The 144,179-nt window shown below is 31.9% G+C and overlaps 2 protein-coding genes across 3 annotated transcripts; one reads left to right on the top strand and one right to left on the bottom strand.

The window, feature by feature from the left end:
• The first annotated feature begins 64,550 nt into the window (after positions 1–64,550).
• Positions 64,551–123,708, top strand: LOC101897532 (uncharacterized). Of its 2 annotated transcripts, none has more exons than XM_059118664.1 (9): positions 64,551–66,663; positions 103,294–103,484; positions 103,552–103,635; positions 107,647–107,757; positions 107,846–108,083; positions 110,249–110,442; positions 113,737–113,926; positions 114,000–114,200; positions 122,014–123,708. In XM_059118664.1, the coding sequence occupies exons 1-9, from the start codon at positions 64,950–64,952 to the stop codon at positions 122,286–122,288; spliced, it is 3,198 nt and encodes a 1,065-aa protein (XP_058974647.1). In that variant the 5' UTR covers positions 64,551–64,949; the 3' UTR covers positions 122,289–123,708. The 2 variants fall into 2 exon arrangements, with proteins under 2 accessions (XP_058974647.1, XP_058974648.1); XM_059118665.1 differs by lacking the exon at positions 122,014–123,708 and adding an exon at positions 116,410–116,722.
• Positions 123,709–139,134: 15,426 nt separating this feature from the next.
• Positions 139,135–142,535, bottom strand: LOC101897368 (protein panoramix). The gene is made up of 3 exons (XM_005189783.4): positions 141,196–142,535; positions 140,727–140,792; positions 139,135–140,666 (listed from the first exon to the last, which is right to left on the bottom strand). Exons 1-3 carry the CDS (start codon positions 142,361–142,363, stop codon positions 139,579–139,581), a joined length of 2,322 nt encoding a protein of 773 aa, XP_005189840.2. The 5' UTR covers positions 142,364–142,535; the 3' UTR covers positions 139,135–139,578.
• Positions 142,536–144,179: the final 1,644 nt, after the last annotated feature.

Here is a 144,179-nt window from a genome sequence, read left to right as displayed (position 1 = left end):
AAAAATATAAAATCGTTATCCACGTTATCCAGATAACGTTAATGCTTTATCCACGTTAATCAAATGACTTAAATCTTTTATCCGCATGTTGTACATGATTTATCCAGGTTATTCAAATGACAAATGCTTTATCTGCATTATCCGCATTACATTAATGATTTATCCGCGTTATCCAAATGATATAAAATCGTTATCCAGATGAAGTAAATGCTTTATCCGTGTTATCCGCATTACTTAAATGCTTTATCCACGTTACTCAGGTTCTTATCGGCGTTATCCAATTGACTTAAAATTATTATCCAAAATACTTAAATCTATCTTCACGTTATCCAAGGGTCGTAAATGCTTTATTCGCGTTATCCAAATGATATAAAATCGTTATCCAGATGAAGTAAATGCTTTGTCCACGTTATCCAAGTGTTGTAAATGCTTTATCCGTATTATCCGCATTACTTAAATGTTTCATCCACGTTACTCAGTTCCTAAAATTATTATCCATGTTATCCAAAATACTTATATCTATCTCCACGTTATCCAAGTGTCGCAAATGTTTTATCCGTATTATCCGCATTACTTAAATGTTTTATCCGCGTTATCCAATTGACTTAAAATCATTATCCATGTCATCCAAAAGACTTATATCTATCTCCACGTTATCGAAGGGTCGTAAATGCTTTATCCGCGTTATCCGCATTACTTAAATGTTTTATCCACGTTATTCTGGTGCATATCCGCGTTATCCAATTGACTTAAAATCATTATCCATGTTATCCAAATGACTTAAATCTATAGCCCATGTAAGAAAATTATCCGAAATGGTTTATCCACATTATGCAACGATCTAAAATGGGGTTTTCACTTTATCCATATAATTAATATTCATTATCCATTTGAAAAAAAATTGTTGTAAAAGTTTTCCGCGTTATCCACATGACTACAGTGCTTTATCTAGAGAATAAAATTAACAAAAATGGGTTATCCGTGTTATCCAAATGATGTATATTTATTATCCACGTAATGTTATTGTTATTCAAATGAAATAAATTTGTAATTCATATTATCCCAATGCCTCAAATTGTCAAAAAAAAATTGTTTATCCACGTTATCCAAATGCCTTAAATTGTTAAAAATTGTTTATCCGCGTTATCCAAATGCCTTATATTGTCAGAAATTTTTTATACTCGTTATCCAAATGCCTCAAATTGTTTATCCGCATTATCCAAATGCCTTAAAATTGCAAAAAATGTTTATCCTCGTTATCCAATTGCCTTAAATTGTCAGAAATTTTTTATCCACGTTATCCAAATGCCTTTAATTGTCGAAAATAGTTTATCCTCGTTATCCAAATGCCTTAAATTGTCAAAAATAGTTTATCCTCGTTATCCAAATGCCTTAAAGTTGCAAAAATTGTTTATCCATATTATCCAAATGCCTTAAATTGTCAAAAATTGTTTATCCATATTATCCAAATGCCTTAAATTGTCAGAAATTGTTTATCCACGTTATCCAAATGCCTTCAATATGCAGAAAACTTTTATCCTCGTTATCCAAATGCCTCAAATTGTCAAAAAATTGTTTATCCACGTTATCCAAATGCCTCAAATTGTCAAAAAATTGTTTATCCACGTTATCCAAATACCTTAAATTGTCAAAAATGTTTTAACCACATTATCCAAATGCCTTAAATTCACAAAAAATTGTTTATCCACGTTATCCAAAAGCCTGAAATTTGCAAAAAAAAATTATCCAAATTCCTTAAAATGTCAGAAAAAAAAGTTTTATCCACGTTATCCAAATGGCTTTAATTTATTATCCACATAATAAAATTGCTATAAATGGTTTATCCGGGTTATCAAAATGAATCGATTTTATTATCCTTGTCGTCCAAATGACGTATATCCATTATCTACATTATAAGATTGTCAAAAAAGGTTTATCCGCATTATTCAAATAATTTATCCCTCTTTACCCAAATGACTCCAAGTAACAAAATTTTCTAACTTTGGTCTTCTTCCTCCCTCCCATAAAGTTGCCTATAACCCACGCCTCTGTTTGAGCTTCATTTTTGGTCTCGTTTGCTTTTTTGCGATCACTTTTTTGTTGTTGTTCTTGTTAATGTTGTGTTTTTAAACGCTAACATATGTTGCTTTTGCCGCTCCGTAGTTGTGGTACTTGTGTACTTTACTCCACAGTACAAGGTGTTGTGTATATGTGAACTCAACTCACTCACTTAGAGTCTGTCTGTCCGTCTGACAGCTGGCAAGTCCGTCAAATAGTCGTTGTGTCTAGTGCGTTTATTTTTATATGCCGGTCTGACTAACCTGCATGACTGTGTTTTTGGTTGGCTTTTTAGCTTGGCTGACTTTGCTGACTCTCCCAGCCCGGTTGAGTATGCGACGGATTTAGTGTTGCTGTTGCTTCTTTTTCTGCTTCTGCTGCTGCTGTACATAGAGTAATGCATAAAACATTTTTGATGTTGTTGTTGTTTTTGTTTTTGTACTGCTTTGCTGCTGCTTCACTCCAAAAACGCCAGCTCCCCAAATGTGGAATTTTTTTTCGGTTTGTTGTTAGTTTACTTTTGAACGCTAACCTAAACGCACCTCGTACGAAAGCGGTAAAAATTGCGCGCGCTCTTACGTCGTCGTCGTCATCATCGTCAGTGATTAATGCAAAGCAAACAAACAACTACAACAACAACATCAGCGAATTTTTTAATTTTTTGTTTAAATGAGAAGAAGAAGAAAAAAGTTTATGCTCTTCTTTTAAATTTATTTTTCTAAAAATATTTTTGCATCGGTGTGTGTGTGTGTTTTGTTTGAATATCAAAAGCGAAAAAAATCGATACGAATTTTGAAAAAAGTGAATTTGGAATTTCATCACAAAGTTTGAAGTTTTTTATTTTTGTGAAAGAAGCGAAATATTGTGGGTATTTGAAATAAGTGAAATGCGAGTGGTTTCTGGAAAAAGAAAAAAGATTTGGAAAAGTGAAAATAATAAATTAAAAAAAATATATATTTTTTTTGTAAAATTATTTTGATTTGGAAATTAAAAAAAATAATATTAAAATTTTTTAAAAGGCAAAATTTCTCTCTCTTTTTGTTATATGTTTTGAAAATTTGTGAGAGAAATATTCCATTACTGCTTGAATTCCAGCAATTCAAAAGATATGGCAACATCATACCAGCTAGTTGAGCAAATTTTGTAACAAAACAAACAGCTGACTGGCCGGCTTGGTGACGAAGGACCAAATGTGTTTTATGCCAATTTTGAAACAGTAAGCCCACAACCCACATACAAAAATTTTATATTTGTTTTTGATTTGCTGGATTTCAATTTATTTAGTTTTTTTTATAAAAAAAAATAGGGAGGGTAATTTTGTTCCTCTTAGAAAGTCACTAACACTCTTTGGAGATAAATATTAATTTGCTCTCAGAGAAAGAAGAGTGCAAAATGTCTTCAAATTTAATGATTGGAGAGGCAATGAAGTTTATCTGCCGTACGCAGATGACGTAGATGCATTATCCGCGTTATCCAAATGACTTAAAACGATTATCCACGTTATCCTAATGACGTAAATTCTTTATCCACATTATCCAAATGACTCAAAAATATTATCCGCGTTATTCTAATGACGTTAACTCTTTATCCACGTTATCCTAATGTCGTAAACTCTTTATCCGCGTTATCCAAATGACTCAAATCGATTATCCACGTTACCCTATTGACGTAAACTCCTTATCTACGTTATCCAAATGCCTCAAAGCGATTATCCACGTTATCTAAATGACTCAAAACGATTATACACGTTATCCTAATGATGTAAACTCTTTATCCACTTTATTCTAATGACGTTAACTCTTTATCCACGTTATCCAAATGTCGTAAATGCTTTATCCACGTTATCCAAATGAGTCAAAACGATTATCCGCGTTATCCTAATCACGTAAACCCTTTATCCACGTTATCCAAATGACTCAAAACGATTATCCACGTTATCTTAATGACGTAAACTCTTTATCCACGATATTCAAATGAAGCCAATGCCTTATCCACGTTATCCTAATGATGTAAACACTTTATCCGCGTTATCCAAATGACTCAAAACGGTTATCCGCGTTATTCTAATGACGTAAACTCTTTATTCACGTTATCCTCATGACGTAAACTCTTTATCCACGTTATCCAAATGACTCAAAACGATTATCCACGTTATCCTAATGATTCAAAACGATTATCCGCGTTATCCTAATGACGTAAACTTTTTATCCCCGTTATCCAAATGACTCAAAATGATTATCCGCGATATCCTAATGGCGTAAACTCTTTATCCACGTTATCCAAATGTTCCCAAGCGATTATCCACGTTATCAAAATGACTCAAATTGATTATCCGCGTTATCCTAATGACGTAAACTCTTTATCCAGGTTATCCAAATGACTCAAAACGATTATCCACCATATCCTAATGACGTAAACTCTTTATCCACGTTATCCAAATGACTCAAAACGATTATCCGCGTTATCCTAATGACGTACAATCTTTATCCACGTTATCCAAATGACTCAAAACGATTATCCACGTTATCGTAATGACGTAAACTCATTATCCACGATGTTCAAATGACTGAAAACGATTATCCACGTTATCCTAATGACGTAAACTCTTTATCCACGTTATCCAAATGACTCAAAACGATTATCCGCGTTATCCTAATGACGTAAAATCTTTATCCACGTTTTCCAAATGACTCAAAACGATTATCCGCGTTATCCTAATCACGTAAACCCTTTATCCACGTTATCCAAATGACTCAAAACGATTATCCACGTTATCCAAATGACGTAAACTTTTTATCCACGTTATCCAAATGACGTAAACTTTTATCCACGTTATCCAAATAACTGAAAACGATTATCCACATTATCCAAATGACTCAAAACGATTATCCACGTTATCCAAATGTCGTAAATGCTTTATCCACTGTTTTCAAATGACATTACTGCCTTTCCAGTTTATCCAAATAATGGAAATTTTTTATGCAAATGACGTTAATTGATTATCTTTGCTATCCACTTTATCCAAGCGACTAAATTCTTTATCCATGTTATCCAAATGATGTAAAATCATTACCCAGGTTCTCCTAATGGCATAAATGCCTTATCCAGGTTATCCGAATGACGTTAATACTTTATCCACATTATCCAAAAATTATCCAAACGACTAAATCCTTGATTGACACTCTTTAAATGGCATAAATGATTTATCCAAATAATGTTCACGTCTTATTCACGTTATGATGTAAAATGTAAAATGATGTAAAATCATTACCCAGGTTCTCCTAATGACATAAATGCCTTATCCAGGTTATTCGAATGACGTTAATGTTTGATCCACGTTATCCAAATGAGGTTAAGGCTTTTTCCACGTTATCCAAATAACGTTAGTGCCTTATACGCGTGATTCCAGTAATGTTAGCGCCTTATGCGCGCTATCCAAATAACATTGACGGCTTATCCGCGTTATCCAAAAAATGGTAATGCCTTATCCAGGTTATCCAAATGACGTGTGTGTTTATCCATGCTATCCAAATCGTGTTCATGTCTTATCCACGTTATCCAAGAGTCGTAAATGTTTTATCCAAATTATCCAAACGACTAAATGCTTTATCCATGTTATCCAAATGATGTCAAATCATTATCCGCGTTCTCCAAATGGCATAAATACCCTATTCGCGTTATCAGAAAGATGCTACATGTGTTATCCGATTTATTCAAATGGCGTAAATACTTTGTCCGAATTATCCAAGCGATCAAATGCTTTATCCAAATTGTCCAAATGATGTAAAATCATTATCCGCGTTCTCCAAATGCCGGGAATATCTTATCCGCGTTATCCAAATAATATTTTTGACTTATCCGATTTATCCGAATGACGGTAATGCTTTACCCACGTTATCCAAATAAAGTTAATAACTTATCCACGTTATCCAAATGACGGTAATATTTTATTCGAGTTGTCCAAACGATATTTTTGTCCTTTCCGATTTATACAAATGCCGTTAATTCTTTATCCACTTTATCCAAATAAAGTTAATAACTTATCCACGTTCTCCAAATGACAGTAATATCTTATCCACGCTATCCAAACGATATTTTTACCTTATCCGATTTATCCAGAATGACATAAATGCTTTATCCACGTTATCCAAATGAAGTTAATAACTTATCCACGTTATCCAAATGATGTAAAATCATTATCCACAGTCTCGAAATGATATATAATCATTATCCACGTTATCCATTTAACTTGAGTTCATTATCCATGTTATCCAATTGGCTTAAATTTACTATCCGCGTTATCCAAATTGCTTAAACTTATTTTCCACTATACGGAAATGACGAAAACTAATGTTCCATGTCATCCTATTGCAATAAATTAGTTATACCCGTTATCGGATTTGCTGAAAATCATTATCCACGTTATCCAAATAACGTAAAGTAATTATTCACCTTATCCACATAATTAATATTTTTATCCACACTCTCCAAATGCCGAAACGCTGTATCCGCGCTATAAAATTACCGAAAATAATCATTATCCACGTTATCCATTTAACTTAAGTTCATTATCCATGTTATCCAATTACCTTAAATGTATTATCCGCGTTATCCAAATTGCTTAAAATTATTTTTCACGTCACAAAAATAATGAAAACATTATTTTCCACGTCACAAAAATAATGAAAACTAATTTTCATGTCATCCGATTAGTCGGATTTGCTGATCGGATTTGCTGAAAATCATTATCCACCCTATCTAAATTACGTAAAGTAATTGTTTACCTTATCCACATAATTTATATTTGTTATCCACACTCTCCAAATGCCGAAAACACTTTATCCGCGCTATAAATTTACCGAAAATAATTTATCCATTTTATCCAAACGACTTGAATTCTTTTTATCCAGATTATAAAATTGCCGACAATTTTTTTATCCATATTATCGAAATGACTTCCATTCTTTATCCAAGTTATCCGAGCGACACAAAATCGTTATCCATTCAAGGAAAAAAAATAAAGACAAATATTTTATCCTTAATAAATATTTTATGAAAATTTATGAAAAAATAAATATTATCCAAATAATTAATATTTTATGAAAATATTTTTCAAATTTCAAAAATTTCTCTTTTTCTTCGACTTTCCATTTTTTCTCAGTGTATCTCTGGTATTTATAAATATTTTATCCAAATAATAAATATTTTATGAAAATTTATGAAAAAAAAAGATTAATATTTTATCCAAATAATAAATATTTTATGAAAATATTTTTCAAATTTCAAAATTTTCTCTTTTTTGTGGACTTTTCACTTTTTCTCAGTGTACCTCTGGTATTTATCAATGGAAAATTTTCTGACACATTGGCCAAAAAAAAAAAAAAACACAACAACCTCTCTGTCTTGTCAACCACCAACTCCAATGCTAATCCCAACGGAGAAGAAGAAGTAGCTTCTTTTACTGCCTGCTCTTTCCTCCTCCAGTCAGTCCACACATCCACAACAATTTCATCATTCCTGTATGAAATTTTAATGTTGGTGGCTTCTTAAAAGCCCCACTCAGAGACGCCAGAGTTTTTTTGCCATTGTATTGGTGACTACTTATCAATGGAAAATTTTCTGCAAAATTCTTCTTTGCCAGCAGAGCCCCCAAACCACCCCACCACTCGTCTTCGATAGCACGCTGTGGTCTTGCTTCGCTCGCTGATTGTTGGCTGGGTTACTTCTCAAAGTCAAAAAAAAAGTTAGGCAGAGTAGTAATCCAAAAGACCAGCCCACAAAGAAAAAATAAAAGCCTCTCACAGCCCTCTAACCTCGCATGGCTCTCTTTTACTCTCCGTTTTGGGCCGCTCTTTGCCGATGTTGCTGCCAAAACATTTTTTCTTGGCGTTTCAGCTTCTTCAACTCGAAGAAGCTTGAATTTTTTTGAAAAAAAAGTAGAAACCACAAACAAGACCAGACTTGCAAAAATGTGACTTATTCAATGTTTTGTTGGGATGTGATGTTGTTGTTGTTATTTTTTCATCATCATTATCGTCGTCTTCTCTTCTCAGGTTTCATCTTCTTTTTTTGGCTTTGCCTTGCCAAACCATCTAAAAATGTTAATTTATTGATGACGTTTCTTAAAAGGCGCGCGTGTTCCGTAGGAGGTTTTCAGTTATGGGTTAATGTTTTCTTGCGAGAATTTTTATTTTCCGTGGATGGATGATTTATCTGTATTTCCGGAGAAATGGGGAGTTTTTAATACCCTACACCACATAGTGTGGGTAGGGTATTATGTCTTTGCGCATTTGTTTGTAACATGGAGAAGGAAGCGAGATAGACCTATAGTTACTTTTGAGGATCTTCATAGAATCACTTTCCGAATCGATTTATGCATTCCGTCTGTCCATGTATTTTTGTGAACAAAATGCTGGTTGTCCGATATTTGTTTGGCCCAAGGAAAACCCTATTGAAATTGGTGAGAGTCGGTTAAAATTTAGATATATCTTCAACCGATTTCGAGTTAATTTTGCACCACATGGCCAATATTTGTCCAAATGACCCGAGTTTTGGCACATCCGACATAAATCAGTCTGGAAGCAATTACATCAAATTTGGTGAAAATCGGCTCAGATTTAGCTATAGCTCCCACATATACGTTTCACACGATTTGGGGTTCTAAGTTCCTCACATTCGCAATATGCACCCCCCAAGATTGATATTTGGTATCAGACATCAGATACAGCCCAAAAATACCTCTGTCAAATTTTATCAAGATCGGTTCAGATTTGGATATAGATCCCACATATATGTTCTACCGATTTCGTGTTAATTGTGCACCAAATGGCCAATATCAGTCCAAATAACCTGAATTTTGGCACATCCGAACGAATTCAGTCTAGAAGCAAGTACATCAAATTTGGTGAAAATCGGTTCAGATTTAGCTATAGCTCCCATATATATGTTTCATCCGATTTGGGGTTCTAAGTTCCTCATATTCGTAATATGCACCGCCACCAGAATGATATTTGGTACCAGATATCAGATACATCCCACAAATACCTCGGCCATATTTTATCGAGATCAGTTCAGATTTAGCTATAGTTTCCCCATATACAGGGTGAGATAAAAAACTGCAACAAAGTCAAATGCCATCATTTTTACATTTTTTTTTTTAATTTTTTTTGAATGAAAGCAAAAAAGGTCGGAAATAGCATCAAATCTTAGAATAAGTTTATATTTGTTCGAATTGGTCACCTTTGGCACGAATTATGACATTCAAGCAGTCAATGAAACCGTCACACGTTGCCCGAATGTTGCTCTGCGGTAGGTATTTTGGCCCATTCCCGGCGAAGCGCTTGCTTGAGGTGATCGACACTTTGGGCACTTTTTTAGTGCCAACCTTGCTTTCCAAAATACTCCAGACCAGACAATAGTCCAATGGATTGGTATCCGGAGATTTTGATGGCCATTTTGAGCTAAAAATGAAGCGAGGAACCTTAATTTTGTAACCAATCTTGGGTGGCGCATGCTGCTGAGTGCGATAGTGCCGAGTCCTGATGAAAGTCCAAGGTCTGCGGCCAAAATGTTTGCATGGATAAGGCATTAGATCTTATCAATCTTGAATCGGAGTAAAGTCATCTGATTCTTTTCCAATAAAAAAATCCAGATTCATTCAAAAATAACTGACCAGTTTCTTCGTATCTAGTAAATTTCCAAAACAACTGCTTTCTACCAGTTGTTTTTTTAAATTAGCTCTTAAAACCAAAAAAAAATGTTTTTTTTTTAAATTAAAACAAACCCACCCATTATTCCATTTAAATTTATTTTTAAGTCTCAGTTTCTTTAATTGTTCGAGTTCTTCATACCTTCACTCATAGATTATGAATTGATAATTTTTATTTCTCTTATTTAAATCAGGTTTAGAAACTCTAATTGCCACTAACTCTCTCTCTCTCTCTCTCTTTCCCACGGAAACACACCTCCTCTTACGGTAATATCTCATTTCAATTTTAAAGATGCTTTCAATTAAATGCCCTCTTCTTCTACTCTCATTGATTTGATCCCCATCAAAAAAAAAAGAGAGAGAGAGAGAGAGAGAGAGTGTGTGGGTATGTGTGGGGAATTTTAAATTTATGCTCTGTTATGTTGCCTCTATCTATTTTTTTTTGGTACTTCATTGGCCATTCTCTTCGCCGTCTTAAGATATTTTTAATTACAGCGCGTGGCAAGCCCCTTATGACGCCCGCCCTCCCTTTCATCATGCTAAATAGGTTTTGCGAATATTTGATCGTCTTGTGTTTTTTTTTTTTTTTTTTTTTTTTGCTTTTGGGGTTTAATGGATTGCTGGCTAAGGCGGCGAGCATTGCCTACTACTCAGCCGTCATGAGTAAGCATTTACGTTGGCGTCCTCGTCATCAATGATGAGTGTTGATGTGAAGAAGAGAGGTGGCGGAAGGAAGGAGTATTTAGTGTGCGTGTGTGTGTGCTCATGGGTGTTTCTGGCACAGTGATGATCAAAAGTTTGGGGTATTTTTATTTTTATTGTAGAAATTATTAAAAGATGATATATTTAAACATTAAAAAGTAATTTTTGAAGCCGAAAAAATTTTTGGATAAAAATTCAAAAAAAAAAAAAAAAATAAATAAATAAATAAAAGGTTTTTTGGATAAAAATTCAAACAAAATGGAACAAAAAAAAAATAAATAAATAAATAAAAATTTCTTCCTTAGGAAATTTTATTTTCAGTGGTAGTCTGTTTTTCTTATAAAATAAATAAATAAAAGGTTTTTTGGATAAAAATTCAAACAAAATGGAACAAAAAAAAAAAAATAAAATAAATAAATAAATAAATAAATAAAAAATTTTTCCTTAGGAAATTTTATTTTCAGTGGTAGTCTGTTTTTCTTATCGTTCTGTAACTAAATGTGAAAGAATTTCTTAATTTGTCCGAAAATTAAAATTTCCCTACGAGGATTTTTTTATTTCCAAGAACTTTGGCGCAAAATTAGAAATTTTTCGTTCTATGGAAAATACTATTAAAAATTGGGTTAAAAGCAAAAAAAAATTCCCATCCAAAATCAAAGAAAATAAATATATCTTTTTTTGGCAAATTTTAAAGGAAATTTTCCTTTTTAGAGATATTTTGTTTATGCCATTGACTAAATGCCAAAAAATATTTTTTTTGGACTTTTACATTTTTAGACCTGGGGGAGATTTTATTAGAAAATGATTTCCGATATTCCAAATACATTTTTGAAATAAAACAAAAAATAAAGTCATTTATTTACCCCAGAATAATCTCCCAGACACCTACTCCAAAGTTTAGAAAATGATTTCCGATATTCCAAATAACCCTTTCAAATTAAAAAAAAATTAAAGTTGTTATTAAACCACAGAATAATCTCCCAGAAACCCACTCCAAAGCTTCAAGAAATTTCCCAACTCCTCAAAAAAAACCCCAGCAATTTGCAAATTAATTTTAGCCCAAGAATCCGCAGCAATGAAAATGCATAAATGCGCTTGTCTTCAGCAAAGACAACAAAAAATCCAACTGGGCGACATACGACGACGCCAAGAAAACCAGAACATACATACCTACCTACCCACCTACCTACCTAGCTACCTAGCTAGCATAGATAACCAACCAAAAAGACGTTGGGAAATGGAATGGAAAATTCCATTAAAACGTCACCATCGCAAAATTCGCATTTTGTTTTAGCTCGTTATGTTTCGGGGCGATCGATGAGTATGCAGAGAAAACGAAAAGCAGAAAAAAAAACAAAATTAAAAAAAATACCAAAGTTAAAGGGTGACCCAGTAGAGAGTGAGAGAATTTTATTAAATTGAAGTTTGGGATGCCATGAGTGGTGGATAACTTATGTTACACTGGGCAAAAGCCAATGTGATAGTATTCGGTTTGTAGATCAAAATCCCAAAAGGATTTTGGCTTCCTAGGCCATAGGCTTCCTAGGTACACAAAGACCCTCAAATATATTGCTGTATTCTTTGCAAAATTTAAGATAGAGCTTTAAAATTTGATGCAGACCTTTGGTTAATTTATTTATTTAGAATTTTTTGCACAAAATATGTGTGTCGTCGGTCCACATATTGGTATGGGTCCCATATAAAGGTGTACCCGGAAAATACCAGATATTTTTAACATTTTGATCATTTTTTATATCCTCCACCATTCTATGGAGGATATATTAACTTTGTCATTCCGTTTGTAACTCCTCGAAATATTTATAATAGACCCTACAAAGTATATATTCTGGCTCAGCATAAAATTCCATGTCGATTTAGCGATGTCCGTCCGTCTGTGGAAATCACTCTAGCTTCCGAACGAAATGAAGTAGATTGATAAAATCTCACTCAAATGTATATTATGTCTGCCGGACTTTTGGTATTGAAAATGGGCCATGTAGGTCCACGTTTTGGTATGGTCCCAATATAACGGTACCTCCCGATATTCAATATTTTGATGATTTCAGCGACATTATTCATCGAAATTGTTTCAAATTTAGTATTTGAGATTCGAAATGGATATTACAACCTAAGACAGAAAATTGTCTGTGTAGGTCCACGTATTCGTATATCTTCCATATAACTTTACCTCCCGATACTCAGTATTTTCATGATTTTTGCGACATTATTTAACGAAATTATTTCAAATCTCGTATTTGAAGTTCGTAATGGGTACTACAACCTATGGCAAAAAATTTCGTATGCGGGCCCACTTCTTCGTATAGCCCCCATATAACGGTACCTCCTGATATTCGGTATTTTGATGATTTTAGCGAAAGTATTTACCGGAATTATTTCAGATTTCATATTTAAATTTCGTAATGGATAATACAGCCTGTGACAGAAAATTGTCCGTGCAGATCCACGTCGTCGTATAGCCCCCATATAAAGGTACCTCGATATTCGGTATTTTGATGATTTTAGCGACAGTATTTACCGGAATTATTTCAGATTTCATATTTAAGGTTCGTAATGGGTACTACAGCCTATGACAAAAAGGTTTGTATGCAGGTTTACGTTTTGGTATAGCCCCCATACAACTGTACCTCCCGATATTCTGTATTTTGATGATTTCAGCAAAGTTATTCCCCAGAATCGTTTCAAATTTGGTATTTGAGGTTCGTAATGGGTACTACAACCTATGGCAAAAAAATTTCGTATGCCATCATATAAAGGTACCTCCCGATATTCGGTATACTATAGCCTATGATAAACATTTTTGAATGCAGGTTTTCGTTTAGCCCCCATATAATGGTACCTTCCGATATTCGGTATTTTGATGCTTTCAGCACAATAACGTACCGGCATATTTTCAAATTTCGTACTGGAAGATACCAATAGGTAAAATTTTTGTATGCAGGTTCTGATCTTCGTATAGCCCCCATATAACGGTACCTCCTGATATTCGTTATTTTCATGATTTTGGCGACATTATTCACATGGTTTTCGGCATTTTTTGAAAATTTTCAATTTCCTTCGAAATGGTGGAGGATATTAAAAGTTCGGTCCAGCCGAACTTAGCTGCTTTTTTACTTGTTTATTTTTTTTATTTTTAAAAGTTTTGAATTATTTTGTTTTTTTTTTTTTCTTTTTATATATATATTTTTTTTGATTTTTAACTTTTTAATTTTATTATTTTTTACTTTTTAATTTTGTATTAATTTTCGGTTTGATAATTAAAATAATTTAATTTTAAAGGCATTTTTCTTTATTTAATTTTTTAATTTAACAAAAAGTACATTCCAAACGTGGTTACCCTTTACTTACGCATTTTTATTTAAATTTTGATTTGCAAACATGCCTTCGGCTGTCTGCTGTTGGTAAAACCATGAGCTCACACAGCCAACAACGAGTATTTTTTTCATACGAACGACAGACATCCTACTTAGGAGTGTAATGCAAAAGAGAGAAAAAAAAAAACAAAAAAAAAAACAACAACAATAACAAGCACAAAAATAAAATGTAAACATAAAATCTTATTTTTTTTTGCAAACCCCAACATGTATCCAATAAGACCAACAACATCTTTCTGACCATTATCATGAAGACGAGCAGGGAGAGAGGCACTGAGTGAATGCAAAAGAAACGAAACAAGCCATCTCAACAAGGGCGCTCTCACAAGAAGGGGATACCATTCATTCTCTCTCTCTCTTCCCTTACTCTTTCACTTGCAATCACTTTGTCCATTTGTTAACAAATCAAAGAAGCAACCATTTACTTGGTGGCACTTTAAACAAAATCATGCAAGAAATGCAAGACCATCAACAACACCAACAACAACAATAAGCCAAAGCAATAATCAATGAAATGACGAGAATTTTGAAGATCATTAAGAATATACCCGCAAAAAATCCATTTCCAATACTAAAATAATGAGTGAGAAGATAGATTTCTCGGTAGTAATTAGAGAGAGAGAGAGAGGAGGAGTGTGGAATAAGAATTTTTGTGATGATTTAAGGCTAAAATATTTTAACAATTTGCTAAACATAGGTACATATGTTAACGGAGAATTTTCGAGAAAAAGAGAGAGAGAGTGCATTTTATGTAAAATGAGTGCATTTATAGGGAGATGAGAAAAGAGCTTGAAGTAAATGTGTGTGGCAGGAGATCATTACAGCAGTGTATCATGTATTATTTCATAGAATTTTGATAATTTTTAATGGAAAAATAGCTTATAATTGGAAATAAATAAATTAAATTAAATATTTAAAAATAATGAGAAATATTTAAGTTACCCATCAAAATGTATGCTATTTTGTCAATAGGAAAAATGAAGCAACAGTGGTTAATAGCATACACCTAGCATCCGATTTAGATGAGTCGTATTGCTATTACATTGTGAAACAAAATCCATTATAGAATTATAGAACAAAACAAAATATAACAAAAAGTGTCCATTGCTCTTGCATCTGAATCGGATGTCGATGAATTTCGCTTACAATGTTGGTAGATTTCGGACCCATCCAACATTCGCTTACTTTGGCGGAAGATTTCGGACTCGTCTGACAGCCTAAGCCATCGCTATGTAAATGTACGTTGAAATTGTGTACAGGCTTTGGATGAGTCGCACCTACAATATCAGTGGTCTCAGTTGGAAGATGAAGGTGCAAAAAAATACGCTGTGTAAAACCTATTTTTCTGAAATATGAAATTAAATAAAAAAGCTAGAGAGGGCATATATCATTTGATACGGTCAAAACGTGCCTTATCGAAATAGCAGTTTTAGACCCTAGGTCTCTTTGGCCAAATCCGTTTAAGGACATTTGGAGTAGATCTAATGATGTCCGTCCATCTGTCTGACTGGTTCGGCCGATCACTATCGATGGAAGCATCCGATTTGGTTCAAACCTGGTACATCGTGATTTTATTACCAAACTTAGATCGAGTTCGGAGATGGGCGATATCAATCCACTCCTTGTGGTACCTTCCCCACAAAAGGTCGAAATTTAAAAAAAATATATTTTCTGCACAGAAAGGGAAGGGATGATCCGATTTTGCTCCAACTTTGCAAATACCAATATCTTTGCCAGTGCTATGTCAGGCGCGAAAATGTATAATATTGGTCCATTGCATCAAGTACTTCCCCCCCCCCCCCCCCCCCCAAAGTGTCAAAATTTTGAATAATTACAACTCTTACAAAATGTGATGTAAGATTGTTTTCAAATTTCACACATCACAATATTTTTATTAACCCTAGGTGTGGAGTGATGATGGGATATATCGGTCCATTCCTTCTGGTACCTCCCCCTTAAAGGGCAAAAATTTTGAATACTCTAAAACGCGAAATTAACATCCGATTCCATTATTTCTAGCAATACAAGATCTGTTATAAAGATAGTTGGGATTGGATCATTTCTTCTGGTATTTTCCCCCACAAAGGGTCATAGTTTCGAATAATCGAAACGATTATTAAATCCAAAATAAGTATCCGGCTCTCTTCATATTTCACACATCTCATTATTTCTTCACAACACAAGATCTGCTGTAAAAATGGGATTTATCGGTTCACTTCTTCTGGTACCACCCCCACAAAGGGTCAACATTTTTAATACCAATGAAGCTCACAAAACGCGAAATTAACATCCGATTCCATTCAAACTTGGTACATTTCAATATTTCCATCAACACAAGATCTATTATGAATATGATAAAGATCGTACTATTTTTTCTCCCCCACATAGGGTTCAAGATTTTTGAAAAAACAAAACGCTCAAAGATAGCGAAATTAGCCTCCAACTCTCTTCAAATTTCACACATCCAAACATTTTTGCTAACACAAGATCTGTTGTGGAGGTGATGTATATCTGCAAACCTCTTCTGGTACCTCAGCCACAAAGGGTAACAATTTTCAATACTTTTATCTGTTTATACCTGGCGAAAGAAGTCAGCGATTCTTTACAACTAAATATTTCTCTCAACCAGAAACCTGAGATAAATATGGAATTTATGATTTCGCATATACATAAATGGACATAAATGTTCGACTTTCTTGTAATTTTGCCCATACCAATATTTTTATCTGTATTAGATGAAATATGAATGATTTGAGTAATCGTAACAGAAGTCAAAATACTTTTAAATAATCGAACATTGGCTCAGGGTATACATATGTGGGCACAACCGGTTGATTCTTTTAAATTGTTTTTTTTTTTTATTTTCCAAAATTGGTTATATTTATTTTTTCATTTTTTGTTTTATTTTATTTTTTTAAAAAATTAAACAAAATGTTTCCTTTGCCTACAATTTGTTCTGTATTCCCTGTATTTTTTTTACTTCGGTGATAATTATGATGGTGATGATGTAAATAACGTGCACGTGAAATATTTATTAATTTGTTTATTATTTATTATTATTTTTTTCTTGATAATTATTCTGGTAAATATGAATCTCCGGACTTGCCTGGAGATGCGAAATAATTAATTGATTAAATAAAAAAAACACTTATATTGACTTCAGTGATGGTTGCTTACGTCGCAACTTTCGTCCTCACAACTGGAGGATAGGGCGGGGAGATGATGAAAGATTATGTTTACTCACGAAAAAAAAATCGATCCATCAATACTACAAGCCCTGACAGGAGAATATTCGAGCGATTATGCAAATATTCAATGTGACAGGCAACCCGTATATTTTTTTCAACACGTCTAGACAAAATTCTAAAATTCTAAATATAAATTGCTTTAAAAAATAAATAGATACAAAGGAGCCTAGAGCCTACATACTTTCTTATGAAGTTATTATATTTAAAAAAAAAATTAATTATTTACTTATTATATTTTAAAATCAAAATACAACAATTAAAAAAGCTGTAAGTTTGGCCGGGCCGAACTTTGAATACCCTCCACCAAATGAAGCAAATTTGACAATTTTCAAAAAAATAAAATTCATTTAACAATTCTGTTAAACTCTTAAGGCATTCGGTATGTAGCCGTTATATTAGGGTCTATACGGCGAGATGGACCTGCGTAGGCAACTGTTGTCATAAGCCAACAGAATATTCAAATGTGAAACTTTAAAAAAAATCGGTGAATAATGTCGTTAAAATCATTAAAAGTCCGAATATGGGGAGGTACCATTATATGGGGGCTATACGAAGGCGTGGACCTGCACAGATAATTTATTGTCTTAGGCTGAAGTATCCATTACGAACTTCAAATACCAAATTTGAAACAATTCCGGTCAGTAATTTCACTAGAATCACCAAAATACCAAATATCGGGAGGTACTATTATATAGGGGGGCTATACGAAGACGTAGACATGCACAGACAATTTTCTGTCATAGGCTGTAGTATCCATTACGAATCTCAAATACCAAATTTGAAACAATTCCGGTGAATAATGTCGCTAAAATCATCAAAATACCGAATATCGAGAGGTACCATTATATGGAGGCTATACGAAGACGTGGACCTGCACAGACAATTTTTAGTCTTAGGGTGTAGTATCCATCACGAATTTCAGACACTACATTTTAAATAATTCCGGTGAATAATGTCCCTTAAATCGCCAAAATGCCGAAAAAGACAGGTACCATTATATGGGGGCTATATGTGGACCTACAGGATCCATTTTCAATACCAAAAGTCCTGCAGACATAATACACATTTGAGTAAAATTTTATCAACCTACATCATTTCGTTCGGAAGCTAGAGTGATTTCCAGGCGGGCAAACGGACGGACATTGCTAAATCGACATAGAATTTTGTGCTGATCAAGAACATACAGGGTGAGTTAAAAAAACTGCAACAAAGTCAAACGCCATAATTTTGACATTTTTTTTTTTAATTTTATTGAATGAAAGCAAAAAAATATCGGAAACAGCATCAAATTTTCGAATAAGTTTAGATTTGTTCGAATTGGTCACCTTTGGCACGAATTATGGCCTTCAAACGGCCAATGAAACCGCGTCACAAGCTGCTCGAATGTTGCTCTGCGGTACCATTTCCCATTCCCGACAAGGCGCTTGCTTGAGGTGATCGACACTTTGGTATTTTTTAGTACCAACCTTGCTTCTCAAAATACTCCGGACACAATAGTCCAACGGATTGGTATCCGGAGATTTTGGTGGCCATTGTGCGTTGGAAATGAGGCAAGGAACCTCATTTTGTAACCATTCTTGGGTGACGTGTGCTGAGTGCGATGGTGATGTGCTGTTGGTATGTCCAATGTCTGCGGCCAAAATGTTTGCATGCCCAAGGCTTAAATATACCCTCCAGAATATTTTCGCGATAATGTTCAAAATCTATTCTGATGCCACGGTCGATTAATACGAGCGGAGAGAGCGACCATTGGCTGTTATGGCGGCCCACACCATCACCATGGCCGGCGCTTGAGATCTGGTGGCCAACCGAAGGTAACCATTTTCAGCTGATCTGACCTCTTTGGCAAGTAAACACGATCATTTTGTTTGTTTACACTGCTGGACAACTTATGTTTTCTCATCGGAGAACACCAAATTCGGCAGTTCACCACTTTCCCGGTCAAGCAAAGCAACACTTTAGCTCTTTTGAGTCTATTTTCTTTCTGTTGCGGTGTAAGTTCTGGCACTTTTTGGAATTTGAATTTCACCGGCTTTAGCCCGAGCTCATTTTTCAATATTTGCCGAATAGAATATTTGCGACATGTCCAGCTCACGAGCCATTTTTTGGACGCGGGTTTCGATCAAGTCGCTTCTTTACTTTTCGAAGCATTTCTGCTGATACAACAAATCGGATGAACAATATATATGGGAGCTATAGATATATCTGAACCGATCTTCACCAAATTTGGCATACTAGCATCTAGACTCAATTCGGTCGCATGTGCCAAATTCCATCCTATTTGGGCAAATATTAGAAGTTTGGCGCTCAATAAAAAGTAAATCGGACGAAGTTATATATGGGAGTTATATCCAAATCTGAACCGATCTCGATGAAATTTAGCAGAGGTATTTCTGAGCTGCATTTGATATATTTCCCCAAATATTGTTGTTACAGAGTGCATATTACGGCTGTGGAGGACAAAAAACAACAAATCGGATGAACAATATATATGGGAGCTATAGCTATATCTGAACCGATTTCGATCAAATTTGGCATACTGATTTTCAGGCCTAATTTGGCGGTATGTGCAAAATTTCATACTATTCGGGCTGATATTACACGTTTCTTGCACAATAATAGGCAAATCGGACGAAGTTGTATATGGGAGCTATATCTAAATTTTTACCGATTATCTCCAATTTCAATAGGGTTCGTCGTTGGGCCAAACAAATGATTTGTGCAAAATTTCATCTCAATCGGATAATAAATGCGACCTGCATTTTGTTCACAAGAATACATGGACAGCGGACGGACGGACGGACATTCATAAATCAACTCAGAAAGTGATTCTATGGAGATCCTCAAAAGTAACTATGGGTCTATCTCGCTTCCTTCTCCATGTTACAAACAAATGGACAAAGACATAATACCCTTACCACCCTGTGGTGTAGGGTATAATAAAATGGAAAAACCTTACTTTTATATTCTGCCATAATTAACCCGAAAATCCCCTATAATTCAATAATAAAAAAACCCTCAAAAGCCAAATCGAGTTTTTTAGGGAGGGGGAAAAATTAAGCCCACATAAAAAAAAAAACGAGCGGAATTTTTATGCAATTTTTTAACTTTATTTAAATCCGCCACATCATAAATATTATATTATGCAATTTTTTCTTTGACATGTTATTGTAAGTGTCATTCACACTCCTTTTTTCGTTGTTGTTGTTGTTGTTTGATTGATACCCAAGAAGAAAAAACAACACATGGAAAATGAAACAAAAGCAGAGCTGCAAAAATAATTGCAAAAAAAAAAAAAACTGTAAAAACCCTGCTCTAGAATGCCATAAAAAGCTTTTAATGATTATGCAATGACGTTATATGATAGCAACAACAAAAAAATAAAAACAACAACAATTATAATAATAATAATAATGTGTATGTGGAGTTTTGTTGTTATTGTCAAAATGGCCTGTCTATCTGTCAGACATTGGTGGTGGTTGCTGGAGGTAATGGTGATATGGATGGTGTAACCGATGATGGTGATGCGCACAGAGCACCACCACCACTACCACGCCCTCGAAATGACAATGGGTGGGGATGTTGGTGCACAATAATATTGTTGTGCTCCACAAAAAAATGTGGTGCTGTCGTACCTGCAACAACAGCCAAGCAAACCTGTTTTGGACTGGGTGACAATAAAATGTTGTGAACACTGTGCGACAAAATCGATTTTTTTCAATATTTAAGGGAAAATTCCAGCAGATTATGAAAGTAGAGCTAAAAAAGAGGACACGTGTATCGGCAAGTTTTGAAAGTTTTCATGGCAAAGTAACCTAAATGGAGAGGCCAAGTTCTTCTCTCTTCCACATTCTCTTCTCTTGGGGATTTTCGAAATAAGATTCCTCGGAATCTATAAATTTTAGGTATATAGGGTCTTTGGCAATAACCTAAATGGAGGGGCCAAGTTCTTCTCTCTTCCAATTTCTCTTCTCTTGGGAATTTTTGAAATAAGATTCCTCGGAATCCATGCATTTTAGGTATATAGTGTCTTTGGCAATTACCTAAATGGGGGGAGGGGGGTCGTGTCAAAGTTCTCCTCTCTTCCACATTTTTGGGAATTTTTGAAATAAGATTCCTAGGAATTCATGTATTTTTGGTATATAGTGTCTTTGGCAATAACCTAAATGGAGAGGCCAAGTTCTTCTCTTTTCCAACTTCTCTTCTCTTGGGAATTTTTGGAATAAGATTCCTCGGAATCCATGCATTTTAGGTATATGGTGTCTTTGGCAATATTGTAGATTTAAATATGAGGAATATTTTGGCGGAATATTTTAACCCTCAAGCGATTAAACAAAGGGGTCTTTTTGGTCCTTTTTGGAAAATAGGGGTCAAAACTCCCTTAAAACGGGGTTGTAGCAAGTCAAAATAATCTACAAAATTATTTGTCATTAAAGACATCAAAAGTCTAAATCCTACCTAAACACCAAGAATTCATAAACATTAAAAACACATTTTAGGGTTAAAATCGTACTTTCTGTGAATTTGTTATAAAATCTCCAAGAAAGCGTAATTTTAGGAAAATGACGTAAAAGACAGAAATGTTCTCCATCAAATTTCACTATAAGTAACCAAAGAAAAGAAATCTCGGTTTCCATTGAATATCCAAAAAATATTTGCATCAATGTTGTCAAAAAATCCGTCCGAAAATATTTCCCAAATATTTTTGATAATTTTTCCTTTTTTCCGAGTTGAGGCCTGAAAGTGGCATAAAATGTCATTTTAGGTGGAAAGTATGAAAGGAAGAAATATTCTATACAAAATTTCAGAACATATCTCAGAATAAACCATATATCTGGGTACAATAGTTTCTATGGAAATTGCATTCGAAATATATGAGCCAAAAGTGAAAATTATGTGCTTTAATGTTTTACCCTTATTTTAACGCCTACCCAATACGAGTCAAAATCTCCACTAATACTTCGTTTTTTGGGAAAGGTGTCAAAGTAAGAATTATTCTAAATCAAATTTCATTGTGAGTCTCCGAACAAAAGAAATTTGTACGCTTAATATGTACAATGGAAAAAATAGCATAAAATTCTGCTAATAAGAACATTGGAAAATATTACCAAAAATCTTGCAATAACTGAAATCATTAACAAATTGATAATATATTTTCATGGTACATCTTGAATATATAAATTTCTTTTGTTCAGAGACCCACAATGAAATTCGATCTAGAATAATTCTCTCTTTGACACCTCCCCCAAAATATGAAGTTTAAAGGGAGATTTTGTCTCGGCTTGGATACATGTGAAATTGAGAGTAGTGAAAGGCAAACACACGATATTAACTTTTTGTGCATAAATTTCGATTGTGATTTTCATAAAAACTATTGTACCTAGATACATGGTTTATTCTGAGACTTGTAGTGAAATCTTGTGTAGAATATTTCTTCTTTTGATGCAATTTGCCTAAAACAAAAACTTTTAGGCCTCAACTCGAAAATTGATGATTTTAGTGACATTATTAACCGGAATTGTTTCAAATTTGGTATTTGAAGTTCGTAATGAATACTACAGGCTAAGTCAAAAAATTTCAATTTTGGTATTTGAAGTTCGTAATGGATGCTACAGCCTATGACAGAAAATTGTATGTGCAGGTCTACGTCTTCCTATAGCCCCCATATAACGCTACCTCCCGATATTCGGTATTTTGAGGATTTTAACGACATTATTCACCGGAATTGTTTCAAATGTGGTATTTGAAGTTCTTAATGAATACTACAGCCTAACGCAAAAAATTGTCAGTGCAGGTTCACGTCTTCGTATAGCCCCCATATAATGGTACCTTCCGATATTCGGTATTTTGATGATTTTAGCGACATTATTCCCCAAAAATGTTTCAAATTTGGTATATGAAGTTCGTAATTGATACTACTGCCTATGACAGAAAATTGTCCGTGCAGGTCCACGTTTTGGTATAGCCCCCATATAACGATACCTCCCGATATTCGGTATTTTGATGATTTTAGCGACATTATTTATGGGAATTGTTTCAAATTTGGTATTTGAAGTTCGTAATGGGTACTACAGCCTATGACAAAAAATTGTCTGTGCAGGTCCACCTCTTCCTATAGCCCCCATATAACAGTACCTCCCTATTTTCGATATTTTGGTGATTTTAGCGTCATTATTCACCGGAATTGTTTCAAATTTGGCACTTACAGTTAGTAACGGATACTACAGCCTATGACAGAAAATTGTCCGTGCAGGTCCACGTCTTCGTATAGCCCCCATATAAAAGCACCTCCCTATATTCGGTATTTTGATGATTTTAGCGACATTATTCTCCGGAAATGTTTCAAATTTGGTATTTGAAGTTCGTAATGGATACTGCAGCCTCAGGCAGAAATTTGTGCAGGTCAACATTTTGATATAGCCCCCATATAATACTACCTCCCTATATTTAGCTACATTATTCACCGATTTTTTTCAAGTTTCTCATTTGAATATTGTAATGGCTTACGACAAACAATGCCTATGCAGGTCCACGTCGTCGTATAGACCCTAATATGACGGCTACATACATTTGGTATTTTTAAGATTTTAACAAAATTTTTAACGGATTTAATTTTTTGTTTGAAAATTATCAAATTCGCTACAAATGATGGAGGGAATTCAAATTTCGGTACGGCCGATCTTACAGCTTTTTTACTTATTTTGAAATATTTTTAACACTCCCGGCCCAGTCAGAAGCTATGCATTTACTTTACTTTCCACTACTTAATTAGCAGAACTCTTAATTATAAACTTAAATAAATGTTTACATATATTTATTTCGAAGGTACCCTCCAATAAACTTGAACTTGTTTGAAGTGTTAAATTGGAATGTCCAACACTCAACTATTATTTAATGAAAAAAAAAAAAAATAAATGTTAATTAAAACTTAAACAATTTATTGTGTGAATTTAAGTTATTTACTTTTGAAGGTTGTGTTTTGTAATTAAAACAAAAACAATAAATAAATATTTTTTTAAATTATTCTAAAAGTCATTACAAGCCACAAAAAGGCCAATTGCCTTTATCATTTCCGTTGGCTGTGTTCTAAAAAAAAAAAAAATCGAAATACTAAATATGTTTTAAAACCGCAAAAAAAAAAGATATTTTGCGTGTTGTAATTATGTGTTATTATTGAATGCATAAATAAGAGAGGATATGAAGAGAGCAGGGAGAGAGAGACGATAGAACACGCAATTTATATTTAATATAGATTTTTTATAATAAGTTTAATGGGAGTTATAAATACAGGGTGAGATAAAAAAGAAACTGCAATAAAGTCAAGCGCCATAATTTTTAATTTTTTTTTCAAATTTTATTGAATGAAAACAAAAAATATCGGAAATAGCATCAAATTTTAAAATAAGTTAAGATTTGTGCGAATTGGTAACCTTTGGCACGAATTATGGCCTTCAAACGGCCAATAAAACCGTCACAACCGTAGCTGTCCGAATGTGGCTCTGCGATATTTTGGCCCTGTCACTGGTATAATTTTAGCAGCTGTCGGACGAGAAATGACAACAGTCTAAAGTTGGTTGCAGTTTTTTTAGGTTTTAATTTAAAAAAAAATCTCCCAAATGAAAATTCTCTCTCGATTTTGTTATATCTCTCTTCTCTTGTGATTTACAAAATTTTGTAATCTTATTACAATTTTATTCATGATTTATTTTAAATTTGTTTATGGTATTTACAACCCGAACACACACACACTCACAGCCAACTTCTTGATATGGTATTCGAATTTTATTACCCAGCAGAAATGCACTGAATTTTAATTAAAAAAAAAATAAATAATTGAAATTAAATATTTTTGTGGGCCACCAATAGCCATTTATCAATGGTCAATTGCTGCAGCATGTCAACGACATTTAATTATTCGAAAAAAAATTCAACTTATAAATCACATATATATTTCATTGTTTTAATGTGATTTATATGTCAAGTAAAGGCAACCGGAAACAGATTCCGCATTGACTATATTTTTTTCAATAATCTATAAATGTTGAGAATTTCAAAAAATAATAATAAAAACAATAAAGGTTCAGTTCATAGGTTCGTTCAGTTGCCTCTGACTGAAGGGTGTTTTTGGAGATGCCAAGGGGGAATGACTTCGAAAAATGCTTCCTTATTTCGTTTTTGTTTTACATTTACCAAAAAAAGACAAATAAACCGAAATATATACCCTCATAAATATTGAAATAAAAGTAAAAGGCAATGACAACAGCAACAACAAGTCGTCTGGGTAATTTCCAAAAAAAATCCTTCAGCTGTTATATAAAGTGTTATAAATGGCTTAAAAAGCGCATATGCTGTTGCTTTTGTTGTTTTCAGGGCATTCCCAAAAAAAAAAAAAAATAAATAAATAAATAAATAAAATTAAAAAAACTTTAAAAACTCTTTGTTTCAATTACAGACTAAAGAAATATACAACGAAACATTAAATCGCCATCTCAATGAGATATACGTGATAAAATTTCCAGCGAAAACATAATGACCAATAATGAGATCAAAATAAAAAGAAACGGAAAATACTTACAAAAAAATTAAAGCCAAAAATAGCCACCTCAAACAAAGGCTATTTTTGGACACTTTAAAAGATATGATGAAATATTTGCCTTTGGCCACATCATTGAGTGTTAAATTCTTAAAACACGATAATTGGGGTTGTTTGCCGAAGGGAAATTCCTTGAGACGGCGACATACACGAGGAGGCGTAACTCTTTGAAGTGAGACATGAAAGACATATAATAAGATATCCATTAATAAATAGCGTCAAATACCACATTTTCGAAGCAAAAATGCAATGGATAATGAAATTTGCTTCAAAAAATACAATCGATGACAACATTTTCAAGAGAAAATTGCATCGCTAACAATATTTTCTTAAGAAATTGTCATCGATAACCGCATTTTCGAGAGAAAATTTCATCGATAACAAAAAATTCCAACAAAAATGTCATCGATAACAATATTCTCCACAAAGAATGCTATCGATAATAGAAGTTGCTGACTAAAACGTTTTCGATAACAATATTTTCTTGTGAAAATTCCACCGATAACAACAATTCCAATAGAAAATCATGTCAATAACAAGAATTTCTAAAGAAAATCTTGTCGATAACAAGAATTTCTATAGAAAATCTTGTCGATAACAAGAATTTCTATAGAAAATCTTGTCGATAACAAGAATTTCTATAGAAAATCTTGTCGATAACAAGAATTTCTATAGAAAATCTTGTCGATAACAAGAATTTCTATAGAAAATCTTGTCGATAACAACAATTTCTATAAAAAATGGTGTCAATAACAAGAATTTCTATGGAAATTGATGTCGATAACAGTAATGTATATGGAAATTGATGCCAATAACAACAATTTCTATAGAAACTATTGTCGATAACAACAATTTCTATGGAAAATGTTGACGATAACAACAATTTCTATGGAAAATGTTGTCGATAACAACAATTTTTATGGAAAATGCTGTCGATAACAACAATTTTTATGGAAAATGCTGTCGATAACAACAGTTTCTATAGAAATTGATGTCGATAACACTTTTGATAGATATTTATGTCGATAACAAGAATTTCTCTAGAATTTCATGTCGATAACGACAATTTCTCTAGAAATTGTTATCGATAACAAAATTTTCTATATAAAAGGTTGCCGATAACAATAATTTCTTTAGAAATTTATGTCGATAACAACCATTTCTATAAAAAATCAAGTCGATAACAACTATTTCTTTGGAAATTCATGTCGATAACAACACTTTCTATATAAATTGATGTCGATAACAGTAATTTATATGGAAATTGATGCCGATAACAACCGATAACAACCGATAACAACAATTTCTATAGAAACTATTGTCGATAACAACAATTTTTATAGAATATGTTGACGATAACAACAATTTCTATGGAAAATGTTGTCGATAACAACAATTTCTATGGAAATTGATGTCGATAACAGTAATGTACATGGAAATTGATGCCGATAACAACAATTTCTATAGAAACTATTGTCGATAACAACCATTTCTATAAAAAATCAAGTCGATAACAACTATTTCTTTGGAAATTCATGTCGATAACAACACTTTCTATATAAGTTGATGTCGATAACAAAAGTTTCTATAGAAATTGATGTCGATAACAACAATTTCTGTATAGAAAATGTCGATAACAACAATTTCTGTATAGAAAATCTCGATAACAACAATTTCCATATAGAAAATGTTGTCGATAACAACAATTTCTATATAGAAAATGTTGTCGATAACAACAATTTCTATATAGAAAATGTTGTCGATAACAACAATTTCTATATAGAAAATGTTGTCGATAACAACAATTTCTATATAGAAAATGTTGTCGATAACAACAATTTCTATATAGAAAATGTGGTCGATAACAACAATTTCTATATAGAAAATGTTGTCGATAACAACAATTTCCATATAGAAAATGTTGTCGATAACAACAATTTCTATATAGAAAATATAATCGATTACAATATTTTCTATAGAAACAACAATTTCTATAGAAATTGATGTCGATAACAACAATTTCTATATAGAAAATCTTGTCGATAACAACAATTTCTATAAAGAAAATGTTGTCGATAACAACAATTTCTATAGAAAATATAATCGATTACAATATTTTCTATAGGAAATATTGGCGATAGCAACAATTTCTATAGAAATTGATGTCGATAACAACAATTTGTATAGAAAATTTTGTCGATAACAAGAATTTCTATATAGAAAATGTTGTCGATAACAAGAATTTCTATATAGAAAATGTTGTCGATAATAAGAATTTCTATATAGAAAATGTTGCCTATGACAAGAATTTCTATATAGAAAATCTTGTCGATAACAACAATTTCTATGAAGAAAATGTTGTCGATAACAACAATTTCTATAGAAAATCAAGTCGATAACAACTATTTCTTTGGAAATTCATGTCGATAACAACACTTTCTATATAAGTTGATGTCGATAACAAAAGTTTCTATAGAAATTGATGTCGATAACAACAATTTCTGTATAGAAAATGTCGATAACAACAATTTCCATATAGAAAATGTTGTCGATAACAACAATTTCTATATAGAAAATGTTGTCGATAACAACAATTTCTATATAGAAAATGTTGTCGATAACAACAATTTCCATATAGAAAATGTTGTCGATAACAACAATTTCTATGTAGAAAATGTTGTCGAAATTCATGTCGATAACAAGAATTTCTATAGAAAATCTTATCGATAACAAGAATTTCTGTAGAAAATCTTGTCGATAACGAGAATTTCTATAGAAAATCTTGTCGACAACAACAATTTCTATAGAAAATGTTATCGATAACAAAATTTTTTATAGAAAATGTTGTCGATAACAAGAATTTCTATATAGAAAATGTTGTCGATAACAAGAATTTCTATATAGAAAATATTGTCGATAACAACAATTTATATAAAAAAAAATCTTGTCGATAACAAAAATTGCTATAAAGAAAATGTTGTCGATAACAACAATTTCTTTAGAAAATCTTGTCGATAACAACAATTTCTATAGAAAATATTATCGATAACAACAATTTCTATGGAAAATGTCATCGATAACAACAATTTTTTCTAGAAACAATGAACGAAAAAATCACTTATCAATTGGAAATGTCACCGATAACAACATTTTCTATAAAAAAAACCTCACAAGCGTCTTTTTTTATGAAAAACGTCATCGATAACATATCTTCTAAAATATTGCCTCCTTTTACGACCAAATATTCCATCCAACGAAGCTACTATTATTTTATGACATCATCGATTCGAGGGAGTCGGTTAACTAAGCAATTAATCAATCGATAGATCGATAAGATAACCTTAATTTGGACTAAAGCCCATTAATTGTTTTATCAATGAAACGTGATTTACCATTTAACAACAACAGCAACAACCACAAATCATATTAGCGATCATAAATAAAAATGAAACATAGAAGGTTACAATATTTAGAAGTGGTTAATGGCAAGAAACGATAAGTAAAAACTAGGAAAAGTGGGGTGAAAAACATCGGGTGAACGGCAAGGGAAAGTGAAGTACCAGATACCCCCTAAGGTAGGTTATTCTGTCAAAACTCTACTCCACAATTCTTATCGATTTTATTTGTAGAAATCCAAAATAGTTAATCATCGATTTTTTATCAACTCAAATCTCAATTGATTTCCAAACTAATTGATTTCCAAACAGTTGTTAACAAAAATGCCATAAAATTTGCGTTGACGCATTTTTGCAATAACAGCCATAACATTTCACTATTTGAGTGTCCGTCCATCGTCTGGGTTAGTCTGTCTGTGCGTTTCCTCAGATGTATGTCGTCGTGTCGGCGGCTGTTGTCTACGATTTCTATGAATCAAAATAAATTTGAAAGAAAAAAAAAATCCCAAAACAAAACACAACTAAACTTCATTAAATGTTTGTAAACAACTTTTGTGGTATTTACGCTTTAACATTAAAGCTAAGAAAACAGAAACTCAATTTGTTGAATGAACTGACAGAGAGACAGACAGACAATTCGTGGAAATACCAGAAGGTGGTTTTGCCAAATTTGGAGGAGGAGGAAAAGAAACAAAGAGTAAAAATAAACCACACGCAAACTTGTCAATAATTCCAATATTAATGAGTGAGGAGGGGAAATTAGGGGGAGACAGAGAGAGAGAGAGGAAAAACACAACATTACGTTTTGAAAGTCATGTCAGTGACCTCATTATCGGTGATATCGCACAAGAGATGAGGGGAGAGATGAGGAGATCGAACTCTTGATACATATGTCTGTCTGTCCATCTGTCCATTCAACAGTCCGCAAGTTTTTGCTTGCAGGGTCATTTAAAGGCAAATCATTACCCGTGCGCTACAACGCATACCGTTTTTTCCACTTCTTCTTCTTCTTCCTCCTCTTGACAAGTATTAATGGATACGAACTCCGTTCGCAATGCTAATCACGATGATGGCCGAAATAAATCATGAAATTACGCAGTAAATAAAAGAAATGAAATCAATGAAATCACTAGGAGAAAATTAAGGCGAATTAATAGAAATTCTTGTTATCGACAATATTTTTTGTATAGGAATTCTTATTATCGACAAGATTATATATAAAAATTCTTGTTATCGACATCAATTTCTATAAATATTGTTGTTATCGACATCAATTTCCATAGAAATTTTTGTCATCAACAACATTTTCCATAGAAATTCTTGTTATCGACAACGATTTCTATAGAAAACGTTTTATCGACAATATTTTTTATCGAAATTGTTGTTATCGACAACATTTTCTATATAGAAATTGTTGTTATCGACAACATTTTCTATATAGAAATTGTTGTTATCGGCAACATTTTCTATATAGAAATTATTGTTATCGACAAGACTTTTTATAGAAAATCTTATTATCGACAATCTTAAAAATCTTATTACCGCTGTCGATAACAACAATTTCTATAGAAATTGTTGTTGTCGACAGCTGTTTCTATAGAAATTGTTGTTATCGACAGCTGTTTCTATAGAAATTGTTGTTATCGACAGCTGTTTCTATAGAAATTGTTGTTATCGACAACTGTTTCTATAGAAATTGTTGTTATCGACAACTTTTTCTATAGAAATTGTTGTTATCGACAACTGTTTCTATAGAAATTGTTGTTATCGACAACTGTTTCTATAGAAATTGTTGTTATCGACAACTGTTTCTATAGAAATTGTTGTTATCGACAACTGTTTCTATAGAAATTGTTGTTATCGACAACTGTTTCTATAGAAATTGTTGTTATCGACAACTGTTTCTATAGAAATTGTTGTTATCGACAACTGTTTCTATAGAAATTGTTGTTATCGACAACTTTTTCTATAGAAATTGTTGTTATCGACAACTGTTTCTATAGAAATTGTTGTTATCGACAACTGTTTCTATAGAAATTGTTGTTATCGACAACTGTTTCTATAGAAATTGTTGTTATCGACAACTGTTTCTATAGAAATTGTTGTTATCGACAACTGTTTCTATAGAAATTGTTGTTATCGACAACTGTTTCTATAGAAATTGTTGTTATCGACCACGGTTTTCATAGAAATTGTTGTTATCGACAACATTTTCTATATAGAAATTGTTGTTATCGTCAACATTTTCTGTATAGGAATTGTTGTTATCGACAAAATTTCTGTATAGGAATTGTTGTTATCGACAACATTTTCTATATAGAAATTGTTGTTATCGACAAGATGTTCTATATAGAAACTATTGGTATCGATATCCATTTCTATAGAAATTGTTGTTATCGATAACAATTTTTATAGAAATTGTTGTTATCGACAAAATTTTCTGTAGAAATTGTTGTTATCGATAACAATGTCTATGGAAATTGTTGTTATCGACAACATTTTCTATCGAAAATATTGTTATCGAAGCCCTTTTCCATGAAAAATTTGGTTGTCGATTACATTTACTTTGTTATCGGTGATATTTAATAATGAAAATATCATTATCGATGGTATTTTCTTCTAAAAATGTTGTTATCGATTATGTTTTCATACAAAAACCTTGTTTTCGACCATATTTTTGTTTAGGAATTTTTATAATCGACGTATTATTTAAGTGCTGTGTCTATTTTAGTCCCACTTGATCATGTAATATTTGCAAATATACAATGTTTAATAATAGTTTGTGGAATGTAAATTTAATGACATATTGTTTTGTTTACCATTGGCATTATTGACAAACAAAACAACACCACCTGTTCAAATCAACGATAGCAGCATATCCATTACACATGATTCTTTCTTTCTTGCTTTGGGGACAACAAATTGTTATTTAATGTAAACTAATTAATTTAAATTTATGCCAAATCAACAAGCCTTAATTACGGGCGGAAACTAGTTTAATGGCGGCAATAGCAAAAAAAAAACAAATTATTTACACTCGATTGAGAAAATATTACAAACATCTGTGACGTCTGGTCGCCGGACTGGGCTGGGGTGGTGTTGTTGTCATGGAAGAAAAAACAATGCAAAAAATAAAAATAAATAAATGGACACAAGCCCCGCTTATAAACAATTATAAATTATGCCCTATTTTTGGCCTGATGTTTTTGTTGTGGAATCGGACGATGGCAACAGAAATCTAAATATTGACAAGAATTTGGTGTTTATTGAAAGTCTAGCTTTTTGATGGGTGAAAATTGAGTTTTATTTGATTTTTTGAGATCCATTTGTGATAAGAAATGTTTTCTGTTTTTTTCTCGTGATATTTAGAGCAATTTTTATGGTTGTTGTCATGCAGCAGTGTCCATATGTTGTGCGGCTATCTTTACGACAGTTGACGTAAAGCGAATGGGTCTTGAAGGGGAAACAACAAAGCAATTGGTGGGAAAATTCTATGGATTTATGCAATTCACTTAAGAATGCCCAGAGCCAAGCGTGTGTAGGTTGGGCCTGGGAAAATGAGGGGGTTTCAAGAAATCAGGTCAATAGAATAAACAATGAGGCTATGGTGGGGATTTTGTAAAACAAATATTTATCAAAGCGATAATTATGGTTATCGTTTCTACAGATATGAAATAAAATATCTAAAAAATCCATTTAAAACGGAAATAGTTTAGAGGGATTTTAAGAGATTAAGTTTCGATTTTTTATTATTATTTTTTTATTTTAAAAATAATTTACGTTTAATTTTTTTCGCCTGACAGATAATTAATTTGTTCCGTTCGCATTAAAAAATGCGCATTTCCCCAACGTGCTTTGTTTATTTTATTAAAAAAAAAAAGATTTAAACATGTTCCGAAACAACATGTTTTGAAAATCTCTGCGTCATTGAAAATCATATTATTTTTAAACGATGAAGAACGTAAATAAAATTTTCAACTGAAATGTTTTTTGTTTTATGTTAAGTAAAAAATAATGTAAACCATATGTGCCGCCCATTGTTTTAAACAATAGCCAGATTTGGCCCAACTTCACACATGCCAAGAATTGCACAGCTGGTGGAGCCACCACCACCCACAAATAAATAAAAAAACAATTCCAACAGATTTAACTGAAACAAAATTTGCAACATTTATTTAAACAATTTCTAAACCCCGGTGCATTTTTTTGCCAGGTAAATGTTTAATCAAGTGTTTTATCGTTCCAACCTTCAATACTTTGTCGAAAAATAAAAATTAAAATTCTCATCGTTATTGCCAGCGTTTTATGGATTTTTTAAATAACTGATATTTTGTTGGATTTGTGCATCATCAGATGATGCAAATCATTGTATAACAATTAATAATAAAATAAACAAAAAAACAACTCTTCTAAAAATGTCTATCATGTGCCTGTCTGACTGACTGACTGCCTGCCAGCGGGTACCTACCCATTAAAATCTAATTTTATGACACAAAAATGAAATGGGGATTATATGACAACAATGGTTATGGCGGTGGCGGATGACTAAGATCACAAACTTGCCATAAAAAATAGGATTTAACTAAATGTGCAATTTTTTGAATTTCTATAGAAAATGCGGCCTAAAATGTTGTCGATAGCAACAATTTCTATAGAAAACAATGTCCATAACAAGAATTTCTATAGAAAATGTTGTCGATAACAGCAATTTCTATAGAAAATGTTGTCGATAACAGCAATTTCTATAGAAAATGTTGTCGATAACAGCAATTTCTATAGAAAATGTTGGTGATAACAGCAATTTCTATAGAAAATGTTGTCGATAACAACAATTTCTATAGAAACTGTTGTCGATAACAACAATTTCTATAGAAACTGTAGTCGATAACAAAAATTTCTAAGGAAACTGTTGTCAATAACAACAATTTCTATAGAAACTGTTGTCGATAACAACAATTTCTATAGAAACTGTAGTCGATAACAACAATTTCTATAGAAAATGTCATCGATAACAACAATTTCTACAGAAAATGCTATCGATAACAACAATTTCTGTAGAAAATGTTGTCGATAACAACAATTTCTATAGAAAATGTTGTCGATAACAACAATTTCTATAGAAAATGTTGTCGATAACAACAATTTCTATAGAAAGTGTTGTCGATAAAAACAATTTCTATAGAAAGTGTTGTCGATAAAAACAATTTCTATAGAAAGTGTTGTCGATAACAATAATTTCTATAGAAAATGTTGTCGATAACACTAATATCTATAGAAAATGTTGTCAATAGCAACAATTTCTATAGAAAATGTTGTCGATAACAACGATTTCTATAGAAAATGTCATCGATAACAACGATTTCTATAGAAAATGTCATCGATAACAACAATTTCTATAGAAAATGTTGTCGATAACAACAATTTCTATAGAAAATGTAGCCGATAACAACAATTTCAATAGAAAATGTTGTCGATAACAACAATTTCTATTGAAAATGTTGTCGATAACAACAATTTCTCTATAGAAAATGATGTCGATAACAACAATTTCTATATAGAAAATGTTGTCGATAACAACAATTTCTATATAGAAAATTTCTATATAGAAAATGTTGTCGATAACAACAATTTCTCTATAGAAAATGTTGTCGATAACAACAATTTCTGCATAGAAAATGTTATCGAAAACAACAATTACTAAAGGAAATGTTGTCGATAACAACAATTTCTATAAAAATATTTGTCGATAACAACAATTTCTATAAAAATGTTTGTTGATAACAACAATTTCTATAGAAATTTATGTCAATAACAACAACTTCTACAGATATTGATGTCGATAACAACAATATTTGTCGATAGCAACAATTTCTATAGAAATTTATGTCGATAACAACAACTTCTACAGATAGTGATGTCGCGAACATGAATTTCTATTGAAAATCATGTCGATAACAACAATTTCTATATAAAATGTTAACGATAACAACAATTTCTATGGAAAATGTCATCGATAACAAAAATTTATATAGAAAATGTCATCGATAACAACATTTTCTATAGAAAATGTTGTCGATAACAACATTTTCTATAGAAAATGTTGTCGATAACAACAATTTCTATAGAAAATGTCGATAACAACAATTTCTATACAGAAAATGTTGTCGAATTTCTATATTGAAAATGTTGTCGATAACAACAATTTGATAGATAATACCGAGAAAAGCCATATATAAAAAAATCGATAAAAGTATTTTCTAAAGAAAATGTTTTCGATGTAAACAATTTTTATAGAAAAGTTATCCGACAACAACCTGTTCTGCAGATTAATTCTTTGAAACAACCTTTGCCATTGACAAATTATCCGATAACAACTTTTTCGAATTACCATGTGGATTTCCCATTAATCACCCCCAATGTTCTGCAACATTTTTTCGTGTGAAATATCCGCCCACCAAAAAATAATTCATTTATTGTTTTATCAACGATAAATGACTCTTCCCCTCCTCCCTCTTCCCCCTCCCCTTTCCGACCCTGCTTTGATAAACCGAAAATTAAATCAATATATGTTTAATGTCTCAATGTCAATTGTTTTTAAATACCAACCAACCATTCCAAACTCCAATGATAGATATCAAGCATTGAACGCATGGCCAGATTGCCAGAGAGACAGATGGAGGAACAGAAAGTCAATTCAAATAAATCAGCAAACAATCGAGTACGACAGCTACGACGACGACCTACCATCATCAGCAAAGTATGATGCAATTCCAAAGAGTTATTTCCACAGAATTTGTGGCAAAAAGTAAGTGAAGAATAAACGAGGTGATCAAAACAGAAAAAAAACGAAACGAAACCAGCTAAACGGACATGAAAAGGGTGAATGTTTGTTAATAGAGGGGAATCCATACAAGTGCAGACAGACAGAATACCCCATGGTGTGGTGGAGGGGGAGGGGGGCGAATGGTGGCCAATTATTCAACAAATCAAAGCATATTTTTTGTTTGCATTTTTTTGTTGTAAAAACCAGGGCGCCAATTAATTTGGGGGGCTTTTTACATATCTCGGGGTTTCTCACTCTCTCTCTCTCTTACGCTTTGGGTAGGTCATATATGTGTGTTCTCTGCAGAAATACCCAAAATTGTTGTTATTGTGTGTCAAATTGAAATATTTATTTCTTTTTGTTAATATTTTTTTTATGGTATTTGTTATTAGTCATGAGTTTTAAATTTTAATTTAGCCTGTGTATGCGATCTATTTTTTCAGTGAGCGAGAAAAAATGCCTAATTCTCCACACGCACACACGTATTATTGAATGGAGTTGGGTTTTTAAAATATTTAGAGAGAGACCCATGAGATTTTATGTACAATTTTGGCAGAGAGTAGCCAAGAGAGTGAGAGGAAGGAGAGAGAAGCCAAAAAATCTCAGACTCATGTAGATTTAATATACACTGATGTATTTGCTTGCCATTCAAATACGGTAAAAAGCAAAACCAAACAAAAAAAAAAAAAAAAGAAAAAAGAAGGCCAAGACACAGATATGACGTCTAGACCCAAGTAGTGTGTCGTCAGAAAAAAATATGTGAATTCTTCTTCATATGGCCCCCGTTATTTTTGTTGTTGCTGTTGCTGGTGGTGTTTTGGCGATGATTTTTCGGAATTACACCCACCTCTTTTCATACCAAAAATGACAAGTCAAGCCTAAAACTGAAAGTCAAATCATAGTTAGTCACTGAGTCTAGCAAATTTTTGATATTCTTTTCAAGCCTTTCAAATCTTTGGAAATTTAAAAAAAAAATATTTAAAATTTATGCAAATCTCAAATAAATTCGAGAGTTAAAAAGCCATTTAAAAGACTTATTTGCCACATTTTTTTATGGCTATTTTTTTTTTTCAAATCATGAAAGAAACCGCATGGAATTATTTCCAATGGATGACTCAGAATTCAAAAAGTCTGCTTGCAACCTTGGATGGCTAAAAATGAAATGGAGATAAATATGGAAAAAAACTGGGCTCAGTGAAGATGAGATTTTCATATCTTCCAGGGCTATCAGGTATATTTTCTTTAGGACATTGAAAATAATTCCATGCGACTTCTTTCATGATATGAAGGTAAAATGAAACTAATAACAATTTTGGGTGGTTTGTGATACATATTTTGGATCGGTTTATAATTTTTCTAGGAAGCCCCTGGCAAGAACAGAAATATGATACCCATCTTGCAGGAGTTAAAATATATATTTCTTTATTCTTAATAAATCGGACGAAATCTCAACTTTGTGATTTGTACAAAATAAAAGCGTTTTTGTATTTAGCAACGGACATTTGACAATTTGGCATCGTTTCATAAGATTTTATAAACATTTCCCTTTCCAAAATGGAGATAGAAAAAATTATTTATTTTTTTTTAATTTTTTAACAAAATTTCACAATTTTGAATTGACAGATGTAATATATTTTTGGGTTTATATTTTTCCTAGAATGTCCTCGATAAAACAAGAAAGATGATACCCATATTGCATGGGCTTAGGTATATATTTCTTCATTCTTAATAGATCGGACGAAATCTCAACTTTGTGATATGAACAAAATAAAAGCACGTTTGTGTTTGGAAACAGACATTTTTTAAGTTGGCATCGTTTCATAAGATTTCATAAACATTTCCCTTACCAAAATGAAGATAGAAAAAAATTATTACTTTTTTTGACAAAATTTTACAATTTTCAATTGGCAAATGTAATATATTTTTAGGTTTATATTTTTCCTAGAATGTCCTCGATAAAACAAAAAAGATGATACCCATATTGCATGGGTTTAGGTATATAATTCTTTATTCTTAATAAATCGGACGAAATCTCAACTTTGTGTTATGTAAAAAATAAAAGCATTTTTGTATTTAGAAACGGACATTTGACAATTTGGCATTATTTCATAAGATTTTATAAACATTTCCCTTTCCAAAATGAAGATAGAAAAAAATTATTATTAATTTTTTTTTAACAAAATTTCACAATTTTTAATTGACAAATGTAAAATATTTTTGGGTTTATATTTTTCCTGGAATGTCCTCGTGAAAACAAGAAAGATGATACCCACATTGCATGGGTATAGGTATATATTTCTTCATTCTTAATAAATCGGGCGAAATCTCAACTTTGTGATATGTACAAAATAAAAGCACTTTTGTGTTTAGAAACGTACATTTGACAATTTGGAATCGTTTCATAAGATTTTATAAACATTTCCCTTTTTAAAATGAAGATAGAAAAAAATAATTAATTATTTATTTTTTTTATTTTTTGACAAAATTTCACAATTTTGAATTGATAAATGTAATATATTTTTGGGTTTATATTTTTTCTAGAATGTACTCGATAAAACAAGAAAGATGATACCCATATTACATGGGTTTAGGTATATAATTCTTCATTCATAATAAATCGGGCGAAATCTCAACTTTGTGATATGTACAAAATAAAAGCACTTTTGTGTTTAGAAACGTACATTTGACAATTTGGAATCGTTTCATAAGATTTTATAAACATTTCCCTTTTTAAAATGAAGATAGAAAAAAATAATTAATTATTTATTTTTTTTATTTTTTGACAAAATTTCACAATTTTGAATTGATAAATGTAATATATTTTTGGGTTTATATTTTTCCTGGAATGTCCTCGTTAAAACAAGAAAGATGATACCCATATTGCATGGGCTTAGGTATATAATTCTTCATTCTTAATAAATCGGGCGAAATCTCAACTTTGTGATATGTACAAAATAAAAGCGCGTTTGTGTTTGGAAACAGACATTTTTCAATTTGGCATCGTTTTATAAGATTTTATAAACATTTTCCATTGCAAAATGAAAGAAAACGCATGGAATTATTTTCAATGGATGACTCAGAATTCAAAAAGTCTGCTTGCAACCTTGGATGGCTAAAAATGAAATGGAGATATATATGAAAAAAAAAAACTGGCTCAGTGAAGATAAGATTTTTATACCTTCCATTTTCTTTACGACAACTATTTGACACGAGTTTGGACGATTTTAAGAAAAAAAGTCTCAATGGCAAACCTGTCTTCATAAAATGAAAAAATTATTGATTAAAAATAAAAATTTAGTTGAATTAAAATTAAAAATGTTTAAAAATAAAATAACTCGTAAATTATGACACAAGTTTTTGCCATAAAATTGTTGACTGTAATAAAATTATTGTATTATTTTTGTACACACACACTCACTCACACACACTTCAAACTGCAATAACAATAATATGTTAATGATCGTAAACAATATTTAATATGCAAGAGAAAATAAATTGCATAACAAACTTTATTTGTAAACAATGCCATTAAATGCATTTGCATAGCAACTACCGGTCGTTAGCAATGGGGAATAATAAACAATTCCACAACTAGCATTAAAAAATAGCTGCATTGAAAAAACTCCTAGGTGGCAACTCTGTTTTTTTTCATCAATATAAAGGCTTAATTGATATTTTCTATATGCCAAATGAAGAGGTACCCAATTCCCAATACATTGGCGCCGTTATTTGCTTTATATTATAAACTTGAGATTTCAACCGATTTATTATGAATGAGGAAATATATAGTAAAACCTATGCAATATGGGTATCATAGTAAAGCATTTGTTGATGGCATTCTAGAAAAAATATAAACCTAATGGAATATTGGATCCGAATGACGAAAAAATATTATTTTCTAGTAAAATTGGTTCTGGACCAAAAAAAAAAAAAAAATAATAATAATAATAATAAATAAATAAATAAATACATAAATATATTTCATAAAACGCCACTATATAATAGATAAAGAACTTTTAAATGTATTCCCGCCATTTTTGGTTGATATTACAAAATTGAGACTTCAACCGATTTATTATGAATGAAGAAGTATATAGTAAAACCCCTACAATATGGGTATCATCTTTTTTGTTTTGTCGAGGACATTGTAGGAAAAATATAAACCCAAAATTATATTACATTTCTCAAGTCAAAATTATGAGATTTTTTTTTTTTAAATAGACGAATTACTTTTTTATTTCTTCATTTTGGAATTGAAATGTTTATAAATTGTTATTAAATGATGCCATATTGTAAAATATTAGTTTCGAAATACAAAATCGCCTTTATTTTGCGCATATCACAAAGTTGAGATTTCGCCCGATTTATTAAGAATGAAGAAATATATATTTAAACCCATGCAATATGGGTATCATATTTCTCGTCTTGCCAGAGGATTTCTAGAAACACTATAAACCTTTTGATATATGTATCCTGAAACCCTAAAATTGCTATAAGTTTTATTTTACCTTCATATTTTCCCTTCGACCTTAGCAAAAAAAAATTCAATTTCATGCAAAAATGATATGAATTTGCTTGAACTTTTCAGTTATTTCTAGGTCTAGGCCTTCGTTAACATAAACAGAAATTGTTTTCTAGTTCTCAATAGAAAATGAAATTTTCCTTAGAATTGACAATTGAAAAAATCATTAACCTTAGTGTTTTCGTTTCTTGTTTTGTTGTAACATTTCTCATGAAATGCAATTTGTTAATTTTCTTTCTTTCCCCTCTATAGCTCGTTAGAAAAGACTTTCGTTTTCCTTCAGCGTGGTTCTTTTTCATTATTTTTTCAAAACAAAATAGTTTGCATGTAATTGAAAATGTACGCATTATTTTGTTGCTATTGTTGTTTTTGTTCTTCTGCTTCTCTGTCGCCAGTGTCGTCTACATGCTGATGGCGCTTTAAGTCTGGCAAAATGCTAAAAATATCTTCGTCATTCGACATATAGCCTCATTTGCCAAAAAAAGAAAGAAAAAATAACGCACGCAAAAAAATTCAAATGTCTAGAAAAACATTTTAAAGAACAGAAAAATATTTGGCATTTGTACAACAACAATGTTTATAAATAATTTCATTTCAGAAATATCTAAAAGATGGGAACGACATAGTATATTTTTGAAATCGAAAGGAGAAGTGAATTTTGTGTGCTTTAATAGAAATGCGCCAAAAATACTTTTAAGAATTATTTATTAAAAGAAAAATAGAATTTCCTTTCAAGGAAACTTGGAAAACCTCCAATAAGTTAATTTGCTATATGGCAACACTGCCTTAACAATCGAAGCTGTGTTCAGTTAACATTTTATTAGCTGCTGTGAGTTAGTCTGTCACGCATCGCTACGTAACGTAATGAGCAGTGGTGCATTGTAACGTACGATTAATACAAATTTAGATTAGTCAAAACCTAAAGTCTTATGGAAGCTAGAAATTTATTAACCAAAAATGAAATTAAGAAAAAAATTGTTGTAAATTTGAGTCCTCAACTTTCTTTTTTTTATTGAGATCAGGTGATGATATATTGTTTCAATATTTCCCACAAAGCCTCGGCAGACCATAATAAAGTAATTTGTTAAAAAAAAAATTCCCCATATCTTAAATGTCATACGTTTTTATTAATTTACGATCAGCTTGATCTTGACAACAAAAAACCGAAATGAACTTTGACGAAATTCTTTTCACTATTTATAGAGTTTCTAACGAGACTTTTTGTTAATATCTGCCCCACAAAGCTAGGTTATCTTATCGTTGAAGAATTTACAACAATCTTATCGTACAAAGAAAATAAGATTATAAAATGAGTTGACAAAAATAAATAATGTTTATTAAAAAAACCATTTTTAAAATACATATGCATAAAATGCATGTACGGACAAGGTATTTCAATATAACTGATTGTCAGTGAGGGATTTAGATAAAGAAAAAAGAAAGCGAAAAAAGATTATTTTAACAACAAACAAAGAAATAATTCTGCTATATAAACAAATATTAAAAAAGTAATTAAATTGAATTCAGTCTCGTTGGAGTGCACTGACATAAAATTGATTTTGTAGGGTGATATAAGACAAATATCATTGGGTTTATATCAATTCCAGAATGCCATTAACAAAACCTTTAAAATGATACCCATATTGCCTGGGTTTTATTATATATCCTCTCATTCTTAATAGATCGGATGAAATCTCAACCTTAGAATATCGGCGAAAAAAGTCTCTTATTATACTGACAATGTGAAATTATGTCATATGCTATCTTTTTAGGGTATTTTACAAATATATTACTCCCAAAATAAGGGAAATAAATAGAACAGTTCAATGTATGGTGTTTTTAAAAAAAGTCCAATTATGTCTTGAAAGTGAAATATTCTAAGGGGTTTATATTTTTTCTGTAAACCTCAGACAGAAACATGAAAAATGAGACCCATATTGCATAGGTTACAATATATTTTCTTTCATTCTTAATAAATCGGTTGAAATCTCAAGTTTAGAATATGGTAAGAAAAATACTGTCAATGCGCTAATAAGTTCTAAATATGACATGTGGTAACATTTCACTATGTTTTATTAACTTTTACAAGCTAAAATAGACGAAATAGTTGTTTTTTAGTGGAGTAAATTATCGTTTTTTTTATTTTAATTTTAAATGCAATATTTTAAGAAGTTTATAGTGTTTCTGTATTACCGTGGCAGAAACATGAAAAATGAGACCCATATTGCATGGGTTACACTATATATACTTTCATTCCTAATAAATCGGTTGAAATCTCAAGTTTAGAATATGGTAGGAAAATGACTGGAAATACGCTAATAAGTGCTAAATATGCCATGTGGTAACATTTCACTATGTTTTATTAACTTTTACCAGCAAAAATAGACGAAATAATTCTTTTAAAGCCGAGTAAATTAAAAAAGGGATTTTTTAAAATTTTAAATGCAATACTCCATTTGGTTTATATTTTATTTAGAACGTGCTGGGCAAATCATGAACTTTGATACCCATATTGCATGGGTTTCTATATATATTCTCTCATTCCTAATAAATCGGTTGAAATCTCAAGTTTGCAATATGGTGAAAACACAACACGCATTGGGTTAAGGATTCATAGTTATGCCATATAATGACACTTTACGGAGTTTCATTGACTTGTGGCAACTAAGATAGAACAAATATTTTTTTTGCAGTGGTCCTAATTGAATAAAGGTTATATTACACTTTCAAGTGTAATATTCTATTGGGTTTATATCTTGTTTAAAATGTCCTGAGCAAATCATGAACTTTGATACCCATATTGCATGGGTTTCCATATATATTCCCTCATTCCTAATAAATCGGTCGAAATCTTAACTTTAGCATATGTATCGAAATAGACTTAAATTGGATTCTAGTACTATAATTATGCAATGTAATGGTATTTTACAGCATTTTGTAACTATTTCTAAGAGGAAATAAAGCAAAAAACGATTTCATTGTAAAAATGTTTATATCAGACCTAAGTGTGACCTGCTGATGCATTCTTTCGATAGGTTTATATTTTTTCTGAAATACCCTAAGCTGAACATGAAAAATGATACCCATATTGTGGGGTTTTATTTAATATAGCGTCATTCTTAATAAATCGGTCGAAATCTCAACTTTGAAATATGGGTAAATACGGACTCAAATTAGATTCTAGAATTATAATTAGGCCATTTTAAAACATTTTATGGTCATTATAGAGTAAAAAATAATGTCATTGTTATTTTTTTTTTTACCCCAGACCGTTTTTCAGGTCTTCCTCTGCATTATTCTGGTGGGTTTATATTTTTATTGAACTGTTCTTAGAAAACCCTGAAATATGATACCCATATTGTGGGGGTTAATTTGTATAATGCCTCATTCTTAATAAATCGGTCGAAATCTCAACTTTGAAATATGGGCAAATACAGACTCAAATTGGATTCTAGAGTTATAATTATGCAATAAAATACTATTTTACGGCATTTTATGGTCATTATAGAGTAAAAAATAATGTCATTGTTATTTTTTACGCCAGACCTATTTTGGGTCTTCTGATGCATTATTCTGCTGGGTTTATATTTTTATTGGACTGTTCTTAGAAAACCCTGAAATATGATACCCATATTGTGGGGGTTAATTTGTATAATGCCTCATTCTTAATAAATCGGTCGAAATCTCAACTTTGAAATATGGGCAAATACAGACTTAAATTGAAATCTAGAACTATATTTAAGCCATTTAAAAATATTTTCCGACATTTTTTAGTCATTATACAGTAAAAAATAATGTCATTGTTATTTTTTTTACACTAGACCTATTTTAGGTCTTCCTCTGCATTATTCTGCTGGGTTTATATTTTTATTGAACTGTACTTAGAAAACCCTGAAATATGGTACCCATATTGTGGGGGTTAATTTGTATAATGCCTCATTCTTAATAAATCGGTCGAAATCTCAACTTTAAGCTATTGACTCAAAATTGCTTTATTTTGTTTTATTACCTTTAAATGTGACATATTATGGAGATTAAGAGCAGAAATTGCTTTTAATTTGGATTTATTACAGCAATTTCTCATAAGTCCTGATTTGTGTCACCCACCCATGCTGTGAATAATTAATGAACTCAATATACTCATTTGACGTTTCCAAAAATAACTTGAATATATTTATATGGCCTCATTGTGGCAGTTGATTGAGTATACGTTGTAATGGAACTTTTTCTATATTTAGTTGTTAATTGTTAATTAAATATTCCAGTTTCTATTTAATTTGCCTCTCTTACATCGTTGCCGTTATAAATTTTTAATACGATGAAAATGTGAGAGCTTTCCTCGACCTCCATCTCCTCCTAATCTGACCTGGTTGTTCGTTGCCTTCTGTAAGGAGTGTTTTGCTATTTATACTATCCTTATGCTGGTTGGTATGATGGCGGCAGCTCCACCTCCATTTCAATTGACGTTTAATGTAATTATTTATAACAACATATCCTTATGACTTGGTCGGGTCGTTCGTTCGTTCATTTTTTTCATTTGCTTGGCTTCAATAAATCAATTAAAATGCTAGAGGTACTATTTTTTTTTTCATTTCATGAAACCGACAGGAATAATAAATTCACCTTGAAGTGGCGGAGAGGTTTTTTCCCCAGTAATATGAGAATGCTCATAAAATTAAATCGTAAATATTATTAACGGTTGGCGGTGTTTAATAAAAATTGACACATTTTTGTTTATGTTTGTGGATAAGTGTTGAAGTTTGTTTAATAAAAATAAAAAATAAATTAAGTGGATAAAGTTTATTTGATTGAATTTCCAATAAAAAAAAACTCAAATCAATGTTCAAATACTCATAAAATCGTATGTTTGAGGCTTCCAAAACACAATTTGCTTGATTTTTGCCAGTATTTAAAACTTGAGATTTTCGCCCGATCTATTAGGAATGAAGGAATATATAACAAAACCTATGCAATATGGGTATCATAGTTCATATTTTTCACGGGAGAAAACATAAAAAATATAAACCCGACAAAATATTGAATTTCGAATCTTAAAATATTTTGTACGAATCAGATGTAAAATATTTTCAATGTTCGAGCAGTAAAATTTGTACACAAAGTGGCTAAAATGCTTTCAAATATCACAATTTCGACTCCTAAGTGCAATGCGGTTATTTTTCTGTCAATATTATAAGGTTGAGATTTTCACCCGATTTATTAGGAATGAAGAAATATATAATTAAACCTATACAATATGGGTATCGTGGTTAATATTTTTCACCGGAGAAATCATAAAAAATATAAACCCAACAAAATATTGAATTTCGAATCCCAGAATATTTTGTACGAATCGGATGTAAAATATTTTCATTCTTCGAGCAGTAAAATTTTTACGCAAAGTGGCTAAAATGCTTTCAAATATCACAATTTCGATTCCAAAGCGCAATGCGGTTATTTTTCTGTCAATATTATAAGGTTGAGATTTTCACCCGATGCAGATTTTCAACCCATGCAATATGGGTATCCTGGTTCATATTTTTCCGAGGAGATTTCAATAAATATATAAACCCGACAAAATATTGAATTTCGAATCTTTAAATATTTTGTACGAATCGGATGTAAAATATTTTCAATGTTCGAGCAGTAAAATTTTTACGCAAAGCGGCTAAAATGCTTTCAAATATCAAAATTTCGACTCCTAAGCGCAATGCGGTTATTTTTCCATCAATATTATAAGGTTGAGATTTTCACCCGATTTATTAGGAATGAAGAACTATATAATTAAACCTATGCAATATGGGTATCCGGGTTCATATTTTTCCGAGGAGAAAACATATAAAATATAAACCCGACAAAATATTAAATTTCGAATCCTAGAATATTTTGTACGAATCGGACGTAAAATAATTTCACTCTTCGAGCAGTAAAATTTGTTCGCAAAATGGCTAAAATGCTTTCAAATATCACAAATTCGACTCCAAAGCGCAATGCGGTTATTTTTCTGTTAATATTATAAGGTTGAGATTTTCACCCGATTTATTAGGAATGAAGAAATATATAATTAAACCTATGCAATATGGGTATCCTGGTTCATATTTTTCCGAGGAGATTGCAGTAAAAATATAAACCCGGCAGAGGTTCGAATTTCCAACTCAAAAAACTTACTAAAAATTTTCGTACGATTTTATAAGAATCGATATAATATGGGATGGGGATGGGCATAATGGGATCCTTAAAAATTATAAAATAACCCAAAGTTCGCTTCTTGAGGTATTTCTTATGCTTTTGAGGCTATTCTGCAATTTTGGGATTTCACCCGATTTATTATGAATACGAAATTATATATCTAAACACATACAATATGGGTATCAGTTTTCATGTTTTGCTTGTGGTATCTTGAAAATAATATAAACCCAGAGAAATTTTCACAGAAAAGTTAGTTAAAAGGATTATTGGTATATATCGGCCAATAAGAGCTCTCTTACGATGCTTTAAAGCCATAATGGTGTCCTTCAAAATCGTAAATTAACCCAAATTTAGCTTCTTGAGGTATTTCTGACGTTTTTGAGGCAATTCTTCAATTTTGAGATTTCACCCGATTTATTATGAATACGAAATTATATATCTGAACACATACAATATGGGTATCAAATTTCATGTTTTACTTGTGACGTACTAAAAATAATATAAACCCCGAGAAATTTTCACAGAAAAAAATAGTTAAAAGGATTATCGGTATATATCGATCAATAAGAGCTCTCTCTCTCTCTCGATGATTTAAAGCCATAATGGGGTCCTTAAAAATCGTAAATTAACCCAAAGTTAGCTTCCTGAGGTATTTCTGACGTTTTTGAGGCAATTCTGCAATTTTGAGATTTCATCCGATTTTTCGTGAATACGAAATTATATATCTGAACCCATACAATATGGGTATCAAATTTCATGTTTTACTTGTGACATTCTGAAAATAATATAAACCAAGGGAAATATTTGCAAAAATACCTCAACAGAGTCCCAACTCCAATTTTAATGTAATCGATCCATAGACCCTTACTACACACCCTTAAAAGGGACATACATATTTAGAAAAAGTTTGAAAACAATTTAATAAATATTTTTAAAGTAATTTTTGCATTTTTTCGATTATTCTATAAAGTTGAGATTTCATCCGATTTATTATGAATGAGATAAAATATGTTTAAACCCATGCAATATGGGTATCAAATTTCTTGTAATGCTTATGGCATTCTGAAAATAATATAAACCTGGACATTTTTACCCAAAATTCTTACAATATGGTCCGAAATAGTTTTTCCAGAGATTGCTAAATGGATTACTTTCAAATCCTCTCACAAATACCTTCTAAATGCATTAAAAAGTTAAAACAAAGAACACAAGATGTCTTGACTTTACTCCAGATTGATTTACGCGATTTTTTCGGCCAAAATCTCAATTTGAGATTTCATCCGATTTATTATGAATACGAAAATATGTATGTAAACCTATGTAATATGGGTATCAAATTTCTTGTTATGCTTCTGACATTCCCAAAATAGTATAAACCTGGACAATTTTTACCAATATTGTTGCAATATATCCTGAAATGGATTTTTGAAAGTAATCCTTAATCAAAACCTTGTTTAATGCATTAAAAGGGTTTAAATAAAATACAGGAGAAGTCTTGAAATTATCCCCCATTAGATTGCGGCATTTTTGTGGCCAAACTCTGAAGTTGAGATTTCATCCGATTTATTATGAATAAGAGAATATAGGTTTAAATCCATGCAATATGGGTATCAAATTTCTTGTTGCGCTTGTTACATTCAAGAATCGCTATAAACCCAATGATATAACATTTAATAAAGCCAAAAAAAAAAATTAAATAATATATTCAATGAGTCCACCTTTTCCATGACCTTATGTCCTTGTTATTTATTTTCATGGTTCACTGCCAAAGTTCTTTAATTGTCCTTGTCTTTACCCTTTTCCACTCTTTCCTTAACCTCCCACCACCCCAAGTCCTTAGCCTTCCATTGGAAAATCTATTTACCTTTTGGAACGTTCGTGTTTGTTTTTGTCTTCAATTTAGTTATTCAAACACATATTTTTTGCCTCCAATTTAGTTAATAATTTCCTTTATTTTGTTTTGTGGACTATTATATTTATTTACACTTGGCTTGACTTACAAGAAAGAACAAAAAAAAAAAACGGATTGTTAGACGCCATTAGGGATGAAAAAAAAAAAAACGCCAACACAAAGAGGGGTTATCTCATTGTTCGGCTTCTAGGTTTTTTTGTCAAAAGACGACAAACGACTATGACACCAGTCTGTCATTTAAAGCTGTGCTATCTTTGTCATTCTTTATGACACTTTTGTGCATTTCGTCGTCATCGTCGTCGTTCTGGATATTCATGACTGTGGCGTTGGAGGTAAAACCAAAGGGTATGGGATTGTCTGCTTACTTCCAACTTAACTTCAAAGACCTGTGTATCCAGGTTTCTTTTTTTTCTGCCAGCTACTAGACCGTTCAATCCCTCCCCCCACCACTTTTGCTCCAAATCTCTTCTATTTCTATGAAAATTTGCTTTGTCAGCTAGCAAGTGTAGCGTTAGAAATTCATTGAATATTGGATGCGAAAGACATTTGGTCACCCCAACTGCCGCCCCACACCACAAAATACACCCCCCCTCCAATTTCAAAGCTCTGCATTATTATATTTAGCACTAGCTGCTGCCGCTGCTGCTGTTGACGATTGAAACCATTCATGTGTATATAACACCTCTTTTTTTCCGTTCGTTTCGATGTTATCCTTTGTTCAGCTATTCGTCAGTTGTGTACATACTGTGTGTGGTATTGTGTTTACAAATTGTCAAATATATGGCGCCACTTGTAAACTACATTTTCCGATACCCATTAGTAATCCGCTACCATTCGTTCATCCACCACTTATTGTCATTTTCTGTTGCTGTCGTTGTTGTTGTTATTTGTCATGGTAATGATGATTACATCTCTGGCCGGCAATCCTCTGAAATCTTCTACTGATAACTATCAATGGAAAATAACTGGCTTGAAAATGGAAATTCTAAACAATTGGACAATAATGATAAGAGAAAAGCAAATTCATTCAATATCCAAACAATACCAGAAAAAGATTTAAGATTCCAGCTAATACTGGAAAAATCTCATGACATTTATCTTTGTGTTATAGTTTAACAACTCATATATCTCACAGCAGTTGTTTGTTTGCCGAATCAACAAATTATTAAAACAATGTGTGTGAGGGTGCTAAAAGGTTGACATTATTTGAACAGTAAAAATCTTTAAACACCTCTACCAACTGGAAATTTTCCACCCATAACCTTCAAATTAGCATTTTTTAACATGTTTTTGATAGACAATTCAAAATTGTCTGGTTTTGAGTCTATAGTGTTAAGTTGAGATTTCACCCGATTTATTATGAATAAGGTATTATGCCATGAAACCCATGCAATATGGGTATTAAACATTTGCATTTGATCTCTGCAAAAATACAAAAATATAAACCGGGAGTAATAATTTATTATATGTCCTATGATGGGGGGATTTCGGGTCCAACCCACCCGAATTTACATTTAAAGTTCTTAAACAAATGTGAAAATTTTGGAAAATGTTGAATTATCTAATGATATTATACAGAAATATATTTCTACTAATTTTTCGACCAATAATACCAACTTGAGATTTCACCCGATTTATTATGAATAAGGTATTATACCATGAAACCCATGCAATATGGGTATCAAACATTTGGATTTGATCTCTGCAAAAATACAAAAATATAAACCGGAAGAAATAATTTATTATATGTCCTATGATGGGGGGATTTCGGGTCCAACCCACCCGAATTTACATTTAAAGTTCTTAAACAAATGTGAAAATTTTGGAAAATGTTGAATTATCTAATGATATTATACAGAAATATATTTCTACTAATTTTTCGACCAATAATACCAACTTGAGATTTCACCCGATTTATTATGAATAAGGTATTATACCATGAAACCCATACAATATGGGTATCCAACTCTTTGTTTTGCTCATGGTAATAATACAAAAATATAAACCAGAAGTAATAATTTATTATAAGGGCTATGGTGGGGGTTTTTGGGTCCAACTTACCCGAATTTACGTTTAAAATGCTTAAACAAATGTGAAAATTTATGAAAATGTTGAATTATCTAATGATATTATACAGAAATAAATTTCTACTAATTTTTAGACCAATAATGCCAACTTGAGATTTCACCCGATTTATTAAGAATGAGGTATTATGCCATGAAATCCATGCAATATGGGTATCAAACTCTTTGTTTTGCTCATGGCAATAATACAAAAATATAAGCCGGAAGAACTAATTTATTACAAAGGCCATGGTGAAGGTTTTTGGGTCCAATCCACCCGAATTTACGTTTAAAATGCTTAAACACATGTGAAAATTTTTGAAAAATTTGATTTATCTAATGACATTATACAGATATAAATTTCTACTAATTTTTCGACCAATAATGCCAACTTGAGATTTCACCCGATTTATTAAGAATGAGGTATTATGCCATGAAACCCATGCAATATGGGTATCAAACTTTGTGTTTTGGTCATGGTAATAATACAAAAATATAAACCCGAAAAAATATTAACCCATGCAGGTCAAATATCAGTTTATGAGCCTAGCCCAAAAGATTTGTTCCTATATCTTGACTTAAAACATGTACAACTGTTCGGAAATAACAAATTATATCCCAATATCACACAGTGATAATGATTCGGGCATTTTTAGACCTAAAATCCAAAGTTGAGATTTGCTCCGATTTATTAGGAATGAAGCTTTATACAATAAAACCCATGCAAAACGGGTATCAAACTCTTTGTTTTGCTCATGGTAATAATACAAAAATATAAACCGGGAGTAATAATTTATTATATGGCCTGTGGTGGAGGTTTTTGGGTCCAACCAACCCGAATATACGTTTAAAATGCTTAAACACATGTGAAAATGTTTGAAAATGTTGATTTATCTAATGATATTATACGGATATAAATTTCTACTAATTTTTCGACCAATAATGCCAACTTGAGATTTCACCCGATTTATTAAGAATGAGGTATTATGCCATGAAACCCATGTAATATGGGTATCATTGTTTAAGTTTTAATGAGAACATACTCCAAATAGTATAAACCTTTGGAAATAATCTATTTTTAAGGATCACAAATCAATAAACGATCCTAAAGGGACTCTCGGGGACTTGATGTTTCATTTTTTACTAATTTTTGTTTAAAAAAATAGTTGAATATTGTCTTATTTTACATGTATTAGGCAACTTTTGCGATTTCTGGTGTTTTTATCTCGAATTTTCGAAGTTGAGATTTCGACCGATTTATTATGAATGAAAGAATATATAGTTTAGACCATGCAATATGGGTATCATTGTTTAGGTTTTCATAAGTACATTCCATTTAAACTATAAACCTCGGTAAAAATTCTCCCCCCGTAAAGAATTTCCCTCATTTTATTTCTTGCAAATCCCCGTTTGCATATTAGATTTTTTTAATCTAAATTTAAATGGATATTGTCATAGTAAATTGTTATGTTAATGAGTTTTTCGTTGCTTACTAAACTACGGAATAACGTCATTTATGGGTTTTCCATAATAGATATGTGTGTATGTATGTCATTGTGCAAATTCCCTAGGCATGTATTATCCATCCTATGTACTTGTGTTGTGTATACTGCATACTTACATTCAGTTTGCATATGGCGTTGTTGACTAAGTATACAATTTAAATAAATTTATTTAGAGGGAGTTACCGTTTAACGCGTGTATGTGTTGTTGACAGTTGAGAAATGAAAGGATATTGCCTGGCAAAAAAAATATTCATTTGAAAATTGCCAGGAATGTGAAATGTCACTCAATCATGTTTTATGACTTCAGCTAGCAGTACAGGAGGATAGCTGCAAAACTACGTAAATGCTGTCATCCAGTATAATATAATTGATGTCAATTTACATACATATGTATTTGTTTGTGAGTGTATGCACATTTTGCCATATTATAATACTACGCAGAATTTGCGGAAGAAGGTATGGCCTTTAAATGTCCTTGAATGGAAATGTAAGTTCAGCAATTGGTGAAAAAATCAGAATTTATATCTTTAGAATACTTTAAATATCGATATATAGCAAACTTTTAGTTGCTTAACAATATTTACTGGTACTTTACCTGAAATTGTTAAGTTGAGATTTTCATCCGATTCATTAGGAATGAGGAAATATAGTCCAAAACCCATTCAATATGGGTATCATTGTTGAGGTTTTGACGAGTACATTCCCATAAAAATATAAACCGCAAGGAAAATTAAACCTAGTGGGATAAATCTACGAAAATAGACCTTAAGTTCGAAATTTATTATTTTCCTTGTTTCTGTAAGGATTTTGTAAAGACACGAAAGGTTGGCGCACATTCAAAATATATTTATTCATCATTTGTAGTCCATTCATCAAATTTTTAGAGTCATTATGACGATATTATGAAGTTGAGATTTTGCTCCGATTTATTCGGAATGAAGAAGTATATAGTTAATCCTAGTCAATATGGGTATCAATGTTTAGGTTTCACCTTAGGGATTCTTGAAAAAATATAAACCTTACGAAAATAGTAAACCTAAAGCAGAATATCATCTGAAATCACAGTGGGTCTTTTTTATTCATATATTATTGTAAAAAAATTTAAAAATTCTTGAAAAATAGGTATTTTGATCGTACTTTGTCTATTTTTTGAGATTTTGGTGTTATTATGTCGATATTGCGAATTTGAGATTTTCGTCCGATTTATTAGGAATGAAGAAATATATGGTTAAAATATGACAATATGGGTATCAGTCTTTAGGGATTAATGAGTACATTTCTTGATAATTATAAACCAAAGAGAAAAAGTAATCTAAAAGCAGAGAATAATCTGAAACCATCATGGAAACTTCCAAAATTTTAAATTATTTTTTTTATTAAAAATTTTAGTTATAATTTTTTGAAAAATATGTATCTTGATCATATATTATCCATTTATCAAATTTTTGGTATTATTTTTTCAATATAGTAAAGTTGAGATTTTCATCCGATTTATTAAGAATGAAAAAATATATGGTTAAAGTATGGTAATATGGGTATCAATGTTTAGGGTTTAATGAGAACATGACCAGAAAAATATAAACCGCAGTAAATAAGTAACTTAATTTTCAGAGAAACATCTGAAAACCTAATGGAGAATTCAATTTTTTATTCATATATTTTTGTTAAAAATTTAAAAAATTCTTGAAAATATGCATTTTGCCCGTACTTTGTCTATTTATTGAGATTTTGGTGTTTTTATGTCGATATTGTTAAGTTGAGACTTTCATCCGATTTATTAGGAATGAAGAAATATATAGTTAAACTATGACAATATGGGTATCAGTGTTTAGGGTTTAATGAGTATATTTCCAGAAAAATATAAACCACAGTGAAAAAGTAGCTTAATTTGAGGAGAATCATCTGAAACCCTAATGGGAAATTCAATATTTTTTTTACTCACATATTTTTGTTAACATTTTAAAAATGTTTGAAAAAGATGTTTTTTGGTCGTACTTTGTCTATTTTTTGAAATTTTGATGATATTTTGTCGATATTGTTAAGTTGAGATTTTCATCCGATTTATTAAGAATGAAGAAATATATGGTCGAACCATGGCAATATGGGTATCAATGTTTAGGGTTGAATGAGTACATTTCCAGAAAAATATAAACCTCACTAAAAAAGTAACCAAGTTGAAGAAAAATGTCTCAAGTCATAATTCGAACTTCAAGTTATTTATTTCCAGTTTTTATTAGAATTTGTCAAATTTCTTTTAAAATATATATTTTGCTTATATATTGTCAATTCATCACATTTTTCTGTAAATTTTGTTCAAATTGTGAAGTTGAGATTTTCGTCCGATTTATTAGGAATGAAGAAAGCTATTGTTTAAAAATGGCAATATGGGTATCAATATTTGGGGCTTGTTGCGGACATTCCAGAAAAAATATAAACCTCCGAGAAAAGTGTTATAAAGAACCACGGTAAAACATCTCCTGAAAGATGAATAAATGTTTAAAATATACCATAGGAATTTTTATCGAAAAATATCTTAAAAATATTTGAAAAATGTTTCGTTTGGTTGCTTTTTGTCCTTTTTTAATTATTTGGTGTTAATTTCGAAGTTGAGAATTTCGTCCGATTTATTAAGAATGAAGAAATATATAGTTCAAACCAGGCAATATGGGTATCAATAGTTGGGGCTTGTTGCGGACATTCCAGAAAAAATATAAATCTCACGAAATAGTGTCTTTATCACAAAAAACTCCTGAAAGATGAATAAATGTTTAAAACATACCATAGGAATTTTTGTCGAAAAATGTCTTAAAAATATTTCAAAAATATTTCATTTGGTTGTTTATTGTCCTTTTTTAATAATTTGGTGATAATTCCGTCGATATCTTGAAGTTGAGATTTTCGCCCGATTTATTAAGAATGAAGAAATATATAGTTTAGACCAGGCAATATGGGTATCAATGTTTAGGGTTTAGTGAGTACATTCCTAGAAAAATATAAACCAATGAAAAAAATAAATGAAGTGCGTTGAAACATATAAAAAACTTTTTTTTTGAATATTTACCCTTTTGGCGGAAAATTTTTCTTAAAAATCCTTTGATAATGTGTCATTTAATTGTTTTTTGTGCAATTATCAAATTTTGGTGCGAATTTCATCGATATCTTAAAGTTAAGATTTCTCTCCGATTTATTAAGAATCAGGAAATATATAGATTAAACCAAATAATATGTGTATCAAGGTTTAGGGTGTATTGAGTTCATTCCCAGAAAAATATAATCCTTAACAAAAATACATTTTTAAATAGAATTAAATAAATCGAAATCTTTTTACGCCTTAAAAATTCTGAATATCGTTCATATGTTTGTACTGCCCTTTATCTTTCAAAAAATATTGATTTTTATCATTCAAGTGTGTAAATTGCTTCTTGATCTCATCATCACTTGATGCTCTGTTTTCTTTAGAGAGGACTAATGTAAACACAGCTGCACGCCTCTTATCTCGCTTTCAGAGTTTTGTTTACCCAAGAATTGATAAAAATCCTCTTCTAACCTCTTTTACTGCAATCTACTATCACTTTTCTTTCAAACGACGAAAAAAAAATCGAAACTTATGCGTACTACAACAAAAAATCGAATATATAATATCGTATTTGTTGTTAGATAATCAATGCATGCATGTGTTGGACGTAAACACGACAGCGACGACGACGAAGACACGAGGTAAATTGTATCGACCCACGAAATAGTCTCGTAATATTTCGCGTCGTTATCTGCCCATTTTTTTGGTCGAGTGGAAAAACTTTCGCTTTTCTTTTTTGGCTAAATGTTGGTGGATGGTCGGTCGGTCGGTCATCATGATGTTGGTTGTGGGGTTTCGTTTTCATTCGTTTGATACGATTTTTCGTTTCATTGAAAAACTAATCTCATTCTCTCTCTCCCCAATGCTCAAATCAATTCTTGAGAGGGGTTGAAGAGCAGTGTCACACACACGAACAAACTCATGGTGAGAGTAAACACCACCACCCCATCGACTGATTAAATGTATTTGTTAAGTGGCTCCTAGTTTCCAAATTACAACAATACCAACAAAAACACAACACACTTGATGGATTTTGACGAATGGGCTAACGGACTTGTTGGAGGAGATAAGATGATGGACGGACAAACATTGTGTTTCCCTTTAAGAGTGTATGAGTGGTGGGTGGGTGTTTGTGTGCATGTGGCCCAATGTTTACTGTTCTGATTTCTTTCTCAGTATAGAGCACAGTAGGTGTACACATATTTGTAGAGCGCATCTGCTAGGTGGGCAACATGTGTGTACTCCGAAGGGCTGCAGAAATTCAGGGATGCCAGACTTGAAAATATATATTTTAAGTAAACAAAATCTGTAAAATTGAAAATTCTTTGTGAAAATAATTTTAAATATGTAAATATTTTATATCTGGGCATATTCTTGGAGATTTGCATGATTTCTGAGCGAAATAAGAGACTTGAGATTTGCTCCGATTTTTTTGGAATCAAAAATTATGGTAGGAAACCTAGGCAATATGGGTATCATAGAGAAGGGTTTAAAGAGAGCATTCTTAAGCGACTATAAACCCAATGAAATATGTCCTCTATATAATGGAAAAAAGCAAAAAATTCATAGAAATACCCGGAGAATAACAATAAATTTCCTTATAAATTATCAAGTAGAATTTAAAGAGAGCGTTCTTAAACGATTATAAACCCAACGAAATATGACCTCCATATTATGAAAATTTATAGAAATATCCGGAGAATTACTATAAATTCCCCTATAAATACTTAAAATAAAAATTTATTCTATATCAGACCAATATTTAAAAAATTGAAATAATATAAGTTAGATCATTAAATATGGGTGCCCAATGTTCCCATATTGTAAAACGTGCGTTGGAAAAAATAATTTGTTGATTTTTGATGCAATATTTTAAAGTTGAGACTTGAACCGATTTATTAAGAATGAAGTATTATGCATTTAAACCCATGCAAAATGGGTATTATTCTTTTCCTTTTGTTGAGTACATTTCCAAGAAAATATAAACCAATAGATATAATGAACCACGAAGGCAATATATAATTTTCGAATATATCCTCCACTCTCAGTTTTTTTTTTAAATGGCCCAATAAGCAAATTAATTCAACGTTACAATATAACTTCATCGAAGTAAAAATAGTAATTTCGACGATTTCACGCCAAAAGCAGTACGTTTCGATTTCAACCGATCGATTAAGAATGAAGTGCTATATAGTCAAACCCATGCAATATGGGTATCATTGATAAGGTTTCATCGTATACATTGTAGAATTAATATAAAGCCTTTGTAATACCCCCCACCAAATGACTTATATTCTTTCAAGTGACAGACGAAAATCTCTTTCATATGGAATTTAACTTTCAAAATTGTCAAATGTAATTAAAAAGCATGAAATATATGCCACTACGCTAAAATATCGCTAATTTTTTCAAATCAGTAATTTTTTCATTGATTTTCTCAAGTTGAGATTTCACCCGATTTATTAGGAATGAAGAACTATATGTTTAAGCCCATACAATATGGGTATCATTGTTTATGTTTTGATAAGTGCATTGTAGAAATAATATAAACCACAAGAATTATTCAAACTGCATGGTATTATATCATTAAAATATAATTCGAGGGCCTTGTAATTTTTAAAAAAGCGGATTTTATGGTGCCAACTTTTGGGAATTGCACAATAATACCTTTATTAGCCTTATTTATTGCCTTTTATTACGAATCCGTAATTTTTTCATCGATTTTCTTAAGTTGAGATTTCATCCGATTTATTAAGAATGAAGAACTATATAGTTAAACCCATACAATATGGGTATCAATTTTTGAGAAATAACGAAGACTTTATTAAAAAACTATAAACCTTAAGTTTTAAACCACTTGAATGATCTTCCTACTTTTAAATAATCCCAGAGTAACGTATTTATTAAGATTTATTTATTAAGATTTATTAAGAATGAAGAACTATATAGTTAAATCCATACAATATGGGTATCAATATTTGTTAAATAATGAGGGCATTATGAAAAAACTATAAACCTCTGGTTTTAAATAACTTGAATGCTCTTCTTCCTTTTAAATAATTCGAGAGCCATGTAATTTTCAGAAAGTGTCAATTTTAAGCATTGAACTATTAAAAATTTTGCAAAAAATACTTTTATTGACTTTATTTATTATCTTTTATTTGGAATCCATCATTTTTTCTTTGATTTTCGCAAGTTGAGATTTCATCCGATTTATTAAGAATGAAGAACTATATAGTTAAACCCATACAATATGGGTATTAATTTTTGAGAAATAATGAGGATATTATGAAAAAACTATAAACCTCAAGTTTTAAACCACTGAATGCTCTTCTCTCTTCTTTAAATAATTCGAGAGTAATGTAATTTTCAGAAATTGCCAATTTTAAGCATTGAACTATCAAAAATGGCGCCAAAAATACTTTTATTGGCTTTATTTATTGTTTTTTATTTCGAATCATTCATTTTTTCTTCGATTTTCTTAAGTAGAGATTCCATCCGATTTATTAAGAATGAAGAACTATATAGTTGAACCTATACAATATGGGTATCAATGTTTGAGAAATAATCAGGACATTGTGAAAAAACTATAAACCTCAAGTTTTAAATCACTTGAATGATCTTCTCTCTTCTTTAAATAATTCAATAGTAACGTAATTTTCAGAAAGTTCCAATTTTATGCATTAAACTATAAGAAATTGTGCCATAATATTTTTATTGGTTTAATTTATTGTCTTTTATTTCGAATCCGTCATTTTTTCTTCGGTTTTCTCAAGTTGAGATTTCATCCGATTTATTAGGAATGAAGAACTATATAGTTAAACCCATACAATATGGGTATCAATTGTTGAGAAATAATGAGGACATTATGAAAAAACTATAAACCTCAAGTTTTAAACAGCTTGAATGCTCTTCTTCCACTTAAATAAACCGAGAGTAATGTAATTTTCAGAAAGTGTCAATTTTAAGCATTGAACTATCAGAAATTGTGCCTGAAATACTTTATTGGCTTTATTTATTGCTTTTTATTATGAATCCGTCATTTTTTCATCGATTTCCTTAAGTTGAGATTTCATCCGATTTATTAGGAATAAAGAACTATATAGTTTAACCCATACAATATGGGTATCAATATTTGTGAAATAAAAAGGGCATTATGAAAAAAATATAAACCCCATGCTTTTTCTCCCACTTTTTTAATCAAAATTGCCGTATGAAGCTTTGATTTTTTTCCTTTAAAATTAAAGAACTTTGGGACACAATTTTAAGTTATATATTTATCTATGCCTTTCAATTAAAATTTATTTAGAGAAAATGATCTTTAACCCCTTGTCTGGCATCCCTGTTAATAACCCCTTGAAATTCCTAATGACATCAAAAGTGGTTATGTTTACATTTAAGTGAGTAGTGTTGGTTAGCAGCAGCACCGCAGTAAGTGATTGACAATATGATTGTTTGCATTTCCATGCGATTTTCTTTCCCTTCAGCGCTCTCTCGGTCACCCGCACTCTCATTCCTCCAACTCACGTATTCATGTGATTTTTTTTTATGGGTCTTTCTTTAATAATAATTTCTCACTGTTTGTTTGGTGGGAGAAGAAGATTTCTTGAGAGAGCATGGAAGAGAGAGAGACAGAGAATTCATTCACGTGTTTGTAATGCGATGTGTGTTTGCATTTGGGGGGCCTAGTTTGTTGTGGTCGAGGGGATACTCTTGGCTCCCACAATATAATGCTCCGTTATGTGTAGGAGCAAACGTAATGCTCTCTTTCTCAAATGCTACTCACACATTGAAATAAATGAAGACATTATTAGGGAACGACGACGACACTCATCGTTTGCTTGGTTCTCCCGATGTTTTCCGTTGATAAAGATTGAAATACAACGACACGAACAAAAAAAATTAAAACAAAAACAATTTCTACTTCTTCGTTTCACCCAACTGAGTTCAGTACATTTGTGCACTTATGAGAGTCAACATGTTGTTTTGAAATCCAACCAAGCAAAAATATCGTCTTAACTCAAACTACACTCCAGAGAAATTCTAAAAAAATAAAAATCACAAATTTTCAAAACACAAAAATAAAAACGAAAATAAAACAAAATATATTTTCAAAAAAATAATTTTTTAAAGGAATATTTTTTTTTTTATAAAAATTCCCAAAATACATTTCCAAACCAAAATAAAACCCAGTGCAATTTTTTGTTGCGAAAAACACAACACAAAAAAAATATTGAAAAAGTAATTGAAAAAAGTGCCTAAATGTTTTCAATGAATTTTCTTTTGTTTTTTTTGAAAATTCATTGTTAAAATTAAAAATATATCATCCAACTACCAGAGACCCAACAAAAATCGGGGTCAAAATCTAAAATATCATGTGGAGGAATGACAAAGTGTGCGCGTGTGTGTTTGTGTGGTGGTTTTCATAGATATATATATGTATAGATTTTTTTTTGAAGGTAATAAACGAAGAAAATATAGAAGAAGAACAACAACCAACAACAAGAATAATAAAAAAAACACAAAAAAATAGACCGCAAATTGCCGAAAAAAAATATTTGTAATAAATTTGTTTTGAAATACGAGAAAGAAGAAGAAGGCAAAAAAAAGAATGCAGCAATATTGAAAACAAAATTTTGGAATGCAAAAATAAGAACAAAAACAACAAAAAAAAATTATGAATTAGAGATCTGAAAAAAAATGAGCATCAAAAATAAATAAAATGTATTTAGTTAATTCAGGAGATTTTTTAATAAAAAAATAAAAAAAAATTCTGCCTATTAAAAATTTGAAATATTTAAAATCTGAAAAAATATAAGAAAAGTAAAAAAAAATTTCCAAAAAAAAAATTGAAATATTTAAAATTCGAAAAAAATGTGACAAAATAATAAAACGGAATAAAATATTTGAGTGATAAAAAATATTTTTTGGCAGATATTTTATAAATAAAAACAAAATTCAAAGGCCATAACATTTTATTTGAAATAAAACGCAAAGTAACCAAAATAGAGGGCGGGGGCAACTTCCCCCTTCTTCCACATATTTTAGAAATTTTCGAATTAAGATTCCTCGGAATCCATGCATTTTAGGTATATAGTGTCTTCGGCATTGTTGCAGATAAAAACACGAAGAATATTATTTTCGAACATTTTAACCCTCATGTGAGTCAAAAAGGGGGTCTTTTCGTTTCTTTGTTTAAAATGTGGTTAAAAACTCTCTTTAAACGGTATCATAGCAGGTCAAAATATTCTACAAAATTATCAGTTATTAAATTCTACTATAGGTACTAGAAGGTAGCAAATGTCTAAATCTTACCCGAACACGAGAAATTCATATATATGAAAAACTTATTTTAGGGCTAAAGCCATACTTTGTATGAGTTTTTGCAAAAATCTCCAATAAAGCATTATTTTAGAATGATGATGCCAAAGATAAAAATATTCCCCATCGAATTTTACTATAAGTCACCAAAGAAAAGAAATCTCTATTTCCATTGTATATTTAAAAAATATGGGCATACATTTTCCAAAAAAAAATCACGAAAATATTCCCTAATATTTTTAGATCAATTTTTTCCTTCGACTTTGTTTGAGCTGAGGCCTGAAAATAACATCAAACTTCATTTTAAGCTAAACTTGTCAAAAGAAGAAATATTCTACACCAAATTCTACTATAAATCTCAGAATATACTCTATATCTAGGTACAATAGATTTTATGAAAATTAAATTCGAATTTTTTACGAATAACTTTTTTTCTGGAAAATTCTCACCAAAATGTTTTGGTACGCTTCAACAGCTTTCGGACGAGTGGCTTAGAAATGACAGCAGTCTGAAGTTGGTTGCAGTTTTTTTTATCTCAGCCTGTATATATATGAATTTCTGACCTTTAGGTAAGATTTAGTCTTTTGATGTCTTCCTGGAACCGTAGTAGAATTTTATGACAAAAAAATGTTGAAAATATTTTGATTTGCTACGGTCCCGTTTAAAAGGAGATTTTAACCATTTTTAAAGAGGGGAGCAAAAAGACCCCTGTGTTGACTCGCTTGGGGGCAAAAATGTTTAACACAAAAATTCTGCGTATTTTTATCAGAATTATTGTCGAAGGCACCTAAAATGTGCGGATTCCAAGGAATTTTGAGCAAAAAATTTCAAAACAAAAAAAAAAAAATAAATAAAAAAATTATAATGAGGATGACGGGGAGATTTACCCCCTTCTTTTAGGTTACTTTGTGATGTAAAGTTGTCTTCTTTTTATACCCTCCACCATAGCATGGCGGATACATTAAGTTTGCCATTCCATTTGTAACACCTCGAAATATACGTTTTAGACCCCACAAAGTATATATATTCTTTATCATCATAAAATTCTATGTCGATTTAGCCGTCCCTCCGTCCGTCTATCCGTCTGTGGAAATCACTCTAGCTTCTGAACGAAATGAAGTAGATTGATAAAATTTTACTCAAATGTATATTATGTCTGCAGGACTTTTAGTATTGAAAATGGGTCATGTAGGTCCACGTCTTCGTATAGCCCCCAGTATAACGGTACCTCCCCATATTCGGTATTTTGATGATTTTAGCGACATTATTCACCGGAATTCTTTCAAATTTGGTATTTGAAGTTCGCAATGGATACTACAGCCTAAGACAGAAAATTGTCTGTGCAGGTCCACGTCTTCGTATAGCCCCCATATAACGGTACCTCCCGATATTCGGTATTTTGATGATTTTAGCGACATTATTCATCGGAATTGTTTCAAATTTGATATTTGAAGTTCGAAATGAATACTACAACCTAAGACAGAAAATTGTCTGTGCAGATCCACGTCTTCGTATAGCCCCCATATAGCGGTACCTCCCGATATTCGGTATTTTGATGATTTTAGCGTCATTATTCACCGGAATTCTCTCAAATTTGGTATTTGAAGTTCGTAATGGATGTTACAGCCTAAGACAGAAAATTGTTTGTGCAGCTCCACGTTTTTTATAGCCCCCATATAACGGTACCTCCCGTTATTCGGTATTTTGATGATTTTAGCTACACTATCTACCGAATTTCTTTCAAATTTGGTATTTGAAGTTTGAAATGGATACTACAACCTAAGACCAAAAAATGTCTGTGCAGGTCCACGTTTTCGTATAGCCGCTATAATGCGGTACCATCCGATATTCGGTATTTTTATGATTTTAGCGACATTATTCATCGGAATTGTTTCAAATTTGCTATTTGAAGTTCGTATGGGATACTACAACCTAAGACAAAAAATTGTCTCTGCAGGTCCACGTCTTCGTATAGCTCCCATATAACGGTAAATCCCTTTTTCGGTATTTTGATGATTTTAGAGAACATTATTCACCGGAATTTTTTCAAATTTGGTATTTGAAGTTCGCAATGGATACTACAGTCTAAGACAGAAAATTGTCTGTGCAGATCCACGTCTTCGTATAGCCCCCATAATGCGGTACCTCCCGATATTCGATATTTTGATGATTTTAGCTACATTATTCACCGGAATTGTTTCAAATTTGGTATTTGAAGTTCGTAATGGATACTACAGTCTATGACAGAAAATTGTCTGTGCAGGTCTACGTCTTCTTATAGCCCCCATATAACGCAACCTCCCGATATTCGGTATTTTGATGATTTTAGCTACATTATTCACCGATTTTTTTTATTCAAGTTTCGCATTTGAATATTGTAATGGTTTATGGCAAAGGTTACCTATGCAAGTCCATGTCGTCGTATAGACCCTAATATAACAGCTACATTCGGTATTTTTAGGATTTTAACAGAATTTTTAACGGATTTTATTGTTTTTGATAATTGCTAAATTAGGTGGAGGGTATTCAAAGTTTGGGCCGGCCGAACTTACAGCTTTTTTACTTGTTGAGCTCTATTTTCATAATCTCCCGAATTTTCCTCGTAATTAATTATTTTGTGTTGCACAATAAAATTAATTAATATTAAAATTAATAGGATAAATAATAAATTCAAAATAATAAATTCAAGCAGAAAATAATACACAAATATTCAAAATTATATTTAAAAAAAATTTGAAATAATTAAAAAAAAATAAGAATAAAAATATTTTTTTTGAAAAATATAAAAATTAAAAAATCTGTGAAATTATTATCCTCCTCTGAAAACCACCACTCATAAGCGTCGCACAAAAAATAGAATAATTGTTAAAACATAAAAAAAAATCTTAAAAAAATACAATTTTGTGTCCTCTCCAAATCTTTTTTTAACGAAACCACCACTTAAAACATTTTCAAAAAATAAAAAAAATTGAAATTTCTCCAAGTGTTTCAAAAGTGAATTCCAAAATTAAATCCAAAAATCCCAATTTTAATTTCTGTTTCCCAGAGTTTTGTGAATATTCACATCAAAATATTTTATTTTGCACAAAAAAGCGCTGTTTTGAAAATAGCCTTAAGCAATGTGACTTAATTGAAGAAAAATCGATACCAGTGTAAACAAAAAATAAAGATTACAAAAAATTGTGAAAGTCCAGTGAAATTCGGTTCTGCCACAAAGAACAAAAACAAACTAAAAGAGAACCTAAAAACAACTAACGTGGTTTAAGCCAATTACCAACGAAAGAAAAACTAACAAACTAAAGCAAATAAATAATTCACAAAAGAATTGGGTATTTTTAACTCAGAAAATAAAAAAACGGACAATACAACAAACTCTTCCCATAACCAAGAAGTAGAAGAAGAGAAACAAGGAAAAATTACGAAAAAAAGGAAAAAAGAACACCCGATGGCCACATTAGCAATAGAACAGAGTAACACCCACTTAACAGTAACGTCGACGTCGGCCAAAGGCAACGCTAACGGTAACGCTAACGCCAACGCCATTGCCATCGCTAAAACCAACGTCAACGCTCTGTCCAGTAGGCCCATTCAAATCCCCACGCTACAACAAAGTGAACGCTTTTCCAGCCAATTATCAACGGGTTCGGCCGACAGTGCCTGTGTTGTGGCAGCCAGTACCACCAGCACCGCCAGCAGCAGCAATGATGATGATGGTGGACACACCCCTTGCTCCTCCTTTGTTTCTCTAACAGGGGTGGCGCCCGATGTGCGTCGCAAAGACGATTTGGCCATTACGCAACACAGTGCCAGCCTAAGCTTACATGGCGCCGCTCATCCTAAATCCCAATTGCAGAAACTCAAACAGCCTGGCTACCGGCAATTGTTGTCCCAAGACAGTGGCATTGACAATGACCGCGACTCGGCCGTGGGATCCCAGCAACAGCTGAAATCGGCCCACTGTTCCTCGTCGAGCAATGAATCGATTGGGGCCGCCAACTCTTCGGGAGATCTATCCCATTCGAAATACTCAGAGGATGCCTTGGAATCGGAGTCCTCTAGCGGCTATTCGGGCAGTACCCATAGCTTTGGGGCCCTGAGTTCGGGCAATACTGCCACCCGCAGAATTAAATATAAATCCTGCAACAGTTCCACCACCTTGGGTTTGGGTGTTGAGGATCGCATCGATGAAGTTGAGGACCTGCATTTGGATGATGAAGAGGACGAGGAGGAAGATGTGGAGGATGACGAAGATGCCGTTGATGGTGAAAATCACCACAACGAGGCCGAGGATGATGATGATCCCGATGACAGTGGCCTGCAAATGTGTGTCAGTCCAAATCCCGAAAAGAAGCTACTCCCCGAAAACCAAACAGAATCCAAGGAAAAACAATTAACCGAAAAATCTCCCGAAAATTTGAAAACCCCAAAACTCAAGGGGCAAGTATTGGCCACAGATGGTAACTACTATTTCCCGCTGCTGAATATTTCCGATGATCCGGTGATCAATCCCAAGCTAATCAACAAAAAAGATGGCCTGCAGGATTGCATGTATTATTTGGATGAATTCGGCAGTCCAAAGTTGCGCGAAAAATATGCTCGAAAACAAAAACTCAAAGAACTAAAACAGCAACAGAAAGCCAAGAAAAAAGCTGCCAAGGAGGCAGCAGCCGCCAGCAGCAGTAGTTCCTCAAAGACATCCTCCTCGGACAACACAACCAAAAAACGCCACTGCACATTTACCACCCAGGAGTGTCAGGAGGCCAATGTGGTGGCGGCGGCGAAGGAGGAGCTACAGCCGCTGCAACCCAAAATAAACACAAATGAAACTCATCCCCCCGCCACCTGTAATAATAAATCCAAAAACACCTTAGAAACTCACTGTGATACTAAAGAGAAGAATAGTCATTTAAGTTATGCTAAGAAGTCCACAACTACTGATAGCTGTAAGAAGTCCCTGCTAAAAAATGAGGGTGGCGATGGCGGCGTTACCGTGGCCTCAGAGGCCAAGGCCGATGATGAGCACATTGAGGATGCTGAAAAATGTAATGATGAGAATGGTCCCTGCCCCGAAGATCCATGCAATTTGCGCAAGGCCTCAATGACAGCGTCCTGTGTGAGCTGGACCAAGGTTATGAAGAAATTCAAAAATATGCTGGGAGGTAAATATAAAAAAAATTACAAAAGGTTTATTTTAAAATTTCCAAAAAAATAGATGGCAAGGTTCCGCTTTTCCGTTTAAATCCCCCAGATATATGTTCCAATCCCTTTAAATGTCTCGAAAAACATCAAATTTGATCAACTTATCTATCAATTCCAAGTTACTCGAAGTTACGTCTTGTCTACGACAAATTTTACTGATACGCCATGTGTACCACCCAGTTGTGTTCAACCTTTTTTAATTCTTCTAAAAAAATTTGCAATTTTGTGGCAAAATTTGAATTAGGGGGAAGTGTTTCGAGTTGCTTTATCCGAAATTTACAGTTACGTTATGTATACCACACTGTTACGTTACACTATGAACCTTTTCCACATCTATATTTTCATATTTCGAAACTCCATCTTTTTTTAAGTTTCTTGTGGTTAGTTTTGATTTACATAACGGTTTTTTAATGTTACGTCAAGTCTACGTTACCGTTACGTTATTCTGTATCCCGTTGCCTGATCAAGATTTTTAACTTTTAAGGAAATTTATGAACTTTGAAAAGTATTTTCAATTTAAAAATCACAAAATTTAAAGTTACGTCAAGCTGACTTTCCAGTTACGTCGCAGTTACGTTACAACATTTTTCAATTTCAAAGCAATATTATACTCAAATTTCATCAGATTTGAAATTGCGTATTGTTAAACGGAAGAAAACAACAATTTTTCATTGTTCTTGTTGTTTTTAATTCAACCGAGAATAGATTTCGAAACATATTGTTAATTGTGAAACCTCACATTAGGGTGTGAAATATAACGCAGAACTTTGCGGCAGACTTCCCAAGACAATAGAATTTCTGTATCAGGTGAGCCAGGGTGTCAACTACCTTATAAGAGAACGATTCCGAATAGCTTAAAATTTGTAACTGATGACTCCGAATAGCATTTGGTGACTGTGAAATTCGTTCTGATGACTCCGAAAATCATTCTGATGACTCCGAAAGTCGTCCCTATGACTCCGAAAGTTGTGTTAGTAACTTCGAAGTCCTAGTACTACTCCAAAAGTAATCGAACTGACTCAGATAGTAATCCAGGTGTCTCCGAAAGTCGTTCTGATGGCTTCAAAAATCGTCCTAAAGGCTCGGAAAGTCATTCCGAAGACTTCCAAATTCATTCTGATGACTTCGAAATTCATTCTGATGACTCCGAAAATCATTCTGATTACTTCGAAAGTCGTTCCTTTGTCTCCGAAATTCGTCTCTATGACTCCGAAAGTGGTTTTAGTAACTTCGAAGTCATCTTGACAACTCCGAAAGCAATCGAAGTGACTGAGAGTCGTTCTAATTTCTCCGGAAGTCGTCCTGATAACCTCCAAAGTCGTCTTGAAGACTCCGAAAGTTATTCCGATGACTACGAAAATCATTCTGATTACTCCGAAAGTCGTTCCTATGACTCCGAAAGTCGTTTTGGTAACTTCGTAGTCTTCTTGAGAACTCCAAAAGTAATCGAAGTGACTCTGAAAGTCGTCCAGATGTCTCTGAAAGTCGTCTTGATGACTTCAAAAGTCGTTCTGAAGACTCCGAAAGTCATTCCGATGACTCCGAATGTTATTCCGATGACTCCGAAAATCATTCTGATTACTATGAAAGTTGTCCCTTTGACTCCGAGGATCGTTTTGGCAACTTCGAAGTCTTCTTGACAACTCCGAAAGTAATCGAATTTACTCTGAAAGTCGCTCAGATATCTCCAAAATTCGCCTGATGACTTCAAAAGTCATCCTGAAGTCATCCGAATTGTCGTTTTGGACACTTTAAAGTCATCTTGATAACTCCGAAAGTAATCGTAGTGACTTGACCAACTCCAAAAGCAATTTTGGCGAAAGTAATTTTGGCGATTTCGAAAATCAACTTAATGATTCCGAATGACTTCTAATGCCATCGAAAGAAATTTGATGACTCCGAAAACAAAACAAAAAATCTCTGAATGATTCCAAATTTTATGAGGATGAAATTCAAAGTCATTTCGATGACTCCGAGAGTAATTTCGATGGCTCCGAACGTTTTTTATGTCACTCCTAATGTTATCTTTACGACACTTTATGAATCCGAATATTATTTCATCCTTCCAAAGGTCTTCTCGACGATTTCAAACACCTCCTGTATGCTTTGTAGTTATTCCGAATATATATTATAGACTACTCCAAATACCATTAAGATTATTCCGAATGGCACTTAGTGGCTCCGAATAACATTCAGATGACAAATAATGCCATCCAGCTATCTCCGGATGTCATATGCTAATTCCGAACATGATCTGAATGACTCCGAATTTTGTTTCTATTGTTCCGAATGCTAACTAGGGACTCCGAATAACATCCAGGTGCCTTCGAGTGTCATCTAGATGGCTCCCAATGATATCTAGACGACTCCGAAGGTGAATTAAGCGACTCCGAATTTCATTTCAAGAATTTCGAATGTTATCAAGTTACTCCGAATAGCATCTATGCAACCACAAATACCATGTAGATGACTTCGGATGCCATATGGTGACTACGAATATGATTTTGATGACTCCGAAATTAATTTCAATTATTCCAAAAGTTACCTAGTTACTCCGAATAACATCCAGATACCTTCAAATGCAATTTTGACGGTTCCGAATGACATCTAGACGACTCCGAAAGTAATCTAAATGACTCCGAATACCACTGAGATTATTCCGAATGTCATCATCTAGTGACCCAAAAAACATGTAGACAACTAGGAATGTAATCTAGATGACTCTGAATGTTGTCTAGATTATTCCGAATGACGTTTCGATAATTCCGAATAACATTTCGATAATTCCGAATGTCACCTAGCGATCTGAGTAACACCATAATGACTAAAAATGTTATCTAGATGGCTTCGGATGTCACATAGTGACTAGGAATGTTATTCAGGTGACTCCGAATATTATTTTGTTACTCCGAATACCGAATATATATCACATAGTGACATGATTTAGATCACTCCGATTGTTATTTAGCTAACTCCAAATATTATCTTGTTCACTCCGAATATCGAATAGATGATTCCGAATGTCATTTTATTAATCCGAATACCATACAAATGAATACGAATCTCATTTAAATGATTCCATGTGCCATCTACTGGCTCCGAATTTCATTTTATGACTCCGAATGATGGCTGGTAACTCCGAAAATTTTCTAAATTGCTCCCAATGTCTATAGAATGACTCCGAATATCATATAAATGATCCGGAATGTGGTTTATATGACTCCTCAACACAGTTTTGTGACTCCGAAAAAAATTTTTATTTTTTTTTTTTGGAAAGGCTGGTAACTCTGAAAAAATTTTAAATTACTCCGAATTTTAATAGAGAGACCTCGAATATCATATAAATAATCCGGAAGGTGATTTATATGACTCCTAACATAGCCTTCTGACTCCGAAAAAAAATAAAATTACTCCGAAAATTATTTTTGTGTTTTTTTTTGAAACTTTTTTTGGAATGTCAATTATATGACGCCTAACATGGTTTTGTGACTCCGAAAAAAATTAACATTACTCCGAAAATTATTTTTGTCTTTTTTTTGAAAATTTGAAAACTTTTCAAAATTCTTTTTTATTCTCAGTCATTAACCTTGCCATATTTTATTGTCTTCTATCAAAACCTTGCCACATTTTTGTTTAGATTTGATTTTATTATTATCGATCTAGCCTTATCCTTGATCTTATTTACACGTTTATTGAATATTTTCAAAACAACAATTTGACTAACTTTTTTTCTTCTTCTTCTTTTCTTGTGTATTTTTAGGTAAGTGCCCCACAATCTTTGTTCGGAAAATTATCACATTGTTGTGATTAACAAAATATTTGCTTGCTACCTTGATAAAGAACTTATTGTGTGTTGTTGTTGTTCTTGTAAGGTAAGGTGTGAAATTGAAAACAAAATAATCGGGAACAAAATCTGCCGAGAATTTAATGCAAAACATATATATTTTTTTCTGTGGTGGCAATGAGAGTAAAATAATATATTTATTTGTAAATTTCGTTACCATGTCAGGGTGATTTTGGCGATCATAAACCAGACGACGACGACGATCATAAAGATAATTCAAATAGAAACCAAAAGTTGGGGTGTTATTTCTAAATTAATCTAATCAGAAATCTGCTTATCACATGTTTCTTTTTTCGGTATCATTGTTATTATTATTTTTTTATTTTATTCTTTTTTTTTATTTATTAGGGTAATTGAAATATATGGCCATTATTTTGTGATGTGTTTTTCTTCAGAGCTTATTTAATACAAGATATGAAAATTTCACTTTTTTTTTTTGTTTTGTAAAAAAAAATTAATAAATTCTGACGTCTTTCATCGTTTTTTTTTTTTTTTCAAAATTACTGTAAATGAATATTTATTTCAAAATTCGCCACCTGAAAAAAAGTATTAAAAAACAAGATTTTTCCTGCCTTTTGCATCGCATTCTGAACTTCTTTTCCTATATACACAAATATTGCGTGTATGTTTTGTATTTTCAAAATTACTGCAACTGAATATTAATTTCAGAATTCTCTTTAAAAATTCAAGATAAATTATTTCCTGTAATATTTTTTTTTTTTTTTTTTCAATTTCATTGTGAAATTTTATTTTATTTTTTTTTTTTTTCAAACAAAGTCACATTTATTATAACATTTAATTTGTAATTTCTATTATCACAATTTTACGGTCTAGAAGCCAGCCAGCCAACCAACCACCCACCTCCCGGCCGCCATTGTTTTCAATATTTCTTTGTTTCAATTGTGGCGGTCTGCCGCTGAACAAAGACTTGAATAAACTTTGAACTTTTTTTTATTTTTTTTTTTTCACAATGACAAAGGAATATTATAATAGAAATGGGACCAGACACACGCACATACATTTTCGTAGATGTAACTCAAATTATCTTTAAATATATTATTTGAAAATTACTACAAATATTAAGAAATTGTCCAGGGCATCAAGCCATAGATAATACAGTGCCTTTGAAAAAAGAGACATTGGATTCAGACTTTTATTATTTTTAACATAAAAATTTAAAATGTTATAAACACCCCAAAACAGCGTATTCGATACATAAAAAATATTGAATTTTTTGAAAAACCAAAAGTGGTAGGAAATTCTATACAAACAGAAAAAATTCCATAAAAAGAAGGGATTTTATTTTCTATCAAAATCTTCCTTAAACCATCATTTTAGAAATTTGCATCCAAAGGCAAAAATATTCGGCATCAAATTTCACTAGGAGTTTCAGAACAAAGGATATCTGTACCTATTATATATAGCATGAAAAAGTCGGTAGGGAATTTGACTATATGTATATATAAGGAATAATTTTTGCATTCTTTTTTAATATTAATTTTGAATATTTTCAAATTTTCCTCAATATCTGCCACAAAACTTTGTTTTAGAGGGTTGATATCAAAGGAGAAAACTTTCAACACAATATTTCACTATAGGTCTTCAACTAAAATAAATCTCTAAATGTAATATATATAAAGAAAATATCGGTTGAAACTTGACTATATAAAACAAAAATAAATCATTTTTGGATAATTTTCCTGCATTTTAAGTTTTTGCTAGAATTTCCCCAAAATCATCCTTTTTTGATTGTGATTCCAAAGGACGAAATAATCTCCATATAATTTTACTGTAGCTCTTCAAACACAAGAAATCTCTAGCTATAACATATATTAGAGAAATATAGGCTTTAAATTTCACTATTTAATAAAAAAATTAAATAATCATTGTTTTTTTTTTTTTTTTTTTGCTACCAATTTTTTGTATTTTTAAACGTTGCCAATATTTCCCACAAAACTTCATTTTAGACGAATAATGTCAATGAGTAAAATATTCCTTATAGAATTTCACTATAGGTCTCCATGCACCAGAAATCTTTATATATAACATAAAACATTAAAATATAGGTTTAAATTTGAGTTTACAAACCAATATTTCTTTAAATTTTTTGTATTTTTAAACTTTGCCAATATTTCCCACAAAATTTCATTTTAGCCTAATAATGTTAATGGGAGAAATATTCCTTACCAAATTTCACCATGGGTCTCCAAACACCAGAAATCTTTATATATAACATAAAACATTAAAATATAGGTTTAAATTTGAGTTTACAAACCAAAATTTCTAAGTTGAATTGTTGGTATTAACTTCCTGCGTTTTCAAAATGCACCGATATCTCCCCCAATATTTGTTTTTAGACAAGTGCTTCAAAAAGAAAAAAGATTCTTCATCAAATTCTACCATAAGTCACCGAACAAAGGAAATCTCTAGATATATTATATAACCCATAAAATCGATATCAAATTTGACTTGTAAAAAATAATTAAATTTATTGAAATTTTCGTAACCAATCTTTTGCCTTTCCAATTTTTGCCAATATCAACCACAAAACGTAAGTTTAGGTGAGTGGTGTCAATGGGAGAAAAGTTCGAAATCGAATTTCACCACAGATTTCGAGACAAAAGAAACGGGTAGAAATAATATATAACAGGAAAATATTAGCTTCAAATTGGATTATATAAATAAGCATATATTTTTTGGTTTTTTTTTGTGTTAACATTGCACATTTTCGATATGTGTCAATTTCTCCTCCAATTTGTGCTATTAGAGCTCAACTCCAAAGAATAAAATATTTTCCTTTAGTTTTCACTATGGGTCATCACGTACAAGAAATCTCTAGATACTATAGATCACACAAAAATGTCGGACCAAACTTCACTAAGCAATACGATTTTTTTTATCACATTTTAATTCAAATTATCACGAGTTAAATTCAAATGTTTTTAATTAATGCCGATATCTCCCACAAAACTTGCATCTAGGGCTTTGGTCATAAAGGAGAAAATATTCTCCATCAAATTTCACTGTAGGTCTCCAAACAAAAGAAATCTCTACACATAATATGTAACAAGTAAATATTTATTCAATATTTGGATATTAAAACACATAGTTTTGATGACATATTTGTGGTAAAAGTAAAATGCTTTCAATGTATGCCACTATCTCCCACAAAACTTGCCTGTAGGACTTTGGTCCTAAGGGAGAAAATTTTCTTTATCAAATTTCACTATAGGTCTCCAAAGATAAGAAATCTCTACACATAATATGTAACAAGTACATTTTTATTCAAACTTGGATATAAAAACACATAGTTTTAATGACGTATACGTGGTAAGAGTCACATGCTTTCAATGTATGCCACTATCTCCCACAAAACTTGCCTGTAGGACTTTGGTCCTAAGAGAGATAATACTCTCCATCAAATTTTACTATAGGTCTCCAAAGATAAGAAATCTCTACACATAATATGTAACAAGTAAATGTTTATTCAAACTTGGATATAAAAACACATAATTTTAATGACATAATCGTGCTAAAAGTCAAATGCTTTCAAATTATGCCACTATCTGCCACAAAACTTGCCTGTAGGATTTTGGTCCTAAGGGAGAAAATATTCTCCATCAAATTTCACTGTGGGTCTCCAAAGAAAATAAATGTCTACACAAAATATTGAAGGAGTAAATATCGGTTCAAACTTGGAGTATATTAATAGATTATATTAGTGGTATTTCTCGTTGATAAATTCATATGCTTTCACTTTTCCGAAATATCCCTTAGAAAAATTAATTATAGAGCTTTGATCACAAATAGAAAAATATTCTTCATCAAATTTCACTAGAGGTCTCCAAACAAAAGAAATCTGTAGTTGTAATATTTAACACGGAAATGTCGATGCAATTTTGAAATATTACATATTTTATTCCATAAAATTTCTGGTTAACAATTTTGTGAATTTCGGTAATAAGACCAAATCTCTCTTAAAACACGATTTGAGGTGGCTAAAGTCAAAGGAAGAAATGTTCTCCATAGAATTTCACTATGGGTCTCTAACCAAAAGAAATCTCTAAACCTAATATATCGCAAGAAAATATAGGCTTCAAATTAGGCCATTCCAATGAAAATCTATTTTTTAGTATTTTTTTTTAGCGGGAATTTCATTTTCTTTCAAAATCTATCCCAACACTTGATTTTAGAGCCATAGTAGTAGAAGGAAAAATATTCTCCATCAAATTTCATAATGGGCCTTCAAACAAAAGATTGTTCTAAGTATAATACGTAATCCGGAAATATCGACTTAAATCCAACTATATAAATACAAACTCTAAAGTTAGGTGTTATTTAAAGCGTTTTCATTTCAAGCTATTTTCGCCCACAAGGGTTCATTCTGGAGGTTTGGTCTTAATGGAAAAAATGTTCCTCATCGAATTTCACTAGAGGTCTCCAACAACAAAAAATCTGTAAATTTAATATATATTAAGAAAATATTTATTTGACTTGGAAAATATAAATAAAAATTTAAATTTTAGATATTTTTTCACAAAAAAATTGTGTATATTTATTTTAAGTGTTTTGATTTTAAGCGATTTCGCCCACAATGGTTCATTTTGGAGGTTTGGTCTTAATGGAAAAAATTTTCCTCATCGAATTTCACCTGAGGTTTCCAACAAGAAGAAATCTGTTAATTTAATATATATTAAGAAAATATTCATTAAAATTAGAAAATATAACTAAAAATTCTATATTTATTTTTTTTTTTCGCAAAAATTATGTATATTTATTTAAAGTGCTTTGATTTTAAGCGATTTTCGCCCACACGGGTTAATTTCGGAGGTTTGGTCTTAATGGGAAAAATGTTCCTCATCGAATTTCACTAGAGGTTTCCAACAACAAGAATTGTGTAAATTTAATATATATTAGGAAAATATTCATTTGACTTAGAAAATAGGAATAAAAATTGATGTTTTAGATTTTTTCGGAAAAAATATGTATATTTTCTATTTGAGCTAATTTCTTCCAGAAAACTTCATCTCAGGAAGTTGGAGTCAAAGGACGAAATAATCTTCAAAACATTTCACTAGGTGTCGCTGAGGAAAATAAGTGTCTAAATTTAATATACGTCATTGAAATTGCGGAATGAATTTGGTGATACAAATTCCTTACCATTCGTGTTGTGAGTTTATTAATGTTCAGGCAGTCCAGGCCAACGAAAGATCGCAATTTTTTCAATATTTCTTATGAGTTATCAAATTTTCTAATCCTAATTTTTTAATGACGTGTTTTCTATGAATTATATTTAAATTCTAATCACAACAACCAATAATGTCGAGTAGTCTGTGTTGTTATTATTTTTCAATTAAAACAAACAATGAACAAAGGATTATTTAATCAAGAAAAAACTATAACAATAACGACCTAATAACAATAACAACTGATAACAAATGTTGTTGCTAACAGAGTGGACAAGGCAAAAGCAAAAGAAAATTAAAAATTATTCTTCTTATATGGGATTTTCCTAACAAAGTTATTTTTTATAGCTTTTATACCCTCCACCATAGTATGGAGGGTATATTAGGTTTGTCATTCCGCTTGTAACACCTCGAAATATACATTTTAGACCCCACAAAGTAATACTTTTGGTATTGAAAATGAGTCTTATAGGTCCACGTTTTGGTATAGCCCCCATATAACGGTACCTCCCGATATTCGGTTTTTGGTTGATTTTAGCGACATTATTCACCGGAATTGTTTCAAATTTGGTATTTGAAGTTTGTAACAGATACTACAGCCTATGACAGAAAATTGTCTGTGCAGGTCCACGTCTTCGTATAGCCACCATATAACGGTACCTCCCGATATTCGGTATTTTGATGATTTTAGCGACATTATTCACCGGAATTGTTTCAAATTTGGTATTTGAAGTTCGTAATGGATACTGCAGCCTAAGGCAGAAAATTGTCTGTGCAGGTTCACGCCTTCGTATAGCCCCCATATAATGGTACCTTCCCATATTCGGTATTTTGATGATTTCAGCGACATTATTCACCGGAATTGTTTCAAATTTGGTGTTTGAAGTTCGTAATGGGTACTACAACCTACGACAGAAAATTGTCCGTGAAGGTCCACGTCTTCTTATAGCCCCCATATAACTCAACCTCCCGATATTCGGTATTTTGATGATTTTAGGGGCATTATTCACCGGAATTGTTTCAAATTTGGTATTTGAAGTTCGTAATGGATTCTGCAGCCTAAGGCAGAAAATTGTCTGTGCAGGTCCACGTCTTCGTATAGCACCCATATAACCACACTTCCCGATATTCGGTATTTTGATGATTTTAGTGACATTGTTCACCGGAATTGATTCAAATTTGGTATTTGAAGTTCGTAATTTATACTACAGCCTATGGCAGAAAATTATCTGTGCAGGTCCACGTCTTCGTATTATTATTCGTCATTTAGATCCTACATATGGTATTTTTAAGATTTGAACAGAATTTTTAACGAATTTTATTTTTTTTTTTTAATTGCCAAAATCGTTCCAAATGGTGGAGGTAGAAGGTATTCAAAGATCGGGCCGGCAGAACTTATAACTTTTTTACGTGTTTTTTTTTTTATTTTTTTTTTTTTTTTTTAATTTTGACTGATTACCTTGCAATATTATGGTCATATCTCGAAAACCCTTTTGCCTGCCTACTTTCATGCCAATGGAAAAAATGTAGCTATGGACTTGGAGAAAAATTTTGTAAAATAGACCCTAAGGGAAAAAATTAAGCAAATCCTTTTAAAGACCTAAATTCTTTAAAATTTCCTAACTTGAAAAACATGAGTAACACCTCTCACTTCCAATCTGCACTTTTAAATATAAACAAATATATTTATACGACTTAATTTTTTTAAATTTAAATTCCCCATAATCTCTGTTATAAAACAGTTTGTTTTGAGTCTCTTTCCGGAAATCATTAGTGATAAGTTGGATTTATTTATAAATCCAATATTATAACAACTTTCCATTCCATGAAGATGATGATGTGATGATGATGTCGTCTGGTGTCTCTCCTGTTCCAGTTCGTTTTGTGTTATTGTTGTGATGATGATTTTTATTGTTGTTGTTGTTTGTGGATTAATGCCTGGTACTACTTACTACTGGATGGCATGTGTCACTCAAATATTATCAATTTTTTCTAGAGTGTTTACGCCTTTTTGACATGACTTATGATGATGGGTGATGGACAAAACAAACAGTTAGCCGACTGCTGTGCACCATTGCCACAGTAAATAAATTTCTTTGATTGATAACACCATTTCAATATGGTATAGTGCCTTAGTATTCTTTTTTTCAATATTTGTCTTCTTCTTCTTTTCCTTGATGTGGATGAACGAACCGATAATTAGGATGGTACGAGTTCTTAAGTCTCAGTAAATTTTTTTTTGCAAATTCTTATCAGAATTTTTTTGTTGTTGAGGGACATTGTTTTCACATTATGATTAATGGGTAAATTTAAATAATGACATGTTGTTGTTGTTTTCTCTGGTCTTTTTTTTTTGTAATAAAAAAATTTATATACTTTGTTGTTGTTTTAAAAATACATATTTTTTTCTTTGAAAAAATCACTTATATTTTCACACAATGTATATATATGTTGTTGTTTTTGTTGTTGTTTTCAAATTCTTGCCCCACACTTTTTTCCCTCATAACAACAACACACATATATATATATTACTCCTTATTCCATATTAAAAAAATCAACCTCAACCTTGCCAAAATAAAACGCTTTAAAAAACGACATCTACATATATTCATAACTTGACGTCAATCTGAACGGCTAGAGATTAATTTCACAGAGACACACCCATTATGACTTTTTTTTTTCAATTTTTATCTCCTTCAAAATTGAAAAAAAAGAAAAGAAAAATACCAAAATTCTTGGCAACGATTAATTTCAAATAATCTTTGCCAGCGCCTAAAGGTATGCCATGAATTTGGTGGTATACATCTCTTTACATTTGGGGAAGGAAGAAAATTGGCATTTGAAATGACCTTTTAATGAGTTTTTAGAATGAATGGTAATGAGAATAGATAAGGAAGGGTATAAATGGATATGGGGGCAAGGTTATTTCCTTCCCAGAGAGAAGGATGCCCGTTAATAACTAGAATTGTAAAATTTATGAAAAAAATATCTAAATTAAAAATTTAATAATAAAATTTAATTTTAATTAGCTTAAATTTAATAAATAAATTTAATTTAAATAAAATTTAAATCTAATTAAAATTTAATAAAATTTAAATTTAATTTAAATTTAATTTAAATTTAAATTTAATAACATTTAAATTTAATTTAAATTTAATTTAAATTTAAATTTAATAACATTTAAATTTAATAGAATTTAAATTTAATAAAATTTATATTTAATAGAATTTAAATTTTATAAAATTGAAATTAAAGAGAATTTAAATTTAATAAAATTTAAATTTAATAAAATTTAAATTTAATTTAAATTTAATAAAATTTAAATTTATTTTAAATTATTAATTTTTTTATGGAAATATAACAAATTCGGTTTAGGTTTTAAAATTCTGTTTATGGTTTTATTTTCCTCATTTTTTAATTAAAAACCAATGAAAACAGTTTCTTTTCGAGAAATAGGGCATTATTGCCTAAGGGCTATAACTCGGAAACCACAAAAAATATATATCACATGAAAATATCTTTCCAAGCTTGTCTAAAAAAATAGGAATAGGAATCATATATTTGGGTTTAAACTGATATGTACAGGTTGAGATAAAAAAAACTGCAACAAAGTCAAACGCCATAATTTTTAGATTTTTTTTTTTTAATTTTATTGAATGAAAAAAAAAAAATAGCGGAAATAGCATCAAATTTTAAAATAAATTTAGATTTGTTCGAATTGGTAACCTTTGGCACGAATTATGGCCTTCAAACGGCCAAACAGCAGTCTGATGTTGGTTGCACTTTTTTCAACTCACCCTATATATCTCGTGAAGCAGCAGGAATTTTATTGCTCCGCCAATGGCAATATTATAGCTTTGGACCAGACGAAAATATCTCTCAATGGGGTCAATTTGGAAAAACTGCATTCAGGGCCTCAAAGTTGCAAAATGCTTACAGTGCTTTTTTTCTTACTTGAATTTTAATAGACATTTTATTTGAAAGGCTATATCTCGAAAACCAGTAGGAATTTTATTTTCCTGTTAAAGGCTAAAAGGTTGCTATGGACCAAGAGAAGATATTTTCCATTGGACTCAATGGAGTTAGTAAAAACTGCACTCAGAGCCTCAATGTAGCAAAATGCTCACAGTGTTTTTTTTTTCTTACTTGAATTTCAATAGTAATTCTATATTTTTCACATGGCTATATCTCGAAAACCAGTGGAGTCAAAGTCAAAGGAGTCAATTTGGAAAAACTGCATACAGGGCCTCAAAGTTGCAAAAGGCTCACATTTTTTTACTTGAATTTGTGTTTTATTTTATATTTTCTACATGGCTATATCTCGAAAACTAGTAGGAATTCTTTTTTCCTGTCAAAGGCTAAAATGTTGCCATGGACTGAGAGAATATATTTTCCATTGGACTTAATCCAGTTAGTTTGGAAAAACTGCATTCAGGGCCTCCAAGTTGCAAAACGTTCATAGATTTTTTCTTACTTGAATTTGAATAGATATTTTGTGAAAGACTATATCTCGAAAACCAGTGAACATTTTATTACCCTGTCAAAGGCTGATATGTTGCTAAGGACCAAGAGAACATATTTTCCATTGGACTCAATGGAGTTAGTTTGGAAAAACTGCATTCAGGGCCTTGAAGTTGCAAAATGCTCACAGTGTGTTTTTACTTGAATTTTTATAGCATATTTATATTTTCTACATGGCTATATCTCGAAAACCAGTAGGAATTTTATTTCCCTGTCAAAGGCTAAAATGTTGCTATGGACCAAGAGAACTTATTTTCCATTGGACTCAAGGTGTTAATTTGGAAAAACTGCATTCAGGACCTCAAGTTTGCAATAGGCTCACAGTGTGTTTTTAATTGAATTTTTAGAGTATTTTTATATTTTTCACATGACTATATCTCGAAAACCAGTAGGAATTTTATTTCCCTGTCAAAGGCTAAAATGTTGCCATGGACTGAGAGAACATATTTTCCATTGGACTCAAAAGGAGTTAATTTGAAAAAACTGCATTCAGGGCCTTAAAGTTGCAAAATGCTCATAGGGTTTTTTTTCTTACTTGAATTTGAATAGTAATTCTATATTTTTCACATGGCTATATCTCGAGAACCAGTTGTAATTTTATTTTCCTGTCAAAGGCTAAAATGTTTCTATGGACCAAGAGAACATATTTTCCATTGGATTCATATTGGAAAACTTTTATTCTTCCCCATTTGAAAGTTATGCTTAAAAAATAATCTAAAAAAATCACTCCCAAAAGCAATAACATTGTACACATATACAATTACAAAACTTTTTAGTCTTAATACTGTTCTAATAGAGAATTAATCTTCAAAAAAAAAAAAAAAAAAAAAACAATAAAAAACTAAAAATAAAACTATAAAACGAAACTCATAAAAATGCCCTACTCTAATTACGGCCACGTGCCTGTCTCCTGTCCTCATCGTCTATGGCAAATGTCATCAAAAGCTATCATCATAATAGCTTTGTTGTTTTTGTATTAATAGTCTAGCTGTCTCTCCCCTCCCCTCTCCCCAAAAAAATTAACAAAAGAAAATACCATGGATTTTTTCCTATTTGTTAATTGTAAAAAAATTATCATTTCATTGTTGGATATTGTTTTTTTTTTTTTATTCCAAACCATAGTTTGCAAAAAAAGGTGCAAATGATTTTCACGCTCTCAGGTAGTGTTCGTTCCGATATGGAAAACCAGAAATTTGGTGTGGGGGGAGCTTGAAAGGCATTTCAATATTTCATTTCGGCATTTTAATGATTTTAGCGACATTATTCACCGGAATTGTTTCAAATTTGATACTTGAAGTTCGTAATGGAGACTGCAGCCTAAGACAGAAAATTTTCTTTGCAGATCAACGTCTTCGTATAGCCCCCACAGAACGGTACCTCCCGATATTTGGCATTTTGATGATTTAAGCGTCATTATTCACCGGAATTGTTTCAAATTTGGTACTTGAAGTTCGAAATGGATACTGCAGCCTAAGGCCGAAAATTGTCTGTGCAGGTCACTGTCTTCGTATAGCCCCCATATAATGGTACCTCCCCATATTCGGTATTTTGATGATTTTAGCGACATTATTCACTGGAATTGTTTCAAATTTGGCATTTGAAGCTGGTGATAAATACTACAGCATAAGACAAAAAATTGTCTGCGCGGGTCCACGTCTTCGTATAGCCCCCATATAAGGGTATCTCCCGATATTCGGTATTTTGGATGATTTTAGCCACATTATTCACCGGAATTGTTTCAAATTTGATATTTGAAGTGCGTAATGGATACTACAGCCTAGAACTGAAAATTGTCTTTGCAGGTCCACGTCTTCGTATAGCCCCCATATAAAGGTACCTTCCGATATTCGGTATTTTGATGATGTTTAGTGACATTGTTCACCGGAATTGTTTGAAATTTGGTAATTGAAGTTTGTAATCGATACTGCAGCCTATGGCAGAAAATTATCTGTGCAGGTTCACGTTTTCATATAGCCCCCATATAACAGTGCCTCCCGATATTCGGTATTTTGCATGATTTTAGCCACATTATTCACCGGAATTGTTTCAAATTTGGTGTTTGACGCTCGTAATGGATACTACAGCCTAAAACAAAAAATTGTCCGTGCAGGTCCATGTTTTCGTATAGCCCCCATATAAAGGTACCTTCCGACATTATTCACCGGAATTGTTTCAAATTTGGTATTTGAAGTTTTTAATAGGTACTACAGCATATGACAGAAATTTGTCTGTGCAGGTCCACGTCTTCGTATAGCCCCCATATTCGGTATTTGGTGATTTTAGCGACATTATTCATCGGAATTGTTTCAAATTTGGCATTTGAAGCTGGTAATAAATACTACAGCCTAAGACAAAAAATTGTCTGTGCAGGTCTACGTCTTCATATAGCCCCCATATAACGGTACCTCCCTATTTTCGGTATTTTATTAATTTTAACGACATTATTCACCGGAATTGTTTCATAGATTGATAAAATTTTACTCAAATGTGTATTATGTCTGCAGGACTTTTGGTATTGAAAATGGGCCATGTAGGTCCACGTCTTCGTATAGCCCCCATATAACGGTACCTCCCGATATTCGGTATTTTGATGATTTTGGCGACATTATTCATCGGAATTGTTTCAAATTTGGTATTTGAAGCTCGTTATGGATACTACAGCCCAAGACAAAAAATTGTCTGTGCAGATCCACGTCTTCGTATAGCCCCCACATAAGGGTACCTTTCGATATTCGATACTTTCTTGATTTTAGCGACATTATTCACCGGAATTGTTTCAAATTTGGTATTTAAAGTTCGTAATGGATACTACAGCCTATGACAGAAAATTGTCTGTGCAGGTGCAAGTCTTCGTATAGCCCCCATATAACGGTACCTCCCCATATTCGGTATTTTGATGATTTTCGTGACCGAAATTCTTTCAAACTTGCTATTTGATGTTCGGAATGGATGCTACAGCTAGGAACAGAAAATTGTCTGTGCTGGTCCACGTCTTCGTATAGCCCCCATATAACGGTACCTCCCGATATTCGGTATTTTAATGATTTTAGCGACTTTATTCACCGATTTTTTTCAAGTTTCGCATTTGAATACTGTAATGGCTTATTACAGAAGTTGCCTACACAGGTCCATGTCATCGTATAATATGACGTCTACATTTGGTATTTTTAAGATTTTAACAGAATTTTTAACAGATTTTATTTTATTTCATTTTTTTTTTGAAAATTGCCAAATTCTTTGGAACGAATGGAGGAGGGTATTCAAAATTCTGCCCGGCCCGTAACTTTCAGCTTTTTTACTAGTTAATTAAAAATTGTATTTCCTGTTTTGGTTTTTCAAAGAATTACAGATTAAGAATTGAAATAATTTGTCTGACCTGATTTGTATTTAAAAAAATACTAATGATGTTCATGCCTTTTTTTTCCTTTTCAACATAAATTAATCAACATTAATATATTGCCCATAAAATAACAACATTATTATAAACCAAAAAAAAAAAAAAAAAAACAATCGGTGGGTGTTCAAAACTGAGGAGGCTTGTCATCGAAACACCATGTGCGTCATCAATTTCACTACGGCTCTCCATGCCATAAACGAGCATCTTTGATCTCTGTGCATTGTATTAGAAATGTTTAATTAATAAATTTTCTTATTTTGCCAATAATTATTTGATTTTTAACTCGTGAATTTTGTTTAAACAAAATAACAGCAGCAAAGGTCGTGTTTTTTTTTTTTCGTTTTTTTGTTTGATAAATGATTTTGTGTTAATATTTACAAAAATTTGTTGTTATGACTACATAAAGAATTTTATTTATTAAAAAAAACAGAAGTTTTTTTGTGCCAATTTTTTATTTTAATATTGTTTTTGTTTGTTGTTGTTCTTTTTGAAATAAAGGAAAAAGCGCGTGAGGTTCTAAAACCAATAAATTTATTGTTTTGTTAAACTGGCTGGCTGGCTGGCATGGTGGCTGGCGGGCTTGCTGTCTGTCAAATGGTGGGCTAAAAGAAAAGGACGCGTGTGAAATTAGAATAATTTTGTTTTTATTGTTGTTATTATGTGTAGCAGCAAAGATATCATGTGATGTCTGCTTTAGGAGAAACATATTGAGGGGGAAAAGAAATCAAACCGAAGGCAAGCAAAAAAAGTATATTTTGGTAGTTTTGAGTCGGTAGACTGAAATTTTCCACAGTATACAATTATATTCTAAAATGTATAGCTAATATTATTTCAAAGATTATATTCGCATGGGTTTCCCACATATAGTCTTGTGAATATGTCAACCTTTTTCAGGAAATTTAAATTTATACTAAAAAAATTACAAACTTAACAATTTTCGGCAACTTTGTGACATTAGATTTGGTTGTTCAGGTATGGTTCCTTTGAGAAATATTTTCAGCTGGACCCCAGCTTAAATAAAGTCCCTTGGTGGTAAGATGAACTCCTACTTGTTTCGAAGATATAGCCATCTGAATAAATCATCTTCTTAAGAAAAAAAATATAATATTCTAAAAAAAATATTTCAATATTTTATGGTTTTCAGCCTAAATTTCTATTGTTTCAAAATGACTCTCTTGAGAAATATTTTTTTCTGGTCCGTAGCAACAATGAAGTAATTGGCAGGAAAATAAAATGTCTATAGGTTTCTTAGATATGGGCACATGAATATGTCAACCTTTTTCAGGAAATTTAAATTTACACTAAAATTACAATCTTTTCAATTTTCGGCAACTTTGTGACATTAGATTTGGTTGTTCAGGTATGGCTCCTTTGAGAAGTATTTTCAGCTTGACCCTAGCTTAAATAAAGTTCCTCAGTGGTAAGATGAACTTCTACTAGTTTCCGAGATATAGCCATCTGAATAAATCATGTTTTTTAGAAACAAATTTTTTTTGCAAAAAAAAATCATTTCAATTTTTCCCTGTTTTCAGGCCAAAATTCAGTTGTTTCAAAACGACTCCCTTGAGAAATATTTTCTCCTAGTCCGTAGCTACAATGAAGCCATTGACAGGAAAGTAAAATTCCGAGAGAATTCGCAGATATAGTCTTGTGAATATGTCAACATTTTTCAGGAAATTTAAATTTATACAAAAATTACAACCTTTATAATTTTCGGCAATTTTAAGAAATTAGATTTGGGTTTTTTGTATGGTACCTTTGAGAAATATTTTCAGCTTGACCCTAGCTTAAATAAAGTCCCTTGGTGGTAAGATGAACTCCCACTGGTTCCCGAGATATAGCCATCTGAAATCATTTTCTTAAGAAAAAATTTTTTTCTCAAAAAAATTTTTTTTGAAATATTTTATGGTTTTCAGTCCAAAATTCAGTTGTTTAAAAACGACTCCCTTGAGACATATTTCTCCTAGTCCATAGCTACAATAAAGTCATGGACACTGAAGTAAAATTCCTATAGAATTCCCAGATATAGTCTTGTGAGTATATCAACCTTTTTCAGGAAATTTAAATTTATACTAAAATTACAAACGTTAAAATTTTATTTCAATATTTTACCGTTTTCAACCAAAATTTCAGCTGTTTCAAATCGACTCCCTTGAGAAATATTTTCTCCTGGTCCGTAGCTACAATTAACCTATTGACAAGGAAATAAAATTCCAAGAGAATTCGCAGATACAGTCTTGTGAATATGTCAACCTTTTCAGGAAATTCAAATTTATACTAAAATTACAATATGTACAATTTTTGGCAAATTTGAAAAATTAGATTTGGTTTTTCAGGTATGGTACCTTTGAGAAATATTTTCAGCTTGACCCTAGCTTAAATAAAATCCCTTGGTGGTAAGATGAACTCCTACTGGTTTCGAAGATATAGCCATCTGCATGAACCATGTTTTCCAGAAACCAAATTTTTTTTGTCAAAAAAATTATTTCAAATTTTCCCTGTTTCAGCCCAAAATTCAGTGGTTTCAAAATGAATCCCTTGAGAAATATTTTCTCTAGGTCCGTAGCTACAATGAAGCCATTGACAGGGAAATAAAATTTCTATAGGTTTCGTAGATATGGCCACGTGAATATGTCAACTTTTTTTGGGAAATCGGAAATTATGGCAAAATTGAAGCTTTAGATAAAACTTTTCAATAATGGCTCCCGAGAAAAATAATTTCTCCTAGTCTATTGCTACTCAAATCCCACAAACATGAATTTGAAATATCCACTGGTTTTTGAGATTTATTCACGAGAAATATTCAATTTTTGTTAGGAAAAAAACCTTTATTTTTGACAATCTAAAGATTTCAGATTTTGGCTGCATTTAGATATTAAATATATCCCTATTTGGGCTGAAATAATATTTTCCTAGTCTCCACCTATATTTAGTCCAAAGACATGAATACAAAATTCTAATTGGTTTTTGAGTTATAGCCATGTAAATAAATCGGTATTTTTCAATAAAATATAAAAATGAGAGAAAATCTATTTTTAAAATTTTTGGAAATTTTAAAGCATTAAATGCAATTTTTGGAATAACTCACCGTTGAGAAATAATTTCTCCTGATTCCTAATTATAGTTTAGCTAAAGATATGACAACAGAATTCCAAGTAGTTTCCGAGATATAGCCCAGTGAAATTTCCACTTTGTTGAGAAAAAATACAATTCTAAAAAATGAAAAGATTTTTGGATTTTTGCCACATTTTGGGACATTTGTTCCAGTTTTTTCGACATGATCTATTTGGGAAATGTATTCTCCTAATGTGGGGCTGCAATAATGACTTGCACAAGAATTTCAAAATCCATTTAGTTTCAGATATATTGTCAAGTGAAAAGCTCCAAATTTCTCAAAAAAAAAAATTCTGAAAATATTTTTATGTTTTGAAGTATTTGTTGCAGTTTTTCCAGCATGTAGTTTTTCCAGCATTTTCCCGTTAGAAAATGTTATCTCCTAGTCTGTAGCTATAATATTTTTTGATATATCAATTCAAAATTCCGATTAGTTTCAGAGATATTGCCATTTTAACACCCCAACTTTCTTGCGAAACACCACAATTTTAACAAAAAAAGTCTTTTTCAATTTTTGACACATTTGAGGCTTTTGTTGTAGTTTTTGCGACATGGTCCCTTTGGAAAATATTTTCTGCTAGACTCTAGCTACAACAAAGCCAAAGACAGGAATTCAAAATTTTAATTAGTTTTCGAGATATGGTCAAGATAACAAAATGCTCTTTAAAGAAAAAAACTATTTTTTGAAACAAAAATTCGTTAACAAATAAAAAATATATATTTTTTATTATAAATATTTAAAAATATTATTTATTGGAAATTATTATCATTGACAAAGTCGACAAAATCTCATTAAATATACAAAAATACTGCTCGTCATTCTTTATTAAACATTCTTCCCTTTATACCACAAAAAAAATGTTTGCGGTGAAGCCTTGACGTCATCATCCTTTGCCTTTTTCCGCAACAATGGTTCTTTTATTGTTATTGTTGTATTTTTTTTTGCTTTGTTCTTTTCTTGTAATAATAATTACTTTGCGTACCGCAATCCTCAGAATAATTTCTTTTCTTTTAATGGGACTTTTTCAATGTAAATTATTCATTACATTTTTTTACTTTATTTTTGGTTTGCTCCGGCACCAAGATATTAAATGCTATCGATTTTCTTAAAAAAAAAGGAAAATAAATCATTTTTTTTTAAATTACCTTGAATTATTTGCCTCATAAGTAAATAAATTTTCTTTAGATTTTAAAGATAAATTTGAATTAATTAAATTTTCGCACTTAAGCATGAAATAGTTGCAGCTATCTGCATCAAAACACACACCCAAACGAACACACACACAGAGAGATGGGGAGAGCAATTAAAATGCCATATATTTTTGTTTCAGTGGCCATAGCAAAAAAATAATTTATTTTCGCCGTAAAGAATTCTACTCTTCCCTCCCCTCTACCCACAAGAATTCGCCCATAAACCATCAACAATATTAAATAATAAAATTAACAAATATGGCAACAACAGCTATAAAACGGCAACAATTTAATTTCAAATTGATTAACATTTTGCTGGGCAGAAAATTAGCACAAAAAGAAATTTAAAAAAAAAAAAACGGGCCGGCGGGGCCGGTCTATGAATACCCTCCACCATTTGGAACGAATTTGGCAATTTTCAAAAAAATAAAATCCGTTAAAAATTCTGTTAAAATCTTAAAAATACCTAATGTAGCCGTCATATTAGGGTCTATACGACGAAGTGGACCTGCATAGGTAACATTTGTTATAAACCATTTCAATACTCAAATGCGAAACTTGAATAAAAAAAATCGGTGAATAATTTAGCTAAAATCATCAAAATTCCGAATATTGGGGCTATACGAAGACGTGGACCTGCACGGAAAATTTTCTGTCAGAGACTGTAGCTTCAGTTACGAACTTCAAATACCAAATTTGAAAGAATTCCGATGAATAATGTACCTAAAATCATTAAAATACCGAGTATCGGGAGGTAATTTTATTTGGAGGCTATAAGAAGACGTGGTCCTGCACGCAAAATTTTCTGTCAGAAGCTGTAGTACCCATTTTGAACTTCAAATACCAAATTTGAAACAATTCCGGTGAATAATGTCGCTAAAAATCATCAAAATACCGAATATCGGGAGGTACCCTTATATGGGGGCTATACGAGGGCGTGACAATTTTCTGCCATAGGCTGTAGCATCAGTTACGAACTTTAAATACCAAATTTGAAACAATTCCGATGAATAATGTCGCTAAAATCATCAAAATACCGAATATCGGGACCGCTATATGGGGGCTATACGAAGACGTGGACCTGCACAGACAATTTTCTGTCATAGACTGTAGTACCTATTACGAACTTTAAATACCACATTTGAAACAATTCCGGTGAATAATGTCGCTAAAGTCATCAAAATACCGAATATCGGTAGGTACCCTATGTGGGGGCTATACGAAGACATGGACCTGCACAGACAATTTTCTGTCATAGGCTGTAGCATCAGTTACGAACTTCAAATACCAAATTTGAAACATTTCCGGTGAATAATGTCGCTAAAATCACCAAAATACCGAAAAAAGGGAGGGAGGAAGTATGGGGGCTATACCAAAACATGGACCTACATCATCCATTTTCAATACCAAAAGTCCTGCTGACATAATACACATTTGAGTAAAATTTCATCAATCTACTTCATTTCGTTCGGAAGCTAGAGTGATTTCCACAGACGGACGTACATCGCTAAATCGACATAGAATTTTATGCTGATCAAGAATATATATAAATACTTTGTGGGGCCCGAAATGTATATTTCGAGGTGTTACAAACGGAATGACAAACTTAATATACCCTCCATACTATGGTGGAGGGTATAATAATAATAATAAAAATTACAAGTCTCACCAGCATCCACTTAAATACTATTTTTACCCGGCTGCTGCTGCTGCGGCGCTGTTGCGAATTTATGTTAATGTTGCCGATCATCAAAGTGAATGTCAAATTGTCAAATAAAAAATTGAAAATAACCAAACATGTTTTTTCGATCTATTTTTAATAATTTTTTTTCAATTTGCACTTTGCTGAAAAAAAAAACAAATAGAAGAAATTCTAATAAACAAATCGTTTGTGTGTGTGTGTGTGCAATCTGGGATAGAACAACAAAACTCAAATATTTGGCTTTCAAATCAATATCATCATCTTCGATATAGTACACCTCCCCACCTGATGAAAAGCATTAATATCATCTTAAGATATTGAAAAATCAAACAACACGACGACGTAAATTTGTTGTCTAAACAGTCACCCAAAAAAAAAAAAAAATGAAATCAACAAATGGCTGACCGACCGTATAACCAAAAAAAAAAAAAAATAAAAAAAAGACAACGGCAGCAATGATGATAATAATCATCGAACGTCAATAAAAGTCATCAAATCTGTAAACGGGAAGCATTTCAAAGATTTGAACTTTGCCATGAAATTCGGCGACGAAAAAAAAAGAACAGAGAAGGACAAAGAATAGAATATAAAGGAGAAAGAAAAAAATACAAAAAAAAAAAATTAAAACAAAGTCATCGACGAAAGTAAGGACAAACGGTGATACACATTATGATGGCAACAGATGTCTGTAGATGATGTAAATAATACGAGGACCGAGCAATAATTCCGGGATATATTGAAATTTTGCTCTTGAGTTCGGATTACACATTATGTTAGAGTCATACGTAAAAGGGTTCATTCATATTTTAAATTTTACATTTTTTAAAGCATACTTTGAGGGGCACCCAATTTTTATTACAGTTAAAAATAACGCTATTTTTTAAACAAAATATATACTTCGCATTATTTTATTGGTCCTCCAAAAATATTTTCGAAAAATCATGATTGGTCCTTCAAAAAATATGCCTCGATTTGGTCCTCTGTTGGCGCTTTAAAAAGCGAAAAAACGGCAATGTTTCTTCTAATTGTTCTTCTATGGGCACATCATCGGTGGTCCTTCAAAAAATAGTCCTTTGTATTTGCCGAAATCCACTCGCGTAGGTCTTGCAAAAATATGGTTAAAAGTCAAACTTAAATTCCAATATTGCTTGTCTAGCAGAATATGCTTAGACGCCAACATAAAAAAATACAATTCATGATTAGTCCTTTAAAATTTATATCTCGATTGGGTTATCTATTGTTTCTTAAACAAAAATATGTCGAAAAGCAAAATTGTTGCTAAAATCGGTCGCTAAAATCATTAAAATACCGAATATCGGTAGGTACCGTTATATGAAAGCTAAAGAAAGACCTGGACATGCAAAGACAATTTTCTGCCACAGGCTGTAGTACCTATTAGGAACTTCAAATACGAAATTTCAAACAATTTCGGGGAATATTGTACCTAAAATCATCAAAATATCGAATATATAGGGAGGTAATGATAAATGGGGCTTATACGAAGACCTGAACAATATATAGGCAATATTCTGACATAGACTGTAGTTCGCAATACGAACTCTAAATACGAAATTTGAAACAACTCGGGTAAATAATGTCACTAAAATCACCAAAATACCGAATATAGGGAGGCACCGTTAAATCGGGGCCATATGAAGACCTGCATAGACAATTTTCTGCCACAGGCTGTGGTACCTGTTAGGAAATTCAAATATGAAATTTCCAACAATTTCGGTGAGTATTCCACCTAAAATCATAAAAATGCCGAATATCGGGAGGTACCGTTATATGGGGGCTATACGAAGACCTGGTCAAACATAGACAATATTCTGGCAAAGACTGTAGTTCCCATTACGAACTCTAAATACGAAATTTGAAACAATTTCGTAAATAATGCCCCTAAAATCACCAAAATACCGAATATAGGGAGGCACCGTTACATCAGGGCCATATGAAGACCTGCATAGACAAATTTCTGCGACAGGCTGTAGTACCTGTTAGGAACTTCAAATACGAAATTTCCAACAATTTCGGTAAGTATTGTACCTGAAATCATCAAAATACCGAATATAGGGGGTGGGCCGTTGTATGTGGGCTTTACGAAGACCTGGATCTGCATAGACAATTTTCTGCCATAGGCTGTAGTACCTGTTAGGAACTTCAAATACGAAATTTCCAACAATTTCGGTGAGTATACACCTAAAATGGTCAAAATACCGAATATTGGGAGGAACTGATTTATGGGGGCTATACGAAGACCTGGGCCTGCATAGACAATTTTCTGCCACAGGCTGTAGTACCTGTTAGGAACTTCAAATACGAAATTTCAAACAATTTCGAGGAATATTGTACCTAAAATCATCAATATATCGAATATATAGGGAGGTAATGATGAATGGGGCTATACGAAGACCTGGACCTACATAGACAATATTCTGGCATAGACTGTAGTTCGCAATATGAACTTTAAATACGAAGTTTGAAACAATTTCGGTGAATAATGTCGCTAAAATCGTTAAAATATCGAGTATCGGGGGATGTACCGTTACATCGGGCTTATATGAAGACCTGGTCCTGCATATACAATTTTCTGGCACAGGCTGTAGTACCTATTAGGAACTTCAAATACGAAATTTCAAACAATTTCGTGAGTATTACACCTAAAATGGTCAATATACCGAATATAGGGAGGAACTAATATATGTGGGCTATAAGAAGACCTGGACCTGCATCGACAATTTTCTGTCACAGGCTGTAGTTCCCAATACGAACTCTAAATACGAAATTTGAAACAATTTCGGTGAATATTGTATCGAAAATCATCAAAATACCAAATATTGGGTGGTACCGTTATATGGAGGCTATGGGATGTCGTGGACATTTCTCTTCCAGAGGGTAAAGTACTTAGAAAGAACTTCTAGTATAGATTTTTAGACAATTTCATTGAAAAATTTATCTACAATCATCAAAATACCGAATATCGGGGGTACCGTTGTAGGGGGGCTATACGATATTGTGGAGCGCTATAACCTATCTTCGAACTTGACCTGCCTACAGGCAAAATACTGATTTTTATAGAATTTTAGCTTGCTATCTTTAATCGTTTTGGCTCTAGTATGATTACAACAGACGGGCAGTAGGACGGACGGATAGCCCTAACCCTATCGTCTTAAAATTTTACGCTGATCCAGAAAACCTATACTTTGTCTGAACTAAAATTATAATTTCGATAAGTTACAAACGGAATGACGAACTTAATGGTGTACATAGTATGGAGGGTATATTAAGGGTAGGTAGGTGGGAGGGTATAAAAATATATTCAAAACTCACGAATATCGCAACCAAAAAAATGTCCTCCAAATTTACGTCTTTAACCAAAGATCATTTCTCAAATTGTCCTTAAAAAATAAACTTAAAAATCTCCCATTTTAATATTCTAAATCCTCGATTACATTTCCAATATCAGTTCTTCAAAAATATTCTCTCAAATATCCATTCATAATATTTTTAATAAAAAAAAAATTCTTTTTAGAAATTTTATATTTATTCTTGAACATTCTGACCACAATGTGTGTCCTCACTTTTCTAATGCGTGCAAAGTTTATTTATTTATTTTTTTTTTGTTATCATTTGGCCCATAATAATATTGTCATATATAATTATTAGCCCCATCTATATTGAAAATGTCAACAACAACATCGTACACACACACACACACACACTAATTTTGTCATTCAAATTTGTTAATTTTATTTTTCGCTGGCTATCCACCATTTAACAAATCCATCATAAAAATTCAACACATGTCGGACTGGCATTTTCTCTCTCTCTCTCTGAAATGTAATTTAAATAATTATCATCTATAGAAATTTAATTTACGCCAAAAGATAATGGTGCTAATTATAACTATCTTGCTTGGCCATAAGGCAACAAAAAAACGAAATCCATTAGGAAAATATATATTTCAAGACATTTTTTTTTTGTGTAGATATTGAATTGATTTCCATATTTAAAAGAATTAAATGGAATCACATGATGACATTTTTTTGGGCATTTTTTCTTAATGCAATGGGTGCAAATTATGCGATACCATAATAATACCGAAAATATTGAACTCCAAATGAATTCAGGAACTTTTTTCATTAAAAACATCGATAGAGCTATAAAAATCCAAGAATTTAAAACAAATTTAGGTGAATTATGAACAAATTCCTAAACGTAATGTAAACGATTCATAAAATACATAAACTGTTATATTTTTTTTATAAAAATTAATAGATTAACTATTTGTTGGGCCTGAAAAAAGATTGAAGATCAACAAATTCACTTGAGCTATGAAAATATTTCTTAAAATTATGAAAAATATTCTAGAATTTATGAAAAATTAACATATTCCTAATGAGTATGAAAAAAATTAATAACATCGATAGAATTGTGAAAATCCAAGAATTAAAAAAAAAATTAGGTGAATTGTGAACAAATTCCTAAATGGAATGTAAAATATTCATAAAATTTATGAACTGTTCTAAAATCTTCATAAAAATCAATTGATTTAACTAATTATTGGGCCTGAAAGAATATTGAAGATCAACAAATTTACTTGAGAAATAAATTCAAAAAATTTAGAATTGTCTGAGCTATGAAAAAATTCCTTAAAATTATGAAAAATATTCTAATATTTATGAAAAATTAACATATTCCTAATGAGTATGAAAAAAATTGAAAAACATCGATAGAACTATTAAAATCCAAGAATTTAAAACAAATTTAGGTGAATTATGAACAAGTTCCTAAATGGAATGTAAAAGTTTCATAAAATGTATGAACTGTTCTAAAAAAAATCAAAAAAACTAGAATTTATCTCAGCTATAAAAATATTCTAATATTTATGAAAAATGAACATATTCCTAATGAGTATAAAAAAAAAATAAAAAAAACATCGATAGAACTATGAAAATCAAAGAATTTAAAACAAATTTACGTGAATTATGAACAAATTCCTAAACGGAATGTAAAAGTTCATAAAATGTATGAACTGCTCTAAAATCTACACAAAAATCAATTGATTAACTAATTATTGGGCCTGAAAGAGTATTGAAAATCACCAATTCACTTGAGAAACCAATTCAAAAAATTTTAGAATTTTCTGAGCTATGAAAATATTTTTTAAAATTATGAAAAATATTCTAATATTTATGAAAAATTTACAAATTCCTAATGAGTATGAAAAAAATTAATAACATCTATAGAATTATGAAAATCCAAGAGTTTAAAACAAAATAGGTTATTTTATGAACAATTCCTAAATGAAATGCAAAAGTTTCATAAAATGTATGAACTGTTCTAAAATCTTCATAAAAATCAATTGATTAACTAATTATTGGGCCTGAAGGAGTATTGAAGATCAAAAAATTCATTTGAGAAACCAATTCAAAAAAAAAATCGAATTTTCTGAGCTATGAAAATATTTCTTAAAATTATGAATAATATTCTAATATTTATGAAACATTAATATATTACTAATGAGTATGAAAAATATAAAAAAATCGATAGAACTATGAACATCCAAGAATTTAGAACAAATTTGGGTGAATTATGAACAAATTCCTAAATGGAATGTAAAAGTTTCATAAAATGTATGAACTGCTCCAAAATCTTCATAAAAACAATTTAAAAAGTACCAGTCGGCTTTGGCCGACAGATGTATAACCTCAGCCAATGCTCGATTATGCAAATGTATTTTGACTGTTTTGATTGTTCAAATTGTTGACCCTTCATGGAGTATGTTTCGGAGGAATGGGTCAATATTCTCAATTTTGTATCGTATAAGTACCAGAAGAAATGGTCCGATCTCTACCGTCTTTATAACATATCTTGTGTTGATGGAAATATTGAGATTTGATTAGTCTGAATGGAATCGGATATTAATTTGGCGTTTTATGAGTTTCATGGATATTGAAATTTGACCCTTTGTGGGGGAGGTACTAGAAGGAGTGGACCGATATATTACTTCATCACAGCAGGTCTTGTGTTGGTAGAGATAATGGAATGTGTGAAATATGAAGAGTACCGGATACTTATTTCGGATTTTATGATCGTTTTGGCTATTCAAAATTTTGACCCTTTGTGGGGGAGGTACCAGATGGAATGGTCTGATCTCTACCGTCTATATAGCAGATGTTGTGTTGATGGAAATATTGAGATGTGCCAAGTCTGAATGGAATCGGATATTAATTTGGCGTTTTATGAGCTTCATGAATTTTCAAAATTTTGACCCTTCGTGGAGGAGGTACCAGAAGGAGTAAACCGATATATCCCATCTTCACAGCAGGTCTTTTGTTGGTAGAGATGATGGAATGTGTGAAATATGACAAGAACCGGATACTTATTTCGAAATTGGTCTGATCTCTACCATTTTTTATAACATATGTTGTGTTGATGGAAATATTGAGATGTGACAAGTCTGAATGGAATCGGATATTAATTGGCGATTTATTAGTTTCATGAGTTTTCAAAATTTTGACCCTTTGTGGGGGAGGTACCAGAAGGGGTGGACCGATATTGTCCATTTTCGCACCAGACCTAGCACTCACCCAAATATTAATACTTGCAAAGTTGGAGCAAACTTGGATCATCGTTTCTCTTACTGTGCAGAAAATATTTTTTGAAAATGTCAGCCTTTTTTGGGGGTGGTGCCAGAAGGAGTGGACCGATATATGTCATTTTCCCGCCAGACCTTGGGGTAATAAAAATATTGCGGTGTGTGTAATTTGAAGTCAATCGGACTCTAACATCACCTTTTATAAGAGTTGTAATTATTCAAAATTTTGACTCTTTGTGGGGGAGGTACTTGATGGAGTAGACCGATTCCTTCCATTTTCGCACCTGACCTAGCACTGATGGAAATATTAGGATTTGCAAAATTGGAGCAAAATCGGATCATCCTTTCTCCTTCTGTGCAATAAAATATTTTCTTTAAAAATTTCGACATTTTATGGGGGAGGTACCAGAAGGAGTGGACCGATATCGAGCCCGTCTCCGAACTCAATCTAAGTTCGACAATAATATTACAATGTACCAAGTTTGGATTAAATCGGATACTCCCTTTGAGAGTTATCGTGCGCACCAGCCAGCCAGACAGATGGATGGATGGGCGGACATCGCTAGATCGACTCCATATGTCCTGAAACGGATTTGGTCCAAAGAGACCTAGGGTCTAAAACCGTGATTTCGACTAGGCACATTTTGAACTGAGGGTATAAAAACGAACCCAAAAAATGTCTTTATGGATCATCATGATTTTAGGAAAATATTCCTAAATCTAATGAAATAGTTCATAAAATTTTAAGAGAGAATTCCTAAAACGTCTAAGAATAAATCAAAGTGGAATTTTATGATCTCAATGAACAAATTCCTAATATTTTGAATTTTTCCCATTTCTTTTTTTCTCGAATTTTCATGGCTACGCCACTGATTGATTTTGCCTAGCTGCTGCAGAATATATAGCTATCATTGATCGAAGGCGGCAACTACCTTAACATGATTAAAATTAAATTGTTCAAGATAAAGACAGACGGACAAACGAACAGATGAAAAAAAAAATCACAAAAAAAAGTCTTTGGCTGATGCCAATTAAAAATCGGAAGAAAATTTTGAAACTAAACAACAACCTCCCGACGACGGTGGCAACATCGACGACGACGACGATGATGAACCTGCTGGTTGGAAAACATCTCGTGGTTTATCGAACATTTGCTTTGATTTTTACAATGTGACAAGTGATTTGAATTTTTTCTTTTTCGATTTTTTTAGAATTCTCTGCGAACGAAGCAGACGAAAAAAAGTGACTGCAACATAGCCATGCAATTTTCGTTTTTTTTTTTTTTTATTCGAATGCTTCAAATGAGGGTCTCATGCAAAATCTTTGGCTAATATTGAACTAGTTTCGTACAAACGTTAAAGCAATTAACCTCTCAGGCAAACCTAAAAGGCGAACAAGAAGAAGAAGAAGAAAAAAATTATTGAAATTACATTCGCAGAAAAAAATTAAAAAAAAAATAAAACAAAACAATAACAACTCACGCGAACGCATAATCTCTTGAAGAAAAAAAATAAATACCGAAAAAAAATATAAGTGAAGGTTTTTTCAAAGTTTTTAAAAAAAGAAACCTCCATTTAAACAAATCACGTAACCTCTTTTTTCTCTTGTCGAAACAAAAAAATCGAAAAAATTCTCAAAATTGTGGATCCATTCAATAGTGACGTCTCACAGACGGCCATAAAAGTGAATCAATCAACAGCAGGACGGCCGCGTAAAATCATAAAAATTGTCCGCAAGAAAAAGAAAAATGATAGTGGTGGTGACGACTCCACCACGACCTTGGATACTCGTAACAATTCCTTTAGCTCATTGCGTGCCTTTGACAATAATTCCGATATGACCAGCACAATGACGACCACAACAACCAAAACAACATTCAATCGATCGGCATCGTGTAATAATGTCAAACGCATTGTGACCAAACGTATTATACGTCGCAACAGCAGTGTAGTGCGTAAACCGAGTACCGGTGATATTTTCGGCAATGACGATGATAAGAGCAATGCAACTCCGCCTCCGAAATTTCAGGCCCAGCCTACAAAACCTTTGCCCGTGTTCACCACACAATCGTTGTTCCACAAACCGCCGGTCACAAGGCAAAATGAGACAAGTGTAAAACTTAAAATTGCCTCATCGTCGTCATCGTCATCGGACTCATCCTCAAAGACTGCGTCTTCCTCGTCGTCATCGTCTTCATCATCGTCATCGACGACAACAACAACAACTTCAAGTTCATCATCGTCGTCGTCATCGTTAACGTCGACCACAACAACAACCACCACCACAACTACTTCAAGTTCCAAAACAAAAAAGAAAAAAATCAACAAAAATGCCCTGACCCGTAATCCGAGTAGTAATAAAAAATATGCCGATCCAAGTAGGGAAAACTTTTCTTCTAAAGAAAATCGAACGTCAAAGGAACCTGGAGAAAAAACAAAATAATAATGAAAAATGCCAATGCATTTAATCTTCTTTTGATTTAAAAAACATTTATAAAAACTGTTATACATCCCTTTTATAATTTGAAACTTTGTTCTAAATCATTTTTTTTTCGATTTATATCCTAAAACGTTACGATTCCAGTTTCACATTTTCCTGCAATTTTCATTAATTTTCTTCCGATTTATACCTACAAGGCATTCTATTTTTACCTGTTTCTTGAAAAAAAATATACAGGTATTATAAAAGTTTGTATAACAGTTTTCTCAAACTGTTATACTCGCAGAAAGTTTCAAATATTCATTGGAAAATCCTGGAAACGTATTAAATTCGATTTTGGATGTACTTAAGCATTATAAAACTTTGTATAACAGTTTTGTAAAAAATCATTGGAAACCCAATCAATTCGATTTTCAGAGTATTTAAGTATTATAATAGTTTGTATAACAGTTTTGTGAAACTGTTATACACGCATAAAAACTGCAGAAATTCAATGGAAATTCATGGGAATACGTTTAAATTGATTTTGAATGTATTTAAGCATTATAAGAGCTTGTATAACAGTTTCGAAAAAACTATACAGGACATGTCTAATTTGTAATACTCGGCGTTGCTAAAATTTAATAATAATGACAAAACAGAATATGTTGTTATTATTTGTTTTTTTTTTTGGTATTTTAAAAATTTGTATAACAGTTTTCTCAAACTGTTATACTCGCAGAAAGTTTCAAATATTCATTGGAAAATCCTGGAAACGTATTAAAATCGATTTTGGGTGTATTGAAGCATTATAACACTTTGTATAACAGTTTTGTGAGACTGTTATACACGCAAAAAACTACAGAAATTCAATGGAAATTCATGAAAACAGGTTAAAATTGATTTTTAATGTATTTTAATATTATAACACTTTGTATAACAGTTTTGTGAAACTGTTATACTCGTAGAAAACTGCAGAAATTCATTGGAAAACCATGGAAACACATTGAAGACGTTTTTGGATGTATTTGAACATTATAACAGTTTCGAAAATCTGTTATACACGAAATAAATTTTCAAAATTTCCTGGAAAATCATATAAAATACTTAAAAATAAACACGTTGTTGTTGTATTATTTCATCATAATTGTAACACTGCTGTATTCTATGGAGAACAATTTTCTTCGAATTTAAATTTCAAATGCTATTGAGCTTTTTTTCGTATTTATCCCATATTGTAATCTGCTATTGATATGAAATGGATGGGAGAAATTCCTGGAATATAAATATTCTATTTTCATTCTAATTCCCAAAATTGTGAATAAAAAAATCTAGTAGGAATTTAATTTAACACCTTTTCTGTAAAGATTCGATAAATTCTCCGATTTTTTGAGCCATTACTTTGTTATGAGTGTGTATGTATGTTGTTTAAACATGTGAACGAACATCACAGTAGTTTTAATTATATTTTTTTATTTTTATTTTTGAAAATAGCAACTCACGCCCCTTCATTTAGCAGCCACCAAAGTCAGACAATGAAAACAATTTTGCTAGCCAATTGGTTGGGTTTTTTTAGTTTCCTTAAAAAAAGACTAACGTTCTTTTCTCAATTTTTTTTCCTAAAATTGTTTATGCCAAATTTAATTATAATTAATTTCCTAAAAGAACGGCAATATAAAAAATAGTTCACCAGGTTTATTTCTGTGTTCTCTAAGCAAGAATGAGATAGAAAGGTGATATTTCTTTTTTTCTGCTGCTCCCTCTATTCACTTTAACTGTGTGTGAACACCTGTCGGGTTAAAGTGAAAATGTTGGGGAGGAAAATAAAAAAGCCAAAGAAAAATAAGAAAAAGTGGCAGAAAATGTCATTGTGTGTCGTAGAGTGAATCTGATTAGAAAGAAAATCTAATTACAGAAACCATGTACTCTCTTTGAACTCAGTTACATTGCTACAATAATGCAGGGACTTAATTCCCTCCCAGTAATCATGGCATTTATTATCAATTATTAAAATTCATTGCCATTTTTTCAATTTAATTTCTTGTTTTTTTTTTCAAAAAAAATCTTTTCGATTAGATTTTAAGTACCCCTTAAGTAGATTTTTGCATTCTCTTCTTTTTTTCGATTTTCTTATCACATAATATTTTTGTATTCTTTTGTTCTAGCACATTAGCCCACAAAAAAGAGGTAAAACAAAAACTTTATCTACAATTGTTGGCATTAATTTTTTACGTCGAATTATTCAAAACAAACAGAAAATTTATTTTAACCTAACAAATAACAATGGATTTAAATATATTAAATCAAACAGTTAATATAAGTGTTGTGCAAGGTTTATCTGGATTTTTTTCCGTTTAAAACTCCCCACGGCGGGCTCCTTTGACGTTCAAATTAAAATAAAACAAATCTCTCACCCATGAGTTTCGAAATAAATTTGTGTATTGAATTCATCCTAGGCATGAAACAATTAATTGGTAAACTAAATGATTTATGGCCCGAACACAGTGTGGCCCTTTCCATTCCAAAGGAAATCGACAAGACAAAAGAGAAAATCCAGGGTGTGGAAGAAGTGGAAGGTAAATAATTGCAATTTTTTTTTTTGAATATGCATCAAAATGCAGGGCCTCAATTCTTGTTATATGTTAAATGAAAACTTTTATAAAGGAAAGAAATGTCAAATGAAAAAAATTATAAAGGAAATATTTTTCATTTCATATTTTTATAGAACAAAAATCCAGCCCTAGATCTCTAAGTATGAAAATGAAACCTATACATGAAAAACAAATACAAAAGAAAAATCCTACACATAAATTATTCAGAAACCTATAAAGAAAATTTCTTAAAATAAACTTAAAATTTAAAAATAAAAAATTTAAAAGATAGTAAAACAAGGTCCTATGGAATTATCAAAATCTTCGATTACTAATGACATATTTCAAGAGTTTATATTTTTTTTTTTTGTATATTGTAATAAAAAAGTAATTTTTTTATTTTTAATTATAAAAAAGTAATTTTTAATTTTTTCCAAATTATTTTTTTTATTATTTATTATGTTTCCCTATGGTATATCTCTTAAGTAATACAAGTGCAATAGTTTAATTCGATGCCAATGAGATTTGAACCGCGCGAAATTGTAATTTTTCATACTTTTTCGCGGTATAACAGTTTGTATAACAGTTTTGTGAAACTGTTATACACCTTGAAAATGTGGAATTTTATTTGAAATCCATATATAGAGACTTTGGAAAGATGATTTTCCAGTATAACAGTTGTATAACAGTTTTGTAAAACTGTTATACACCTCGGAAATGTAGAATTTTTTGCGAAATACAAATATAGAGGCTTTATAAAGATGATTTTTTTCATATAACAGTTTGTATAACAGTGTTAAAAACTGTTATACACTCTAAAAAAACACTATTGTAACCCTACAAAAAGGCTAAATGTTTTGACTTGAGCAATATTTTTGGTAGAAATAAAGTTGTTCGAAAAAAAATAATTTAAAGTAGCCAGATCTACTGGCGTGAACATATTCATCGTAGGAATGAATTTGTTCCTAAAATACATGAAATAATTCATAATTTTATTTCTGTAAGAAAAATGTGAAACGAAGGAATGTCACTCTTCATACATTTAGGGATATTTTAAGGGATCGGTTGTTAAATGTTGAGATTGTCATTCCCATAGTGTTAATATTCTCAAGAAATGTTTCTTGCTAATTTATGAATATTTTTCTTATTTTTTATGAATAAAGTTCTTATTATATATCTGTGTTATAATAAAGTATAACAGTTTAATTCCAAGCTGAAGAGTTTTAAACCACGTATAAAAAATAATTTTCATCTTTTTCAGTTCGTATAACAGTTTGTATAACAGTTTTGTGAAACTGTTATACTCCTCAAAGATGTGGAATTTTAGTTGAAATCCATATATAGAGACTTTGGGAAGACGTTTATCCAATATAACAGTTGTATAACAGTTTTGCAAAACTGTTATACACCTCGAAAATGTAGAATTTTATGCGAAATCCAAAAAAGGAGGCTTTATAAAGATTTTTAATATGTAGAATTTTATTTGTAATTGATGTATATAGACTTTAGAAAGATGATTTTCCAATATAACAGTTGTATAAAAGTTTTTTTTTAAAACTGTTATGCACCTCGGAATTGTAGAATTTCATGCGAAATCCAATTATTGAGGCTTTATAAAAATGTTTAAAATGTAGAATTTTATTTGTAATTGATTTATATAGACTTTGGAAAGATATTTTTCCAATATAACAGTTGTAGAACAGTTTTGCAAAACTGTAATACACCATGGAAATGTAAAATTTTATACGAAATCCAAATATAGAGGCTTTATAAAAGATTTTTTTATATAACAGTTGTATAACAGTTTTTTTAAAACTGTTATACAACCTAGAAACTTTCAAAATTTATTCCAATGGTCATAATATAAGTATAACACTAATAAAATAATATTTATTTTTACCTTCACACCCAACAAGAACAACAACAACAGCAATGAAATTTTCTTTATTTTTTTGTAGCAACTTTTTTTGAAGCAACTTTTTTAAACCTTTTCTAATTCCCTTTCTTTTTTCTTTCTCCTAACAGGCAGAGATGGTTCAAAAATTACCACAGTTGTTGCCACTCCGGGCCAAGGTACCGATCGTGTACAAGAAGTTTCCTACACAGATACAAAGGTGATTGGCAATGGCAGCTTTGGCGTTGTCTTTCAGGCCAAATTATGCGATACCGGAGAACTGGTGGCAATTAAAAAAGTTTTACAAGACAGACGATTTAAGGTAAGAGTAACTTCTTAAAATTTGAAACTTTAATTTTTAATTTGACATTTTTTTATTTCTCTTGCAGAATCGTGAATTGCAGATTATGCGCAAATTGGAACATTGTAATATTGTAAAACTTTTGTATTTCTTCTATTCGAGTGGTGAAAAGGTAAGTTTTGTTGTTGTTGTTGTTAGATATAGCAAACAGATTTTTTGGTATGGCTAAAATATACACCCACCCAAACTAATAACCACATGAGCCAAAAAAAAGAAGCTAATCATGCAAACAATTGTCCGTTGTTTTGTGTCGTCTGATGTTTAATGGAGAAGAAGATGATGAAGATGTCTGTCTTAACATAATTTCGCATGCTTTTTTTTAAGTCTCAATATATTGTTTTGTATTTGTTTTTGGTTTTAATATAGGACAACCACATAACTCTACCTCTCTTAATTTCCCAATTTTTTTCCATATTCCAAAACAAAAAAGAAAATGAAACAGAATTATTTGATGGGGGACATGAAAACTTTTTCCGTTTGTTTTTCCTTTTTCTTCTTTCACTACATTTACCAAAAATCCTATTTGTTTTCCGTTTCCTTTTGTTTCTTTTCCATTTTCTTTTTGTGTCAAATTTTGTGTTTAATATTTTATTTTTCTGATTTATGTATTAACCACAAAAAAAAAAAAACAATCAACTTTTCGAATGTGTGATGCGTGGTCCAACACCATGGTCATCTCTCCACCGCCAAAAAACCAAATCAACTGAAAAAAAACCTGTGATGAAATTGTTTTGTAAATGTTCAAATTGAAACTTCAACAAAATAACACAATCCCATCACCAATACTTACAAAACAAACAAAAAAAACAATTGACAAACAATTTCCGTAACAAAACTTCCAACTCCCCTCCAAAAAAAAAAAAAAAAAACAAAAAAATAACAAAAAAAAAGTTAGCGGAATTTCCCATTGATGTGGGGATATTAGCTTCGGTTCTCAAGCCTCAGGTAGCTATAAAGCCTTTACTTATTTGTTTAAGTAAAACAAAAAAACACACACACAAAAATCAAATCCCCCCAAGCAGCTCATCAATTTCAGCAATCACAAATGAAATCGAAAAAAAAAAAACAAATTTCGATTTCAAAAACTTATTATTCTTTCATATCAATTCCGAAAAAGCAAAAAAATCGTCATTCTCTCTGTGTATAATGCTCCAAAAAACAATTTTGTTTATAACCTCCAATGTTGTTGTGTGTCGTTAGTATGCCCGCCAGTTTAGTTGTCCACTGAGACATGGACTGAGAAAAGCTCGCTAAAAAAATCCACAAAAATTTTCACCACAACAGCATAGCAGCGCCTTATTTGTTTATGTAAATGGCTTATTTTTAAATTTCCCAAAAGAATTTTACCATTCATTTATTCCTGATTCCAAATTCTTCCCACACAGATCGATCTTTGTTTTATAAATGTTACGCGGCAACATTTTCATCATTGAAATGCTATAAAATTTAATATTTTCTTTTTTTAATACTTTTGTTTTAATTTTTTGTAGTTCCGCTCCTTGGCATGACATTTTTACTCTTTCAGCATGTTTTTGTGAAAATTTTCCTTGGAAAGATATCATGTGGCAGTAGGGCAAACATAGATGTATGTTTTTAGAAAATTGTACCTCATGGCTTGTTCAGGGACCCGGAGGTCCAACGTCCTCTATAATGTAAACATACTTGCAAAATATAAAAATGCTGTCGAATGTTTCTTGACATGGTCTCGAAATGTTTTTCTTTTGATACGTGTACCCTCTTATGCCAAAATCAAATGGATTTAGTTTGAAGTTATTCTCCTCAAATGCCTCCTGAAAAACAGTTTTTTCAATAATATGTTTTCCACCCTTTTGTTAAAAGTGTCTTGTCCTTGGAATTACGAACTATTGCTACTGCTCTTTGAAAATTTCCATCATTATTAATGCGCTCCGTAAAATAGGCAACACTTTTTCTAATATTCCACTTTTAAACAGATTCAAGCATTAAAATTTATAAATAGCAATTTATAAACATTAGTCGATAAACAGAGGTTTTATATTTGCTATAATAGACTAAGTATGTGGACTACTCCGCAGATGAAATGTGGAGTGGCAGTTATACTGGTTAAGTCTCTTTTAAATGCCTTTAAATGGATTTATATAAAGTCAGGTCACAAAGACTTTTCATAAGAATCACAAAGTTCTAGGAAAGTAAAATGCTTTTATTTGGTCCAAGTCCAAGATGTTTTCTCTCCATGAAACTCTCCTCCTAACAAAAATCTTTCTACATAAACATCAAATAAAACTTCTCAAGAGCTGGCCCTAGAAAAATGGCTAATATCAGAAGTTATTTTTTTATAGACCCCAATGCATCTATAAAGAATTAAATAGTAGTCCTCCTAGAACACCAATCCCTCTTTCCAAATGGGTTAATCTAAAAAAGGCCCAATATTCTCAAACCAAGACTAAAAGACAGAAGCGCATTTGAAAAATGAAAAAAGACAAGAGAGTCCTAGAAAAATTACTTATATCAGAAGTTATTTTTCTGCAGATCTTTTTCGAATAAGATCCCAATGTCTCTATAAAGATTTAAAAAGTAGCACTCCTATAACACCAATCCCTTTTTCCAAATGGTCCAATATGCTCAAACCAAGACTAGAAGACAAAGGGCACTTGAAAATGAGACCACCAAGGCAAAGACAAGAGGTCATAAAATTGCAAAACATCATCTTTGCCGGAAACGAAAATGCCTTTCCATAAACAAAATAACCTGGTTCCTTTTAAACAAAACCAATATTCTTACCCTAAAAGATCGAAAATGTTCCCTTAAGGTATTTCCCACAAAGAGGTCATTAGAATTTCCCCTTCCAATTTTGGCCCATTCCCGTCGAAGCGCTTTGCTTGAGGTGATCGACACTTTGGTATTAGTGCCAACCTTGCTTTCCAAAATACTCCACACACAATAGTCCAACGAATTGGTATCCGGATATTTTGGTGGCCATTGTGCGCTGGAAATGAAGCGAGGAAGTTAATTTTGTAACCATTCTTGAGAGGCGCGTGCTGAATGCGATGGTGCTGAGTCCTGGTGGAATGTCCAAGGTCTGCGGCCAAAATGTTTGCGTGCCCCATGCTTTAATACACCCTTCAGAATTTCGCAATAATATTCGACATTTATTCTGATGCCACGGTCGATTAATACTAGCGGAGACCATCGGCTGTTATGGTGCTTGAGTTCTGGTGGCCAAGCGAAGGTGCACATTTTCAGCTGACCTCTTTCGCTGGACAACGAATGTTTTCTCATCGGAGAAAACCAAATTTGGCAGTTCACCACTTTCGGCCAAGCGAAGCAACTCTTTAGCTCTTTTGAGTCTATTTTCCTTCTGTTGTGGTGTAAGTTCTTGCACTTTTTGGATTTTCAATGGTTTTACACCGTGCTCATTTTTCAATATTTACCGAATGGAATATTATGATATGTCCAGCTCACGAGCCATTTTTTGGCCACTGGAACGCGGGTTTCGATTTCTTAGAATGTTAAATTTTTTATAGGAAATAGAAACACCAACAAAGCAACGAAGACTTTTTCAAACTACACTATGTTATTGAAAATCAGGATTACTTAGTTTAATCGCTGCCTGTTTTTTCTGTGAAATCCGGTCATTTTTTATAAAAATCGCCATCAATATTCTGCTCTTTAAGAAGATTTAAGTCCCTTCTTTTCTTAAATAAAAATATTGACCATTTCACATTAAAGGCCAGGACATCTCTTTCATAAAATGATTTGACAATTCAATATAACTTAGCTTATGCCTAAAAGTAGGCAACGAAGTATGTGCGCTTAAGCCCATTCAATTGAAGTTGATTGAACAATTTGAGGAGCTGAAGTCCATATAAACCTTTCCCTTATAATATATTAAATTGTTCTTTTGAGGATATAAACATTTTTTTAATAAATTAAGCATTCAACCATACATTATTTGTTTAAAATAAATTTACTATGTAAAGCTATTGGCATGTCAAATAAATGTCTTTTTTTAACTTCTTTTTTATTATTTAGTTCGTTTTTTTTTTAATTCATATTCATTGCCTTTTTGTTTTCAATTTATTTAAATAACTATTTTATTTATCGCTAATATTTTATTCACAATTTTTTTTCTCTCTTATTCTAGCGAGATGAAGTGTTCTTGAATTTAGTACTCGAATATATACCAGAAACTGTTTATAAAGTGGCGCGTCAATATGCTAAAACTAAGCAAACAATACCCATTAACTTTATAAGGGTAAGTCGGAATATTATTTTGTTGATATTTGTTTTATAACATTTTCGTAACATTTTCGTAACATTTTCGTTTTTTGTTTCCTTTCCAGCTTTACATGTATCAACTGTTCAGAAGTTTGGCTTACATACATTCATTGGGTATTTGTCATCGTGATATTAAACCACAAAATTTGCTATTGGATCCAGAGACCGCTGTATTGAAATTATGCGATTTTGGCAGTGCTAAACAATTGTTGCACGGCGAACCAAATGTTTCATATATTTGTTCACGATACTATCGTGCACCCGAATTGATATTTGGCGCCATCAATTATACCACAAAAATTGGTGAGTATGGGCTTTTTTATACTTCTGTATAATAATTGAATGATAAAGATATTTATAAATAGAAGTAAGTTCCATTTTGTGAACAACAAAACTTCAACATATTTAAAAGATAGCAAACCGAATTAAAAGAGATCAAAATTGTGGCATTCTATTACTCGAAACCTTTCAGGAGTCTTTTGGAAACATAAGTTCTTTAGAAGCCCTTTTTATGAATAAAGTACTTCCTAAGATTCTTCTTCTGTAGAAGGCGTTTTATTCTTGTTATAAATTGGAGATCCTTTTAAAATATTTTGATTGATAGACCATTTAATGGTCTTCCATAGATAGAAGACTATTTAAAGGCATATACAGATTAGACATTCAATAAAAGTTCTTCCATAATAATACAACCTTTTTGAGGTCTTCTTCAAATCGAAAACTTTCTGAATAGGGGACAATCAAAGGTCTATAGATAGAAAAACTTAGAAAATCGCTTACAAACAGAAATACTTTTTTGTAGACTTCTTTACATTGAAGTTCTATAAATGGCCTGCTGCAATAATCCGACCTCCGTGAGGTCTTTTATAAATCAAACATTTTCTGGATAGACCACAGACTATCAATTGACATTCGTAGATGAAGTGAAGTTCCATAACTGTTCTACTCCAATAATCCGACCTTTTGTAGGTCTTTCTTAAAACTTTTGGGCCTCCGATGGAAAGAAGACTCTCTTTTAAACCTAAAAGTTCCATGTTAGATCTTCCATAATAATCGAATCTTTTTAGGGGACTATATGAATCAACAACTTCCTGAATAGGTGACCATCAAAGGTCATCCATAGATTGAAGAACTTTCGAAAATCGCCTACAGACGGAAGAAGTTTTTTGCCGACTTCTTTACTATTAAGTTTCATAAATTGCCCGTTGCAATTATCCGACCTTTGTAAGGTCCTTTATAAATCAGACATTTTCGGGATAGACCACAGACTATCAATTGACATTCGTAAATAAACTGAAGTTTCAAAACTGTCCTACTCCAATAATCCGACCTTTTGTAGGTCTTCCTTAAATGTAAAACTTACGGGCCTCCGATAAAAAGAAGACTCCCACTTAAACATAAAAGTTACATGGTAGGTCTTCCATAATAATCGAATCTTTTTAGGGGACTAGATAAATCAGCTTCCTGAATAGGGAACCATCAAAAGTCATCCATAGATTGAAGAACTTTCGAAAATCGCCAGACCGAAGAAGTTGTTTGTAGACTTTTTTACATTGAATTTCCATAAATGGCCTGCTGCAATAATCCGTCTTTTTGAGGTCTTCTATATATCAAACATTTTCTGGATAGACCAACCACTTTCTAACAATTATCAGTCGTAGATGAACTTCTTCCAGACTTTGCATTGAAGTTCCATAATTGTCCTACTCCAATAATCCGACCTTTTGTAGGTCTTCCTTAAATCTAAAACTCTCGGAGTTCTCTCTAGAAATCAAAGGCGTATTTCCAAACTTCTTTTAATGGTTTTCCATAGAGATCATGGTTGATTTTCTCTAATAAACCGATCGCTTTTAAGGTCTTCCTTTTATAGAAAACTTTCTCTGTTCTTTTAAATAAATCTAAGGTTGTTTGAAAACTTTTTTTAAATGTTTTTCTAAAGTGATAGATGATAGACCATCAAAATGCCATCCATAAATGGAATGCCTTCCAAAAATTTTCTACAAATAGATGACATAGGTCTCATAAAAGAATCGACAATTAAAGCTTGCATAGACACCTTTTTAATTCATAGATGCAAGGCCCAAAATAAACAATCCTCCACAAATAGAAGATCTTTTAGTCGACTTTTATGCATTAAAGATCCATCATAGATGGTCTTTAGATATAACTCTACCTTTTTGAGATATTCTATAAATTGAAAAACTTCTTGTAGCTCTCTGAAAAGAATATAGAAACATAGATGATTTTTTGGTAAACCTTTTGGAAGTTTTTTTTTCTTTGAAAATTTAAAACCTTATGCTGACTTCTTTATATAAGCAGATTCAATTTAATGTTTTTATATAAAGAAAAGACTTTAAAAAAATACGCTATCGAATATTTTGATTCAATTTTTTCTAAAAAAATAGAAGATATCATTTTGGTAATTTCCTTGTAATTTGTAATTAAAATTAATTTTTTTCCTTTTCCAGATGTGTGGAGCGCCGGTTGTGTATTAGCTGAATTACTTTTGGGTCAACCCATATTCCCTGGCGACTCTGGTGTTGATCAGTTGGTTGAGGTTATCAAAGTTTTGGGCACACCTACACGAGAACAAATTCGTGAAATGAATCCCAACTATACGGAATTCAAATTTCCACAAATTAAAAGTCATCCATGGCAAAAAGTAAGTAAACCATATAAACATAAACTCTATATAGAAGCCTCATATACTCCCTACTATCATTTCCTTGGACCTTTCCCTAACGCTCAAAGAACAAAAAAAAAAACAAAACTTTGATTTGATAATTTTCATTATTGGGCTTTTTCTTCACTTAACCCCCTGCAAAATAAACTGCTGATTTTCTGTAAGCTTTTCTTCTCTAGATTAGTTGTAACAACAATTATTATTATTGTATTTGTCTTCTATTGTCTAATCTGTTGTTTTTCTTTATTATTTTGACAAAACAAAACAACAAAAAAAAACTATACGACCAAAACATCCACTATTTACAGTCTTTACTTGAACGTTCCCAATTTCCAAATGCCCTAAACCAGAAACAACGTTTAAGAGTAAGCTTCGTCAGGTGAAACGTACACTATTTACATGAACACAGGCTGCATCTACTCCTGCTCCTCCTTCTTCTCGACCACCAACACTTCTTGTATTCCATGGGGAAAGGGAGGAAAAAAACGCAGTGAATTGAAAATTACCAAACCTAAAAAAATTATAAAAAAACAATAAATCTTTAATTGGATCTTTTTTTTTTAATTTGACTCTAACCTTAAAAACAAATTGCGTTTTTTTTTAATTGGCCACCACAAACAAGCATCATCTTTGTTAAAAAAAAAAAAAAAACTCATCAATATCATAAATTTTGAAACCCACATTAAACACTTTTCTTTGGAGTTTGTGACAAACATACCACCCCACCCCCCGCTTAAAACAAAATGCTTGTGACAAAGCCAGAGTTTGTGTGTGTGTGTTTTTTCGCTAAATTGTGTTGTTGTTCTTGTCGTTTATGGCATTTGGCAAACTCAAGTTTTTGTTATTTTTGTTTCTATTTTTTTTTTTTGGTGGATCAACCGTTCTGCAGGACTGTAAATATATGCTTTTGATGCTTCAAAACAAAGTTTTTCTTTTTTTTTAAGGAAATGAGAATTTTTTCGTAAAACTAATACAAAATGCACAAGGAAATATATTTGAAATTGAGGGAAAAGGCTATGAAGCAATGAGAGATTTGTCTAAGGAAAAAAATTAAACAATTCGAAATAGCTTCTGCTTTACAAAAAAGACCTCTACTTATCTCTAATCTAAATGTCTTTTGGCATGAGACCTTCTAAACTTTGTTTGTGCATACAAATAAGGATACAATATAGATAAGCGAAGGCCCCGTCATGAATGTCTATGAAAATTGAAAGAAAATTTGAATTTCGAATATAAAACGCCCCTTACTTGAGTTCGTCTCTGAAAAGATTTTTTCCTGAGCTCGTCTATGGAATCAATCATCCCTCTTGAGGTCTTCTATGATTGTAAATTTAAATACTCCGTCCTCTTCACCTCTTGTGATTGTCAATGAAAATACTCCGTCCTCTTCAGCTCGTCTTTGAAAGGGCTCCCCCTCAAGTGCTTGGCTATGAGCTCGTCTATGAAAATATTCTCTCCAGAGCTCGTCTATGAAAATACTCTCTCCAGAGCTCGTCTATAAAAATAATCTCTCCAGAGCTCGTCTATGAAAATACTCTCTCCAGAGCTCGTCTATGAAAATGCACTCTCTTTAGTCTATAAAAATGCTCCTCCCTTGAGCTCCCCTTATGAAAATATTCCTCCCTCTTAAGCTTTTCTATGAAAATACACCTCCCCTTTGAGCTCGTCAATGAAATTTTCAATTTCGAATAAAAAACGTCCCTCTCTTGAGTTCGTCTCTGTAAAGGTTACATCCTGAGCTCGTCTATGGAAACAATTATCCCTCTTGAGGTCATTTATGAAAAGACTCCTCCTGAACAAGCTGAAATGTTAATAAAATTAACCTTCCTCTTTAGCTCGTCTATGAAAGGACTCCTCCTCGAGTGCTTGTCAATGAGCTCGTCTATGGAAATACTCCCTACAGAGCTCGTCTAAGAAAATACTCTCTCCACAGTCCGTCTATGAAAATACTCGCTTTGGAGCTCCTCTTTGAAAATACTCCTACCTTCTGAGCTCCCCTATGAAAAACTCCTCCCTCTTGACCTTTTCTATGAAAACACACTTCCCCTTTGAGCTCGTCTATATAGACTCCTAGCTCTTGTGCTCGTCTGCAAAAAGTATATTTTCTCTTGAGCTTGTCTATAAGAAGTCTCCCTTACGAACTCATCGTCTACATATAGATATCCTTATCAAAAGAGCTGCCTCATGAAATTCTCGATTTCCCAAGAGCTATTCATTCACAAAAAGAGGCACACGTCTAAAAAAATGACTTTTCATAAAATCATCTCTACCAAGAGTTCCATTTCCTAAAAATACTTCCTCCTGCTAAATCAGGTATATAAGCACATTTAAATATCCTCTTTTTAAATCGTCCTTATTTTCTACCCCAACACCTCTTCCGTCTACATATATATCTCTTTATAAAAAGAGCTGCCTTATGAAATTCTCGATCTCCCAAGAGCTCTTCATACACAAAAAGAGGTCCCCGTCTGAAAAAGGACTTTTCATAAAAGCTACCATGAGCTCCATGTCTTAAAAATTCTTCCTCCTGCTAGATCAGGTATATAAGCTCATATAAATGTCCTCTTTTTAGATTGCCTTATTTGTTTTCTCCAACACCTCTTCCGTCTACATATAGATCTCCCTATAAAAAGAGCTGCCTCATGGGATTCTTAATTTCTAAGAGCTCTTCATTCACAGAAAAAGGAACACATCTAAAAAAAGGAATTTTCATAAAATCTTCTCTACCATGAACTCCATACCTTAAAAATACTTCCTCCCGCTAGATCAGTTATATAAGCTCATATAAATATCCTCTTTTTAGATAGTCCTTTTTTCTACCTTGAGCTCATGTCTTAAAAATGCTTCCCCCTGCTAGGTTAGGTATATAAGGAAGATCGTCCTTATTTTCTACTCCAACACCTCTTCCTCCGATTCTCAACAAAACACTGCCATGTGGAGACCTCTCCTTTTTAAGTTTTCCTTTTCTCTCTCACTTCTCTATTTCCTTTTCTTTTAATATGTGTAAATATATGTAAAGGATTTTTTTATTATTGGCCTTGTTCTAGAAACGTCTTACAACACCCCCTTCGTTCCTGATATCCTAACATCTCACATCCCAAAATCCATACTAATTTAATACTAATTTTTATAAACCCCCATCAACAATCCCACTTCCTGCGTTTTTTTTTTTTAAACGATTTTTGCATCCCCCCTTTCCGTTTTCTATTTTGAAACAACGAAAATCTCGAAATGCAACCAACAAAAAATGTCCATTTATTGTCTGTTCTTTAGGTTTTCCGTATACGCACTCCACCAGAAGCTATCAATTTGGTATCGCAACTTTTGGAATACACACCAAGTGCACGTATAACACCATTGAAAGCATGCGCCCATCCATTCTTCGATGAATTGCGTCAGGAGGTTAATCATACATTACCAAATGGCCGGGAGATGCCACCACTTTTCAATTTTACAGAACATGGTAAGTTGTTAGCGTTTTTGAGGTTATCTTTTCACTTGAAATAATTAATTGGTTTTTTTTTGTGTGTTTCCAGAACTTTCAATACAACCAAGTTTAATACCACAATTGTTGCCAAAACATCTGCAAAATAGCGCACACCGTACTGCTGGCGCCGGCGGTGAAGGCGGTGGTGCAACAGCTTCAGCTGCTGCTGGTTCATCCTCAGCTAATGCCACAAGTGCTGCTGCCACGGCCAATAATACCACGCCGGGATCTTCAGCGCAAGCAGCTACAGGTTAGTTATCAACATTCATTCTCTGTTTATTGTTTCCTCCATTATTATTCCCATTATTCGTTGTTTACTTTTAAACGGATTCCACCCACAATAACCTCAAAATTCAAAAATAGACATTTAAAAAAAAAAACAATATTTATTTCCAAACTTGGCATGCTTCTTTTACTTCCATATTGTCATATTTGTGTCTGTGTTTCTAACATAATTGGTGTTTGGTTTATTTTTGTTATTTAAATACTAATTTTCCAATTTTTTTATAAGAAACTGTCGAAAGGAGTAGGAGATGTATTGTTGGTTTTTATTAAGAAATTTCAAGATAAAGTTTTTTATAACGAAAAAGTTACTCCTGTACCCTAAAGGCGCTCTAAAGATCTAATATACAGGGTGATATAAAAAACTGCAACGAAGTCAAACCCATAATTTTTACATTTTTTTTATTTTATTGAATGAAAGCCAAAAATGTCGGAAATAGCATCAAATTTTAGAATGAGTTTAGATTTGTTCGAATTGGTCAATTTTTACACGAATTATGGCCATCAAGCTGTAAATTAAACCGTCACACGCTACACGAATGTTGCTCTGCGGTATTTTGGTTCCTGGTGAAACGCTTGCTTCAGGTGATTGATACTTTGGTATTTTTAGTGTCAACCTTGCTTTCCAAAATACTTCAGACACAATAGTCCAGCGGATTGGTATTTGGAGGTGCTGAGTTCTGTTGGAATGTCCAAGGTCTGCGGTCAAAATGTTTGCGTGTCCAAGGCTTTAATACTCCCTCCAGAATATTTTCGCTATAATATTCGTCATTTATTTTGATGCCACGATCGATTAATACGAGCGGAGAGCGACCATCGGCTGTTATGGCGGCCCACACCATCACCATGGCCGGCGCTTGAGTTCTGGTGGCCAACCGAAGGTGTACATTTTCAGCTGACTTGACCTCTTTTGCATAGTAAACACGATCATTTTGATTGTTTACAAATTGCTGGACAACGAATGTTTTTTCATCGGAGAAACCCAAATTCGGCACTTCACCACTTTCGGCCAAGCGAAAGTTAGGAGATCCTCTTGAAAAGACTTCTTCTTGAGATCCTTTTAAAACTGCTCTATGGAAAAGACTACCTCTAGAACTTGACTAAATAAAATGCTCTCATAAGATTGAATCTATTTAACAACTCACTTTACAGGTGTCTATTAAAGAATCCCTTAGAGTTCGCAAAAAAATGTATTCTCTAGAGCTTGTCTGTATAAAAGCTTCATCTGATACTTCTCCATATGAAAAATCCCTCAGGAACTCGTCCATTATATCAAATATCACTTTAAAGACCTCCATCTGAAGCTGGTCAGTAAGAAAAGGAAATAAAGACTCCCTCTTGAGGTGTTTTATATAAAAGACTGAATAGAAAAAAGTTTTTCAGAAAAATATCATGGCCCAAAAAAATATAGCATTTTTCCTATGAAACAATCGTAGTCCTACTGGCCTGTGGATTTTTTTTCTTTAGAATTGCTCAATACCACGGAGCCATAGATTTTTTTATAGTTCTTACCATGGGAAGATGTGTTTTTTTTTTTTTTTTCAACAAAAATCGAAACCCAAGGGCAGTTTCATAGAAGAGCATAGTTTCAATCTTTTAGGGAATCGAATAATATTTATTTCTGATTGTTCTTGAAGAGTCCTTCAATTCAAGACGTCCTTCATTTATACAGCTAGAAATATTCCCATTATCCTCAAAACATCTTACCCCATGTGAGGTCCAAGTATCCACGAAAAGGTTATGCCCTGCTAATATATATATTTTATTTTAAAATTAGGCTCTTTTTATCCTTTCAAATCCTCCTCCTCCTTTCGCCAGTTTGTTGTGTTTTTATATTTGCTTCTGTTGTAAAACATTTTGTTGTATTGCTCGCATGCTTTGTTATGTTGTAAAAATTCATAAATTAAAAAAAAATATATATTAATTTTATTGTTAAAGTTTTTATATTTATAAAAATACAAAAACAAAAAACACGCAACACACACCTTTTATTTCGTTTTTTCATTTTCTTTTCTTTAAGTTCATATTTTATTGTTGCGTTACTTTATTTTCTCTTTTGTTCAAAGCATTTTATTTAGTATTTTTAGTAAAACAAAAAAACAAAAATATCCTTTTTATATGTGTGTTTATTTTATTTTCTTTTTTGTATCTTTTTTTCTTTCTTAATTCTTTTGCAGATTCATAGTGGCATAAATAATTTAAAAAACAAATCTATATAAATATTCAAAACAAACCGAAAAAAAAAATTAAATAAAACAAAACAAATTTATAGTTCTCTACCACACAACTTTTTTTCTATACGTTATTATAAAACTTTATAATAAAAAAAAACATTAAACAAAATATTATTTATATAAACAAATATATATATAATCAACTTAAAGAAGGATATCACATGAAGAGAAACAGACAGACAACAGCAATCAATTAATTTAAAATAAATAAAATATCGTATTTTTAAATTCATTAAAAAAAACAAAAAACAAAAAACAATTACATAAATATGCAAAGATAGAGAGAGAATAAACTCTAGTTTTTTTAGCTTTACTTATTATTTTTTGGTCTTGTAATTTTTTAGTTTTTCTTCACCCTTTCACTATGGCTTTTTTTATTGTTTGTGTAACTATTTTTTATTACTAGATTTCCTTATTATTATTTTTGTATTTTTTATATAAAAAAATATATATAAATTAAAATGAGAAAGAAAAGTTCCCAATGATGATGGAGACAATATAACACAAAAAAACTAACTTTATTAAATACATTTGAAAAAAATATCTATTTTGTTTAAACTATGAATCAGTAAATACAACCTTTAACTTTGCTCAGTCAATATATTTTGACATCCCCTTAGTTATTTAAAAAACCCCAAATTAAGTCCCCAGTATTTCCATTCAATTCAAAATGAAATCTTTGCCACATCTCTTAACTTGTCTCTACAATTTTTTCCTCTTAATTATTTTCTTTCTCTCTCCCTCTCCCTCTGCCACGGCCTTATTCTCTCTTTGTAAAGTCATTGAAGAGTAAATGCTCCAAGTTTTTTCTTTCTTTATAGCCTTAATATGTTTAAAAAAATTGTTTAATTTTCAAGCTTTAGTTCTTTTTTTACCATATATATAATATATAAATATTTTTATATACAATACCTATGTTAAACTGCAAAGAAAACAACAACAAAAACTCCTTACCACCTTCTCCCTTTTATTTTAATTATTTCTTTTATTGTTAAACAACAACAAAAAACTTACCCCTACCCCAACCCAATCCAACCCCCTTATTTTTTCACCATCATCTTAACTTCGTTAAAGAAAAAATGCTTTAATTTTAGTTTAAATTCTTATAAAAAAAAACAAACATAATAATTAAAACAAAAAAACAAACAATTATATTTAAAAATACAAACAAACGAGAAAATCAATAAATAAAATTAATTATAATTTAAAATTAACAAAAAAAAATTATATGTTTTTATTTTTTCTACTACCTACGTTTTTTTTAAATGATCAAAAATATAAGAAAACATCATGGGAAATAAATTTAACATAACAGCATATTGAAGAGCAGGGATTGAAAAAAAATCGAAAAAACATTATCCTGATGCCAGTTTTGAAACTTTTAGGTGGTCTGTCTTGTCCTTTTTTAAGAAGAGTTTAATTGGTGACTCTCTGAAAGTATGGTATGGTGACATGATAAATTAAAATAAATTATTTGAATATATTAAAAATATATATTAAAAAATGAAAAAAAAAAAAAACAATTGAAAGTCATAAATAAAAAATAAGATAAATTTAGTTATTAACTTAAACAACCTAATAAAAAACAAACATAAATGAATTAAAAAAAAATAATAATATAAATAAACAAACAAATAGTAAAAAGGCAAATAATAAAGAAAAAAGAATTTTGTTGTTGCAAAATTGTCGGGCACAATCCAGTATTCTTGTTTAAAAAAACAACGTTTGTTTATACCAAGGTTTCGGAAAGAGCTACCAATCTTCGTCAGTTCCCTTGTCTTTTATCTGGGATATTCTGCCCAAGAGTTATTTTAAAAATAACTCCTATGACAAAAAACTTTTTTGCAACGCAAGTGACGAAAAAATAAATAACTAATTCATACATGCTTACGTAAATAATTATAAATAATAAATTACAATTATAAATAATATTGAAAAAAGAAATAAATTTATGAATGAAATAGTAAAAGAATAAATATAAAATAAATACATAAAATAACTAAAGAAATAAATAATAATACTCAAAAAATTATTTGATTAATAAATACATAAATAAAAAATAATAACCAAATAATAAAAAAATAAATTTATTTAGAAATAAATCAAATATTATTATTAAAAATATGAAAAAAATTCATAAGTAAATTAAGGAAATTCCTGATAATAATTTAACAAATAACAACGAATGTTTTCCCAAAGAAGAAACCCAAATTCGGCAGTTCACCACCTTCGGCCAAGCGAAGCAACTCTTTAGCTCTTTTGAGTCTATTTTCTTTCTGTCCGGTGTAAGTTCTTGCGCTTTTGGAATTTCAGTGGCTTTACCTCGAGCTCATTTTTCAATATTTGCCGAATGGAATATTGCGATATGTTCAGCTCACGAGCCATTTTCGGCCACTGCGACGCGGGTTTCGATGAAGTCGCCTTTCGAACCATTTCTGCTGATGTTGCTGTTTTTTTGCATCCACTTCCTTGACGTCGGGCTACGTTACCAGTATCACGGTAACGAGTGATGGTACGGGACACAAAAGATTTATTCATATTTAAATGCTGGAGTGTTCTAACGATAGCCACTTGTGGTTTTCCAGCCAAATATAAAGAAATCACACTATCACGCTTGAATTCCATCACGAATAATTTTTTTCTAACCAAAATGCTTTTTTTTACGCTTGTAAACAATATACTGAGCTGTCACTGGAGTGATTTTAACATCTGTCGCTTAGAAATGACAGCAGTCTGAAGTTGGTTGCCATTTTTTCATCTCACCCTGTAATATATATTGCAAACTTATTCTTTTTTATTTATTTATTTTCTTTTTCTATTGTTCGATCCCCATAGTTGACTCAAACAACACAAATTTTTAACATAACCTAACACTTATTAAGAACGTTTTGAACTACCTTCACATCTTGTGTTAATGATCTCAGTATTGAATCCGTATTTGTTATTTCGAATGAGATTTTAGAGCCAATTTGAGAGCCTGATAATAGGTTCTATTCACAGCCAAAAATTATAATAATAATTATAACAACAAACAAGCGCGCTTATATAAGTTTAAACATTTAGACAGCCAGGGTTTCAACTGTATTGGGGTGATTAGATTTACCCTCTCTGCTTGAGACAATTACATGTGGGCCAGAATTTTCTGATTATTTACAATTCGTCTCCTAAAAAGAGACAGCATTCAAATTTCGAGGCAATAGTTCTTCTCGCTATAAGAAGATGCAGATTGTCTTTTTTGTGACCGATCGAACTAGTGGCTGCTTTTATTTCTCCGTTAATTTATTATTAAATGTCTGACGAGCAAATGTTGTACAATCCTAAAGAAGGTGTTGTATTTTGAACCAAACCTGAACAAGAGATCCCATTTATAGACTAACTTTTGAAGGTTTTCTTTTTTCTACACGCAAAAAAACTTCAATGTTTTTATTACCAGAGCAGAAATTTGTAAGAAAATTCTGGCCTGTAAACTTACCTTTCTACATTTAAAACTTATGAAATGTATTTTATGTCTACACAACTAAGAAAACATGTTCTGGCTTCGGGGGATCTGTAGCAGAAATTTTCAAGAAAATGTCATATTTTTAGTAATTTTAGGGGATTTTCTTTACCACCGGGTTTTTAGGCATATGAAGTAAGTATTGCTCCTAAAACCATTTCCAATGTTAGTGAATAACTTGACAACCATGATGTTTTCTTTTCAAAAAAAACAAGGTTTAATTTTTGAATTTTATTTTTGTACATTCTAATAAATTGCTTTAATTGTGTATGTGTGTGTGCGTGTTTTGCTGTATAAACCGTAATAAAAAAATAATTATATAAAAATATTTCCCTTTTGGTCGTGGTTTAGTTTTGACTTTTCTGTTGGTAATTGGCTATAACTTCTGTAGAATACCCCACTTTCCTTAGAAAAAATGTGATTATTGTTTATTTTTTTTTTTATTTGCAAAATCCCTTTTATCCCAGCATGTATAATCAGTTAATAATTATTTTGTTAAATAAAATAGTCGTGGAAATTTTTTTAGGCTACAAAAAAAATTAAAAACATTTTTGAATTCAATTCAAAATAGGCTTCTTAGTCATTTAAGGTGATGATGAAAAAGCTGTTTGTCGTCATAGTATTTCATATTAATGGATTAAATAAAGGATTCGGTTCAGCTCTGACATGCCAAGTTGTTAGATAAAAAAAACTGCAACAACGTCAAATGCCATCATTTTTATATATATTTTTTTTTAATTTTATTGGATGAAAGCGAAGAAAAATGTCGGAAATAAAATCAAATTTTAGAATAAGTTTAAGATTTGTTCGAATTGTTCACCTTTGGCACGAATTATGGCCTCCAAACGGCCAATGAACTGTCACATGCTGCCCGAATGTTGCTCTGCGGTATTTTGGCCACCAGAACTCAAGCGCCGGCCATGGTGATGTAGGCCGCCATAACAGCCGAAAGTGGCATCAGAATAAATGCCGAGTATTATAGCGAAAATATTCTGGAGGGTGTATTAAAGCCTTCGGCACGCAAACATTTTGGCTGCAGACCTTCGAAATTCCAACAGGACTCAGCACCATCATCGCACTCAACACGCGCCACCCAAGAATGGCTTCAAAATGAGGTTCCTCGCTTCATTTCCAGCACATAATGGCCACCAAAATCTTCGGATACAAATCGGTTGGACTATTGTGTCTGGTGTATTTTCGAAACAAGGTTGACACTAAAGAATACCAAAGTGTCGATCATCTCAAGTAAGCGCTTCGCCGGGAATGGGCCAAAATACCGCAGAGCAACATTCGGGGAGCCTATGATAGTTTCATTGGCGGTTTGAAGGCCATAATTCGTGATCCAACTCGAACAAATCTAAACTTATTCCAAAATTTGATGCTATTTCCGATTTTTTTGCTTTCATTCAATTAAATTTAAAAAAATGTAAAAATTATGGCGTTTGACTTTGTTGTAGTTTTTTTATCTCACCCTGTATTCTTACTAACTATTATTCTAGTCTAGTCGAGATCTGATATTCAGTATCTTAAAAAATCACAGCCAGTTTTTTTATAACTCCGCCTTCGGAAAATATTTTTCCATAACCTCAATTTTTTTCCTACAAATCCGGAAATATTTAAATTTTGTAGAAAGTCTCCTCCAGGACCTGTTCAATGTATTCTATAAACAATTAGTCTACTCTGGCCGAAAAAAACATCCAAAATCTGATTTTTGTATCTTCCAAAACCCCACCTCCTGTAAATGAAAATATTTCCCCTAACCTCAATTTTTTGATAATATATTTTAAAAAGGGCTTTTCTTCGAAAAAAACCCCAAATCCTTACAACAAATAATTACAAATATTAATATTCACTTTGTGTAGTATTGAGCTTTTCTTTGACACCTTTCATATTCTAACTTTAGCATGTCCTTGGAATTTGAATATTGTTTATAACCAAAATTATTTGGAATCAGAATCCTCCCCTCTCCCCTTTTTCAAAAAAAAAAAAAAAAAAAAGAAACACAACACATAAAACATTTTTCTCTTTTTGTTCTTTTTTTTCAAACTCAGGTTCACAATCCTCGTCGGCGGGTAATGCAACAAATGCCTCAACATCGGGTACGTCCAGTAATAATAATGCTGCCGCAGCATCCAGTACCAGCAGTGGTGGTAATGGTGGTTCACAAACGCCTGGTGGCAGCTCTTCGGCGGCTCCACAAACCGATTCACAGGCCAACACGGAGAATGCCTCATCCACGGGAGCAGCAGCAGCCGCTGGCAATTCAGCTGCTGCCAGCAGCACAGGTGGCACACAGACACAACAGTCAGCGACGACAATGGGTTAGCGAGATTAAACCAACAACATTACAACCTATATTCATACAATAATAATAACAACAACAAATACAACAACATTATCATCAAGAACAACAGCAAAAACAACAATGTGTGACAAGGAAAAAACAGACGTCGCCAAGGGCGTTACAAGTTAACATCAGATCAGATTTGCTGTTTTGCTGCTGCTACTGCTGTTATCGATTCATCCTCTAACTTACTTCCTCCCTGTCCCCCCTTGTCTCCCCCCCTCTTCCAACTCCCTGCAGATGATTGGTGGTTAGGTGGCAATGAAACAAATAAAATAAAAAAAAACAAAAACAAGAGATGACAAACAATTGCAATGAGGCAATTTTTCTTCTTTAACAAAAAAAAAACAACAACAAAAACAAAAATATATATTTAACAAATAATTAATTACTATTATTATTATGATTATTATTATTATATTATATTATTATTTTTTTAAAAATGATTAAACTAATTCGATGATATATAAACAAAACGGTAAACCAACAACAAAGAACAATTTATATATGAAAACAACAACAACAACAAGAAATTATAAAAATTTATAATTAAAATTATCCGAAAAGAAAGGAAAAAAAATTAACAATAATAATAATAACAAAAAAAGAGAAACAACAACAAAAATCACTTTAAATAAAATTAAAGAAAAAAAGAAAAACTCAAATCGAAATCATCAAAAAACTCAATAGCAAAAAACGCCCTTAAATTTTCTTTTTTTCCGAGGTTGGACAGTCAGCCTCTCTTGTTTCCCCCCTCCCCCTTCTCCTCACTTTTTATTTCTTATGTGGTCATAGGTTAAATAGCAAACAACAAGAAAACATATTTAGAGAAAAGAAAAAGAAAAACAAAACCTATTAAAAGTAATGCAACTCATAATTTAATTATTTATATAATTATTATATAAATAGTAAATAAATTAAAAAAAAATAAGAAAAATTAAAAAAAAAACCTACAAAACTAAAACAAAATCATTAGTAAGGATTCTTCATTTACGACATCATCGTAGTACTCTACAGCATAAGAAACTTAAAATACATAGCTTCTCATTTAAATGTTAAAACAAAACAAAAATATAACTAAAATTTATTAATAAAAGCCAATATTTCCCTTAAAAAAAAAAAACAAAAACACAAAAAATTTCAAAATTGTTGTAAACTATTTTATTTCGTACTCTACCACCTCTACTGTAAGTCTACATTATGGTTTGTAATGCAATAAAACAAAGAAACTGTGGTTTGTTTTTCAAAATTTAGAAAAAAAAACGTCTGTGCAGAATCAAAAAGCTTTAAATCATTTCTGACTCGCTCTCTATCTCTGAAAAATATGATGATTGTGTCCTCCTCCTCCCATATGAGAAGAAAAAATGCAAAATGGAAAATATAAAATAAACAAATAAAACAAGCATTTTTAGTTTTAACCAAAACAACAACAAAAAATGTATCAATCATTCTCTGTTCAAGCTACAAAAAAAGAGGACCAGGGTATCAATGTTTCGTCCTGTGAAAATGGGAAATGAAAACTTATCACCTTATTAAGACAGCAGATGTAAAATAAAGGAAATGTTTATCATTTCATATTTCCATAGGTCTAGTCTCTGGAAACGGATTTGGAAGTTATATCAGCAATTATTTCATGCAGTTTTCCATAATCAAGTCTTGTCTTAATCGGTGTAATTAGATGTGCCTACCACGGGATAAACAAAGTTCGAGGTGTCCAGGATGATGGGATTCTTTTAGGATAACTGAAAGAAATCCATTGGCACTTAACTGAAAACCGTTGATTGTAAAATTGAGAGCTACAGGGTCCGCCAAATTAATTTTTCATTTGAAAATGATATAAAAACAAACTACTGAATATTTTTCTCAAAATCATATTCTTATTTGAAAGTACAATCCTTGCGGCTGATAATGAAAATAAACTTATTTAAATGACTGCCAGGGTCGAAATTGCAGTGGCATAAACGATCGGTCTAATTTTTAAGCAAATTATTTACTGTGTGCCGCTGTATTTCACCAATTGCTTCACGAGTATTGTCCTTTAAAGTGTCGATTGTCTCCAGCTTATCGTCGTAACACTTATCTTTGACGGCACCCCGCAAATAATAGTCCAATGGTGTCACATTGCAGCTCCAATGGTGGCCAAATTTCAGCTCCGAGGTGGACTCAGCTCTGCGGCGATTTTCAACAACAGGGTGCAAAACTTTCGAAGTAAAGTCGCAACGTTGCTCAAGCGTATGCACAACCATACGCGGCTCCGTTGTGGTCCGCCAACTCAATGGAAAAGTATTCAGTCCTGTCAGAATGTCGCCCTTAGAACCGCAACAGGGTGCCTATCAACGTCTGGTGGATAGGCAACATCCGCTCAGGCACGTAGAAAAAGACCTTAATGATATAGACAAAAAGGTTAAAAGGTATAAGAGGGAGCCTCTATACCAATTGGCCTATCAAGCAGTACTGAATAGTATTCACTCTGACGCGCTTTCAGAAGTCATGGAAGGATATAAAGTGAATACTGTACCAGAAGACCATTCCCATTCCATCGCAGCTGAAGAGCGAGAGCTGCCCCAACAAACGCGAGTAGTTTTGACACATTTAAGATCCGGATGGTGCAGCCACTTCAATTCCTATTGGGACCGGATTGACAGCGATGTGCAGAACATCTGCCCAGCTTGTGGCACAGGTCCACATGACACGCTGCACCTATGCCCAGCCAATCCCACTCAACTAACTCCAGTGTCGTAGTGGACCCAACCCGAACAGTTTGCGTCCTTTTTGAGACTTTTTGAAGCAAAACCCGATTGAGAGGATGCAGAATGAACACAGCAGTATGAGCTGATACAACAACAACCATATTCATATTTGGAAGAATAAAACTAACTTTCAAACCAAACGTGAGCTACGAGTTGTTTCACGAAATAAGCAGTAGCACTGAGAAAAAAACATTTAATGGCAGACCCTGTACAAAAGTTAAGAGGCAGAGGTTATGAAACAATTTATTATTTTAATAATCTAAATTATAGAAAATGTTATATAACTTGAGGATTGTACGAAATAAAATTGATAAAATTCCGGCCATTTAAATAAGATTTACAAAAGCCAATTGACCGAGTTTCTGCCTTAAAACACATGAACGTAAAAAGCAAAAATTTGGCATAGGTAAATAATTTAACATATTTTGTAAGGATAGTTAGTCCTATAAGAATTCGTGTTTATAAAATTTCTAAATTTATAGGTTTGGTAGATTAGTTATCCGGCAACGGTTGCTTCGGGTTCTGGTGAAGGAAATTGGGGCAAAAGAATAACTATGTAAGCTACCGAAAAATTAAATTTTGAAGTTTGGATTAATATATCGCTCTTGCCAAATAGTCGGTGTCTCCTGTTGTTCAGCATAGGACATATAAAAAGTTCATATTCAACAATTTTAGTTTTTTTTTTTTCACATAGTTAGAAGTGTTCCACACCACTATTCTCATCCCGAAACCCTATTAAAACTTACAAACAAAATAAAGAGAGCAAACAGAAATATCTCGTTCTCTAATTTGGACAGATAATAAATAGTAGAATTGGCAGAAATGTGGATTTGGAAGAATCTAATTTGGGATTTTTACAAGTTTTCCGTCCCCGTACTTTCTTTACTTGTTTTTCATTAAACAAGAACGGGAACCCATCAATAGTTTTTTTTCCTGTTAATTATGCCAGAGTTACTCTTGGATTGTTGGCATTTCCAAGATTGATTAAAATTTTTTAGTAATATATTTGGAACGACTTTCAATATTTAAAGATTTTTTGGATTTTTTTTAATAAAATGTATGCAAACTGATACTCAGCTAAGTAATATTATATGATTTTGACTTTATTTGCTCAATTGTCTTAAATGTGTGGTTAAGAATAATATAAGCTTTACATTTTTTCAAACAGTGTAAAGACAAAAAATTGTCTTCTTCCAAAATCATTTTTGGTTAAGTTTGATAATGCAATTAAGTAGGTATAAATCATTTGGGGGCTAGGTTATAATAGTATTTATATATTCCAAGTTGAAAAGTAAAGAAATAGAGTCGAAAGGGAATAATGTTGTAGAAATAGGCTCTACAGTCAGTCAGTTACCAAATAAGTATCATGTTTCGGATTGAAACCAGATTTTGTTGTAGTCTTTGCATCAAAATGCAATTCATATGGTCATGCCCTACCTGAACACATACATTGTAGAGACGAACCGTTTTACAAGTAGGCCTATCTGTATTTGGTCATTCGCGCCAAAATTTATTTTAATCGGACGAACATTGATACAGTCACCCTGGTGCTAGTGGAAAATCTTAACGGCCAGAGTTGAATATGAGAGGTATATTTAAATACGAAATTCATGTTCATTTTGCCAAAATATTCTAGGCTGATGCTTTAGCCTTCATTACGGCTTTGAGTAGGTTAGGTTAAATGATGCGCGGTTGTATAAACAACCACTCCACTCGGAGACCTATTGGTCCATTGTATTCATCCAATTTTAAGAAGATAGGAGAATAGAATAGAGAGAAGAGAAGAGAAGGAAATGAATAGCGGATAGTGAAGAAGCGAGAATCTGAATAAAGAGTAGAGAAGTTAGTAGATCTGCATCCACGGTGTATCAGCGTGTCGTCCTTAGCCATTTTAGTCTTCTGGCTAACTGAAGAATAATGTTGGGGAGGTGGAATAAGTCTGGCAGAATTTGCTTACCCAGTAGCCTATGACTCACTCCTATAAGAGTTGGACAGTGGCAGAAAAAGTGCTCCACCGTCTCAGTTTCTTCCTCGTCCTGACAAAGCCTGCAGTATTCAGTGCCGTTTAAAATTATGGATTTGAAGTTCGTAATGAATACTACAGCCTATGACAGAAAATTGTCTGTGCAGGTCCAAGTCTTCTTATAGCCCCCATATAACGGTAACTCCCGATATTCGGTATTTTGATGATTTTAGCGACAATATTCACCGTTCGTCGTTTAGACCCCAATATAACGGCTATATATTTGGTATTTTTTAAGATTTTAACAGAATTTTTAAAGGATTTTACTTTTTAATATTGCCAAATCCGTTCCAAATTGTTGAGGATATTAAAAGTTCCTCCCGGCCAACCTTACTGCTTTTTTATTTGTTATAAATAAATAATAAATAAATGATTTCCCAAAATTTTAAAAACGAAATGATTTAAAAAGGCAAAAAATCTTAATCTTTGGCAAATTTTTTCAATCAACAAAAATCGATATATCCCAAATATAATGATGACACGAAGTGTTAATAAGTTGCTACTTCAAAGAAATGTTGGACTTCTTTGAGACGCCTGAAAGTATGCTTTATTTTTTAATTGGCTTCTTAATATTCCGTGCATGGCGTGTGCGAAATACACCAGCCTGGTAGGAAAAGATTAATATTAAATAAGAAACTACAATTTTTAATTATTTAATCCACTTTGAAGGGTATTCGACCTATTAATCTTTGTTTTTTTTTTCAATTAATTCACAATAAAGATAAATATCTCAAATGTAATACTGACACAAAGTGTAAATGAGTTGCTACTTCAAACAAATGTTGGACTTCTTTGAGACGCCTGAAAGCATGCTTTACATATTTAATTGGCATGGTCATCTAAATATTCCGTGCATGGCGTGTGTGGAACACACCAGCTGGGTAGAAAAGATTAATATTTATTTCATTTCATTTCATTTATTTACCTTACAAAGAAATATAAATAAGCCCACAGGGCCCATAACTTATATTATCTATCTACAATACCCTAACATAATACAAATTGAATGATTAATTCAAACTTAACAAATAACATATTAAACCTAATAATTTATCTTAATAATTCACGAGAAGCTCGAACCCTACACCTCGATTCACCATCACCAACTAAACAATAGTCTAGTAGAGCAGTGAAAAAGTGTAGCAGAAACGAGCTAAAAATAAGAGATAACTATTTTATTACTCACAAAACAGAGTATAAATAGTAACTCACATTATACCCTACAAATAAAATTAAGAAGATAATATAGTGGCTCCCCAGCCCAAACAAAAAGAAAAGCAAAAAGAAAGACCCATAATAAACCGACGCAACCACTACAAAAACATAGCCTACATATTTAGGCGAAGGTATTCAATTACTTTAACCCTAAACAGATAATTGGTATGGGCAAAAGTACGTAAGGCCAAAGGAAGCTGATTCCACAATCTCACCGCCCTAACCACAAATGATCTCTCACCAATGGAGGACGAAAACCTTGGACACAACAATTGAGGATTTCGAGATGATCTACAAAACAAAAAGTTGTCACGAAGAGGACAGTCAAAATTGCACATAACACTGTAATGAAATTGAAGAATACGAAGATCAATGTAGCTGCTAAATGGCAATCCCAGGAGATCATTAACAAAACAAGAAACATGATCACCACGACGCAAGCCATACACATAACGAACAATCGAATTTACCGCCCTACGGATACGTTGCATTTGAGAAGAAGTAGTACCGGAGACTACCTCTAGACAATAATTTACCTGCGATAGCAGCAAGGATACAACCACTCTCTTCCTAACATGACAAGGCAAATAAGCATTAAGACAATACAGCCTCCGCAGCTGAAACCTTATACGACAAAGCAAGGAATCAATGTGTCTCTTAAAGTCCAACTTCCGATCAATTATAACACCAAGACATTTCATTTCATCAACAAATTTCACTAACACAGAACCCACAGTAATATTAAGAGAACCACCATTACCATGATCATTGAACAGCATAGCTTTAGTTTTATTCCAATTAATCATAAGGCCATTTAGCGAAATCCACGACGAAAGAGACAAAACAATAGAATTAACCAACCCTTCCAACCCAGCAATATCAGCCTCTCTGAAGAAAACATGAATATCATCTGCATACAAAAACAGACAACACCTGTCATCAACAACTGAGTGCACAATGTCATTAATGAACATAATAATAACAACGGTCCCAGTACAGAACCTTGCGGGACTCCACATTGGACACTACAAACTTCAGACGAAACACCCAAATGAACAACAAACTGAGACCTACCTTCCAAATATGAAGCCATTAAACGACACGCAGAAGATGAAAAACCAAACTTAAACCTCAGCTTGTCAAGTAAAAGGGAATGGTTTATCGAATCAAAAGCCTTTGACAAGTCAAGGCCCAATAATAACCCAACATCAGATGAATTAAATACATCTCTGATCATGTCAGTAAGATATAATAAGTGCGTGGTCGTACTACATCGCCGCCGAAAACCAAACTGAGAACTACTCAATAGCCTACGATCATCAAGGAAGTCAACAATCGCTTCTTTAATAATATGCTCAACGATTTTTGACATAGCAGGTAGAATGCTAATGGGACGCAGATTCGGCAAATCAAATGATTCACCAGTTTTCGGCACAGGAACAATTCGTGCAACCTTCCACGCCCGAGGAAAAGTAGATGTCATAAAAATCGAGTTAACAAAATGCAGGAAATGACAGGAAATGTATGGAAATATAAGTTTAAAAAACTTTACTGGCACGCCATCAACCCCCACAGCTCCCGACTTAACTTTATTTAATGACCTTACAACATCAGAATAAAATATGCAATAAAACCGAAAAACATCATCTCCCACATGACCCTCACTATAAAGAGACTGACCACGCTCACCCACAAAACCAGGATTCCCACTGGAAAAATAATGATTAGCAGCATTGACATCAATTGGTGGAGCTTCATTATCACTACCCAAAACACCAAACGACTTTAGAGATTTCCACAGCTGATTATTATTCATACGACCAAAGAGATCATTATAGTACTTACGCCTCTCATTCCTCATCACAGCCTTACAACGATTCCTATACATACAATATATTATTCTATTACCCTCCATAGGTCGCTTGCGCCACTCAAAGTACGCAAGATCTCTAAACATCCGTGCCGATTTTACCACATCAGATTCCAACCATGCATCATTCCTGGGGTTGACCTTACGAACAGAAACAGGAACGAAAGACAATAGCGCGTTAAACAACAAATCAAATAGTGAAAGTTGACAATTCACATCAGAAGTGGAATATAAGGGGTTGAAGTCAAAATCGGATATGAAATTTAAAATGCCCAACCAATCCGCTCGGCCAAAGTTACGATACTCAATAAATCTCTCCTCTGAAAATACAGGCAGGTTAAGCGAACCAAAAACAAAGGCATGGTGCGATATACCAGGACATCGACCCTGAGATGAGAAACCCAAGGACAAATTATCACTAGTAAGGCAAAAATCAATTAACGAGGTAGAGTTATGGGCCAAATCATAATGGGTAGGTTTCATGTTATGCACAATAGTTAGCCCCAATGATCTGCATAATCCTCTCATCGAAACAGAGTTCGAAGACACAAATAAATTACAGTTAAAATCGCCAAGGACAATGATATTAGAGAAGCGATCAAACAAACTCTCATGTACATCACAGAAAGACTGAACATCGCCATGGGGAAGATATACTACCGCCACAAGCAAAACCAATGCCCCAATATTCAACTCAACACACACCGACTCACAAACACCAAAATTATTTGAGCGAAAAACTACCTTATAAGGAATGCCACTACCAATATAGAGACATACCCCACCACCAACACGACCAACACGATCACTCCGCACCAGCTTATATCCTGGAACAACCAACGATTTCGATGAGACTGCAGAATTAAGCCAAGATTCAGTGACACCAAAAATGCTGATACCACTACCAACCAGCAAGGATCGAAGCTCATCAATTTTATTATTGAATCTCGATGGGCGAATACTTTGGCAGTTCAAGTGGCCATACGTTAGTTTACCAGACAAACCCTCAAATAAGGGTTTAAAAAAGTGAGCGTCATTAATTATGGGTCCCAGATTATCATCAAGTGACATCAAACCAAATAAAGGGGCTGGGGAGCAAAATTATGTAAATTCGATTTCGCATCTTAAACTAAAAATTGAAAAATATAAATATATAAATAAAAAAAAAATAAATAATAAATAATAATATGAAAGATTATTTAGAACAAATAAGCAATAATTTGCATCAAGAAAACAATTAAATTGCCAATGAGATCAAAACAAAATTAATATTTACATTACATGACTACACTCCCAGCAGCATATCACCAACCAACGGAGCACCACCCGGTTGCAGAGGACAACTACGAGCAAATTCAAGAAGCTCTTGTCGCTCAAAAATTGTTTTACTTCCATCAGCAAGTATTACCTCAACTTGAGGTTCATCACTATTTAACAACCTGAATTTCTTAATCTTCTTCTTCTTGAGCAGGCCTCTGCAGGCAAAAACAAGACTAGATGCCGATTTAACAAGATGATCATTTAAGTAGATACGGGACTCCAATAGACAATTCTCCATAACTTCTTTTAGGGTTACCTTCCCTCTTTTAACAAATCGGCGGATAAGGGAATCTCTTGTCTGAATAGAATTAAACTTCACCAAAACCACTCTACGTTCAGATATGTAACAGCACTGCTGCATGTCGCCATGAGATAGTTGCAACCCACACAAATTAGCAACTTTAACAACAAAGCTCCTGAGGTCTTTAATATTTTCCGGCAAACCTCTTATAATGATATCAGCTCTGTTAAGCCTTCGCTGGAGCACATTGTTAAAAGACTCAAGCTCAGAAATCCTATCAGCAAGTTTCTTTTCTGCTAACAAAGCCGTACTTTTAACTTCAGAGACTGTCATCTTCAACTCAACTACAGCCTTTTTAAGCTCAACCACATCACGCTTTACCTCAGATATTTGTGCATTATAAAGATCAAACAGAGCATCAGTTTTGGTACGGAATTCAGACAGACATCTAGCCATATACGTGTCCATTTGTTGTTTCATAGACAAAATCAAGTTATCCTGCAGCTCTCGCAGAGCATCTGAATTCCCAACAAAATCACACGCAGCCACACCAACTGTCTCATCACCACCATTCAAAGAAGCATCAGCTGTGGCACCAACCCTAGATGCATCAACTGCAGTGTTCGCTTTTGTTCCACGATCAACCACACCAGCGTCACCACTACCACCAGCAGCCCGAACACAGCACACACAAGTGTATCTGAGTTGCTTATTTATTTTAGCCTCAGCCTCAGAAATGCCAACGCAATCCAAATGGAAAAAATTTGCACAGCCTTTGCAACCAATTTTATATTTGGATTTGGCAATATGATCCTTACAAACATTACAGGTCAATAGCGACGGCATTTTCAGGATTACCTTGGCAGATGCAAATGAATAAAAAAAAAAGAGCGCCAAACGAAAATGCACAGCAACAGGTTAAAAAGGTGAGAAGAAAAACCAACTCCACCAAAAGCCACAGCTCCAGACCTTCAAACACCAATATCCAAAAGAAATAGTCCAGTCAATTTGTAAAAATCTCCAATTTTAAATATTTAATTATTTTCTTGACAGAGCTCAAATTTAATGCTTGTTCATTGCAGGGATCTATAGTTCGATCTTCAATATAATATTAAAGAAGAAAAGACAGTTTTTAATTATTTAATCCACTTTGGGCAGGTATTCGATATAATTTAATTAGATAACTTACCAATGTCAAGATTTTCCAAAATTTTGGAATTGAAATGATTTGAAAAAATAAAAATCTTAATCTTTGGTAAATTTTTTCAATCAATTCACATTAAAAATGTATATCTCAAATGTAATACTGAAACGAATAAATAAAAAAAATTGAAAGACCCCAGAAATTGTTATAATCTAAAAATACGTTAAAATCCCTCAAAGCTTTTAAAAATTATTTTTGAATTATTTTTTTTAATGAAAGAGATTTCTTTGCAAATTCGCGGGAATATTCTTAAGTTTCCAATCAGTAAATATATTTTTGATTTTTGTTTCATAATTATTCGAAATAAATTAATTATTAGATTTTGTTTATCTTGGATCTTATTGTTATAATCTAAAAATACAAAATATAACAATTATTTTTAAATTATTTTTTAATGAGAGAAATTTCTATTAGGATTTTCGAAAACACTCTTGAGTATTTCAAGAGTCTATTTCCTTTATGAGGAACAATTAAAATTTCTTGCCACATAACCTATGATCACTCCCCAAAACATTATTTTTCAATTTTTTTCGTATTTGTTTTTTCAAAATTACAGCTAACAAACATGGTCACACAACTTAGACCACGCATACCTACAACCATTGACATTGCAACAAAGAGTTTGTGGTTAACAACAAAAAAATGTCCTTAAAATCAAAAATAAAAACCAAACAAACTCATTTATAGAGGATAATGAAAAGAAGAAATTTTAATAAAACAACAAACAAATTATGGCACCATTTTTATTGATAATTATAAAAAAGGGAAAAAATACAAAAAAGCAGATAAAAATTGTACCGTAAAAATATGAAATAAAAATAATATAAAAAGTATTTTTTTTAATTTTTAATAATTTTTTTCATTTATTTTCTTAGCAAAAAAATATGCTCTAATATAAAAAGAAAAAAATAAAAAAAAAACTAAATAAAATGGAAATACATTTATTGTCCTATAAATAAAAAAACAAAATGGAAAACCAAAATCCTCCTCCTCCACTATTCCTCTTATATAAAAATATATATATAAAAAATAAAACAAACTAAGCCTAAATTTATTAAGATACATCGTAGCATAGCAGTTTAATTGTAATTTAATTTAAATGAAACAAAAACCAGTATATATAAATATATATATATAAAAAATAATAAAAAAAACAATATATAAAAATTAACAAAAAAAACAGAAAGCAAAAAAAAATAATAATAATAATAAACAAACTTGTAGCTGCAATTCGAAAAATAAAAAACTACCACAAACTCAAAAAAAAACCAACAACAACATAACATTATATAATTAACAAAATATAACTTATAAAAATCGTAAAAATTATGAAAAGCCTCTACAAAAATTTAATTTAAACGCTAAATGAAATTCTTTTTAGTCGTACGTACATAAGAGAACAACCAACACACATACACTCGGAACAAGAAATGGAAATATAGAAACTTTAAAAAACAAAGACAAAAAACCAATCCTATTAACTATTTATTTGAGATTGAATTTAAAACATTTTTTATTTAAATTAAATAAACGTTTTATTTAAATATTCATTATTTTTTCATAATTTATAAAGTCGGAACAGGAAATGGAAATATAGAAACTTTAAAAATAAACACAGAATTTAAAACATTTTTTTAAATGAAATAAAAGTTTTATTTAAAAATTCATATTTTTGTCATAATTTATACAGCCGGAGCAAGAAATGGAATTATGGAAACTTTAAAAATTGAAAAAATCAATACTTATTTATTTGAGTTTGAAAATATTTTTAAATTAAATAAAGTTTTCCTTAAAAAATTCATATTTTTTATAATTTATAAAATTTTGACGGTTGTTTTTAAAAATTGATTTAAAATTTTATATAATTTCTAATATTTTTAGCTGAAGATTCTGTAACAAAAATATTTTATAATAGTTATAATAAACACTCAACATATTATCACACCCACCCATGTTCCTACAGGGGGAGGGAAAAAACTGCAACAAAGTCAAACGCCATAATCTTTACATTTTTTTTTTGAAATTTTATTGAATGAAAGCAAAAAATATCGGAAATGTCGCATCAAATTTTAGAATAAGTTTAGATTCGTTTGAATTGATCACCTTTGGCACGAATTATGGCCTTCAAACGGCCAATGAAAAAGTCTCACGCTACCCGAATGTTGCTCTACCACTGGTTATAGGATAACTCTCTTCCCTTCTTTTTTTTAATTTCCTCCTTGAGGTATGCTTCATTTTATTAAATTATTAAGAATTTACAATGCCGAGTTGGTTAAATATGATTTAATAGGTCCAATATCCTTCGATTTCAAATATTTCCAGTGGCTTGTTTACACATCCTGTTAGAGTTATATGTAAAAAAGAAACTAATACTAATACGACCAAAAGGCCAAACAAATATTAGGGATAATACGAACTCGCGTATTGCAATTTTTCGATTTAAATTCTAAATTTTCCAATGCGAAAGTTCTATAAAACCACAGGGAGCTGTAGTTTATTATTTTATAAAAATAAAATACTTCTCTAAATATTTTTTTTATTAAAAAAAAAATCATTTAAATCCCTTTCAATATTTTCTTCTATTTCCTTCTACCTTATAGAAAATCATGGCTAAAAATACATTTTTAAGAGTTTTAATTTTGAACTATAAAAAAAAATGCTAACATGATTTTCTTTGGAGATCCAATTTATTTTCTTGTTCTTTGTTAAAAATGAATTAACAATCTTTTTTTTGGATTTTTCTTTTTTTATTAAATTGAAAATTAAAATTTTTAAATTTCTAAAATTTTTTATTAAATTGAAAATTAAAATTTTTAAATTAAATTCTTCTTTAAATTAACTAAAATTTTCAGATGCGAAAGTTCTATAGAACCACAGAGAGCTGTAGTTTGTTATTTTATAAAAATAACATACTTCTTTAAATATTTTTTTTATTAAAATACATGTTAAATCCCTTTCAATATTTGTTTTCTATTTTCTTCTAAATTATAGAAAATAATGGCTAAAAATATATTTTTATATATTTAAGAACATGATTTTCTTTGGAGTCCCAACCTATTTTCTTGTTCTTTGTTAAAAATGAACAAACTATTTTTTTATTTTTTTTTTTATTCAATTGAAAATTAAAAATTTCAAATTAAATTCTTCTGTAAATTAACTAAAATTTTCCGATGCGAAAGTTCTATAGAACCACAGAGAGCTGTAGTTTATTATTTTATAAAAAAATAGAATATTTTTTTATTAAAATATATTTTAAATCTCTTTCAATATTGTTTTTCTATTTTCTTCTATCTTATAGAAAATATATTTTATATACTATTAATTTTTCAATATTTATTCATTAAAATATATCCTAAATCCCTTTATATGTTTAACATATTTATATTTTCTTCTTTCCTATTTAAAATAATTTAAATATAAATTTCTTAAAAAATATATATATTTTTTTAATATTCAAAAGAATTTAATTTTGAGCTATATAAAATATATAATTTATATAAAAAACATAATTTTCTTCGGAGGTCCCATTTTCTTCTACTCTGTCAAAAATAAATTAAGTAATTTATTTTTTTTCTCCTAACAAATGGTTTTCTTTGATTAAATTAAAAAAAAAATAATTTTATAATTGTGTAACATACATTTAATTTAATATGAATATGAATACAAAAAGAAAAGAACAAAAAAAATATGTAACCTAACCTAAACTTATATGATATGCATCCGAGACAACAACAAAAACAATTTCAACTAGTAATTAATTTCTCTAATATAACTAAGACTACATAACTTAGTTTAAAAAAAAATATTAACCATTATTTTTATTAGTATTATTTTGTTTAGTTTTATTTTCAAACAAGTTACTCTGTAATGAAAAAATAATAAATAAAAATTTATAATAATTAATAAAATCTATTTAACTAAAAATGAAAACATATGCAAACAAAAAAACTGTAACAAAAACCATGAAATTAAAAATTAAATTAATTTTTTTGGTTCATTTATTCCATTTAGTTTTTCTAAACGAATATGAAATTTCGTAAAGAACAGTAAAAATAAACAACAAATGTCGGGCAATGTCATAAATTTAAAAAATGAAAATAATTTAAACAATGCTATTTATTATATATTTAAACAATGAAAATAAGTAAAAAAAAAAACAAAAACTAAACACAAACAAGAAACAACAACAACCAACCAACCCATTATAAAAAAATACAGTAAAAACGAGTAACAACAAACAAAAAAATGATTTAATTAATAAATAAATAACAAAACAAAACAAAAAACAAGTAACGGAAAAGAAAGTAAACTTTACTTATGTTAGTTAATCGTAAAATGACCGAGGAAAAACCATCAATAAAAACAACAACAAATAAAAATTACAAAATAAAATTACCAAAAATTGTGTTTTATTGAAATTTAAAAGTATTTCTTTTCAGGAGCTATAAACAAGTTAAAAATTATTCAAAATATTCAAAAAAAAAAAAGAAAAATAAAATAAAAAATATTCAAAAATTTGACCCTTTGTGGGGGAGGTACCAGAAGGAGTGGACCGATATATCCCATCTTCACAGCTGACCTTGTATTAGTAGAAATAATGGGATGTATGAAATATTAAGAGAACCGAATGCTTATTTCGAATTTAATAATTGTTTTGGTATTCGAAACTTTGACTCTTTGTGGGCGAGGTACCAGATGAAATGGTCCGATCTCTACCATCTTGATAACAGATCTTGTGTCAATGGAAATATTGAGATGTGGCAAGTCTGAATGGAATCGGATATTAATTTCGCGTTTTACGAGCTTCATGAATATTCAAAATTTCGACCTTTTGTGTGGAAGGTAGAAGGAGTGCGCCGATATATCCCATTTTCACACCAAACCTTGAGTTAATAAAAATGTTGTAATTTGAAGATAATCGGACTTCTACATCACATTTTATAGGGTTATAATTATTCAAAATTTAGACTCTTTGTGGGGAAGGTACTTGATGAAGTGGACCGATGCTGTCCATTTTCGCATCTGAGCTAGAATTAATGCAAATATTAGGATTTGCAAAGATCGAGCAAAATCGGATTATCCTTTCTCTTGTGGTAAAATATTTTCTTCGAAAATTTCGAACTTTTGTGGGGGAATAAGCAGAAGGAGTGGTCCGATATTGCTCACCAAGTTTGGTAATAATATTACGATTTACCAAGTTTGGACCGAATCGAATACTCCCTTCAAGAGTTATCGTGCGCACCAGCTAGACAGACAGATAGATATTGCTAGATCGACTCCAAATGCCCTAAAAGGAAATTGATCCAAAGAGATCTAGGCTCTAAAATTGTTATTTCGATTCTCTAGCCATATGGCTGAGGGTTTAAATAAAATGTTGAGTACATCTATAAACGTTAATTTTTTTATTTTCTAGTGGGATCTAAAGAATATAGGTTTAAATTCCGGGGAACCTCTAAAGATCATTAAAGTAGTTTTTTAAGTATTTTATTGGAGGCCAAAAGTCAATAAATGCATTTTTTAATTTTTTTGTTAAATATCCCTAAATGACCCAAATGTTTAATTTTTTATTGAATTTTCTTGAGGACCTTCAGGCAAAAAAAATAATTTTTTGTATTGCTTTTCTGGATGAAGAGGACCTTTTTGAGGTATTTTGTAGATAGATCTTTTATATATTTTCTAGGAATAAACTTTTTTTTGAAAGGTCGGCTGTGTATAAAACTTCAAAATTAAATATTTAATTAATTTTACAAATAAAAAAAAAACTTTATTAAAAATAAACTTAAACTTTGTTTCATATTACGAAGCTAACATCTCTTGCTAGTTGAAAAAATGTGAACATTTTATTTAGAATATATTTTGAGGTATTCTGTAAATATATCTTTGTAAGATTTTCTGGGAATTAACGTCTTTGTCAAAGGTCTTCTGCGTATTGAATTTAAAAATTAATATTTAATTTCTTCGAATACTATTTTTTACATTTAATTTATTATAATTCTAATGATATTTCACAATAATGATTAACCGAGGTCTTTGACCCCATTCTTTAGTTTGAATTATTAGTATTCTTTTCACAAATGAAAATTCACATATTCGAAATGCAAATAATATATTTGCTTTATTTTAAATAATTTGTTAAACAAAGTAATTGTGGTTTAAAGTCTCATTTAAACAAAGTACTAACGAATTTCTTTCTAAGCCATTGAAAATTTGAAAAATCAGAAAATGAATGAAAATTGACAAAAGAGAAAAATAAACGAATTTAATATTCTGAGCCAAGCTTTTTGTTGAAATTAAAGCATTTACAAATAAGATACATTTTCTTCCTTACATCGAATGTGATAATTAATCACTTGCTTATCACCATTACTATTAATAAAAAAATTGGTATCAAGAGAAAAGTGAACGAATTTAATATTCTGAGCCAATCTTTTTGTTAAAATTAAAGCATTTACAAATTAGATACATTTTCTTCCTTACATCGAATGTGCTAATCAGTCACTTGCTTATTACCAGCAATAATCAATATTGCAATACAATGGAAATTAAAATCTAATATATTCTAAGTTTGGCAATACCCAAAAAATTAATGTTTTAAAATTCAATTCAAATCTAATCAATAGTACGGCATTAGAAAAAAATTTTAAAACAATTAACGTCTTAAGCCTCCACGTCCATAAAATTTGGGAGCATTGGCGGATTGTTGATTGCGTTGCGGATTATTAAAATCTCGATGGGACTCAGATGGCACCATATTTCTATTGTTCATATTTCTATTAAATTGACCACCACCACCACCATTTCTATTACGACTACCCACGAAATTTCCTCGTGGATCATTGACTGAAAAATATGTACCATCTCCACCCTCAACACTATTAATGCGAAAACCCGAAGATTTGTCTGTATGACGAATGCGTGAAGAGGGCGATGATTCATTGGAAGAATATCTATTGACTCCTGTGGGCACCACTGCTGCTGCTGCTGGAGGAACTGAGGGACTCGGATCCAGGGCCGATGGTTGTTGTGCAGATTTATATATATCCAACATGCGTTGGCGCAAACGATACATATCCATGGCATTGCTGGCAGTCTCTTTTAGCAGCTCTGCAAAATCGTGTAGGGCCATTAGTTGGCTGTCATTCATTTCTCGCATTATGGCCATAATGGGCAAGTCATCATTATTGTCATAAAGTTTACTGGATGGTGATTCCGTTTCCAATGTTTGACAAGCTATGTCAAATGTTTGTGGCACAGCCTGGATCTCAATATCGAATCCCTGAGACTTATGTTGAACAATATCCACCACATCATCAGTTTGGGTAAAGGCATTACAAAATAAAGATGAACCTGATTGCAGTAACTCTGCCTCCTCATCTTCGTCTAAAGGTTCGCCCTTGATTTTTCGTATCTTTGCTGGAATTTTTATGACTTTTAATTGATTGTGTATGGCTTGGGCATCACAGCCGACCAATTTGGCCACATTCGCTGCTACCGGTGGAAGTGAAGCTAAGCCCCATTCCTCCAAGTTAAACCGTCGAATATGAGAATTAAATTTATAGCTAACATTATTTACATTATGCAGGGGCGAACGATTTTCATAGATATGTTGATTTCGATAAGAATGGCTGGCCGGTAATTTACGAACTATTGAGGTATAAAGGAATGTTGAGAGCGGTCTATCTTTTTCCATTTCCGAGACTTTAAGGTAATTCAAAAGAGTTTTAGCTCGCACAATAACTGAAAATATAAATATAATTAAAGAGGAAATCTTTTAAACAGGAATAAATTATAGCATGCCTCGATCTCGCTTTTGTTTGACTGTGATTTCCCCTCCAAGTTCCGGTAAATGGGGTTGCATATTTTCTGAAAGATAGAAAAGCTTGTAAATATTATTGATACAGCAAGTTTCTATAGAAAATATTGCCAAAAAACAATATTTTCTATAGAAAACAGAGTCGATAACAATATTTTATATAGGAAATATTCTCGATAACAATTGCTTCTATAAGAAATCTTGTCGATAATTATGCTTTCCATAGAAAATCTTCTCGATAAAAAAATTTTCCATGGTAAATACGGAGAATCTTGTCAATAACAATATTTTCTATAAAAGATAGTGTCGGCTTGCATATCTTCTTAACGGAGTAGTGTCGACAACAACAAGAGTAGTTTCTATAAGAATTCTTTCTACCGAAGATCATGACTTTAGCAATATTTTCTATGGAAAATCATGTATACAACAATAAAAAAAGTAATTAAATCTCACCAGATAACTCATCTTCATTGAATTCCACATCTTCCGGCGATGCTCTTCCTGGTGGCTTTTCAGCTTCTGTTTTTATCCTACGCTTATCTTCAGCACGATACTCATGAGATCTTCTGGAGGTAGATGGTGCATCCATGCGATCTTCCACCTGTGATTCTTGGGGCCAACGCATAATTTTGCGACTACGTCGATCGCTGGGAGATGGAGAACGGCTGGCTAGTCTTCTTCGGGACGGAGAAGGTGACCGTGTGTAACGTCGTTTTATTGGTGATCGTGAACGACTTTTATGTCTCCGCTGTGTAGGTGTTGGAGACCGGCTACCATGTCTTCGCGGTGAATGTGACGGAGAGCGGTCACGCTTTCGAGATTTCTTTTTTGATTTTTTATGCTTTTTCTTTTCCTTCGCCAGTCTTCTTTCCAATTCTTCCAGTTGTTTCAGACGATCTGAAAACTTTATTTCAAGATCTTGCGTTTCGGCAGCCTCAACACGTTCCTGAATTTTATCCACCAACAAATCGTCGAAAAAATCCGAAGGTATTGTTTCCTTTTTGGGTTCAATTATTGGTACAGCCGCCGGTGTGTCGGGTATGTCATCGCTCATAATACCATCAAAGAAATCTTGTGGCAATGAAGAATATTCGGCAGGAGTTTCATCTTGCATCGTATGCATTGCAGCTGAAAATTCTGGTTTAACTCTTAGTAAAGATGTTGATAACACGGATATTCTCGGTGGAGTTGGAGGAGGATGTTGGTTGGTGTTATCAGTAATAGTATTTCTATCACTTTCGACATTGTTTCCTGGCAGTGGTGTTGCTCTATCGTCCTCATTGGTTTCATCATTTGTTGCGCCATCAATGCGAGCCATTGTTTGTTCCAAATCGGCTAAGTCTTGTGGTTCATGTTTAACTATAACCTGAGAAAGATCTTCGGTAGCCGTCACTGGACTTGTATGGTTAAATTGGAGCTTCATATCCTTCTCTTTGGCGTTAGTTATTGTTTCCTGTTCTTCTTTGTTAATGGATGGTGCAACAAGTGTCTCGGCACCATCCCCACCTTCCGTGGCTTGCAAGGACTGTTCATATTCTTGCACTGACTTTCGTACTGGTGTTACACGTCCGTTTTCTTCGTCCTCTTCGGGTTCACTTTTTATAGGAGTAGTTTCACTCATCTTTTCAAGAAACTAAGTAAATTTGTCAAATAATGATTGTTTATGATTGGGAAATGATAGTTTCCAAGAGTTGTGTTGCTCCGGCAGTTATTAGTTCAAAGGTATATTCTGTGGAAGGAATGGTATAGAAACAAATATGTACAGCACTAGTTACTGGTTTCATTAGTTCCCTTTTTATCCACTTGCATTTGCCTGAATACACAGAATCAAAACAAAACAGTAAGAACAAGGGTTATGTAGATTGAAAGAAGTTGAATAGGGCTCCGAAAATCGGGTCTTCCTTTTAACTGATTACCGTTTCTTCAGTATTCACTGTAAAGTGGTATCATATTCTCTTTGGCTCAAATTGATCATTTTCATAATAAAATACGCCAATCTAAAGCAATAAGCCATAAAATGGTAACCAATAGAAAAATTGTAACAAATTCTGTGATTATTGAACAGCTGATGTTACTGTTAATTTGCAAACCCACAGTAACTCAAATGTCAAATGTATCTCTGGACAAAATTCGTTTCAGGACATTTGGAGACATTTTAGCGATGTTCTTCGTCTGTCTGGCTGGTGCGCACGATAACTCTCGAAGGGAGTATCCGATTTGGTCCAAACTTGGTACATCGTAATATTATTATCAAACTTAGTTCGATTTCGTACATGCACAATATTGGTTCACTTCTTCTGGTACCTCCCCCACAAAAGGTCGAAATTAAAAAAAAAAAATATTTTTTCTGCACAGAAAGAGAACCGATAATCCGATCTCCATCAAGTACATCCCCATAAAGTGTCAAAATTTTGAATGATTACAACTCTTATGAGATGTGATGTAAGAGTCCGATAGTCTTCAAATTTCACACATCCCAATATGTTTATAAACCCAAGGTCTGTTGTTAATATGGAATAAATCGATCCACTCGTTCTGGTAAATTCCCCACAAAGGGCCAACATTGAAAATATCCATTAATATCCGATCCCATTAAGACTTGATACATCTCAATATTTCCATCAACACAAGATCTGTCATAAAGATGGTAGAGATCGGACCATTTCTTCTGATATCTCCCCCACAAAGGTTAAAAGTTTTGAATAACCAAAACGTTTAATAGCATCAAGTTCTCTTAATATTTCACACATTCCATTATTTCTACTAACACAAGATGTGCTGTGAAGATGGGATATATCGGTCCACTCCTTCTGGTATTTCCTCCACAAAGGGTCAAAATTTTGAATATAACATCCGATTCCATTCAGATTTGGCATATTTAAATATTTCCATCAACACAAGATCTGTTATGAAGATGGTAGAGTTCGGACAATTCCTTGTAGTACCTTCCAAACATAGGGTTCAAGATTTTGGAAAAGAAAGCGAAAAAATCATTCAACTCTCTTCAAATTTTACACATCCAAAGATTTTTGCTAACACAAGATATGTTGTGAAGATGATATACAGGGTTGCCCATATTCCACGAGGCTTGTCCGAAGGCAACATTCTTTGCGTCAATTGAATTTTGTACGGGAACAAATGCAAATCAATGCGAATAATCCGTTGTAAAGTGGACCGAGCCATGCCCAACTGCTGAGAACGGCGTTTTTGGGATGTTCTTGGGGACCTCTTAACACTGGCTCGTACGACAGCGATATTCTCGGCCGATCGCCTTGGTCGACTTTTATATGGCCTCTTCGGATTAGAAAGAGCCTTACCAGTCGAAAATTTTATAAACGCTTAATGTGTTCTTAGAAGGCGCACTTCTCACATTTTTTAATGTTTTAAAAGCACGTTGAGTTTCCACAGTTGACTTCAATTGACACAATTGACTATTT

The sequence above is a fragment of the Musca domestica genome, unplaced genomic scaffold (genome assembly GCF_030504385.1).
Source record: "Musca domestica strain aabys unplaced genomic scaffold, Musca_domestica.polishedcontigs.V.1.1 13, whole genome shotgun sequence".
In the NCBI taxonomy this organism is placed as follows: Eukaryota; Metazoa; Arthropoda; class Insecta; order Diptera; family Muscidae; genus Musca; species Musca domestica.
This window is presented reverse-complemented; position numbering and strand designations above follow the sequence as displayed.

What these genes read in the sequence shown, in the direction of transcription:
- LOC101897532 (XM_059118664.1), top strand. Translation starts at nt 64,950, where the DNA reads ATGGCCACATTAGCAATAGAACAGAGTAACACCCACTTAACAGTAACG. An exon ending in TACAAGACAGACGATTTAAG is followed by an intron (nt 103,485 to 103,551) that starts GTAAGAGTAACT and finishes TTTCTCTTGCAG; the next exon opens with AATCGTGAATTGCAGATTAT. An exon ending in TTTCAATTTTACAGAACATG is followed by an intron (nt 113,927 to 113,999) that starts GTAAGTTGTTAG and finishes GTGTGTTTCCAG; the next exon opens with AACTTTCAATACAACCAAGT.
- LOC101897368 (XM_005189783.4), bottom strand. Translation starts at nt 142,363, where the DNA reads ATGAGTGAAACTACTCCTATAAAAAGTGAACCCGAAGAGGACGAAGAA. An exon ending in CAATGAAGATGAGTTATCTG is followed by an intron (nt 140,793 to 141,195) that starts GTGAGATTTAAT and finishes TCTATCTTTCAG; the next exon opens with AAAATATGCAACCCCATTTA. An exon ending in CAAACAAAAGCGAGATCGAG is followed by an intron (nt 140,667 to 140,726) that starts GCATGCTATAAT and finishes TTATATTTTCAG; the next exon opens with TTATTGTGCGAGCTAAAACT.